The sequence below is a fragment of the Nannobrachium achirus genome (assembly GCF_963921795.1).
Source record: "Nannobrachium achirus genome assembly, chromosome: 16".
NCBI classification, from domain to species: domain Eukaryota; kingdom Metazoa; phylum Chordata; class Actinopteri; order Myctophiformes; family Myctophidae; genus Nannobrachium; species Nannobrachium achirus.
The window spans coordinates 59,190,513-59,321,121 of NC_137823.1; the positions used below are offsets into that span (position 1 = coordinate 59,190,513).

The 130,609-nt window shown below is 43.4% G+C and overlaps 4 protein-coding genes across 6 annotated transcripts; 3 read left to right on the forward strand and 1 right to left on the reverse strand.

The window, feature by feature from the left end:
- Positions 1-12,569: 12,569 nt before the first annotated feature.
- LOC308301175 (kelch domain-containing protein 3-like) lies at positions 12,570-13,679 on the forward strand (the record flags this gene model as incomplete). Its single annotated transcript, XM_080745070.1, has 1 exon — positions 12,570-13,679. One exon carries the CDS (start codon positions 12,570-12,572, stop codon positions 13,677-13,679), a length of 1,110 nt encoding a protein of 369 aa, XP_080601196.1.
- A 6,325-nt stretch (positions 13,680-20,004) lies between these two features.
- On the forward strand, positions 20,005-71,588 carry clu (clusterin; the record flags this gene model as incomplete). The annotated part of the gene is made up of 10 exons (XM_080745071.1): positions 20,005-20,073; positions 27,266-27,359; positions 39,860-40,008; positions 41,046-41,219; positions 41,835-42,005; positions 46,712-46,949; positions 47,495-47,635; positions 50,044-50,270; positions 67,986-68,173; positions 69,846-71,588. The coding sequence occupies 10 exons, from the start codon at positions 20,005-20,007 to the stop codon at positions 69,856-69,858; spliced, it is 1,464 nt and encodes a 487-aa protein (XP_080601197.1). The 3' UTR covers positions 69,859-71,588.
- A 1,560-nt stretch (positions 71,589-73,148) lies between these two features.
- Positions 73,149-120,785, reverse strand: reps1 (RALBP1 associated Eps domain containing 1). Of its 3 annotated transcripts, XR_013962837.1 has the most exons (20): positions 119,897-120,785; positions 116,605-116,728; positions 109,676-109,905; positions 109,045-109,213; positions 102,510-102,640; positions 101,310-101,472; positions 101,084-101,147; positions 99,701-99,855; positions 98,491-98,612; positions 95,636-95,716; positions 92,336-92,423; positions 91,625-91,732; positions 90,398-90,458; positions 88,596-88,797; positions 87,466-87,657; positions 86,429-86,518; positions 85,658-85,812; positions 78,453-78,558; positions 73,937-77,771; positions 73,149-73,587 (listed from the first exon to the last, which is right to left on the reverse strand). XR_013962837.1 is itself a non-coding variant. In XM_080744415.1 (19 exons), the coding sequence occupies exons 1-19, from the start codon at positions 120,047-120,049 to the stop codon at positions 77,703-77,705; spliced, it is 2,463 nt and encodes an 820-aa protein (XP_080600541.1). In that variant the 5' UTR covers positions 120,050-120,785; the 3' UTR covers positions 73,149-77,702. The 3 variants fall into 3 exon arrangements, 2 of the variants coding, with proteins under 2 accessions (XP_080600541.1, XP_080600542.1); XM_080744415.1 differs by having other exon boundaries at positions 73,149-77,771; XM_080744416.1 differs by lacking the exon at positions 95,636-95,716 and having other exon boundaries at positions 73,149-77,771.
- A 6,486-nt stretch (positions 120,786-127,271) lies between these two features.
- On the forward strand, positions 127,272-128,791 carry abracl (ABRA C-terminal like; the record flags this gene model as incomplete). Its single annotated transcript, XM_080745204.1, has 2 exons — positions 127,272-127,332; positions 128,430-128,791. The coding sequence occupies 2 exons, from the start codon at positions 127,272-127,274 to the stop codon at positions 128,612-128,614; spliced, it is 246 nt and encodes an 81-aa protein (XP_080601330.1). The 3' UTR covers positions 128,615-128,791.
- Positions 128,792-130,609: the final 1,818 nt, after the last annotated feature.

Here is a 130,609-nt window from a genome sequence, read left to right on the forward strand (position 1 = left end):
CCGTGAGGCCGTGCAAAACTATTGTAATGAGGCTGTCTCTGTGTGCTTGTGTCGGTAAGTGCGTGCGTCACTGTCTACAAAGCAGGTCACTAATGCCCAATTTATGCTCCATCACGGTGTTGTGCCCCAAAAACAGCAGATCTACAAGCTTACAGCACAACATGCCATGTCACAACGCATCGCATCCACGACTCAAAGTATAAATTGGCTTTATGGCTTATTGTTGAGCTGCGCAGTGAGGTTGTCTGTTGTCTGTCTGTCTGTCTGTCTTGTCTGTCTGTTCTGTGTAAAGGCTGGAACAAAGACGACGATGGCCACTAACAAACCTATGCCTACTGCTTTGAAAACCAATCCTCTTCCTGTTCCAATATGGAACAACCTAAAGACTGTTTTTACATTTCCAAATTGTTTCCACTCAGTTTCATCCCATGCATTCTGCACATTGGATTTAGATGTCAGCAGACACAGACAGAGATATCTCATCGTCTGGCTATGTATACCTTTATTCCTGGCTGGCTACAACATGGCTACACATGCTTTTAGTACCATGGACTTAGTTTCCACATCAGACAGTACCCCCTCAACGACATCATAACGTACAACTCTCTGTATAGCATAGTGCTAAAAGACGCCTCAGGGCGACATGTGAACTTGCCCTAAAGGGCGAGGTCGCGCCAATCTCCATATATGGGCCTAAAAGGGACATCAAGCCAGAGCGTGATGTCAGAGCGGCAAACCCATAGAACCACCGAAAAACCCATATACCACAGACAAACCCATAGAACCACAGATAAACCCATAGAACCACAGATAAACCCATAGAACCACAGACAAACCCATAGAACCACAGTGTCAGGCGTGACGTACAGACAGAGATACGCCGACAAGATGTGCCGGTTTTCATAGTAAACTTGCGACCTACCGTCGCAATAATGGCGTCCTGTCTGTAAACAATCTTTTTTACCCCAGTGCAGTTCAACAATAACTATTCCTGATAACATTTGATGTGAGAAATAGGCCATGCAGTCGCTCAATATTGATGCACTTCACAATCACAATATACTGTAGTTTAAACGTTATTCAAGTGATTTTGGATGCAGTAATGTCAGTGCAAACACGTTCAGTGTTCAGTTCCCATTTAGCCATCAAAGGTATTGCATCAAAGTCTATAAAATCAATCTTTCATTGGCATTTTTTAATCCTTTTGAAATGCAGAATGGGAAGTAGGACAACAACGTCACTGTAGAAGGCAAAAACATTCATGAGGAAAGATGTAAGATTCAGATATGACATTCACAACACTTAAGGCCCATTCCCACTGGGCCAGATAACAGATAAAACAATCTCTTTCTCCAGATATTTTTCCATTCAAAGTGGATGGTAGATACAGATAAAAAATATATGGGTCAGTGACGTGACGCCCCAAAAAATGTGTTTTTAAAAAAACTTTAAATTGCAGGCATAAAAGTTATTTACTTTTGTTCTACTCACTCTCAACCTTATGGAAATACATTTTGTTTTTAGATATTTTATTGGAATCAGACTTTATTCAGCAGTTTGTTGTACTTGTGCCTAAAATCGTCATATGGTGTGACATGAAAATAATTGTTCATAAAATGAAAATGGAGTACATCTTTCTTAAGTTACTCACTTTATCAAAGTCCTTTATCATAACTAACCAGTGATCCACTATAGTTTTTTGAAAATTAATTATATCTGTATGTTTTTTTCATAATCGACACTCTGTGTGAGGCCCATGTTCATGATCTTACAACATATTTTAAATGTATTCTGTCAAAACTTTCTCTAAAATTACACAAATATTTGTGACTCTTCCTGATAATATTCTCTATGTAATGCATAAACATTTTTTTGGTTTAATCATTAATAAAGGTATGATTTTTCACTATTTGGAATGTCACACCAAATGATTTAGTGTCACACCGTATGATCATATCTTCATGTGTCAAAGCAAACTGTGTTTAACCTACCTATTAGTGAGTACTGAACTTTACTGATTGATTAAACAATTACCCAGGATAACATGGCCTTAATATTTCTGAACAGGATATTATTGTAGGGCTTTAACATGGGATAAGAAAGAATTGTAGTAGTAGATGGATGATGAGGATGTGCACAGGAATGCTACACACACCTAAGTCAGGATCCTAAAGAGACAATAAGGCGCATAGCCACACTTGGAGCCAAGGCAACATTTTATTAACACCAATTAGTGGAAACAGAACTCAGCATTCAGGTAAATTGCTTTTTTCCGAAGTCTCCTGAACTTGAACACAGCATTTTGTGTTGAACAAATGTAATTAGGAATCATGACATTACACCACATCTCCACAACTCCAAAAATAGCTGATCTACAAGCTCTCGCAGCACAACGTGTTGAGAGCTTGTAGATCAGCTATTTTCGCTAGTTTTGTCTCGGGTCCTACCTTAACACTGTCCACTGTCCAGTCCAGTGAGTGAAAGTACAAAAGTATTAGATCAGATTAGATTATACATTTAGACTGTATTGTACATGAGCCAGTCGTATTTGGTGAGGGTAGCAAACCGGCTGCCTTGTTGTGGTTCTGCTATGCCACAGACAACCTCCTGCTCTTCTTAGAAAATGCAGTCTCGCCCCTTTGGCTCCTCTCTCCTTGCTGGGTCATTGTTTAGTTTCTCCCTGTACTTTCTCGTTCTCTCAGCACTTGTCATTTTCCAGCTGACAAAAGAAAATGGAATGTATAGTTTAAGACAAAGAGAAAATATTGTTTAGATTGAAACAATATGTTAAGGTTTCTGTGAAGGGGTTTCTGCTCTGTCTGATGAATTTGAAGTATCACTGAATGAAGCTAAATTACATTTTATGTAAAAATGTTTAAAACAAATGTTTAAATGTACAAAAGAAACATGGAACTTTGTTATTTATTGTTATATCTGTAGTTAAATACAGTATAAATCATATGGTGTGACAATCAAGTCATATGGCGTGACAAGCAGACATGTCACACCATATGATTAAGTGTCACACCATATTACTGTTTTCTCCATTTAGGTTTACCTTGAGGCTACTATGTACACATTAGCATGCTAACAGCATGCTAGCTATAACAAAGCAGCCTAGATCTACATGGAAATATGACCAAAACTTCAAATAACTTAAGCTTTTTTTAAAGAAAAGGTGTCACACCAAAAGACATCCAGAATGGTGAGTTTGTCAACGTTTCAACAAGATGGCATTTCATGAAAATGTTAAAATCATAACTCACCTCAGACACCTGTCTTGCAGTTGTGCTGGGAGTGCTGAATAGCCTTACAGAAGAAGGACCTCTCTAGCCAATAGGTGTCCAAATAATTGCCTGTTTAATTTTTCCAAACTAGTGTCACACCAAATGATTTTGGGTTGGGGGACAAAATGTTTTTGATCAGAAATGACTGAAAACATTATGCTTTGACTTTGAAAAGATATAGGCTCAAAATAGACATTTTTTTAGCCTAAATTCATTTTCAAATGATTTTTAGCAATTCTTTTTCTTAGTTTTATTCAAGTTCCCACTTTGAGAAACAAGGTCAGGACAGTCACACCATATGAGTTTTGCCATGTTTGGTTGAAGATTCTGAAGAAATGAGGAATGAAATGTTTTAATCTTGAGTAAGTTCACATAAAGCTTAATGTCCTGCACAATATTCAGAAGGTTTTTGACAAATATATTTTTTATTTATACATGTTTGACACCGAGGACAGCGAAAACGTTACGTCACGTCACCCACCCATATATATATATATATATATATATATATATATATATATATATATCTGCCACAGATATTTATTTTATCTGTGGCAAATATTTGTTTTATCTGTATCTACCATCCACTTTGAATGGAAACATATCTGGAGAAAGAGATTTTTTTTATCTGTTATCTGGCCCAGAGGGAATGGGCCTTTAATGACAAAAGCTGTTTTACTGTATTGAGGGAATTGCATCCATAAGTTTCCTTTTAGCTTATCTACAGTACATATCCAACATAACTAGATGACATAGTGCTGATGCCATTTCTTATTCCTACTCTATTTCAGTACATCGTCGGGTGGAAACCTTGTATGTACCTTACATGTTCCAATGGTGGAAACCTTGTATGTACCTTACATGTTCCAATGGTGGAAACCTTGTATGTACCTTACATGTTCCAATGGTGGAAACCTTGTATGTACCTTACATGTTCCAATGCAGTCACAAGGTCTTGTTAATACTTTTCATTGGTTCATTGGTGTACAAGATACACTACACCACTAAGATATCCATGTACCTGGCAAAATACTTTATAAACGTTAAGGATGTCCATAATTACAACACCAGAGGCAGCGCCACAGATCACGTTCAACCCAGTCACCTCAAACAAAGGGTCAAACTCGTTCTTCTGCTATACCACAAAAATGTGGAATGCCTTACCGAAGGTCTTAAAGGAGTGTGGATCACTAGCATCCTTTAAAATCGCCCTGAAAAACCACTTACAGGCAGCAGCCGTTCGCAACTGGTAAAACAAACCTAGCCCAGACCTACCCCCCCTGCCCCTTTTGTCAAGCAGGACAAGTTGTGCTCTAATTTTACGAAAAAAAACTAACATAACAAGTTGAAATATGGAGATACAAGGTTTCTACCCGACAGCAGCTAAATGGAAGAACTGCATCCAACTGCAGAATAATTGTTGGGAAGCAACAAGGTGAAAGGAATGCATCCTGTGTGGATCTATTTTTGCAACAGCACTGCAGGCTGAACGCTCGCTACACTAAAAAGAACAAAGGACATTCATTAGTGTCTTTGCAGAGGCAGAGGAAGTAAAGGACTCCATGAGATCATTCAATTACTGTTCATCTTTGATCACCAACCGTCTGGCACTCGACTCCAAATACACATCCCTTTAGTTTCCTAATCAGTGTCGTGCAAGCATATACATACATATGTTCTTACGTACGCAGGCACGCACGCACGCACGCACGCACGCACGCACGCACGCACGCACGCACGCACGCACGCAATTGATACCAGAAACGTGCACAGTGCCAGTCCATATGCTGGTCATCAGCCTCAGGTCACAGCGGGACCAATCATTATTACGATACCCAGCGCTGTCATGGCTTTTGTTAGAAGAAAGCCAATGGAATGCATATAAGGCGTGCGTGCATGCGTGTGTGTGTGTGTGTGTGTGTGTGTGTGTGTGTGTGTGTGTGTGTGTGTGTGTGTGTGTGTGTGTGTGTGTGTGTGTGTGTGTGTGTGTGTGTGTGTGTGTGTGCGCGCGCGCGCGCGCGCGCGCGCGTGTGCGTGCGTGCGTGTGTCTGTCTGCATACACAGGGACGTGCTGGCCATTGGAAAAAGCGGACCAACTCCCGAACGGCCGGCTCATTCCCGGCCGGTCCAGGCCGGCCATTAGGAAAGAAATACTAATAAAATGTCGGCCTTCGTTCCATTTTGGGGGCTGGGCGGCCAACAAAGTAAATCGTCACTGTCGGGCAGAAACCTCGTATCTCCAAGTTTCAAATTTGTACATCTTTTCGCAAAGCAAAGCCCTGCTTCATCATACAAGGCCGTCGCACAAAAGTAGTGAAAACAGCAGATCTACAAGCACACAACGCCTCGCAGTGCGAGGCGTTGTGTGCTTGTAGATCGGCTGTTTTCACTAGTTTAAATAATTTTTAAAACGGTTTTGGACATACAAGGTTTCCACCCGACAATGACGAAATATAACTCATGTAATTGGCCCACTGGCTTGTCACTTGTCATGGTCTGAAATGGCAAATCTTTGAGTAGCAGCAGCACTAGAGAGAGATCTCTCTCTATAGGGCCTGAAGAGTTGGAGGGCCTCTCCAACTCTTTTTCCCGGGCTGAATCAGGGGCCCAGCACGTCCCTGTGCATACATGTGTATGTGTATGTGAATGTGTGCTATCCTTGGTCCCCTATGGAAACTCATGCTGGCAGCAGAGACAAAGGGCTGGCTGCTCGTCCACTGAATTCACTGCAGCTGCACAGTGGAGTGGATACACTGAATGAACACTACACTGAGACATCCTGAGAATTAAACTCTTAGAGTTACGATACATTAACAGTATTTTTACTGTGTACATTAGCAGGTTCTCTCAACCATATGGACACACGCACGCATGCACGCACATCATCATTATGGATTATTATAGTTTAATGTAACTTTTGATGAACTAAACCAGCCGTACATAAAGTCATTCAAATCAGCCCCACCTTTACCATCTGCAACATTAAAGTGGTGAACACAATAATGCATGACTAATCACAATATAATAACATAACCAAACCAAACTTGCCAAACACACACAAGCCAAACACACGCAAGCATACTTGCGTGTGTGTGTGTGTGTGTGTGTGTGTGTGTGTGCGCGCGCGTGCGTGCGTGCGTGTGCTTGGCTTTGAGTGCTCATAGTGTGTAAATCAACATGGGGATAAACACTGCAAGATGCTCCAAGCATCTCCTGGAGTGACTTCTGACATTAAATTTGTTTCTTTTTGAAACGGCAGCTTGATTCGATAAAGTATAACATCCTTAGAATGTGGAACCAACAGAACACCACAAAACAGAGAGGAAAGGGAGGGTCTGAAGGAGAACATGTAAAGGCAACATAATTCTTTTTCTCACTCATGAACCTCTTATTGTCCTTGCACGATGCTGCTGAGACTGCTACGATTTATTGGGTGCTTGTTGTGTTGGAATGAGGAATGTTAATGTGTTGTGCATGTGGATGCTTTTATTTTTATTGAATTATTGCAACCGAAGGTCGCAGTTTGCCATGAGAAACGTCACAGGCTCAGGGACGTGCTGGGCCCCTGATTCAGACCGGGAAAAAGAGTTGGAGAGGCCCTCATTGCGCGCTATAGAGAGAGATCTCTCTCTATAGCGCTGCTGCTACTCAAAGATTTACCATTTCAGACAAGTGACAAGCCAGTGGGCCAATTACATGAGTTATATTCCGTCGTTGTCGGGTGGAAACCTTGTATGTCCAAAACCGTTTGTTTTGTATTTATCATTTAAAAAATTATTTAAACTAGTGAAAACAGGCGATCTACAAGCACACATCGCGAGGCGTTGTGTGCTTGTAGATCTGCTGTTTTCACTACTTTTGTGCGACGGCCTTGCAGGGCTTTGCTTTGCGAAAAAATTATTTACTATTTACTTTGTTGGCCGCCCAGCCCCCAAAATGGAACGAAGGCCGACATTTTCTTTTTCATTTTTTCCTAATAGCCGGTCTGGACCGGCCAGGAATGAACCGGCCGTTCAGGAGTTGTCCCGCTTTTCCCAATGGCCAGCACGTCCCTGGTCACAGCTCGTGCGCGTCGGTGTAGGCGTGTACACGTGTCTATGGGTTTGCCGCTCTGACATCATGCTCTGATGTCACTGTGATGTCAGGGGAACCACTCTACCAGAATGGGTTTGCCGCTCTGACAACATCACGCTCTGGCTTCACTGTGATGTCACACTAACAGAATCCCTTTTATGCCCATATATGGCGTTCCCTGATGTCATCAATATTAATGACGCCCTGTTAAGAGAGATCCCTGTGATGCCAGGGGGAACAAATCACTTTTATGCCCATATATGGCGTTCCCTGATGTCATCAAAATTAATGATGCCCTGTTAGAGAGATCCCTGTGATGCCAGGGGGAACAAATCCCTTTTATGCCCATATATGGAGATCCCTGATGTCCACATACCTGATGTCCACATCACAGTGGCACAACGTCGCCCTAAAGGGCAAGGTCGTGCCACTGCTTGTCGCCCTGAGGCGTCTTTCTTTACTATTATTCAAATAGCAGAGAACTGTATATATTTACACCTTCACATCAAAGTGCTTCAGCATTTACACTTTTAGTGAAAGCAATGAGAAATGGTGCTCTGAGTAAATGACACAGGTAGTCATTCAATAAACGATGGCCCTATTGTACACTCTATTAGTCTGGGATCACTTCACTTTTCGGGGTTGTAACCGGTCTGGAGCGGAAACCACAACACGTCATGTTGTAGTCCCCAAAGGACTACAATTTGCCGGAACTATCAAACCGGATTCAGTTTTAACCCAAAATGATTCCCCTGCGCTCAAGGACATATTTTTAGGGCCTACCTAATAAACTCCTTGATGCGGAGTAGTTTAGCTTTTTTTTAAATTGGTATATGCATCTTTTAGTCCAACTCGTAGCAACTGGCAAGACTACGCAAGGCTACTCGAGCATTTTACAAGGGATTGGGGAAATAAACTGGGGGAACCAAATCAAAGTGACGCCACTTCTTCTAGTGGTTTTCTGCGCTATCTTTCAATAGTTAAAGCACAAAATGTGAGTGAATCCTTGTACCCAGGGCCCAGAATGTGGTGCAACACCCCTGCTCCTCACCCATGATTCAGGAATCATAGGTCCACTTCTGTCAGACCCCAGCCTCAGCCAGAGCTGAGGCTGTGCAAAGTAGTCCCCAACCCAGCCTGTAGTTTGGTTCAGTATATTGCAGGTGGAGTAGGGACCCCCTGGAATCCCCACAAGGACTCCTGGTGGTCCCCTGACCTCACTTTGAGAACCACTGAAATAATCCCTAGCTGCTGTTACATTGGACACAGGAAAGAGGCCCAAAATGTAAAACCCCACACATTCTAGTGGGGCTCCCACTGCTATTGCTGCAGCGTGCCATGTGAGTGCCCGGTATGGCCTTTCTGGATTGTGCAGCGGTCACACTCATGAACAAACATTCTGCAATTTGGGAACTAGAACTGGAGCCAAACTTAAGTCATCTCAGGGATTTGGAGTCCCCAAAAGTGGCCTGCCCCCACCGAGCCGTGGGCACTTGGGTGTGGAGGTAATGGGGCACCAGGGAGCTGTTGTACCTCACTTCCCTCCTTAGGTGTTCACCAGTGGCGGTACAGCAGGACATTGATGACGACGCTGAGCCACTGAGTGGGTGATACACCATAATGTCCTCCTTATATACTGTAGGGCAGATTGGGGGCGAATCCAACCCCCAGACTCGGTTGAGGTCCTCAACCATCAGAGCACTGTGAGCACTTGCTGATACAATGTTAGAGGAATAGTTTTATTTATTTTGTAATTACAGTACTGTACTGTACACTACAGTATGCATTTATTTTCCCTCCGATGAAAATACCCGATACAATAATGTCCAATACAGTACTGATCTCAGAAGCCTCCCCCTGGAGAAGAAACAGACCGCTGTCACTGTCACACTGTCCAGCTAAAACAAATATCACTCAAAGTCTCGAGTATTTTACTCTTTCACAAAAAATGCAATTAAAATCAAATATTTCATTCCATTTAGACTTCAGGGTTTGACCAAGGAGACTTGAACCTATGCTGGCTTGAGGAAAAAATAATAATGAGTTGCCTGCCACCCAGTGGCCAGAGTTGGGTCTTACACTAGCCTATCCTACATCTAACATATAATTTAGCGAATGTCTGTCTGAGTGTCTGAGTGTCTGAGTGTCTGTCTGTCTGTCTGTCTGTCACAGCGTTTCTCCTCGGTGGCTGGAGCAATTGATCTGAAGTCGCATCACCATTAGCATATGAACACACCTGACACAACTGTGAAGCCCGTTTGTCACTTTCACAAATCATATGCTGTATATTAGCATTTTTATGGTGTATCTATATCTATTTAGCCTACAGTACCTTTTGTGACCACACATGTTAAGAGAGGGGCGCTGTTGTTCAGGCCATGCACAATCACACACAAACCCACACACACACACACACACACACACACACACACACACACACACACACACACACACACGGGGGGGGGGGGGGGGGGGGAGAGTGTGTGGAGGTGCGCTGTTGTTCAGGCCATGCACAATCACACACAAACCCACACACACACACACACACACACACACACGGGCGGGGGGTGGGGGGGGGTGGGGGGGGGGGGGGGGTTCTGGCCCTGTTACAGATGTTGTCCAAAAATCATGCAGATCGGTACACAGTATCTCTGTAGCCGTTAAATGGAACGGGTATTTCTTACATTGATGCTCCTACATATTAGCATGCAAGCACCAGTTAAAGTTACTTTCCATCCCTCATATACTGTGTGCACAGTGCACATCCCATAACCCACACACTGCACATCATTTCGGAGCTCATATCTTTGAACGGGTAAGGGCTAGTTTATGTTAAAATAGCAGATGTAAAAGCTTGCAGCGCAGCACAAAGTGACATGCCGTGGCCCGTGAGCTTGTATATCTGCTATTTTTTAATTGCCAATACTAAAGGTAGAAAATATGAAAGCCAAACCCTACTCTTTCAACCTCCATGTATGCGTGTGTGGGGATGACTGATTTATGCTGTGTGCATCGATGCAAACAGGTGTGTAGGCAGTATAGTCACACCCAAATCTGAGTCTAATTAGCTTGACTCAGATTTGGTCAATCAATTCCAGATTAGCCTTGGTATCCATGCTTTTTGATACACCAACCCCTACTGAGAGAAAATACGACAATTGGTGTGCGTGCTACTGTGGTTTGTCTTGCTGAGACAACCTGATACTGTTGACCACACACATGCACATATTGGTGCACCAAGTCTGTATAAGGTTGAGCTACAGTGTAATGTAATGAAAAGATTACATAGTGTGGCGTATAAGCCAACACTGACACTCTGGCACTTTTGTCACGGCTATAGTATTTGTATAGAGCAGTGTTTCTCACCCTGGGCCTGGGTTTCTCTTGCCAACAACACTAATGGCCACGGTGGAACAAGTTATTACTTAATACTTTAGTGCAGTAGTTCTCAAACATGTTCGTGCCAAGGACCCCCAAAAGTATAGATATTTTTCGAAAGAAATAGCAGATGTACAAGCACGCTGCGTGGCACAAAGTGACTCACAGTGCTGTCCCACAGTGGGGGTCCAGATTCTGTCCGTCTCTCCATGAATGAAGAAGATAGCAATGTGAAACCCAAGCCCAAACCCAACATGAATGCCAAACCAATCTGTGCCAGGCAGGCACCCCCCACAGTGGCATTCGTGCCAGGGACGTGCTGGCCATTGGGAAAAGCGGGACAACTCCAGAACGGCCGGTTCATTCCAGGCCGGCCATTAGGAAAAAAAATAATCTGCTGTTTTCACAACATGTAGCCTATCTGTCGAACTGAGTCAATGTAATGCCGGGGACCCCCATAAGAGAAGATTTTTCAGCCGATTTTCCCAACCATTTTAATTTCAAGGGACCCCCAGTTTGCCTTTCCATTAGGGTACGGACCCCCCATTTAATCTCTATGACCCCATTAATTATTGTAAAATCAATATTAATTGAACTCGGAGAGTGTAGGCTAGCTGAGTTACACTCTCTGAGTTACAGACCCATAAGGGTCCATTTGGTTCCTAACTATCATTTAGCTGGGGACCCCCTGGAACTCCCTGAAGGACCCCTGGGGGTCCCCGGACCCCACTTTGAGAACCAATGGGCTAGGGATGATATAGAATAGTCTATATAGCCAATAAAACAATTAAATTAGCATGTTTAATGTTCCGCCCCAGGATAATGGATGTTAGGATAGGATTATCGCGATAATATTGTAAATTGTGATTTCTTTGGTCACAATCAAACATATAATTTTGCGAATGTATGTCTGTCTGAGTGTCTCCAAAAGCATGTCTCTCTCTCTCTCTCTCTCTCTCTCTCTCTCTCTCTCTCTCTCTCTCTCTCTCTCTCTCTCTCTCTCTCTCTCTCTCTCTCTCTCTCTCTGCGCGCGCGCATGCGCAGATCCTGTTCATACTGGTGAGTGAGTGAGTGAGTGAGTGAGTGAGGACAAGGCATGGGACAGACATGAGCATACATTGGAAGCGGCTAGTCACCGCTTCAAAAATCGCAATCGTTATTGAGGATGCTGAATCCATTTCTGACATTTTGTGAATTCAAAACGGCTGTTTTAAACCGGAAATGGCCATATACCAACTTAAATTGGGATGATTTTGATACTTTTTTGTTGATTTTGATTATGAATTAAATTATAAATGTGGTTATTTATATTCTTATACTGTACATTATCTGCATTTCAAAAGCAAAATATAGACAATCCACACTAATTATTAGAACAATGACTTCCACAATAGCCTATCAAAAATAGTCACTTCATTTGGAAAATCAACAAAAAAAAGTATCAAAATCATCCCAATTTAAGTTGGTATATGGCCATTACCGGTTTAAAACGGCCATCAATAATTCTAGGCCTAAATGGGTTATAAGCCACTAGTGGAGGGCCAGCCTCTGCTTATGTCTTAAGCATACAATATTTTGTGGCATTATGTGAAAAAGCCTTATTTTATAGTATTTGCATTATTACTAAACTCTCCTGACTCACAACGGGCAAACCATTTTCCACATACTGGAAGCCAGCCAAAAGGGTCGGGTTGGCCGAAACCAGGCATGGGTTTTCCTGATCTGCCAAAACCCATTGGCTTCAGGGATTGGCTTAGCTTCACGTGATGCTTGTATTGCTCAACCAATAAAAGTGGTAGAGGAAGACTTTGATATAAACACACTTTAGAGATGCTCCGCTGGACGGTGCACCTGAAAGGTGCGCCGGCTGTGGATATACCTGCGGTGTCAGTAGGAAACGAGGTCTACTGCTTTGAGGGTTCGTACGACAGCCACAGCCGTCGGATGTGCGTCCATATCTTCAACACTGTGTCTTTACGCTGGAGGAAGTTGCGTCTAGTGAGAACAGCAACCGGAAGAAAGAAAAAAGGGAAAAAAAGAGAATGTTCCTTAGGGGAGTTCCAACCCAAGGGGCTGCCACGTGAGTCCAAATGTGGCCCCACGGCGGTGCTGATAGAAGAGAAGGTCTATATCTGGGGCGGTAGCGAGAGAGCCCAGAGAGCCTATCTGTACATGTTTGACGTGGTCACCCACGTGTGGCTCAGCCCCCAGGTTTCTGGGAGCGTCCCAAAGTTGAGGTTGAGGCACTCGGCCTGCGCCTCTGGGAAGGTCATGTACATCTGCGGAGGATTGGAGCCGCGGACAGGATCCACGTATGACTTCTACAAGCTGGACACCGCCGCCATGGTCTGGTCTGTGATTATCGGCGCCAGAGACGCTACGCCTCCACCGGCTTCCTCATGGGACTTAGCCACCATCGTCGGGACAAAGATGTTTGTGTTTGAAGGCGAAAGGAGTCGATTCGGTCAGAAGAGACTGATAAGAGTGTTTGACACAGAGACCGAGCGCTGGCTGCAGAGTGGCAGAGTTGACACGCCCCCTGGTGGAGGATGCTGTCATTCAGTCTTTTCCCACAACGGGGAGATCTATGCGTTTTATCGCAAGTGGCGTGAGCAGGGCACAGTGGGATACAACTTCAGCGATCTGCTGAGATTGGACCCACAGACCCTCTCCTGGAAGAAGGTGGAGACCAGAGGGGACCAAGGCCCAGGAACGTTGCTTGGGCCCTGCTGTTTCCCGCTGGGAGATCGCATCGTCGTATTTGGAGGACCATTCCTTACTGACGACCTTTACATCCTAGACTTAAGTCCTAGTCTGAAGACACTGTGCAAGCTAGCGGTTATTCAGTACGGTGTGGAGCGGTCGGAACTCCCTCACAACATCAGGTGGGAACTGGCAGCCATGACGGGAACACGGCAAGACCAAGATGAAAACACATGAGAGGTACAGATTATTTGCCGGTTGTTACTATTTTATTTTTGAGCGGTGCTAACCACACCCACGGAGTCGGCATCAGACTAATGTTTCAGTGAACATTGGAGAGGATGGAAATCGCTGCTTCTCTAACAACAAATTGTGGATGACAAAGGAAATCATTCACCTCCTTAACTCATTTAGTGCCAGCATCTTTTCCAATTTGGGTGGGTATATGTGCCAGCCTTTTTTGACCATTTTGCCACAACTCTGCAGAGCCACAGCGAATCCAAAAATAGTAAGATATGAGCAAAAGAAAGTGAGCTTTTATCTTGTATAGTATTTTAGTTAGAAGCCCGGAACTGCAACGCGTTTTCCCCCAAAATGTCAACTGGGAATTTGTTTCTAAGATACAGCCACTTGAAATAAAAAAAGTTTTTGAAGCTGAAGTAGAGGATCTGTGAGGAGTTTTCGAACATACACTACACTGCTGGAAAGCTTAGAATTCTGCTTTAAACCTTGGGAAATACTGAGTGTCAATCTTGTATGTTTTTTGCCAGACCCATGAAATGGGTAGGCCTACATAAGCAAATGTCGGTCTGTCTGTCCTGGTTTTCTATATAAAGGGTATATATGATGATGACATGATGATGACATGCCTACAAAAGGCATGATGTCATAAATGATGATGACAGACAGGGGGTCTGGCACAACCAGGTTGACCTGGTCTAGTTTAGTGGGATGAGAAAGAGTGTGAAGACATAAGACTTGACAAAATACCTTTTCACACTCAGGACTACTGAACGTGACACCTGAACATGCAGCATAGATTGTGCCGGAGTTTGGACTGGAAGATTTTTTTTTTTTACCAACTCTGCAATTTCACTACTACTTATCTCAGCAGGATTTCTACTAATTCACAGTTTGCTTAGCTCAGTTGGTAGAGCATAAGGCATTTATTGTGATTTTCTCTCTCTGAGCCGGAGGCCGGGGTTCGATTCCTGATGAAAACCCTTTAGAATCAATGTGACACTTGAAAATGACACCAGAGGGCAGCATTAGACTGTCATTAGACTGTCATAGAAGACACCAGAACACCCTGAACACGACACCAGAGGGCAGCATAGATTGTGCCGGAGTTTGGACTGGAAGATTTCTTTTTTTTTTGTACCAACTCTGCAATTTCACTACTACTTATCTCAGCAGGATTTCTACCACTTTACAGTTCACTTAACTCAGTCAGTAGAGCATAAGGCATTACTGTGATTTTCTCTCTCTGAGCCGGAGGCCGGGGTTCAATTCCTGATGAAAACCCTTTAGAATCATCATTTATATATCGGACTGAATAACCCACCATCGTCGGGACTAAGATGTTTGTGTTTGAAGGCGAAAGGAGTGGATTCGATCAGAAGAGACTGATAAGAGTGTTTGACACAGAGACCGAGCGCTGGCTGCAGAGTGGCAGAGTTGACACGCCCCCTGGTGGAGGATACTGTCATTCAGTCTTTTCCCACAACGGGGAGATCTATGCGTTTTATCGCAAGTCCTTATACGTAGAGGACAATTGGCGTGAGCAGGGCAGAGTGGGATACAACTTCAGCGATCTGCTGAGATTGGACCCACAGACCCTCTCCTGGAAGAAGGTGGAGCCCAGAGGGGACCAAGGCCCGGAAAGGTTGCTGTTTCCCGCTGGGAGATCGCATCGTCCTATTTGGAGGACCACGCCTTACTGACGACCTTTACATCCTAGACTTAAGTCCTAGTCTGAAGACGCTATGCTAGCTAGCGGTTATTCAGTACGGCGTGGAGCGGTCGGAACTCCCTCACAACATCAGCTGGGAACTGGCAGCCATGACGGGAACACGGCAAGACCAAGATGAAAACACATGAGAGGTACAGATTATTTGCCGGTTGTTACTATTTTATTTTTGAGCGGTGCTAACCATACCCACGGAGTCGGCATCAGACTAATGTTTCAGTGAACATGGGAGAGGATGGAAATCGCTGCTTCTCTAACAACAAATTGTGGATGACAAAGGAAATCATTCACCTCCTTACACATTCACCGTCTTTTAAGAATCCTTCGTACTCCCATGTGCCATTCGTCCCCATAGACTTCCATGTAATTTATAGTGCACGGATCATGCACACCCATGTCTAGATAATGCACCACGTGTGTCCACATTGCTCACAGCTTTCAAACAAAAACATCCGAATGGAAATCCGTTCAGGCATTCATGAGATAGCAGCTATTATGTTTTCCTAAGATGGCTGCCAAGATGGCTGCCATGTTTGAAAGATGGGGTTGCTATGGGGGTTAAACATGCAATTTCGCGATTGCTATCATGCCTACTACATCTTTTGGGGTCAAAACATTTTTTTGAAAAAAGGGTTAGGGTTAGGGTTAGGGTTAGGGTTAGGTTAGGGTTAGGGTTAGGGTTAGGGTTAGGGTTTTTCTTGGGATTATCGGGCCTGGCAGGGAAAGACATTGAAATAATCTCGGGATTATCGGGCCTGGCAGACAATGAGTTAAGAGGAAAAGGGATTTGTTCCAGGCAGGAGACCCAGAGGGGATGAAGGTGGTGAGGATGAGCTCAAAGGAGCCACAGCTCTGGCAAAGGTGAGCTCAGGCACTAGTAAATCAGGGTAAACCAATCAGAAGCCTCTGTGCCTATGACATCACACCCTGGCCAAGATATAACTTCCGCTTGGTTCCAAGATTTCTAGCGGAAGTCTGTGTTTAACGGAAGTAACGTCATGCGGTGCGGGTCTGTTTACATTCCCCATCGAAAAAACTAAAATAGATTGTAGCTCTTAACTCGCTCTTAATAGGTGTAACATCACCTGAATCAATGTTTTAGTTGATATATTGTTTATTGTGAGCGCAACCGACGGAGCAGGAGACGTAGACATGTTTTTTTTCCCAGCGGGGAATACGTTTGCAGGAACACCGCACTGTGAAAAGACTTCCGCGAATATTCAGCCCCACCTCCTAGAACGGTCTCTGCCTCATATCTTGACCAGGCTTTTCTCTTCGCAGATGAGTAAGCCTGGCTACGCGAGGCTAATGACATCATGGACAAATTGAAGTATTTCATTGGTCTGGCTAACTCATGTCATCATCATTAGTGACATCATTTTTGTAACAAAAAGTCTTTGAATATTTCGAATCCTTCTAAGGTTTCTATGTCAGTGGCGCTCAAACCTTTCATGTGAAGGAGCCCCGAAATTATATGTATTTGGCCACGGACCCCCATCTCAAAATATTTAGACCCCCCCCCCCCCCCCCGCCCCAGAAGCAAAGTCTGAGTTACAAAATGTCTGCATAAAAATACATATATTCAAAGATTTGCACACATTTTCACGACTTTAAAAAAAATAGCAGATCTACATGTATATCTGCTATTTTTCAATAGCTAAAGTATAAAATAAAATAATTAAGGCCCCCTCCAACTTGGGCCCTAGTAACTCAGTCCCACTCCCCCCCCCCCCCCCCCCTGTGACGCCCCTGTGTGTACCGTCTCGATGTGAAACCTGCCATCCTGGGTCTTGGTGGTGTTGGCCAGCGCTGACACCCATCCAAACTGCCTGTTGAACAGGTCCAGGACGGTGGAGGTGTTGAGCATCTCCTCCTCGAACCTCCTCAACATGGTGGTGTACTCCTGGGTGAAGCGCTCGGCCATGTAGTGCGGTATGCTATGTATTCCCGTAGGATTTTTTTGCTAAAATTGATTTTTTTGCTGTTTTGGCTTCTATAGGGACCAAACTATCAGAAAATGACGGGGTTCAAATTTTCAGACCCCTCCCTCATTTCCTGGGGGCGGGTCACTTCAGTTTTGGCCCTATTCGGCTATGTATCCCCAATTTTCCATAGGTTTGTTTGCTAATATTGATTTGTTTGCTGTTTTGGCTTCTTTAGGGACCAAACTTTCAGAAAATAATGGGGTTAAAATTTTCAGACCCCTCCCTCATTTCCTGGGGGCGGGTCACTTCAGTTTTGGCCTTATTCGGCTATGTATTCCCAATTTCCCCATAGGATCTTTTGCTAAAATTGATTTGTTTTCTGTTTTGGCTTCTATAGGGACCAAACTATCAGAAAATAATGGGGTTCACATTTTCAGACCCCTTCCTCATTTCCTGGGGGCGGGTCACTTCAGTTTTGGCCCTATTCGGCTATGTATTCCAATAGGATATTTTTGCTAAAATAGATATTTTTTGGCTGTTTTGGCTTCTATGGGGACCAAACTATCAGAAAATGACAGGGTTCAAATTTTCAGACCCCTCCCCCATTTCCTGGGGGCGGGTCACTTCAGTTTTGGCCCTATTCGGCTATGTATCCCCAATTTTCCATAGGTTTGTTTGCTAATATTGATTTATTTGCTGTTCTGGCTTCTTTAGGAACCAAACTATCAGAAAATAATGGGGTTCAAATTTTCAGACCCCTCCCTCATTTCCTGGGGGTGAGCCACTTCAGTTTTGGCCCTATTCGGCTATGTATCCCCAATTTTCCATAGGTTTGTTTGCTAATATAGATATTTTTGGCTGGTTTGGCTTCTATGTGGACCAAACTATCAGAAAATGACAGGGTTCACATTTTCATACCCCTCCCTCATTTCCTGGGGTCATTTCACTTCAGTTTTGGCCATATTCAGCGATGTATTCCCATAGGATTATTTTGCTCAAATTGATTTATTTTGGCTTCTATAGGGACTAAACTATCAGAAAATGACGTGGTTCAAATTTTAAGACCGATATCCTGGTGGAATGGGGTAGCATTTACCTCTGTCCTGTTTTTATTCTTGTCAAATACAGGATCTATTCATTCACTGTTTCTATGCTCACCCTTATACTGTTAGCACACACAGTCTCCAGTGCCATAACACTTGCAGAGAGGAGTGCAAGACAGGTGATTGTTTGAGCAGCTGCACTGTCCCTTGCACCCTGCTTTGCAGACACATTTGATGAGCTCAAGTACTGCCTTTAGAACAGGTAGGGCAAGACACCTGACTGGAACTTAACCTCCTCTCTCTGAATTCCATCAATTCTCTTCAATTGGTGGAAGCTCAGGGCTCAGGGCAATTGGACATCTGTGTAAGGTGACCAAACACATTATGTCTCGCAAGGCACCATTAACAGCAGAGGCAAGGACCTGATTAGGAATCAGGTTATTAGCCTCTTCATGTGTGCACCTCCTCAAAATGGCCCTTGATGAAGGTATCATACTGTATATGACAACAAGCATGAAATAACTGTCCCTTGAGAAATACTCGAGCAGTCCCTGGCCTAACACACAGGTCAACTTCTCCTTCGTTAATCAAGCAGTCAAGAGTTTCTTGATGGACATTGTGAGCTTCATCTCTGGATGAAGACTTTGTATTCTACATAATTAGTTGCCCTCTTCTGTCGAGTCTTATTTTTTAATTACTTTTGTTGAGTGCATCCTGAAGATCTGACAGCTTTAGCATGCTTGATGCTTGGTGTCTTTTTCATGTTCTGAAGAACACCCATTGCATCAACTATAAGAACTTTGACAGAATAATCTTCCTCTATCATATCATGCTATGGGACACCTAGAAGATCTTCCTGCAGGGGTCTGAAAATGTGAACCCTGTCATTTTCTGATAGTTTACTGCTAGAAGCCAATCAGCCAAAAAATATCTATTTTAGCAAAAAAATCCTATGGGAATACAGAGCCAAATAGGACCAAAACTTAAGTGACCCGCCCCCAGGAAATGAGGGAGGGGTCTGAAAATTTGAACCCCAACATTTTCTGATAGGTTGGTCCCTATAGAAGCCAAAACAGCAAACAAATCAATATTAGCAAAAAAATATATGGAAAATTGGGGATATATAGCCGAATAGGGCCAAAACTGAAGTGACCCGCCCCCAGGAAATGAGGGAGGGGTCTGAAAATTTGAACCCCGACATTTTCTGATAGGTTGGTCCCTATAGAAGCCAAAACAGCAAACAAATCAATATTAGCAAAAAAATATATGGAAAATTGGGGATATATAGCGGAATAGGGCCAAAACTGAAGTGACCCGCCCCCAGGAAATGAGGGAGGGGTCTGAAAATTTGAACCCCGACATTTTCTGATAGGTTGGTCCCTATAGAAGCCAAAACAGCAAACAAATCAATATTAGCAAAAAAATATATGGAAAATTGGGGATACATAGCCGAATAGGGCCAAAACTGAAGTGACCCGCCCCCAGGAAATGAGGGAGGGGTCTGAAAATTTGAACCCCGTCATTTTCTGATAGTTTGGACCCTATAGAACCAAGATCTGCAAAAAAATCAATTTTAGCACAAAAATCCTACGGGAGCTGTTTTTTGGACATAGCATACCACACTAATGGCCAGAGCCTCCTCCAGCTGCTCCTTCAGGGGACCCTCCAGGGGGTTCCTGCCCCAACAGTCTGGGGTGAAGAGACAGAGGAGAAACATGTCTTCATAAGGTGCTTCAGAGCTTCAGTCCAAGATGAGATATCTTACCAATCATTAACATCCTCCTAACTGGATTTCTACTCTCTGCACTGTGGGGGCTACATCTGTGTGTTGGTAATGGAAATATATGAACCTGTTAGTTGTCGTCTTAAAGGAGTACTTTTGAGCGGTGGTAAACCGCTCCATAGAGTGGCTGTGCGTGTGTCTGTAGCCACTTTTCCTCAGCGTTTTGCCATAGCAAAGCGTGTGTGTGTAGCATAACCTGTACATCCTAGACTCAAATCCTAGTCTGAAGACGTTATGCAAGCACGACCACCGCTCACTTCACATTGGGTGTGATTATTCTATTGATTAGTCACGCCATGGAGACTTGTGGTCTGCATGTGGTCGAACACCTGCAGGGACGTGCAGAGAGTAGCGACTTTAAGCTCGATGATTTTCAGGACGGCAACGCCAGGCGGACTACGGCTGCTATGACGTAATCGCCGTAGCTGTCAAAATGGTTAAGCAAAGCCTCGGCGGCGACGGATTCCCACCCCTTTCACTGAACGCTTTGGTTCCCATGGCGACGCGTACACGCAGCAGACGGAGTAGGCGCTACGTGGGAAGGGACCTTCTGCCGTAGTAGAGACGGCTGCGGCGACGGCAGGTTTATCTATCGAGCGTGGATCATTTCCGGTTACCGTTGTCATCTGCCGTTGCCGTAGCGTTGCTTAAGGTCGCTAGTGTAGCAGGGAATGATATTTCTAAAAGGGCACTTCGGGTGAAAATATCGAAAATAGCAGACCTCCAAGCTCACAATGCGTCGCATCGCGTTGTGAGCTTGGAGGTCGGCTATTTTCGGTGCTTGATACCACACTGAACTAAAGCATAATCAAGTGAATACTGGAGATGTGGCGTCACGGATCAGTACCCTGATCGTAACGGATCAGTACCCTGATCGTAACGGATCAGTACCCTGATCGTAACGGCATGGATTTCTACACAGAGAGGGACATTCTTTCAACATAAGATGCTGCATTCAAGTTCAGGAGAGTTTGGACAAGGCAATTCTCTTGAATGCTGCCTTCGTTTATGGCATAAAATAGGGCATTTGCATTTCTTTCACCATAGTAAAAAAAACTGCATTCTTGGTCTGGAGAGGGCACTTTTTACAGACGGCTAAAAGAGCAGGGGCTCAAACCCCCTTTGATGTCTATGTGTGCATGTGCCTGAACACCTGAGACAATGAACACACAATGTGTGTGTGTGTGTGTGTGTGTGTGTGTGTGTGTGTGTGTGTGTGTGTGTGTGTGTGTGTGTGTGTGTGTGTGTGTGTGTGTGTGTGTGTGTGTGTGTGTGTGCGTGTACGGGACGGGTTTGTATTTAAACACACAGGAGAGCTGATTAAGACGTTCTAAGCCTTTATTTAATTCCATGGATTATCCTGTGGTCTCCTCTCCACCAGATGATAAGCAGTTGTGTAAAATGTGAGTGCAAAACTATTGTAATGAGGCTGTGTGTGTGTGTGTGTGTGTGTGTGTGTGTGTGTGTGTGTGTGTGTGTGTGTGTGTGTGTGTGTGTGTGTGTGTGTGTGTGTGTGTGTGTGTCACGCTTTCTGCTCATTTGTCCATCAGATTCAGAGGGTGCTGAAAACACTAAAACAATCCTGGTTCTGAAACTCTAGGTGCAATTATGGATTGTCACCAAATCTCTCTTCCATAAACACAATGTGCCATCTCAGAAAAGTATCTATTGTCAGTTTTCTTAATACAAATACTTTGAAGTTACAGTAACAAACGTTTTAAAATTACACACTACTTCTCGAGTTAAGTCTTTAAACAGTCTTTCTTTATTGATCAGTATTTTGTATATCATTGTTGTCGGGACTCGGGCAGAAATGTATCTCCATACTTCATATATTTATTTATTCAATAAATGAATGCCCTATTTCATTCTTTATCGTATTACAGTGTTACGTAAAGGTAGCCAATCTACAAGTAAAAAGAAAATCATCACATTGAAACCTTGGCTTGGCTTGCTATTTTCACTTCTCTTGAAAGATTTTAGACATGCCCAATTTATTTTTGGCATGTTCTAGATCTATACGTTCTGTGTTCTAGATCTATACTTTCTATGTGCTTTAGTTCTATATTTGTATGAATTCTGAATTCTGAATGATTTTGTCTGGAGGGCCAAATTGTCATGTGAAGCTTGACCAATGCTTAATTCTGCATGCACGGGACATGTACGGGACACACAAAGCCACTCCTTGGAAGCAGCTTTCACCGCTTAAAAAAAAAACCACACAAATATGATGTTTATAGGCACTTCTGACAGCACGTGAAACCAAGTCATCAGGTGAGGTGGTCAAGCTGCGAAGGGTCCAATATGATATATATATAATATATATTTGTCTCCACCAGCCGAAGGCTGAGGGAGAGTATGTTTTCGCCCCTGTCCGTGCGTGTGTCCGTCCTCCGAGTTTGTTACCAGCTAATCGCCGGCACCGTTGGCCCAGTCGTTGCCAAACTGAGCACACACACTCCCTGGATGCCAATTCAGAACCTCTGCCCCACATTTTTCAGATGGCCCTGTTCTAGCGCCACCATGAGGCCGATGTTTGCAAAACACATTTCTGTACACTACTCCTACAGATTTTGTCCAAAGATCACGCAAATTGGTAGACACAGTATCTCTACAGTCATGTGATCGACACGGATCTGTCTGATATTCCATCCTTATTGGCTGATATTGGCTTTCAAAATGTGTAAGATTGGTCCGTTTTGGACAAAATGCCTCAAATCACAAACGTAGAGTGCAATTAACATGAAATTGCACACACACATTCCCACTAGACCGAGGAAGAAATGCCACTTCAAAATTGTTAAATCAGCCTCATGGTGGCTCTATAACAGGCCAATTTATGGTTTTACCTATAACTCCACCGATCAGTTTCAAACTTTGTAAGCGCACTCCCTATAGGCCAAGGAAAAAATATTTCCTTGCATTTTTCACATCAGCCTTTTATAGTGCCACCAGGAGGCAGACTTATGTAAGACACATTTTTGGATATTACTCCTTCAGATTTTACCCAAAATTAACACGAATCAGTACACAGTATCTCTACAGTCACCAGTCATATGATCAAGACGGATCTGACCCGTATTAAATATTCCATCCTGATTGGCTAAGATTGGCCTCCAAACGTTGCAGGATTGATCCGTTTAGAACAAAATGCCTCAAATCAAACACAGCGTGCAATTGTAATGAAATTGTGCACGCACATTGGCAAAAGGCCAAGGAAGAAATTACACTACAAAATGTTCAAATCAGCCTCATGGTGGCGTCATGAAAGGTCTAAGATTGGTGAAGAACACATGCCACCCTTTTTACATTGGCCTATTATAGCACCACCAGGACCACCAGAATACATTTTTCAAAAAACCTTAAAGGGATTTGAACTATTAAGACTTCTCAAAAATAGCAGATCTACAAGCTTGCAGCTCTATGCCACAGTGAGCTTGTAGATCTGCTATTTTTCAATAGTTAAAGCACAAGTCAGCCAGAGCTCCCCATGTCAGTTCATAAGTATTTGGTAGGCGCTCAGTAGCTGTGCAAAGTAGTCCCCAACCCAGCCTTGTACTGTAGTTTGGTTCAGTATAATGCTTGGGAGTGGGGACCCCCTGGACAACCCACAAGGACCCCTGGTGGTCCCCTGACCTCACTTTGAGAACCACTGAAATAATCCCTAGCTGCTGTTACATTGGACACAGGAAAGGGGCCACACGTTCTAGTGGGGCTCGCACTGCTACTGCTGCAGCGTGCCATGTGAGTGCCTGGTATGGCCTGTCTGGATCGTGCAGCGGTCCGCAAACAAACATTCTGCAATTTGGGCACGAGAACTGGAGCCAAACTTAAGTCATCTCAGGGATTTGGAGTCCCCAAAAGTGGCCTGCCCCCACCGAGCCGTGGGCACTTGGGTGTGGAGGTAATGGGGCACCAGGGAGCTGTTATACCTCACTTCCCTCCTTAGGGGTTCACCAGTGGCGGTACAGCAGGACGTTGATGACCCACTGAGTGATATGAGGTCCTTATATAGGGCAGATTGGGGGCGAATCCAACCCCCAGACTCGGTTGAGGTCCTCAACCATCAAAGCACTGTGAGCACTTGCTGATACAATTTTAGAGAGGAATAGTTTTATTCATTTTGTAATTACAGTACAGTCACCCGACTTGGAGTAGAACCGCTGCTCCTACAATTGGAAAGGAGTCAGCTATGGGGCATCTAGTACGGATGCCCCCCCGAGCGCCTTCCTAGGAAGGTCCTCGATGCACGTCCCACTGGGAGGAGACCCCGTGGCAGACCAAAGACCAGATGGAGGGATTATATCTCCAAACTGGCTTTGGAACGCCTCGGTAAAGTTGCTCAGGATAAGGAAATCTGGAGGTCTCAGTTGGAACTATTACCCCCGCGACCCGATTCCGGATAAGCGGTTGAAGATGGATGGATGGATGGATGGATGGATGGACTGTACACTCCAGTATGCATTTATTTTCCCTCAGATGAAAATACCCAATACAATAATGTCCAATACAGTAATGATCTCAGAAGCCTTCCCCTGGAGAAGAAACAGACCGCTGTCACTGTCACTCCCTCAACTGTCCAGCTAAAACAAATACGTTTAGAGTATTTTACTCTTTCACACAAAATGCAATTAAAATCTAATATTTCATTCTATTTAGACTTCAGGGTTTGACCAAGGAGACTTGAACCTATGCTGCGCTTGAGGAAAAATCACACCCGTGTGAAGTGGAGCTGTGTGTGTGTGTGTGTGTGTGTGTGTGTGTGTGTGTGTGTGTGTGTGTGTGTGTGTGTGTGTGTGTGTGTGTGTGTGTGTGTGTGTGTGTGTGTGTGGATCATGTGTACCGATTTTTGTGACATTTGAAGAAAATATGTAGGAAAAGGAGCAAAAAGTGTGTTTTGGAGAAAATTCAAGATGGCGGAAAATCTATCATGTCGCAAATGGGCGTGGCCTATATGGGGAGATGCGTCATGACCCAAGGAATCCAGGGAAAAAATATTTTTAATTTTCCGACCTACGGTTCAAGAGTTACAGGCCAAAACGTAAAGTGGGGTGTTATAGCGCCACCATGAGGCCAAATGACACAATTATTTTTTATTTAATCCTTGAAATCATTATGAACCTCCTCTCCAAGTCTTGAAACTGTAGCCCCTGTGGTTTGCGAGAGACAAATAATTGAATGTGAGTTTTTGCGATTCCCATTCTAAGTCAATGGGGAAAATTAATTCACTAATAAATTAATATCAATTAAACTATAGAACCTTTCTCTTAGAAAAGTAATAGCCCACGATTCCCGAGTAAGCCGGTCGATTTGACATATGGCGCGAGTGTTTGGTGGCAAAACTGTGGGACTAGTGGCGTGCCGAAGTTTAGGAAGTTCAGGCTACATACACACAGACACACACACAGACAGACAGACAGACAGACAGACCCACACAGCCACGTATAGGGAGCCTGTGTTTCACACAGCTCCAAAAACAATGAGTTGCCTGCCACCAAGTGGCCAGAGTTGGGTCTTACACTAACCTATCCTACATAAATAAAACCTCTGTCCATAGCTTCATTGTACAAATGTGAAAACACGTTTTCAAATTAAGAAACATGTTTTACTTTAAATATTATTGTGATTTCCAATAAGGACTTCCATCAGCACTTCCACAAATATCACAAAGGATAAAAACATTTATAAACATTGAACCATTGGCCCGGCTGCTGGCGTCGTGTTCAGACTCTATACAGGCTGCCATGCCAGCCTGACAGGGTGTCGTGGGTTCGAATCCCGTTCCCGACGACCTTTGCTGCGTGTCACTCCCCATCCCTCTCCCCATTTCCTGTCATTAATGGCATAAAAGCCCAAAAATAAATGTTAAAAAAAATAAAATAAAATCTAATTGTCCGAGTTTCTCCAGTGCCTTCCTTATTCATTAAATAATAACTATATTGGATCCATTGTAAAAGTTCTTGTAAATGTCTGGGCTGGAAACAAAGGTTTCCACCCGACAGTGAAAACCAAGTTAAGGGCCAGCCAAGTGCTGCTTTGAGTATTCCACTGATAGAGAGAGACTTTCCCCCAATCCTCAAGGCTTTCCAGCAAATGCAAAAGTTGGTTAATTATTTATTTGGTATTGAAGATGTAATCAGTAAAATACTGTCATTAAAACAGTATACAAACCTAAAATACATGCAGTAGTATTGAAAAGTCAGAGTACAGAATGGCATAAATGGGGCTAAAAAGTGATGCTGTTCTGAGTCACCAGCATCGAGGCCTTGAACTGATAGAAACATATTTTGCCTCAACCCATTTTTTATGGTCTGTCTTCACCTCCGGCAATGAGTGCTGCCGACACAGGACTGAAGAATGTGTGTGTGTGAGTGTGTGTGTGTGTGTGTGTGTGTGTGTGTGCGCGTGCGTGCGTGCGTGCATGTGTGATAAGTCTTGTTGTAGGGGCCAACAAGACAGGTGTCCTCCCGGTGCACTGTTCTGTTCCAGTAAGTCTTTGAATGCCTGCTCGGAAAGTCTTGGAAAGACTTCAACCTTTGGCTTTTTGTTTGGATGTTTCCATAGTCATTCTAGATCAGGGGTGCCCACACTTTTTTTGACGTGAGATCCACTTTTAAAATGACTAGCTCAACATGATCTACCCATCCAAAAGGATTTAGCTGAGGGCCTGAGGGGAGCTTTGGAATAGTAGCACTGGTGTTACATTTTAGACAAACACACTTTCTGTAAGGGGGAAATAAATGGGAAATACTGGGGGAAATGTCTTCATCCCATTCTGTATGGAAGTGGTAGGTTTTGGGGTTCTTTGTAATGCTACTGACTCTTGAACAAAGTATTGCATTGGAGGTTTGCCTACTTTAGAAGCCATGAGGGGAGCTGACAGGCCCTTCTTGAGTTCATATTGATATATATATTTTTTTTTGTATATTTTAATTATATATATTTTAGAGGCATGTCATGTGGTCTACCTGCACACCCATTGGTGATCTACTGGTAGATCACCATCTACCTTTTGGGCTGCCCTGTTCTAGATGTTACAGTCTGATTTTCTGCTGTGTGTGTCTTACCGTGTCTCTCTCAACCCTCGTCCGTCTGTCCTTCAGGACACAGCCATCGTCCACCCAGTCCCCATCAGGATGACTCCCAGTAAGATCCACATGCAGGAGATGGAGCTGAAGAGGACAGGCAGTGGCACTGGTGAGACAAAATGCTTCCGTGGACACACACACACACACACACACACACACACACACACACACACACACACACACACACACACACACCTACTATACATGCACTAAGCTTTTCATTCATGTTTTACTTTTTGTTAGGGTTTTCTAGGGTTAGGCTTAAACTGCGTTCATGCATTTTTTTCCTTTTTTTTAGATTCGTTTTTGGGCTTTTTATGCCTTTATTTGATAGGATAGTACACCGACAGGAAATGGGTAGAGAGATGGGGAATGACATGTGGCAAAGGACTCCCGGATCAGGAATCGAACCTGCGACGCCAGCAGGCATCATAGTGTGGTATACGCCTTGACCACTAGGCCAGCAGACTACCTACTGCATTCATGCATACATGCTTTTGGATATAAACATGATGAGATTAAAACAAACACAGGGGTGCATGCATGCACAAAGCCACTCTAGCCCAGGCGCTGGACAAACGACAGTACAAGAGAAGAATAGAATCAGCAACACTGGTAAATACTCAGCTGTTTTATTGCTTTAACGTTTAAATAATTAAAACAAACACACACATGCATGCATAAGCGTTCATGCTCATGTGCACAAAACAACAAAACAACACACACACACACACACACACACACACACACACACACACACACACACACACACACACACACACACACACACACACACACACACACACACACACACACACTTTATGGTAAACGACATGTTTTTGCAGGAATCGGTCCAAATGCCTCCAGTCAAAACAAACAGATGTTCTCCCATAATCTCTATGATAATCTGTATACAAACCTGTAGGCTACATGACTCAGTAGCTTTTAGTTCCACCCATGCTTCATTTGGTTTAATCACACCTGGCATCATTCAGCCACTATTTACACTTCCTCAACCTCACATCCCTTGACCCAGAATGGAGGCAGGAAGGGGAGGGACAGAGCTTGAACCTCAGCTCAAATTCTCCCAGACCTTGACAGTAACTATAAAAGATGCAATTTGAAATTGCGAGTGCAGGTTGCATGTGAAGCTCGACCAATTGATTCCCTATTGATTCGCACTCCCATTGATTCCCAATCTCATTGATTCCCTATTGATTCCCTATCCCTACCATTTCCAATGGCAGTGGAAAAGTTACCCTATAAGTCTATAAAGTTTCCCTAGAACTATAATGTGTTGCCCTGTCAGGCAACCACACTAATTATTATAACCAAGACAAAATCATTCTAGGTTTGATTACCCTTGAACATACAATACAATTATACAACTTATCTAAACATCAGCACCTATACAGTAAGATAGAAGGGCTTTTTATGCCACCAAACGGAACATCAAGTTGGACATCCCAATTCAAATCTGGCTCAAAATATTGGACTCTGTTAAAGAACCTGTTTCTCTTTATGGTTGCCAGGTCTGTCCTTTTAACCAAGATATTACAAAATGGGTGAAACACTAATGTCCAGTCACACTTACATAAAAATGTGCTGGCTCATTCTTACTTAACCTTAAAAATATGGACCTGATATTAAGAATATGTAGTTATTGATCCACTTTGATCTCTTCTACAAATCCTTTCTGAATTCAATGGAAAACACCAAATAACGCATGCTGTGCGGTTACTTAAGCCCACTCAGGACTATATATTAATCCAGTGATGCTTATTATAATGGAAGAACACAATGTTGTAAACATAACTAACGGAGATGAGGAAAAGATGATGACCAAATAATGCGGAATGAAGTGAGTGCATTTTGAAGGGTCTTCTAACTGTTTCACACATTACATATTGGAAGATGAAAACCCCATAGCAAACCAATACAGTGGTAGAAATAGAATACCTGAGAACAAAGGACATCCTATATGTACAGTCTGAGTGAAAATAGCCTCTCCATCGAGAGAGTATAACTACCTGTCGCCAACTGTACAGAGACATCAGAGTCAGAGACACTTTCCCACTAGATTACAATCACCCCAAAACATTGTGACAACAATACTGTATCTAATAAACAAAAATGTCCATATCTGATGGGTGAGTTATAGGACAGGTACAGCAGTGTGTAAACAACACAGCAGCAAGACTCCTGTGCTGCTGCCAAAGTAAAGTTAAAGGATGTCCAATAATAAAACCACCATAAATCATTCTGCTTTCATAGAGCTGCTATTTTAACTTTCATTCCATTCCACTTTTGTTTAACCATGCTATCAATTAATGAAATCCCCATTTGAAGCTGTGAATTTAACTGGTTTTAATTGGGGAGAGAGAGAGAGAGAGAGAGAGAGAGAGAGAGAGAGAGAGAGAGAGAGAGAGAGAGAGAGAGAGAGAGAGAGAGAGAGAGAGAGAGAGAGAGAGAGATATTACTGTCCTGAACAGACAGCAACACATCGAGCCAAACACAAGTCGCACACTGCCCTCTAGTGGACGTGCTGCAGCACCGCAGCCTCGACCCGCTGAGCCATAAATTACACAACTTCTGGAAAAGTCCTCCATCCTGATCTGATCCAGTCATTCTCACAGTGAGTCACACCACACCACACCGCCCTCCTCCACCCTCCACCCTCCACCCTCCACCTCCTCCACCCTCCTCCACCCTATAAAAGCCCCAGCGGGAGACGGGCAAACAACGCTTGCTTCCACCCACAGTGGAGAGAAGAGAAGCGGACCTCGGAGAGGTGAGTGAGAGAGTGAGTTGTTGCGGTCTTTTTCACGAGGATGAGGAGGTTTAACCTTCTTCTTGTGTTCATTTCGAGGGGACTGATCGAGTGGCGCACAGCTTGTTTTCTTGAAATGTGGCTAATCTGTATTCTGTATATAGACTATAAGATAGTGGGGGGGGGGGGGATATATATAGGTCTATATTTTTGGCATTTTTACGTTTGCAAAACATAAACATAAATGTAAAAATACTCTAGTTTTTACAATACTAATAGAATGCAACAGTGCATTATATAGAATATATATTTTTCTTGAAATGTGGCTATCTGTATATAGACTAGAAGATAGTGAAACAAATATATAGATTTTTTTGCATTTGTGCGTTAGCAAAACATAAAAATGAATGTAAAAAATACTTAGTTTTTACAATACTAATAGAATGCAACATTGCATAATCTAGAATATATTTTTCGTGTGCTGCAGTGAACTGCAGTTTGAATGATTTCTGCAATGATGTCAACATTTTGCTTGCTGGTGCGCAAACAATGACATCATGTCTGTGTCTGTGACAGCTGTTATTATTGCTTACTCATGGGTGTGTGTGTGAGCAGAGCAGCACAGTGGTCACCCAGCACCACAACAACAACTGGATTACACATTAATGGGAGAGTCGCTGCAGTTTGGGTTTTTAAACTGAAACACACAATCTGCGACTATAAATGTTGAAAACATTCTGTTGGATATATTTATTTTCATAAAGTCACCCCATAAAGCATAAAGTCATTTTACAGACCCTTGACCGGCAAAAATCACGCAGAGGGAAATATACAGTTGTTTACAATTGTTTATGCAATCAATGCAATGTTATTATTCTGTCATATTCCTTTCTGGAGCTACTTAGTTTATTAAGTGACTGAATTGCAGCTTAATGTAGGTAGGTAGGGTAAAATCTATTCATTCATTCTGTGGACACTGCCATTGTCCTAGACCGAATTGATCCTAATGCTATAGTTTCTAGTTTAAAAAAGTGAAATAGGGATTATAAAATATCCAACCAGCATTTCATGAGCCAATATCATCTCATTATAGAGCTGCCATAGAGATGCCATCACCAATTTCAGCTATGGTGTTTTTTACATGCCACACATTTTTAGTTTGATTAGGAGTTATTAGAAGTGAGAGTGTTTGGTCACAAAGTTGAGTATTGGTAGTCTTTCAAGCCGGGCTGTCTTGAGAGACTAGATTATTGGCTTCTTCCAGAAGACAGAGAGACAGAGAGAGAGAGAGAGAGAGAGAGAGAGAGAGACACAGACAGACAGACAGAGAGACAGAGAGAGAGATGGAGAAGAATGATCCACTGGCGACCCTAAGGAAATAGTCGAAAAAGGGAAGAAAAAGAAGCGTTCAATTATGAAGATCTGTTACAGGGCTACTGCAACCCCGGAGTAAAATGAACCCTGACTGCAGCCGACCAGGGGCGTCACAAGGGGTAGGAAAGTGGGACTGAGTTACCGGGGCCCAAGGTGGAGGGGCCCTAGTAACTTTAGCTATTGAAAAATAGCAGATATACAAGCTCACAGCGCGGCACCGAGTGCCGCGCTGCGAGCTTGTAGATCTGCTATTTTTGAAAAGTCGTGAAAATGTGTGCAAATCTTTGAATATGTATTTTTTAAGCGAACAATTTTGTAACTCAAATTTTGCTTCTGGGGGATGGTCCCTGGAACTAAATATTTTGAGATGGGGTCCGTGGCCAAATTCATATCATTTTGGGGGTCCTTGGCGTGAAAAAGTTTGAGCATCACTGACTTGCACACATTTTTCACAATTTTTTCAAAAATAGCAGATCTACAAGCTCGCAGCGCGGCACTCGGTGCCGCGCTGTGAGCTTGTATATCTGCTATTTTTCAATAGTTAACATTCATGGGGGGGCCCACAGTGAATCCTTGCACCCAGGGCCCAGAATTTGGTGGGACGCCCCTGCAGCTGAGAGAGAAATCAAGTCAACCTAGAGCCTTGTTTCTGATCCTTATATAACAATGTTTTGCTCCAGCAGAAAGGCTTTAACACAGAAAGAAATCCTCTCTAATATGCAGAGGTCAAAGCACCCTGTGGAGAGAATGTCCTACTTTCCCAGCTCCAGGAGTCTGGATTTGGTAGACTATTTAATCTAGAGCTCTGAGAAAGCAATCACATTTGCCTTATCCCCTATCTGTAGGCCTACCATACTGCCTTACAAAGGCAGAGTGCAGTAACTACGTACAAGAATTTCACTAAAAAGGGTTTAAAAGTGTTACAGCTGATCAGCCAAATGAGATAAAGGCATATAAGTGATATTACACTGATTGTATATCTGTTCTTGAGCTAATTGTTCGTCCCCCAATATCATGAAGGCTAATTTGACCTTTGGGCGACACAAATAAGTCTTCGGTGTGTCCGAAAACATAGTTACTGCACTCTGCCTTTGTAGGGCAGCATAGCCCACAGAAGAAGCAACATCTTTAAAATGTTGTTGTATTTCAATCATTATTATAACTATTATTATTGTTATTTCAGTTGTTAGAACCTGCTGTTCTTGCATGTGCACATGGTCAACATCTGGATTTAAACAGATGTTGTTGCCTGGGTATGGCAGGGAATGCTAGCATTCTTTTCCCTTGTGTAACCAAGACCCCTGCTGCTAGAATTAAGCAAAGAGACAAGACCAACTGATTCTGCCTATGCCTCTGTCCATCTCTGTCTCCGGGCTGGTCTCTATCTCTCCCTCTGTCCATCTCTGTCTCCGGGCGGGTCTCTATCTCTCCCTCGCCTTCTCTGTCAGCTCATATATACATTTTAAAGATGCTTTGTTGGCATGACTGTCCAGAAAAAGAGAAATTGAGAACTTGGGTGCGGAAAGAAAAATTGATTGATTGAAAAGTGAGTAGGGCTATTTTATTCGAGTCACTGTCTGTCACCCCCTGCTCTCTCTCACTTCTTCATTCTTTGCCCGATAAGTAAACTCTTTCCCTCCTGCCCCCCCTCTTACACTCATTCTGTACCCGCACAATAAAAAGTCAACGAAGAAAACGTTTTGTGAATCCTACGATGGGTTGCTCGTAAATTTACACTGCATGTCATAGTCCACCGCCGTGACCAGTTAATAGGGATGGGTATCGTTCACCTTTGAATCGATATGATACCTTTTTCGATACCTGGGAATCGATACGATACCCTTTTCGATACCATTTTCGATACTTTTTATTTAAGTTGAGGTGATGATGATGATCACACAGTGTGGCGGAGTGGAGAGTATAGACGTTGGATAATCATCATAATAATAAACATTATAGGCTATTGTCAGCTATTTTCCACAGTAACGAGTGTAGCCTACTAAAGCAGTCATTAAACTCTCAGTAGCCCAACTGTTACAGATGTGACCGGCCAGGGGTACGTTCCAGAGTATCAAAACGAGGTATCGTTCGTTTTTACGTGAACCGATACCCGATAGTATCGAAGTCATGCAATCGATACCATTAAAAGTATCGCAGACGATACCCATCCCTACCAGTTAACTGTGGCACCGGGGAGCTAGCCTCATTGTAGGAGCCCTGCAGCCTGCCCATGCATCATCCATGAACCACCAGCCGTTTAGGACAGAATTGGGACATTTTCTTCCTGCCCAGCACGAGTTTTAGTTTTAGGCGCTGGGACAGTGGAAGCAGGGGCGTCACAAGGGGGGGGGGGGGGGGGGGGGAGTGGGACTGATTTACTAGGGCCCAAGGTGGAGGGGCCTTAATTATTTTATACTCTCTGCGAGGTTGTAGATCTGCTATTTATGAAAAGTCGTGAAAATGTGTGCAAATCATTGAATATATGTATTTTTCAAGCGAACATTTGTAACTAAAATGTTGCTTCCGGGGGGATCTCTGGACCTACATATTTTGAGATGGGGGTCCGTGGCCACATACATATCATTTTGGGGGTCCTTCATGTGAAAAGGTTTGAGCACCACTGACATAGAAACATAGGTTTTTACAAAAAACCTTAAAGGGCCTACACCATGAATTTTCATTTTTCCAATTTTTATGTATTTTCTTGGTGTCCCACCAGCAACTTCTATCCTCACAAAGTCCTATTTCTGACCATTGTGTCTTTCTCAGTTTATGGGCAGATCTATGTTAGCATGTCTCAGAACGGTCCTGATTGTGAAATGTCAGATTTGTGATGTCACAAGGCCTGAGAAGGAGGCAGGAGGAGCTGGGAGAGGGTTGGGGAGGGGTGGGCAGGCCTGAGAAGGAGGCAGGAGGAGCTGGGAGAGGGTTGGGGAGGGGTGGGCAGGCCTGCTGAGCAGGAGGTGGGGAGGAGTGTGGGGCCAAATCTGGCTCAATAGCGCAGTCCTCCCACTCAGGACAAGGTGGTACTGCAGCTGAAAATGCTCTGAAAGCCAGGCAGAAATGACAGGGGCTCTGTATTCAGGAGTGGTAATTTAGCCTCAAACCTTTTCAAAAACGTTTTTGGGACACAAACAGTGTTATATAAATTATTTTTAAATGCATGGTGTAGGACCTTTAAGGATTTCAAATATTCAAAGACTTGCACAAATGTTCACGATTTCTCAAAAAATAGCAGATCTACAGCTTGCAGCGCTGTGATCTTGTACCCAGGGCCCAGAATTTGGTGTGACACCCCTGCAAGAGAACACTGTGTCAGCACAGGGAGCATTCATTCCTCACAACATAAAGCTCACAGCAAAGGGCGATGTTAAAGTGCCCTTGAACAAGGCCAAAAACACGTAGGCTACCTGCTCACTTGTAGGCTGCTCCGGATGAGATTAAATGACATGTTCTAAACAAGATGAAAATGGGGCATTAGAAACTGGGACAGTGTGTGCAGTGGGACGGACAAAATGCTATTAATACATATTGAGCCATTGTCTTTGGCCATAATGACACAGTGGTTACATGAAAGTGACAGGGAATTTTAAAACACTTGTGTTTTTTAGTGGAAACCTTTTCTAACTTCTGATAGGATGGATTCACGCAGAATATGAATATGAGTGACCTCTTGTCTTATTTCCTATTGGTACTAGGGATGGCACGATATGATATGTTCATATCACGATTATTTTTGACAAAATAAATCACGATTTACGATATTATCGCCATAATCAAGATCCATTATCACATTTTCAACAAAAAAAAAATAGCAGATCTACAAGCTCACAACGCGTCGTGCTGCGACACGTTGTGAGCTTGTAGATCGGCTATTTTTTGGCAAAGGCATTTGATAGAGAGTGAAAACGAGACTGTATCAAGTACGCATGTTATAAGTACCTTTTACCAATAGAGGGTTTAAATGGTACCGGATATGCAGCTCGGCAAATAAAAGGTGAATTGATCCCAGTGCATGACGGAGGACGATATCACCATAAATGAAAACTCCACGATACGATTATCATGAGTGTTTTTTATCACGATAAACGATAATATTGATAATATCGTCCCATCCCTAATTGGTACAGCACTTTTTTGAATGAACAACAACAACAGCGTAACTGTAAAGGTTTGACTGTAGCTCCAAGGCTTACCCATTTTTAGATCCCATGCCATGCATTTGGACAGAATATGATTTGATGAGGCATTAGAAATAATCAACAGAGATAAGCCTTATTCACGGCCCGCCCACTCAGCAAATTTCTCAGCATCCCCCAGGTGCTGACATCAATTTAGAAGAGGAAACTATAACAGAAATAGCTGGACTTAAAGCCAACAAATCATTATTTCGAACGATAAAGTAAATTATAATGCTTTGTGCCAATTACTATCTTGTGTTCTTGATCATGCTAGCCGTATTTTATACTTTACTATTCGGAAATTGCATTAAATTTGCGATTTCTGTGTTAACTCTATAGGCTATAGTAGGATTTTCCCCTTCAAAATGTGACTTCAGCACCCGGGGGATGCTTAGTGGGCGGGCCGTGAATAAGGCTGTCACAAAGAGACACACAGAGAGAGAGATAGAGTGACAGGGAAAAAGAGACAGTCAGACCAACAGAGAGAGAGAGAGAGAGAGAGAGCTGAGAGAGAGAGAGAGAGAGAGAATTGCATGACAAGCAACTCTCCATTCCATTCCACACACACAGGACAGAATGTGATCTAATCTGTCAGAAGACATCCTGTGTATAATATATATCGTTCTTTTCTTTCCTGTCAGATTTCCTCTACAGCCCCCCTCCTTTCTAGGGAAGTGAGTCAAAGGCCCATCTGCTGTTCTATGTTCATTTGTGCACTTAGTCAGGGAAAATTAGCAGAATACCTGTCAAATCTGGGAATAAATTCCTTACCAAACAATTTATTTCACCAATGTGTTTGTAAAGGTGTCTAGTAACATATCAAACAGAGATTGAAATTCAACATCCTTAGCAAAATGTTTGACAGCTAGGGTAATTCTGGGTCTCATTCACTTACTATACACTGTACTATAAGGGAAACAATCACTCCCAAAAATATGCTTCAAGTGGGGTGTGAGGGGTCTAACTAGGTGTTTTTAATTATTCTGAATCCATTGCAAGCATTTGTTTTGCACGGAAAACATTCTTTGGGCTAAAAACAGACCCAAAAAAACTATGGTTTAGTGATGAGTCATCACTTTTCACAAGGGGTATGGGGTCCATTTTTGGCCCAAAGAATATTTTTCGTGCAAAACAAATGCTTGCAATGGATTCAGAATAATTAAAAACACCTAGTTAGACCCCTCATACCCCACTTAAAGCAGATTTTTGGGAGTGATTTTTTTCCCCTTATAGTACAGAGTTTAGTAAGTGAATGAGACCCAGAATTACCCTGGCTGTCAAACATTTTGCTAGGGATGTTGAATTTCAATCTTTGTTAGATATGTTACTAGACACCTTTACGAACACGTTGGTGAAGAAATTGTTTGGTAAGGAATTTATTCCCAGCGGTTTATTAAAATTCCCTGACTAAATGCAGAGTTGCACAAGCATAGTTTTGTCATCATGTGTTTGAATTTATGGGGCATGTAAAACTCATCTCTCTCTCTCTCTCTCTCTCTCTCTCTCTCTCTCTCTCTCTCTCTCTCTCTCTCTCTCTCTCTCTCTCTCTCTCTCTCTCTACAAATGGCAAAATATACTTACTCTATACGAAAACAGAAAGGGGAACATCAACTTTTTAAGATTGTGCAAACGTGGCACTGTATTAATTGAACAAGTCAGGTACTGTGAGTGCAGCAAAGATGAGAATGCGGTATGGGCCTGTGAGTTATAGCTGCATTATAGCTCCAAGTGGTTTATCACCCCCTCTAGTGGAGACAGGGTAACATTACAACAACACCAAGGTCAAGAGGTTAAAAAGAATGAGCTCATACTTGTCTGGCATAGCCGGAGAGATCTGCAGCTGCTGATCTCTCATCTGGAGGAATCTAAATGAATTGTATGGGCTTAGACATTGGAGAAAACAAACCTGATACCGTCCCATTTGGAAGGCCAGACTGATCTAAAGTCTGCTTTGTTTCCTGCAATGCTGTTTTCTTTAAAATCTCACAATTGTTTCCACACAGTTTCAGCTTTGAATTTAGATATATGTCACCAGATGTATCAGTAGGCAGACATCTCTGATCGTCTGGCTAAGCTCACGCAGATGAGATGATACATACTGTATAGCATGCAGGGATCTCAAACTCAATTTACCTTGGGGCCGCTGGAGGCAGAGTCTGGCTGAGGCTGGGCCGCAGCCTCAGCGCACATGCACGCGCACATGCACTAATAAAACAAATTAGTGCATGTGCACTATTTTTTTTAATTATTATACTGTAGTTTCATACCAGTCTAACAACTACTGTATCTATCTCCCCATCAAATACATTTTTAAAAAATCCAATCTTCTCAAATATCTTTTTTATATTTTAACACAAAATAAGATGAACAAGGGACCCTGGTTTAAACAAGTTGTGTTTAACATATGGAACATGTACTGTACTGTTAACTGTACTGTATTATTCACTGTTTTGAGGTTCAAATAAAACTTGCGGGCCGCACTAACATTAAACTTTCATATTAAGGTGGGGGCCACAAAATATCGTCTCGCGGGCCGCAAATGGCCCCCGAGCCGCCAGTTTGAGACCCCTGCTGTATAGCATGTTTTGCAAGGACATGTGTCATGTGTGTGTGTGTGTGTGTGTGTGTGTGTGTGTGTGTGTGTGTGTGTGTGTGTGTGTGTGTGTGTGTGTGCGGGTGTTGTCCAGGTTGGGTACGCATGTATAATTACACAACATGAGCCCCTTTTTTATGTGGTGTGGTGTGGTGTGGTGCTAAAGCTGCAGTCGAAAATGGGCTATAATGGGTGATGTTTGTGTGCTTGTTTCTGGTGACTCCTGACTCCTCCGAATACGTGAGCAGGCTGTTTTTTTTTTTTTTTTAACTTTTTTCATTTTTTTTTAATAATATTTTATTGTATTTAATCATTTTAATTTCCCCAACAGATTGATATAAATCAATGAAAATTTTTTATTGAAAAAAAAAAAAAAAAAAAGACATGGCCTGCTCACGTATTCGGAGGGTGTCAGGAGTCACCAGAAAAAGGAACTGTTGTTTTAATTGAATCTATCATGGTTAAAATGGAGTTTGAGGTTATAATGGGTTCGTATAGAAAGGTCCTGGAAGGGGGAAATTAATAATCAAATAACTAAATATTGAATGAAGCAAATTAAAAACTGTTCAGGGTGTTCATAAAAGCCTGATTAGACGATAAAATGACCAAAAGTTTTTTTGAAAGTGAAATATCCCTTTAAATCATTAAATGCAATTATTTGAGTGACAATGAGAAATGTCATAATCCTGTGTGCGCGTTAGTAAACAAGTTGTTGATGTTTTTACTTTTGTTTTTGTGAGGAATAGCTTCAGTGAAAAAGTGAGATGTTGTTCGTCCAGACTCTGGACTCCAGAGATCTTGAAGTTGTGTGGATGTGCATTGTAATACTAAACAATAGGATCCAATGGTGATGTTTAGGTGGTAGGGGGGATCAAAAATAAAATCATTTAAACCTTTTTTTGAATAAAATACAAATGTTGTGCAACAGTGGGTCTTGCAAGTTAGACTTGGAAAACTTATCAGTGGTCCCCGAGAGGTCCCCAATGGACCAGTGTTGGGAACCTCTGGTTTAGGGGTAACGGGTGGGGAATACAGGCACTCAGGATAGTGTGTTTAGTTGGGCTGGAGCGGATTTTTACTTAACGCAGTAATAAATCAGTGTTTACCGACGGTATGGCTTTTTTTTTTGTGAGAAAATTAAAAACTATAATAAAAGTAATTAAAAAATAATAGTACAATAATAATAATCCGGTTATGAACTCTGGCGGTTATGAAGTATGGCGCTATTGCGGTTATTGCACCGGTGCCATGTCATAGTTTTGACCTCCCATTTTTCCAACCCGACCACCTAAACCTAACCTTAATCCTAACCCTAATCTCAGTCAAACTAACGCTGGTGAATGCTAACCTGCCGACACTGGTGAATGCTAACCTGGTGGATGTTAACCTGGTCAGACTATTGAGAGGTGGGACATATGATCAGTCCCCATTGCACCCAGCCATAGTGTTTAGCTGCATCTTGGCATGTTCTCTTATCAATGGAAATCTGTCACTTGGACAATCTGGACTTCTTAGGACACTATTATGTGACACTAATACAAACAATGCCACACACACACACACACACACACACACACACACACACACACACACACACACACACACACACACACACACACACACACACACACACACACACACACACACCACAGACATAACCTACAGTGTATCCTTATTTCCTTTCTCCACAGAGATCTCTCAGCTGGGTGAGAAGTATCTGGACAAGCAGATCGAGAACGCCATCAACGGAGTGAAGGAGATGAAGAACGTCATGGAGAAGTCCTCTGAGGACCACAAGAAGTTCCTGGAAGACCTAGAGAAGACCAAGCTGAAGAAGGAGGTGAGGAGAGGAGAGGAGAGGAGTTATAAACCTAATCACCAATGACAGACTCGCAGGCATCATCCCACTTATTACACGGCTACTTACAGATGAAATCAGTAATTTAACAGAAAATACAGTGTTTTATTATTTGCTTATACCAGTAAGACTCCCTAATCGGGAGATAAGCGACCGTCAGATCTCATACACAAACTTTAGAAGGCAATGGTAGCCAATCAGGAGGGAATATGGGAAATGGGACAGATCCATGTTGATGACATGACTGTAGACTTACTGTGTACCGCTTTGCGTGATTTTAGGGCAAAATATGTAGGAGCAGTGTCCAAAAATGTGTTTTGCAAGAATCGGACTCATGGTGGCGCGAAAGTGGTGCATGTGAGAAATGAGGGGTGGAGGTTATGGTTTGGCAGCCAAGGAGTGTGTGTGCAAAGTTTGGCATGGATAGGGGCACGATGGTGGCGGAGATATCATGAGTAGGGGAAAAGTGTGACGTGACGGACAGACTGACTGACAGCAGGTGGAAGTTTTGATAGTAACTGCGAACTGACGGTCGCAACAAGCCTCTGCAAAAGAAGAATCAGTCAGAACCAAGTAGGCAACATACCAGAGTGATGAACCATGGTACCTTCTAGGATGACCGAACTATAGTTGTACAGACTCTGACCTCTTTTTTTTGACACTGCACTATTAGGTTGTGTTAGTAGTTTTTGAGTATTTTGCTTGTGTTTGACATGATAGTGAGATACTTGTTGCACTAACTAACATTGACTGCTATGGTCACTTTGATTTGGACACTGTACTATTTTGATAGTTGTGCTAAAGGACACTTTATGTATATATATATATATTTATATATTATTCGTTCACTCTCTTGATGTACCTTGCTCTTTACTGTTCTCTGTTCTTGTTTATTTTATTTGTATTTTTTCTTACTTCTCTGTAACTTTGTAAATAACCTTATACTGCTGTGCTGCCTCCGGGCAACTGATTTTCCCCCTTGGGATAATAAAGGTATCTATCTATCTGTCACTGTGCAGGAGGCGATGCGTAAGGCCCAGCAGATGGAGTCCAAGCTGGAGCAGGAGGAGGAGGAGGTGTGCAACGACACCATGCAGGCTCTGTGGGAGGAGTGCAAGCCCTGCCTGAAGAACACCTGCATCAAGTACTACTCTAGGACCTGCAGCAGTGGAGCGGGTCTGGTGGGGCGTCAGGTCAGTACTACTCTAGGACCTGCAGGTCAGTATTACTCTAGGACCTGCAGGTCAGTATTACTCTAGGACCTGCAGCAGTGGAGCAGGTCTGGTGGGACGTCAGGTCAGTATTACTCTAGGACCTGCAGGTCAGTATTACTCTAGGACCTGCAGGTCAGTATTACTCTAGGACCTGCAGCAGTGGAGCGGGTCTGGTGGGGCGTCAGGTCAGTATTACTCTAGGACCTGCAGCAGTGGAGCAGGTCTGGTGGGACGTCAGGTCAGTACTACTCTAGGACCTGCAGCAGTGGAGCGGGTCTGGTGGGACCGCAGGTCAGGACAAACACAAACATGCATGCACACGCGCACACACAATAGACATTATTCACACCGTGGCCATCTTGGATCACATGACTTCCTGGGATAGCAGCCTGCATTACAAACCATTGTGAACAATGGAGCGATGGTCCCAAAATATGAGTTCTGTTCAACCATTTTCTTTTGACCAAATCGACAAATGGACACCAAATCGACAATTAAAAAAAAGTTATTTTGGGGGTGAACTACTCCTTTAACCTCCTCTACTCTCCTTCTCCTGTCCCATGTTAACCTCCGCTCCTCTCCTCTCCTCTCCAGCTGGAGGAGGTGTTGAACAGGACGTCTCCGTTCTCCATCTGGGTGAACGGGGAGAACATGGAGGTTCTGGAGAGAGAGGGTCAGAGACAGACGGAGCAGTTCCACAACCTGGAGGACAAATACTCTGTGGTGGCCGACAGCGTGGACAGCATCTTTATGGACAGCATGAAGGTACTGGATGATCTAGCACAACAAACATAGCCTAGAGGTGGGCAATATAATCGATATGGCAATACATCGCAATGGTTTATTTTCCAATACTGTATCGATACTTCAGGTCATAGTATCGCGATACTTTGAGGAAAATAAAATATGTTCCCATGCATAGGAACCAATGGTAGAAGTCCGGTCCTGACACTCTGCTGCCTCTAGATGTCGCTGTACTATAGTAGCTAGTACTTCCCCTTCCCACGGTTCAGTGAGCGAGGTCTCTCGAGAAAATGGCTGCGAACGATAAAAATAACAACATTAGAGCAGCGCCTTCAGCTTTTAAAGCTGATATATCGCAATAGTATCGCAATAGTATCGTATCGCAAAGATTCACAATATATCGTGATACTATTGATTCGTGACCAAAGTGTCGTGATACGTATTGCATCGCGAGATTCTTGCCAATATCCACCCCTTAGTGTCGTTGTCGGGTGGAAACCTTGTATCTCCAAGTTTCAAATTTGTTTTTTGATTAAAGTAAAGCCCTGCTTCATCATACAAGGCCGTCGCACAAAAGTAGTGAAAACAGCAGATCTACAAGCACACAACGCCTCGTTGTGTGCTTGTAGATCAGCTGTTTTCACTAATTTAAATCATTTTTTAAATGATAAATACAAAACAAACGGACTGGACATACAAGGTAAGACATATTGTTGCCGTTGGGTGGAATTCTTGACAGTATGTCCCAAACTGTCAAAAATTGTGATTTGATTTTGTTATCTTCATTTAATGTAACAATCACATAACGTAGTACATCTGCCCACCATTAGCAAAAGCTGGTTAATACCTTTCATTGGTTAAATATTGTAAAAAGAATTGGGCATGTCATTATAGGCTAAAGATTTTAGTAAAATCTTTCAAGAGTAGTGAAAATAGCAAGCCAAGCCAAGGTTTCAATGTGACGAATTTTGAGCTTGTAGATTGGCTACTTTTACGTAACACTGTAATACGACAAAGAATGAAATAGGGCATTAATTTATTAAACCAGTAAGACTCCCTAATCGGGAGATAAGCGACCGTTGGTCGCTTATCTCCACAAATAGGCCAAAAGTTTGTTTTACCAATTATCAAGACATACGGGCAGTTGACAGTTTGCCATGGTTACTCATTGAAGTTGAATCTCCATATATGGAGACATAAGTTGCTCATACCATAGCAACCATGTTTTTTACAGGGCCTGGGATTGATGACATCAGAAATCTCCATATATGGGCATGAAAGGGATTTTGTTTCTGGAAATATGTCTGTGGGGTGCCACATTTGGAATAAAACACTTACATCACACATCTGGATATCCATACAGCCCATCTAGTTTGCCTGTGTCCATTTATGCCCATATATCTGATGACATTGGGACAATGATCTCCATATATGGGCATAAAACTTATGTTAATTAGTAAAGCCTGGGGATCTCCATATATGGGCATGAGGGGTACCCTAAAAGGGCATCATCTGGGAATAGCAAATATAGTTATCCTAGAAAGTGAAAATCTTACATCAAAGGCCATAACTACCTACCTACCACCATACTGCATTCCTCATTAAACTACCTACCAGTAAGATGCCTATAGGGAGAAAAGCAAAGGGCGAGGTTGCACCATTTCTTGGTCTTCTGGCCAGTGATGTATATCGGACCATTTAACCATATATGGAGACATCTGGTACCCAAAGATATTCACAGATATGGGCTTAATATTGATGACATAAGGGATCTCCATATATGGGCGTAAAAGGGATTTGGTTCCCCTGGCATCACAGGGATCTCCATATATGGGCATAACATGGATTTGGTTACCCTGGCAACACGGGGATCTCCATATATGGGCATAAAAGGGATTTGGTTCCCCTGGCATCACAGGGATCTCCATATATGGGCATAAAAGGGATTTGGTTCCCCTGACATTACAGTGATGTCAGTGGCTGGTTCTACAGAGGGGATCTCCATTTATGGGCATAAAAGGGAATGTATGTATGATGATGTCAGATATCATAGACGTCATAGGACTTTCACATAACGAATAACTGAGTAAGCATGTAAACCCGTAAAATCTATATTTGGGCATGGCTGATTTATGACCTCATCATGATGACACAAGCAAACACAGCTGAATTGTATAAATGATCAGTGCAGAAACCAACAGAAGTATTTGACCAAGACTCTTCGATTTAAACATCAACAAAGGTGTGACGTTTGTTGATGGTCACAAAGGTGTGACGGACGGACGGACGGACGGACGGACGGACGGCCGGTGGAGGTTTTCATAGTAAACTGCTCCCTGACGGTCGCAATAAATAAATAAATAAATAATATACATATATGAAGTATGGAGATACATTTCTGCCCGACAACGATGATATACAAATACTGATCAATAAAGAAAGACTTTTTAAAGACTTAACTCGAGAAGTAGTGTTTCATATTAATACGTTAGTTACTGTAACTTCAAAGTATTTGTATTAATAAAACTGACACAATAGATACTTTTCTGAGATGACACATTGTGTTTATAGAAGAGAGATTTGGTGACAATCCATAATTACACCCAGTGTTTTCAGCACCCTCTGAATCTGATGGACAAATGAGCAGAAAGCGTGACACACACAGACAAACAGCTTCATTACAATAGTTTTGAACTCACATTTTACACAACTGCATATCATCTGGTGGAGAGGAGACCACAGGATAATCCATGGAATTAAATAAAGGCTTAGAACATCTTAATCAGCTCTCCTGTGTGTTTAAATACAAACCTGTACAGTACACGCACACTCACACACGCACGTGGATTTAAGAGTTAAGATCTGTTTATTTGACAGGGACCTTGCTCATTAATGGACATGTCAGTTTTCACTTCAATGTAAATGAGCCAGAGTTAGCCCGCCGTGGGCTAATTTTCATCTGCAGTCCCTGGACCCCCATTGGTGGTGATCAACCCCCCCAATCCAACCCTTGATGCTGAGTGCCAAGCAGGGAGGCATTGGGTCCCATTTTTATAGTCTTTGGTATGACCCGGCCGGGGAATTGAACCCCCGACCTCCCAGTCTCAGGGCGGACACTCTAACCACAAGGCCACTGAGCTGGTCAGTCAGACAGACAGACAGACAGACAGACAGACAGGATCCCCATTGGTGGTGGTGATCAACCCCCCCAATCCAACCCTTGATGCTGAGTGCCAAGCAGGGAGGCATTGGGTCCCATTTTTTTTTATAGTCTTTGGTATGACCCGGCCGGGGAATTGAACCCCCGACCTCCCAGTCTCAGGGCGGACACTCTAACCACAAGGCCACTGAGCTGTATTGATGAATAATAGGTCTGCCTCTAGACCTTATTCACACCGCGGCCATCTTGGATCACATGATGGTCCCAAAATATGAGTTCTGTTCAACCATTTTCTTTTGAGCAAATCGACAAATGGGCAGATGACAACATCAACATCCCCAAAATGATTAAATAGAAGGGATACAGTAGATTGATTACATCCATGGTAACAATATTCAAGCTAAGTTAGGTTGCAACCTTACTGTGTACAAAGACTTGCTATCTGTGCAGTGCTTGCTCCACCATCATATTAACTATTTGTTGTTAGATTGTTCCTGATTAATATGCAAAGATCACAATACAGTAAGTTAATATGATGGCAGAGCAAGCACTAGTCTCCACAGATACTGTATCAAGTCTTTGTACAGAGTAACAGTGCAACCTAACTACCATAAATATTGTGGATGTACCCTTATACTGATGTTGTCATCCGCCCATTTGTCGATTTGGTCAAAAGAAAATGGTTGAACAGAACTCATATTTTGGGACCATCGCTCCATTGTTCACAATGGTTTGTAATGCAGGCTGCTATCCCAGGAAGTCATGTGATCCAAGATGGCCACGGTGTGAATAAGGTATGGTCTCTCAGGTGTTCAGGCACATGCACACATAGACATCAAAGGGGGCTTGAGCCCCTGCCCTTGTAAAAAGCTGTCTGTAAAAAGTGTCCTCTCCAGACCAAGAAAGAATGCAGTTTTTTTACTATGGTGAAAGAAATGCAAATGACCTCTTTTATGCCATAAACGAAGGCAGCGTTCAAGAGAATTGTCCTGTCCAAACTCTCCTGAACTTGAATGGAGCATCTTATGTTGAAAGAATAGCCCTCTCTGTGTAGAAATCCATGCCGTTACGCCACATCTCCAGTATTGACTTGATTATGCTTAGTTCAGTGTGCACCGAAAATAGCCGACCTCCAAGCTCACAACGCTGTGACGCGTTGTGAGCTTGGAGGTCTGCTATTTTCGATATTTTCACCAGAAGGCCCTTTTAGAAATATCAGCCCCTGCTACTCTAACACTAGCGACCTTAAGCAACGCTACGGCAACGGCAGATGACAACGGTAACCGGAAATGATCCGCGCTCGGTAGATAAACCTGCCATCGCCGCAGCTGTCTCTACTACGGCAGAAGGTCCCTTCCCACGTAGCGCCTACTCCGTCTGCTGCGTGTACGCGTCGCCATGGGAACCAAAGCGTTCAGTGAAAGGGGTGGGAACCCGTCGCCGCCGAGGCTTTGCTTAACCATTTTTACCGCTACGGCGATTACGTCATAGCAGCCGTAGTCCGCCTGGCGTTGCCGTCCTGAAAATCATCGAGCTTAAAGTCGCTACTCTCTGCGCGTCCCTGCAGGTGTTCGACCACATGCGGACCCTCCACCCTCCAGCAGGGATGTTCCCCGGGCAGTTCCGTCTGCCCATGAGCCTGTGGGGGCTGGACAGGCCGGTGCCGGTCCGCGTGGCCCGCTCCCCCCTGCAGGAGCCACATGCTGGCTTCCAGAGCCTCTTCTTCCCCATGATGGGCATGGCCAGGAACCTGTTTGGATCCATGATGGACATGGATGAAGGAATGGAAGCGCCTACCAATGAAGGTTTGGTTTCTGTTTATTTAATATTAAAGGAGTAGTTCACCCCCAAAACTACCTTTTCTCTATCGATTACTCTCTCCATGGAGACTTGAGTTCAATAATATTTTTTTGTATTCGTCAAGACAAAAAAAGAAGGAAAACAAAACATTATACGTATCTGCACATTTCTAAAGTGATAATTTAAGGACTTTTTAATATCTCTAAACTGACAAATTAAACATTGGCCAAATTGTCAAGGCGGAAATTGTGAAAATAGCCCATCTACATGCTCACAGTGAGCATGTAGATCTGCTGTTTTCACAATAGAACCGTATTATACAAAATGTAATGCCTCAACTCTTAGTGCTTGTCAGGGTGGGGGGTCCCCAGTTAAAATATGATTATTTTGGGGGTTGCGGCCTGAAAAGGTTGAGAACCGCTGGTTTACACCACTGGTTAAAAGTAATAACTGTCTGTGTGTGTGTGTGTGTGTGTGTGTGTGTGTGTGTGTGTGTGTGTGTGTGTGTGTGTGTGTGTGTGTGTGTGTGTGTGTGTGTGTGTGCGTGCAGACGGCAGTGTGAACGAGGACGTGGTGATCACCAGGCCGTTCGGCGGCGGTAAGATGACGTGCAGGGAGATCCGCCGCAACTCAGCCGGCTGCATCAAGCTACGCAACGAATGCCAGAAATGCAAAGAAATCCAACATATCGGTGCGATGAGTTTCCTCCGCATTTTCTTGATTTCTTAACAGAAAAAAAGAGAAGACAATTTTTTTTTTACAAATGTTATCTTACGGTTACGGCCAATGTGTGCTCCTTCCGATGTCGTTACGATTTCAGAGTCGTTAAATCACCTCTCTTTCTGAAGAAAAGTTTGGATGTCGGAAGGAGCATGTGTTGCACGTTACTTATATCAAAGTGTATCCCCCCCCCCCCCCCCCCCCCGAATAACCAGAGTACTTTGTCTTCACTACAAGAGAACCAGATGTGCACACTTATAGCATAATAGATGCGTCTCCTCTATTTTGTTCTCGTCTGTCAGTCTTAACACTGTTCTACAAGTGAAAATGTAGGCATGCAAATATTAGATACTGCTGGTCGCTGTCGGGTCGGGAAACCAAAAAGGTTCCTTTATTATTATTTCAAAACGAACGTGAAATGCGACACAGTGAGCTCGTAGGTTGGCTATTTTCACTACTTTTGTGTCACAGAAAAGTAGTGAAACTCTTGCATGATGAAGTATGGCATTACATAAAAAATACAAAACGTTTCTGCCAAATACTTTTAAACTATAGGTATTGGTATATCAACATTAAAAGCCTAAAAGGAGTGAACTACTCCTTTAAGACGACAACTAACAGGTTAATATATTTCCATTACCAACACACAGATTTAGCCTCCCACAGTGCAGTGAGTATAAATCCAGTTAGGAGGATGTTAATGATTGGTAAGATATCTCATCTTGGACTGAAGCTCTGCAGCACATTATGAAGACATGTTTCTACTGTGTCCCTATCAGACTCACCTCACCGCTACTCACCAGTTAAGAGTGGGGTGGCTCAGAGTAGTCCAGGCGTTTCGGGCAGTATTTTGATGGAATCTTGCACTTTATGAAAGAAGCATGAAATTTGGCACACAGTTAGAACATGCCATATGGATCATTTTTGGCTATAGGGGCATTGCAGATTTGTCTTGGGAAACTTGTGGGAGCCAATTAAAGTTGGGCTCTCTTACTATAGAGTAAAATAATACAAAAAATAAATATGCTTTAAGTAGCATGTGAGGGGTCAAACTAGGTGTTTTTCGGGATTCTGAATCCAATGCAAACATTTGTTTTGCAGGAAAAACATTCCTTGGGCTAAAAACGGACCCGATAAAACTATGGTTTAGTGATGAGTCATTACTTTTCAATGTTTTGTGGCGGCCGTTTCTCGGAAAGGAACGTTTTTCGTGCAAAACAAATGCTTGCATTGGATTCAGAATCCCGAAAAACACCTAGTTTGACCCCTCACATGCTACTTAAAAGTAAAACATATTTATTTTTTCTATTATTTTGCTTTATAGTAAAGTCTATGAGAGCAACTTTGATTGGCTCCCACAAGTTTCCCAAGACAAATCTGCGATGCCCCTATAGCCAAAAATGTTCCATATGGCATGTTCTAACTGTGTGCCAAATTTCATGCTTCTTTCATAAAGTGCACGATTTTTGCCTGAAACGCTCGCACTAGAGTAGATGACAGAGTACAGCAACGTGCAATGGGCCTGGTGTACAAGATACACTACACCACTATGATACCCAAGTACCTGTCAAAATACTTTATAAACGTTAAGGATGTCCACAATTACAACACCAGAGGCAGCGCCACAGATCACTTTCAACCCAGAGTCAACTCAAACAAAGGGTCAAACTCTTTCTTCTGCTATATACCACAAAAATGTGGAATGCCCTACCGAAGGTCTTAAAGGAGTGTGGATCACTATAGCATCCTTTAAAATCGCCCTGAAAAACCACTTACAAGCAGCAGCCGTTCGCAACTGGTAAAACAAACCTAGCCGAGCCCTACCCTCCCCTGCCCCTTTTTTGTATATACTTACTGTTTGTATAGACTTACTGTTTCTTTCTTGTTCTTTCTTTTTTTTACTTGACTATATCTACTGCATAGTACTGTGTTCTATTTGTCTGTCATTCAATGTTATATGAGATACTTAAATGGTTTCCTGTGGAAATAAGCTTAGTCTTTTCTAGGATCTCCTTTTAGTAGACCTTGTACCAGTGAACTGTACTGTACCGTCATGAAACTGTACCTTTTCCTATGCAAACTTCTAATAAAGTCTTCAATCAATCAATCAATCAATCAATCAATCGATCAATCAATCGACCATACATGAAGCTAGTTAGCATTTGTTTTTGTTTTTAGGTTTTTAGAACTTTGATTATATTATGTTTTTTCTAGATAGATATACATTTGCATTTGTTATATTGTTGATGATGTACTGACATATTATCTTGTTTATTATTGTGATGTTATCTGCTTATTGTAAGTCGCTTTGGATTAAAAGCGTCTGCTAAATGCCTAAACTGTAAACCGTAAACTGATCAATCGATCTCTTCACCCCAGACTGTTCGGGCAGGAACCCCCTGGAGGGTCCCCTGAAGGAGCAGCTGGAGGAGGCTCTGGCCATGGCCGAGCGCTTCACCCAGGAGTACACCACCATGTTGAGGAGGTTTGAGGAGGAGATGCTCAACACCTCCTCCGTCCTGGACCTGTTCAACAGGCAGTTTGGATGGGTGTCCGCGTTGGCCAACAACACCAAGACCCAGGATGGCAGGTTTCACATTGAGACGGTACGCACAGTGGCGTCACAACTTGGGGGGGAAAGTGGGACTGAGTTACTAGGGCCCAAGTTGGAGGGGGTCTTAATTATGTATTTTATACTTTAGCTATTGAAAAATAGCAGATATACAAGCTCACAGCGCGGCACCGAGTGCCGCGCTGCGAGCTTGTAGATCTGCTATTTTTGAAAAAGTTGTGAAAGTGTGTGCAAATCTTTGAATATATGTATTTTTAAGCAGACATTTTGTAACTCAGACTTTGCTTCTGGGGGGGGGGGGGTTTGAGATGGGGGTCCGTGGCCAAATACATATCATTTTGGGGCTCCTTCACATGAAAAGGTTTGAGCGCCACTGACACAGAAACCTTAGAAGGATTCGAAATATTCAAAGACTTTTTGTGACAAAAATTATGATGTCACTAACGATGATGACATGAGTTAGCCAGACCGATGAAAAACGTCAATCTTGTTGATTTGTCCATGATGTCATAGACACAGAGGCTTCTGATTGGTTTACCCTGATCTACTAGTGCCTGAGCTCACCTTTGCAGCTGTGGCTCCTTTGAGCTCATCCTCACCACCTTCATCCCCTCTGGGTCTCCTGCCTGGAACAAATCCCTTTTCCCCCGCGAACCCAAAATATGGCTGTGCGCCAATACTGCCAGGAATATCATTCATTTTTCAGTTCTACATTACAGCATTAAACAAGTCTTTGAATGGCTAGAGGCTGTGTTGGATTTAATATACCACTAGAGAGCGCCAACAATCAGCTTTTCAGGGTTTGATCTCGGCCTCATGATAACGTAGGGCTATAGGCCTGCTGCGTCTGTTTACATGGGCCGGGGAGCTAACGTTAGTACACGCACGCTAGATGGTGTAATTAACCTATCGCCTATCGCCTGGGACATGCGATAGACGCCACAGACACTTCAAACCGGATCAAAATCTGACGTACTGAAGCTGCGTTATGGATGGTAGTGTGTATTGAGGCTAACGGCCAGAATAGGCGATTTTACACAGAGGACTGAGAGGAGGCCTGAACAACCAGTGACGTCATGATCGTATCCTTGCTTTTCACGGTCACTCGTTACAATGGCACCAGTTAGGTAAGACCCTTTCCTCTGCAAAAAAATATCCAAAGAATTGCTAAAAAATTGCCGATCGACGGGAGCCCCCTAGTTGTCGATATGTCGATATGGGAGATGATTGGCATTGAAAAAGTTAAGGAGGTGTCATCCACAATTTGTTGTTAGAGAAGCAGCGAATCCTCTTTGTAGGAACGCATGCCCTCACAGAAAACAATGTAATCACTGATGACCTGACAAAGGCTATCAACATCCTCTCCATGTTCACTGAAACATTAGTCTGATGCCGACTCCGTGGGTATGGTTATGGTTCATTCAATGAATGAATGAATACATAAAGTGTACGTACGTGTGTGCGTGCGTGCGTGCTATGGTTAGCATCTTCTCATATATCGTGGCAAATAATCTGTACCTCTTGTTTTCATCTTGGTCTTGCCGTGTTCCCGTCATGGCTGCCAGTTCCCACCTGATGTTGTGAGGGAGTTCCGACCACTCCACACCGTGCTGAATAACCGCTAGCTTGCATAGCGTCTTCAGACTAGGACTTAAGTCTAGGACGCACAGGTCGTCAGTAAGGAGTGGTCCTCCAAATAGGACGATGCGATCTCCCAGCAGGCAACAGCAGGGCCTAAGCAACATTCCGGGGCCTTGGTCCCCTCTGGGCTCCACCTTCTTCCAGGAGAGGGTCTGTGGGTCCAGTCTCAGCAGATCGCAGAAGTTGTATCCCACTCTGCCCTGCTCACGCCGATTGTCCTCTTCGTATAAGGACCTGCGATAAAACGCATAGAGTTCTCCGTTGTGGGAAAGCCTCGACCTCACCTTTGGGACGCGCCCAGAAACCTTGGGATTGAGCCACCCGTGGGTGTCCACGTCAAACGTGTACAGATAGGCTCTCTCGCTAACGCCCCAGATATAGACGGTCTCTTCTATCAGCACCGCCGTGTAGCACAACCGCACGGGGCGGAACTCCTCAATGGAACCTAAATCTTTCCTTTTTTCTTTCTTCCGGTTCCGCTTCTCACTAGACGCAACTTCCTCCAGCGTAGAGACACCGTGTTGAAGATATGGACGAACTTCCGACGGCTGTCGCTGTCATACGAACCCTCAAAGCAGTAGACCTCGTTTCCTACTGACACCGAAGGCACATCCACAGCCGGCGCACCTTTCAGTGTGTTTAAATATCGAAGTCTTCCTCTACCACTTTTATTGGTTGAACAATACAAACATCAAGTGAAGCTAAGCCAATCCCTGAAGCCAATGGGTTTTGGCCAATCAGGAAAACCCATGCCTGGTTTTCGGGCCAACCCGACCCTTTTGGCTGGCTTCCAGTATGTGGAATATGGTTTGTCAGGAGAGTTTAGTACAAATGCAAATACTATATATAAGGTACTATAAATAAGGCTTTTTCACATAATGCCATAAAATAATGTATGCTTAAGACATAAGCAGAGGCTGGCCCTCCACTAGTGGCTTATTAAAACAACATGAGGGCACTACAGAGTTAATGTCTTGTGGTAATAGTCGCAACATAATCACTGAAATATCGTCACTGTCGGGCAGAAACCTCGTATATCCAAGTTTCAAATGTGTACGTCTTTTGCTAAAGCAAAGCCCTGCTTCATCATACAAGACTGTCGCACAAAACTAGTGAAAACAGCCGAGGCGTTGTGTGCTTGTAGATCTGCTGTTTTCACTAGTTTAGTACATTTTATAGATGATTAATACAAAACGAAGGTGCTGGGAGTGAAAAATATAATGTAGGGGTGCCTCGGATTAAATAAATAATATTTATGGGGTGCCCTGAGACAAAAACGTTTGGGAACCCCTGGCCTAGAGGTACGGTATTCCAATTAGCCCAGAATCCACCCCAGATGTAGACATATTCATTAATCAGAACAGCAGTATGATCCATGCGAGCACTGGGGGAATGCCGTGGGTTACCGAGACGGAGCCAGCGCAATCTCTGTGGATGGAAAATATACACAGAGAATGAGACATGAACAGGTCTTTTAGCATCTGTCCCAAAACAATAGACCCTGTTCTGGACCGTCACAGCACAGCTGCACTGCTAAAATCTTTGTTCGGTCCTTCCTGGTGTAAGTTCTCCATTCTGAACAGGAGAAATGATCTTCCTTGGAAGACTTAGTTCAATTTCTTCATTCGATGACGGACAAGACATTGTGCCAAGACGCTCCGCATGGACATACTTTATGTCCATGTTTGGACACAGATAGCAGTGGCGGATAGTTTCTGGTTCCAATTAACACATATGGTGCCAACCCCGAGTTTCCCGAGTTTGTATTGGTACTACCGCTGTGCCAACCCCGAGTTTCCCGAGTTTGGGCCGTTTTTGAAAAAAAAAATTTAAATGCGAAATTGCATGTTTAACCCCCATACCAACTCATTCTTTCAAACATGGCAGCCATGTTTGTTTACATCTAAAGAAAACATAATGGCTGATAAATCATGAATGCCTGAACGGATTTCCAAGCGGATTTTTTTGTTTGAAAGCTGTGAACAGCATCTACACACGTGGTGCATCATCTAGGCATGGGCGTGCACTTTTTACACAATTGCACAATTACATGGAAGTCTATGGTAACCATGGCAACGCGAGACATTGAAGAGAAAAAATCATTGCAACATAAGTGTTAATATAAATCTCTATTTTTTTTTGAGCTGTGCAAACCGCTCCTACAACACTCTATGTGTGTCAGCCCAAAAAAATAGCTCCATGTATGGAGATCCATATGCTCATGCACACAAAGTAACTGACGTCACAGACAGAACGGCCCTTACAAGGAGATATGCACGACACGTGTGTTGCGTTTGCACCGCGCACTCGATCCGCACAGGTGTGATTTTTCAATAGTTGAAACACAAAATAATTGAAGTGAATCCTTGTACCACCCAGGGCCCAGAATTTGGTGCGACACCCCTGGGTATGCAGACTGTCACTCTGCCCGCAATCACTCATCCGACATGGTGCTAAACTATGTAGACTATACACCCTACATTGATGTTGCTTTAAAAAATCACACCAAATGTGAAGTGAGCGGTGGTCGTGCTTGCATAACGTCTTCAGACTAGGATTTGAGTCTAGGATGTACAGGCTATGCTACACACACACGTTTTGCCATGGCAAAACGCTGAGGAAAAAGGCTACAGACATACAATATGACAAAACGCTGAGGAAAAAGGCTACAGACACACGCACAGCCACTCTTAGGAGCGGTTTACCACCGCTCAAAAGGTATTATTGGATGGACTAGAATGCACAGTGTGTGGGAGTGCTTCATGTCTCACCAGGCGTCTGCCCAGGTTGGTGCCCGTGTTTGCCCGTTGGACGGCCATCTGGTGGGTCAGCCTCTCTCTCTCTCGTTTGCCGTCTTCCTCGCTTGAGAGATGGAAGAGACATGGCAGGCTGGTGTGACTGGTGCCAGGCGGGAACAAACAACTTGAGGCAGGGACATGCTGGGCCCCTGAAAAAGAGTTGTAGAGGCCCTCATTGCGCGCTATAGAGAGAGAGAGATCTCTCTCTATAGCACTGCTGCTACTCAAAGATTTGCCATTTTATATCATGACAAGTGACAAGCCAGTGGGCCAATTACATGAGTTATATTTCGTCGTTGTCGGGTGGAAAACTTGTATGTCCAAAAGCGTTTGTTGTTTTGTATTTATCATTTTAAAAATGATTTAAACTAGTGAAAACAGCCGATCTACAAGCACACAACGCCTCGCGGTGCGAGGCGTTATTTCCTGGACCTGTTCAACAGGCAGTTTGGATGGGTGTCAGAGTTGGCCAACAACACCAAGACCCAGGATGGCAGGTTTCACATTGAGACGGTACGCACAGGGGCGTCACAAGGGGGGGGGGCTGAGTGGGACTGAGTTACTAGGCCCAAGTTGGAGGGGGCCTTAATTATTTTATTTTATACTTTAGCTATTGAAAAATAGCAGATATACAAGCTCACAGCACCCGCGCTGCGAGCTTGTAGATCTGCTATTTTTGAAAAAGTCGTGAAAATGTGTGCAAATCTTTGAATATATGTATTTTAAGCAGACATTTTGTAACTCAGACTTTGCTTCTGGGGGTGGGGGGGGGGGGGGGTCCCTGGAACTAAATATTTTGAGATGGGGGTCCGTGGCCAAATACATATCATTTTGGGGCTCCTTCACATGAAAAGGTTTGAGCGCCACTGACATAGAAACCTTAGAAGGGTTCGAAATATTCAAAGACTTTTTGTTACAAAAATTATGTCACTAATGATGATGACATGAGTTAGCCAGACCAATGAAACACTTCGATTTTGTTGATTTGTCCATGATGTCATAGGCACAGAGGCTTCCGATTGGTTTACCCTGATTTACTAGTGCTGAGCTCACCTTTGCCAGAGCTGTGGCTCCTTTGAGCTCATCCTCACCACCTTCATCCCCTCCAGGTCTCCTGCCTGGAACAAATCCCTTTTCCTCTGAAGGAGGTGAAGGATTTCCTTTGTCATCCACAATGTGTTGTTAGAGAAGCAGCGATTTACATCCTCTCCCATGTTCACTGAAACATTAGTCTGATGCCGACTCCGTGGGTACGGTTAGCACCGCTCAAAAATAAAATAGCAACAACCGGCAAATAATCTGTACCTCTCATGTGTTTTCATCTTGGTCTTGCCGTGTTCCCGTCATGGCTGCCAGTTCCCACCTGATGTTGTGAGGGAGTTCCGACCGCTCCACACCGTACTGAATAACCGCTAGCTTGCATAGCGTCTTCAGACTAGGACTTAAGTCTAGGATGTACAGGTCGTCAGTAAGGCATGGTCCTCCAAATACGACGATGCGATCTCCCAGCGGGAAACAGCAGGGCCCAAGCAACATTCCCGGGCCTTGGTCCCCTCTGGGCTCCACCTTCTTCCAGGAGAGGGTCTGTGGGTCCAATCTCAGCAGATCGCTGAAGTTGTATCCCACTCTGCCCTGCTTACGCCAATTGTCCTCTACGTATGAGGACTTGCGATAAAACGCATAGATCTCCCCGTTGTGGGAAAAGACTGAATGACAGAATCCTCGACCAGGGGGCGTGTCAACTCTGCCACTCTGCAGCCAGCGCTCGGTCTCTGTGTCAAACACTCTTATCAGTCTCTTCTGACCGAATCGACTCCTTTCGCCTTCAAACACAAACATCTTTGTCCCGACGATGGTGGCTAAGTCCCATGAGGAATCCGGTGGAGGCGTAGCGTCTCTGGCGCCGATAATCACAGACCAGACCATGGCGGCGGTGTCCAGCTTGTAGAAGTCATACGTGGATCCTGTCCGCGGCTCCAATCCTCCGCAGATGTACATGACCTTCCCAGAGGCGCAGGCCGAGTGCCTCAACCTCAACTTTGGGACGCTCCCAGAAACCTGGGGGCTGAGCCACACGTGGGTGACCACGTCAAACATGTACAGATAGGCTCTCTGGGCTCTCTCGCTACCGCCCCAGATATAGACCTTCTCTTCTATCAGCACCGCCGTGGGGCCACATTTGGCCCCACGTGGCAGCCCCTTGGGTTGGAACTCTTCAAAGGAACATTCTCTTTTTTTCCCTTTTTTGTTGTTTTGTTTTTTTGTTTTTGTTTTTTTTTCCTTTGTTTGTTTGACTGTTCTCACTAGACGCAACTTCCTCCAGCGTAAAGACACAGTGTTGAAGATATGGACGCACATCCGACGGCTGTGGCTGTTGTACGAACCCTCAAAGCAGTAGACCTCGTTTCCTACTGACACCGCAGGTATATCCACAGCCGGCGCACCTTTCAGGTGCACCGTCCAGTGGAGCATCTCTAAAGTGTGTTTATATCAAAGTCTTCCTCAACCACTTTTATTGGTTGAGCAATACAAGCATCACGTGAAGCTAAGCCAATCCCTGAAGCCAATGGGTTTTGGCCAATCAGGAAATGTCAGAAATGGATTCAGCATCCTCAATAACGATTGCGATTTTTCAATAGTTGAAGCACACAATAATTGAAGTGAATCCTTGTACTACCCAGGGCCCAGGATTTGGTGCGACACCCCTGGGTACGCAGACTGTCACTCTGCCCACAAGGACTCATCCCACATATGGTGCTAAACAGGGACGTGCTGGCCATTGGGAAAAGCGGGACAACTCCCGAACGGCCGGTTCATTCCCGGCCGGTCCAGGCCGGCCATTAGGAAAAAAAATTAAAATAAAATGTCGGCCTTCGTTCCATTTTGGGGGCTCGGCAGGCCAACAAAGTAAATCGTCACTTTCGGGCAGAAACCTCGTATCTCCAAGTTTCATATTTAAACATTTTTTCGCAAAGCAAAGCCCTGCTTCATCATATAAGGCCGTTGCACAAAAGTAGTGAAAACAGCCGATCTACAAGCACACAACGCCTCGCGGTGCGAGGCGTTGTGTGCTTGTAGATCGGCTGTTTTCACTAGTTTAAATCATTTTTAAAATGATAAATACAAAACAAACGGTTTTGGACATACAAGGTTTCCACCCGACAACAACAAAATATAACTCATTGAGCGCAGGAAGTCATGACGTAGCTAGTTCAGGAGGGGCGAGCTAAGGGTTGACAGCGCGCCGGGGGGGCGGGGGCCAGCGGCCTCAGCCCCCCCCTTTACCCAGAGTACATTAGACCTAGCTGCACAGCTATAGTCAGTTGCTAAGCTCAACGCTGCAGGACACACACAGGTGCCACACCTGTTGCTGCTGGAAGCTGTGCTGCTGCCCATGCACCGCTCCGAGAGGGTGCCTAACTTGGCTGAGTATTTCTGGCTGTTCCTGCTATCTACTATTGCTTATTTCATGTTCTTAGCTGCCAAACTAACTTAGTTAAGAAGCTGTGTTCTGGCCAGGTTGTAGGGGAAGGTTGAGGTTGTTATTCTGGTAATCACTGAATGCTAGAAGCTGTGTTCTTGGCCAAGTCGCATGGGTAGTTTTGAGATTGTTATTCGGGTAATCGCTGAATTCTAAAGTTTCAAGGTCCATATTGTCTTGCTAAAGTTGCTGGTGCCCCAGCTGAATTCTGTACTTCAGTCATGTTGCTAAAGCTAATCTAAAGGTGCTACGGGCTTGCTAACATGGCTAAATGTAAACTCAGGATCATAGAAAGTGGGCTGTGGCTACGGGCTAAATGCTAACTTATTTGTGCCCGGTGGGCCTTTACTGGGCTACCATGAGTTAAGGTAATCTCAGTCGCTGGGTTTGTCGATGATAGCGTCAGTGTTTTGCGACTGCACAGGCCGTATCGGCTAGCATGGAGCAACAGGTTCAATGTATAGTCAGCCAAGAGCTAGCCGGTGGCTATTGCTAGCCGGCTACTCCGGTAAGGATGCTGTTAGCCGGTAAAACAACGTGCTAGCCACGTCAAGGCATAGAGCGTGAGAACGTGGCCCCGTAGCAAGTATGAAACACGCCAGGAGGATTCAGTTTGTAGGTTGTTGTAGGTATCGGCAGCATTCACCTAGCATCCGAGCTAGCCGAGTTCATGTCAAGCGGTGGTTTACGGCATGACGTCGTCAGCGCATACTAAACGCTGGGGATGGGATATGTAGTTCGCTAGCATGTCAAGCCAGCTGGATTCCGTGCTACAGTCTAATGTGGCAGTCGTTTGTTGCTAATGCTTATTTAAGGTGCTTATGGGTTTCGCTAACGTTGCTAAAGATTAGCGGCTGTCCAGGCTGGGTTCAAGGCAAGGATTATGGCATAAAGGTTGGGTTCGTTGTTGTGGTAAACACGGCCGAGGTCTACTTCTAACTACTGCTTCATCAAGGTAATGGTGCTCTTTCCAGCTGAGTTTGCATACTACAGATCGAGACGGGAGCAGTTGCGGCTCCTGGCTAACGTTAAAATAACTTCAGTGTGCTTGGCTTGCTTGCGACCGTTCGCTAAGGTTAACTCAGTTGCTTGTGCTTATCGGGAACAGTGGTGTATTTGTCGGGAACAGTGGCGTATTGGTGTATTTTGTCAGCCGTATCTGCTACTGTTGAGCAGCGTTCCTTCCTTGCAGTCAGCCAGGGGCTAGCTTTGCTTGTTGTAAGCCGGCTAGCTTTAACTAATGTAAGGATAGCTGCTAGTTGGTAAAACAGCTTGCTAGCCATGTTCTAGGCGCAAGTATGGCCCCGTCTGAAAACGTTGCCTCTATAAACAGCTGCTGCTTATGAGGTGCTAGTTGCTATACTTAGCAGCTACTAAATGGTTCCTGTCGCTTGTATGTCTGCGTGGGCTCCTGGAAGGAGGAAAACCCGCAAGCTCATGAGTGCCACAGTTTACGTGCAAACAATGTTTTGCGTCCGCTAACGCTAGGCGTGCTGTCGGTCTTGACGTCACCAGTTGAACTCGCTAGTGCATGCAGGGAATCGTAGTCTTCTCTAAATGCTCGGTAGCTCCAGCTAAATATTCTCTTCAGTTTCAGCATCCATCAGCTGCAGCTCATCAGCTTCAGATACTAAATTATTCGTATCATTACAGCTCCAGGCTAGAGCACTTCTGGTCCGTAAGGTTATAGTATTGGGTCACATAGCTCACTGTATGTTCTAGTAGTGTTTCCGTAGCTGCTGCACTCGGCTTCAGTGCTGGTTTACAGCTCACGCTCAAGCTGCAACATGACTGTTGTAACATCATGCGCATATCCAGGATTTCTCCTTATCCGTGGTGCCGCTATCTTGGAGGCTAAAATGGGCACATTATGGTGCTAGTGGCGCTTGCTGCCGCTGCTTCAGTCAGATACTAATGTCTCCTATAGTTTCAGCTATTGGTAGCTCCACTCAACCTGCGGCGGCGTGCTAGCATAACTGCTAATAATTACAGCTAAGGCTGATGCTTGGCTGCATCATGTTTTCTTTCAGCTCATGCTAAAGCTAATACTTGTTGGTTGCTAACATTCTGTTATTATTTCAGCAAGGTATTGTTTCTACTGCATGTCAAGCTGTTACCAGGGTGTTGAGTGTTTCTGCTAACATGTTGTCATTTCTGCTCCAGTATGGCAGCTCCAGGCTAAAGCGGCACAGGTTCCACTAATCGTGTTTTACTTTATAGCTTCTTGCTGCGGCTGCTACATGTCTAACTGCTAACATAATTTCTATCCTTTCAGCTCGTGCTGGAGCTGCTGCATAGCTGCTACTACAGCAGGTCGCCATAGCAGCATGGCGCTGCAGCTGCTGAGGTTTTCTGCTAACATATTTATCATTACAGCTCCAGGCCGGAGCTGCGGCATGCCCCCTGCCACGGCATCAGGTTAGCATTGCAGCTTTATGCTAAAGCGGCTACATGTTCCACTAAATCGCGTTTTTCTTTATAGCTTCGGGCCACGGCTGCTACATGTTGCTGCTAACATCTTGTTTGTCCTTTCAGCTTCTTGCTGGAGCTGCTGCATAGCGGTTGCTACAGCATGTCATCATGGCAGCGTCGCGCTGCAGCGGCTGAGTGTTTTCTGCTAACATGTTTATCTTTATAGTTTCGTCCACTGCTGTATAATTCCATGAGACCAGTAAGGAGTCGGTTAGCACTGGAGAGGGCCAACTGCAGCTTCCGCTACCTCTGCCGCTACCATGAGCTGCCAGCCTGCCCGCCCGCCCGCCTGCCCGCCCGCGCCATATTCAGCAGACGGAAGTGGCCTACCGCCAGCTCGCCTGCCTGCCTTCCCGCCTGCCTGCCTTCCCACCTGCCTGTCGGCCCCCCCGTCCGGCTGCCCGTCCACCTGCTACAGCATCAGTTAATGCTATTACTGCTGCTACCATGAGCATGAACCAGCGCTGCGTCGTGCTGGAAGCCGTGGTGCCGGCCCATCTTCCGGGGGCGCTGTCAGGCTGTGACCGTCGTCGCCACCGCCAGGTCGCAAGGGAACATGGGAAGCTGCAGTTTCAGCACCAGCGGTGGGAACTCCTTTCCCAGATGCGCTGAGGAGCCACACTCTAGCAGGTAAATAGCAACGCATTTGCTCGTTCGATTCCGTGAGCGTTCAGCCGCTCTCTAAGCTTGCTAATAATAGGCAATCATAGTTACATAGCAGCGACTTACTTGTACTGAATGTTGGGCTTTAGCCGCTCTCTAGGCTTGCATAGCTTGCCTTAAAAGGTCAAGTCGTGTATCTCGTGGAGATTCTTATTTGTGCAGCAGCAGACTCTGCAGCAGAGCGCTCTGTGGGCTGCGAAAATTTCTCGGTGATCCTAAAAGTCAGCGACCCTAGGCGTGGTTTCATTGTTATGGTCAGCTAAAGCTAAGATTGTATTTTCCGCAGCAAGCACATGCGGTCACCAAGGCCAGGCTTAAGATGTGACTAGCACATGGCCTCTGAAGACTGCAGCTCGCAGTCAAAATCAGGGAAGGTACACCAGTGTCAGTCGCAGAACTAACTCTCCCTTCTGTCCTTTCATGTCCATGCTGAACACCGGGCTGTCTGCCCGACGTCCTCGTCACACGAACCCCGGAGAGAGCTGCCAGATTTGCGGCCCGATCCTGCACGCCCAGCTATCAAGCACACACAACACAGGACTGACCGAAGCGTGATGGTTCCAAGCTGGAGTTGGACGCGCTTCAGTTAACGCTTCTGCTGCTGATGCTAATAGTGCTGCAGGCACTATTAGCAGGGTTGTTCCATAGGGTTTCACTATGCTGCTTCTGCTGTGTTTACCAGGGGCATGTGCCCCCGATAGGTTGCGTGCTCAATTGCTGCTGCTGCTGCGTTTAATCGGGGCACCCGCCCCTGATAGGTTGCATGTTTACGTGCTGCTCTGTTGCGCTTCACAGGTCTTTAATTAGTGTTATTTCTCCAAGCTCAGAGGCTCATGAGCAGCCAGGCGACGCTGGAGTGACCGAACCAGCGGTCGATTAAAGACTGATTGCATCAAGCTGAGAGTAATCAGGGCGCTTCAGGCGGAGCCATGTATACTGTGGGAGGTTTTCTTCCCTAGCAAAGCAAGGTGGTCGGGGGTGGTAGAATATTAAAAAGGGCTGCATAAATCATGTATAAAAAATATAAAATGCATAAAAATAAAAAATAAAAAAATTAAATGTATATAAATTAATAAAGTATTCTGGGTGCTGGGCGCAATGTTTTTGTATGCTTAGATAGGTTTAGTTTAGTTATATGCGCTTCTGGTCACAGCAGTGTCCAAGCTGTTAGGCCCGCGGAAACAAATCATCCTCACCGATGATTAGGAGCCTTATGGATTCTAAAGCATTGCGTGTTTTGGGGGGGGACCCGCGTGGGTCCTTTCTTTGGGGGTATCGGATCATGTGTCCACGGAGAGCTTAATTCACGATATAACGTTATATATATCGTGACCCGCGGTACACTGATCCGATGGTAGAATCCATATGCCACTCCTAGGTTCCGCTTGAAGTTTAGATAGTGCTGCATTTATCCATGCTTGCTGCTTATTTCATTATGCTATCTGCTGCTCATGTCATTAGTTGCTGCTGTATTTGCTGCTTATCTCTATGTGCTATATTGCTGCTTGTATGCTTCATTCTTGTCAATAAAGCCCATTCAACCTAATGGTCGTCCCTCCTGAAATTGAGCGCAGGAAGTCATGACGTAGCTAGTTCAGGAGGGGCGAGCTAAGGGTTGACAGCGCGCCGGGGGGGCGGGGGCCAGCGGCCTCAGCCCCCCCCTTTACCCAGAGTACATTAGACCTAGCTGCACAGCTATAGTCAGTTGCTAAGCTCAACGCTGCCCCACCGCCATCCCCAGCGTCCACCTCAATGGATTATGCTTATCCCCGCTGGGGGTATCGGATCATGTGTCCACGGAGAGCTTAATTCACGATATAACGTTATATATATCGTGACCCGCGGTACACTGATCCGATGGTAGAATCCATATGCCACTCCTAGGTTCCGCTTGAAGTTTAGATAGTGCTGCATTTATCCATGCTTGCTGCTTATTTCATTATGCTATCTGCTGCTCATGTCATTAGTTGCTGCTGTATTTGCTGCTTATCTCTATGTGCTATATTGCTGCTTGTATGCTTCATTCTTGTCAATAAAGCCCATTCAACCTAATGGTCGTCCCTCCTGAAATGTAATTGACCCACTGGCTTGTCTTTGAGTAGAGAGATCTCTCTCTATAGACCGGTTTCTTGTTTACAAACATTGAGACTAAATGCACAGCTGAATGTATCATGTAATCAATTCCCACCAATCCCCAAACCTGTTGTTTTGGGGAGCGCTGCATGGTTTCTATTTATTGGCTAATTTTGGTACCGACCCATCAGTGTGACGTGGACCAGAAACCCGTCTATATATCGTGCAATGAGGGCCTCTCCAACTATTTTTCCCAGGCTGAATCAGGGGCCCAGCATGTCCCTGGTCAGGTGCTAAACTATGTACACCCTACACTGATGTTGCTTTAAAAAGGTATTACTGGATGGACTAGAATGCACAGTGTGTGGGACACAGTGGGAGTGCTTCATGTCTCACCAGGCGTCTGCCCAGGTTGGTGCCTGTGTTTGCCCGTTGGACGGCCATCTGGCAGGCCCTCCGTGTGGGTCAGCCTCTCTCTCTCTCCATCTGGCAGGCCCTCCGTGTGGGTCAGCCTCTCTCTCTCTCAGGGTCAGCCTCTCTCTCTCTCGTTTGCCGTCTTCCTCGCGTGAGCGATGGAAGAGACATGGCAGGCTGGTGTGAACGGTGCCAGGTGAGCGATGGAAGAGACATGGCAGGCTGGTGTGAACGGTGCCAGGCGGGAACAAACAACTTGAGGGGCTGCAGCGGCGCCGCCCCGCTGGCTCAGCCGGTTGGAGGGCACGCGGGCGGGCCGGGCACAGACCCAGCCGTGACACCTCTTCAATTTGTTCTCTACCCGACACCGACCCCCTTTCACTAGCCTCGTTTATGTTGTCTCGACACGGTCCAGTTCAATAGAAATGCCTCACACCAATGGACAATATTTGCCATGAGAGAGAGAAAAAAGAAAAAAAACACCATCTATTTATAGTAATGCCACTTATATGACAATAGCAAATCTGAAGTTGAAACAATATTGTCTCCCTGCCTTTTTATGCACACATCCTACAAACCACAAATTACATTTATTTCATAATCTTGTTAATTCGTCTAAAGCCCATTTTCAACTGCAGCTTTAGCACCACACTACACAACACTACACCGCACCACACCAAAACTATCGGCATTTTCCATTACACAAAAGTACCCCTATCGGTAAGAAACAAATTGACCCTTTTAACTGTGATTATAATACAATATAAATGTGTATTACAACTACTAACTATTATAATGCACTATACTGGATTATAACTGGGATTATGATACACTATAAAGTATTAATATATTACTATGATAATTATTATAACACACTATAATAGATTATAACGGTGATTATAAGACAATAGAATATTAGCATGTATTACAACTATATCCTGGTGGTCTAAATGAAACGTCAGTGAGTGTTTGCCCCTGTTTGGCCTAGCTCAGACCTACTCTGGATTGGATATGACGTATCTTGAAGGCTATGAGTTCAACTATTTACTCAACTTTGTTGCTTGGAGAGGAGATGTTAAGAAACAGAGTAGCAGGCAATCAGGAACAGACAGGCAAAGATGTTGAGATGATTCCAGGTTTATTGTATAGATGTAGGGAGCCACAGCACAGAGCCGACCATCAGCCTCACGGCTTCCGGCGGAGAAGACACTTCATACAACAATTTGGGCTTTCTTTATACTCTCTCAGAGTTAGCCGAGACAGACATGTTGATTCAGGGGTGAGATTAGGTTTACCATATGGTGGCCGAAGGGGCCTGTGGCCCGAAGGCCTTTGTTGACTGAAAACACCTTATCAATAGAACACAGCAGGGGACATTCCTACACAAAGACAGTAACCTGTGACTGTTGCCCCCAGGTGAATGCAAATCGGCTCTTTTGGTGCCGTGGGGGACAGGCAGACAGACAGACAAATAACAGCAGTTCGGGGTACAAATGATCCGTACAATAAGTACACAAATATGTGAGATATGGTTTCACAGGATACCGCATTCCTCCCTAAGGTCACAGCCACCTGTGAGCTTCACAATAACAGTGAAACCATATTCATAAGTGGAACGACATGGAAAGAAGAAAAATACAGTTCGACATGGTACATACAGATTCAAGATTTCATGTACATGTGATGGTTACAGGTTCTTGAAATGTGGTCGGTTTACCTGGCCTAAACCAACACAAAGACCTTGGCATGGAGTGCAAATGGAAAAGCTTTATTTGGACAACCACACTATTTTAGCCTACTGAAACATTTAACCTTATCTCGTTTGTAACATCTTATGATGTGGACAGGCCATACCATCATTACTTTGCTTGAGTTAAACTGAATCAGTTAACCTAATACGGGTGTCCTTTTCAGGCTTTATTCCACTCCATTGCAAATTAATTGCACAATTATAACCAGTTACACAATCTAGAAATGGTGGTTTACAATGGTACACAAGTACATACAAACACTTGTTGATAATAGCTTATTGGCTTTCCTAAATCGAATGAATGCCAAATAATGAACTTTAACACTTATTTGACCATATTCAGACAAAAATAAAAAGAGACAAGACGTGACAATCAATACTTCAGAAAAAAACGTGAATTTGTACTTGGCATACTTGTGTATTAACACCACCAACTGGCTTATCCCGTTTGCACTGATATACCTTCAACATCACAGAAACCTGCCGTATTCCTAATAATTCTGTCTAAAACAGAACCTCTTTGACGTGTTTTCACTACTGACAATTTAAGAAATATTAGATCAAATCCATTTTACTTAAAAACACTGTGCTTCAAAGTTGAGAAATAACAGTGTACCACACCATACCAACGGAATTTGAGAAAAGTGACCCCTTTGTTCGGGAAGAACAAATTACGATCACTGCTGGGTCAAATAGCATAATAATGAACATAATAATGAACCGAACATACTCTGAGTAATGCCTGGTCCATTTAAACTCAGGCCATTCCCAGAATCATTCATACATAATAAAAAAGTAATAAAACAAGAAGCTATGACCCGCGGTCCCACACTCTACGTTATATCCGGTGCAGTCCTGTAATACCTCTTCCAAGAAACGCAGAATTTAGGCCGCAAATAGAAAATAATCACAAAATTTCGTGGCAAATATGCCTTTAAGATCTAGTATAGGGACTCCGATTAATGGTCCCCATGTTCATTTGCTTTAGCTAAAAATCACCAAGAACATAAAATACATACATACATTTAACTGATTATTATTACATGATATTGAATAAAAAATAATTGACCTCTTCGTATATGTCGCTTCTGTAGTCTTCTCACAAAAATGTCCTTGTCTCACCTACTGCCGCTTTGTGGAATGGAATGTCCCGATTGAAAAGTTCCAACACCCCCCCTCGGCCCTGCATTGAGCTTTGGTGGGTGATGTGCTGTAGGCTACAGACAGGCGGCAGGAAAGCCCATGATCCCGGGTGAACGAAAATCACCGGACCTCCCTTGGCTCTCACCTAGGCCTACTGCTGCTGCTATTGTTCCCCAAAAGTTTTTACTGTCCGACTGGATCGCAGCACAGAGCCGACCATCAGCCTCACGGCTTCCGGCGGAGAAGACACTTCATACAACAATTTGGGCTTTCTTTATACTCTCTCAGAGTTAGCCGAGACAGACATGTTGATTCAGGGGTGAGATTAGGTTTACCATATGGTGGCCGAAGGGGCCTGTGGCCCGAAGGCCTTTGTTGACTGAAAACACCTTATCAATAGAACACAGCAGGGGACATTCCTACACAAAGACAGTAACCTGTGACTGTTGCCCCCAGGTGAATGCAAATCGGCTCTTTTGGTGCCGTGGGGGACAGGCAGACAGACAGACAAATAACAGCAGTTCGGGGTACAAATGATCCGTACAATAAGTACACAAATATGTGAGATATGGTTTCACAGGATACCGCAGATACTTTTTAGTACCACTTTCTCACCGCTCTACCCAGGTCCTTGTAGTGGAAAACCTGGCACAAGTGGGTGGTGTGGAGTGGTGTGGTGTCGGGCCATGTCAGTGGAAAAGGGGCTTAATACAGCACTGTATTCGCTTTGGTCCAATTAGAAACTGCAAGGCCCAGTGTTGCTTTTTGGCAAAAAATAAATAAATAATCTTTTAAAAAATTAGTTTTCCTGTTCTTTTTTCACATTAACATCACCATTAAATCCTATTGTTTAGTTTTACAATGCAATTGGCCACGATATTGGCATATAAATAAACAGAGGCTGACATTCTCACCACTTCACACATCTCTGGAGTCCAGAGTCTAGACAATCAACATGTCACTTTTTCACTGAAGCTATTCCTCACAAAAACAAGTAAAATGCCTGTAATACTTTTTTTGGAGATCATTAGAATGTCTAGAAGAACATGTACATGATTTATGGCTATAAAACCTTACAAAAACATTATTATTTCCTCTGATTAGGACTCCTACAACACCATCTGATTTTGTATTTATTTTTTGGCAAGTAGAAATTAATTTGGGTCTTGCAGGGTTAAAACCTGACCAAAAAACATTATCTAAGATCAGAGATACTAAGGATAGTAAGTGGTGTATATTCACTGACGGACACGGTTTAGCTCAACTAGTAACCGTCTCCCTTTCCCCATCCATCCATCCGTCCGGCACATGCAGGTCATCTCCAGGGACACGGAGGAGAATAACGGTGAGCAGCAGACTCCAGGGGAGACCAACGTGTCCGTGAAGCTGTTCGACTCTCCTCCCATGACCCTCACCGTGCCCGGGGACATCCCCTGGTCCGACCCCAAGTTCTCCGAGGTGGTGGCGCAGGAGGCCCTCGACCGCTACAAGGAGGCCTCCGTGTGAGTGTCCCCTCTGGGAGCGCCCGAGTCCTGTTGTTGACCCGTTAAGATCAGCCACTTTAACCCATTTAGGCCTAACCTATAGAATAGGGCTAAATCAGAAATTAGCCTACAAAACAAATATGTTGCTACATACTATACATGTACTGTAAGCCCCTCCCAAACAGCAAAATGTGTTCCCGGCCTGAATGGGTTAACTATTAAAAAATGGCAGATCTACAAGCTCACTGCGCGGCACCGAGTGCCGCGCTGCGAGCTTGCAGATCTGCGATTTTTGAGAAATTGTGAAAATGTGTGCAAATCTTTGAATATCTCTGCTGTCGGGCCAAAACCTCCTAACTCCAAAATGTTCATTGTAGGGAAAATGAGCTCAAGTGGAGTTTTGACCGAAGGGCTTTTTACTGCTTTTCATTGGTCAATATTATTTTAACCAACACACAGACGTAAAGGGTGTTCAATAGCACATAGTTATGAAAGAAATAGAGGGCCAATCGGGTGGAGTTAGCTGGTTTGGCAGAAAGTGTGGAGTCAGGAGGTTTTGTCCCAAGCACTTTTTACTACTTTCCATTGGTTCAATATTATTTTAACCAACACTCAGATGTAAAGGGTGTTCAATATCCCTGATTTAAGCCAAAAATTCAAAAACCTCAAAAATGGAGTTAAGAGGTTTTGGCAGTGACGATATATAATTTTCAAAGCAAATCTTTGCAACTGGGGGGTCCCTGGAACAACATATTTTGAGATGGGGGGTCCGCGGCCAAATACATGTCATTTTGGGGGCCCTAGACTTGAAAACGTTTGAGAACCACTGACATAGAAGACATTTATAGAATCTGGTCAAAATATTCAAAGACCTTGCACAAACGTACAAAAACAGCAGATCTACAAGCCACTCGGTGTATATCTGCTATTTTTTTTTATAGTTAAAGCATAAAATAATGTTTAAAGTCATGATGCGTTCCAGGTCATAATACGGCATGGGAGGACGTAACCAAGTATAAATCAGGCATGAGACATTTCACACGTGTTTTATCCTTAATTGCATGTCAGTAGAGATGCTCCAATTGAGATTTCTGTGGCCGATATATAATACCGATCACCAATCAACTGGAATCAGTATCTACTGATACAGATATTCCTGATCACAGCGTCAAATCCATAAATGTTTCTATTTATTGTGTTACTGTAGCAGCATTTATATATTTAATGATTCTTCTTACAAAACATTGACATTGTATACCAGTAAGACTCCCTAATCGGGAGATAAGCGACCGTAGGTCGCTTATCTCCACAAATGGGGCAAAAATGTGTTTTTCCAAAAGTTAACTTGTTCAACAGTCACTGAATGAAGAAACGAGAAAAGATAAGGAAGGCAGCAAGGACATTTGCTTATCTTTGAGGGAAGGTGTACACCTCTGTGATTGTTTAAGTGACTGAGATGATTAAGCTAGTGTTTCCAGATCTATTTTAGGACAGTGTTGTGGAGACAGTCACGGCTAAGACGGCATAATCATTAAGATGTAGTTGGACAAATCACTACAGATAAATAGTGAAGCCAGTGTGTGTGTGTGTGTGTGTGTGTGTGTGTGTGTGTGTGTGTGTGTGTGTGTGTGTACTGTCTGAACAGAGAAATCCAATTAATGCATGTTTCCTTTTTTCTCCCCCTCTGTAGAGTGGTCAAGTAAAGCCAGCAGATAACCTGCTCCGCAGTCTGCTGACAATAGAACGTCTCGGATGAATCCAAGTCTGAGTGAAGAACACCTGAAACAACGCCTACACCCACCTGAATGCTCTGTGGCAAAAACCCTCAAATAACAGCTCACCTCAAGTCCCACGGCACACCATGAAACTCCTGCAGCAGATCCTGGGATTTGGTTGGAAATCGTTAACCAGAGCTCACCTAAATACTGGATGGTCTCTCAGTTCTACTGTATGATTAAGCAGTCTTTGCAAAAATTACATTTAAACTACAAAATGTTCAATTTGTTTTACTTTGTCCTGCTGGAAGATAAATATGTAGTCCTGCTTCACATCGAGACCTCAGGTGGTGGAGCTTAGCACATTGATTGACCCTTTGTAGACAAATACATTCAGATGCTTTAGCTGAACATATTCTAGATATCAGGGAAATTCTTTCTAAATCCTCATCCTGTAGAGAACAGGGTTCCCATGGCCATGAAATTCCTGGAAATATTTTGAAATTAGAAAAATATTTTTCCAGTACTGGAAAAGTTTTGAAATTGATCAAGGGTCCTGGAAGGTCCTGGAAAAAAATGTATACCTCTGAAATGACAAATTAAACAGTGGCCAAATTGTCAAATATTAGAGGGAGAAAGTGTGAAAATAGCCGATCTACATGATCACAACGCCTCGCAACGCGAGGCGTTGTGAGCATGCAGATCTGCTATTTTCTGCAAAATTCCTCAACTCTCTTCAAATATGATTATTTCGGGGGTCACGGCCTGAAAAGGTTGATAACCACTGTCATACACTACCTGTCTTTGGGCATTGCGCATAGGAGTGAGCGACTCGTTATTGAGCTGAATTATTGTTATATAGTCCTGGAAATCGGGTTAAATATTCTGGAAAAGTTTTGGAAATTAATTGGTAAAGATGTGTGGGAACCCTGAGAGAAAGATATCTGCAACAAAGCAGAAAGCCCATAACACTCCAAGTTAGATAAAGTCTTTTTGGTGCACGGCTCAAAATAGCATAAGACAAAGAGGAGGTCGCCATCACTCAAGGAATCTCCTTTTCACATGATTTTATTAACCTCAACTGGACAGGAGCAACGCATGCGTTTCGACCCTGTTGGGTCTTCGTCACCGCTGACGAAGACCAACAGGGTTGAAACACATCGTACGCGTACAGTTGAAGTAAATAAGATCATGTGAAAAGGAGATTCTTTGAGTGCTGGCGACCTCCTCTTTGTCAAATCATCATCCTGGCCTATCTTTGTCAGGTCTCCTTTGAAAAGGACATTCTTAATCTCAAATGTGACTTAGCTGGTTAAAATCAAGGCAAAAACAGAACCAGCTTGTGTACCAGAGTTCCCTAAACCATCTTTGACATCAAAACCACTTTTTGTGCGTCACGAATGGCACCATGAATGGAATAAAATGGTCTAGTTGCAAAGATGCAAACGTGAAAGTAAACTGTTCTAGTTACCACTTCTGTTGATCCCCCGGATACTAAATTGACCATTTTCCCAAGAAATCTTGACACGTCAGTCAGTGTATTGATGTGATGTAAAGTTAGCTTGCTGTTTTTAGAGACTAGAAGGCTGAGGAAGCATTTGCTCAAATATAGAATACATTTCTGTAGTTGTTCACAGAGTCAGCATTGCTTTGAATCCTTCTGTATTGACAGTCTAGCAATGAAATGATGCCTAGTGATTAAATCCTGCTCAAAGCTATGCCTGTGTGTGTGTGTGTGTGTGTGTGTGTGATCTGTTGACAAATAGCAACTAGTATTCTCCATAATAGAAAGATTACGTAGATCAGGGGTCTTCAACGTTTTCAGGCCAAGGACCCCTTCTGGTCAAGAGAGAGATGAAGCAGGGACCCCCACAACAGTGCATTTTGGATTTGCGTCAATTTGTGTTTTAAGATATTTAACCACTTGAACCGTCAAAGTCAATACTTAATAAACTTTCACTCTGTACTTAGGCCATGGCTACACAGAGCTGGATATTTCTGAAGCTAGACATTTTTTTGTGCTGTTGGGGCTTGCAGCCACATGAAGCTGGATATTTCGGCTGCGAAGCTGGATATTTTTTAAACTGGATAAATAAGTGGAGAGATTGAAAAATATCCAATTCACTGGATCCGTGTAGACAGGGAACCCGGATATCTCTGAAGACTTTACTGTGCTTGTTAGACCTAGATATTTTTCTATGTGGATATCTGAAAAACCGAGATATTAGAAATATCCAGCTCCGTGTGGACCTAGATATTTTTCTATGTGGATATTTGAAAAACCGGGATATATGAAATATCCAGCTCCGTGTAGCCATGGCCTAAGTCTGCTCTTTTTCTCCTCTAGACCAAATCTTTTGCCAAAAATAGCCGATCTACAAGCTCCCTGCTTGTAGATCTGCTATTTCTGGCAAAAAATCTCAGAATATAGACACTAGGGTTCAAGTGGTTAATAGGAGAAAAGACTTTCTATACAGTTTAGTTTACAGTTTAGGCATTTAGCAGACGCTTTTAATCCAAAGCGACTTACAATAAGCAGATAATACATCACTATAATAAACAAGATAATCTTTCTAAGATTTGGAGGACCCCCTGTAGTAACTCCGAGGACCCCCTAGGGGTCCCGGACCCCCTGTTGAAGACACATGATGTAGATGGAAAGACACCCATGAAACTACACATCTGATGTGTCACTTTTTCCCCCTGTCACATTTGACACAAAGAAAACTCACCATATCAAATCATAACACTGATGAACAAAGGCCACCGCACCACCAGTGAAAAATAGCAGATATACAAGCTCACAGCGTGGCACCGAGTGCCGCACTGCAAGCTTTTAGATCTGCTATTTTTGAAAAAGTCTTGAAAATATTTGCAAAATCTTTGAATATATGTATTTTATATATTTTATTTTAAGCGAACATTTGTAACTAAAATTTTGCTTCTGGGGGGGTCCCTGGAACTAAATATTTTGAGATGCAGATCCGTGGCCAAATTCATATCAGTTTGGGGGTCCTTCACATGAAAAGGTTTGAGAACCACTGACACAGTAGTCTCTCAAGAACAGACTAACTGAGCTCCAGTTAAGTGAAAAGGACCTTTTCTTTGACGATGGCTGGCCAGATTGCTGACATAGAAACATAGGTTTTTCAAAAAACCTTAGAAGGATTCAAGACACTTATAGAATCAGGTTAAAAATTCTAATTTTCAAGATTTTTCAAAAATAGCAGATCTACAAGCTCGCAGCGCGGCACTCGGTGCCGTGCTGTGAGCTTGTATATCTGCTATTTTTTTATAGTTAAAGCATAAAATAATGATACACAACAATGTGTACGTACCCGTTCTGAATGGGTTAAACTCCCAATAAAGGAAAAACAGTTCAGAGAGCGGCGTTTAAAATATTGTGCCGTTTTTTTTTATTTTTGTGTAAAAATCACACAGCTGCTAGTGGACTCTGCAGAGATACATCCATGCAGTTAAACATCTAGGATTCCACAGCCAAGAGAGAAGAGAATTAAATAGAATATTCTTTCGCCGTTAGTCAGCAATTAATGCAAATTTACATAAGAGTTCAAAAGTGTGTATCATACAATATACAACAACACAGACCTGGCCGCAAAACAACAGTCAAATCTCCCATAAAAAACTCAACCATTCTGATCGATTGCTTCTGCCTACCTGGGACTGCCATTATGGGTGTGGTTATGTCGTTAGTGACTGGGGATGATTAGTCTCGCGTGGCCAGACTGTTGCCTCCGCGATTTGGTCAAATGCTCCCGGCATACAGTCTGGTAAAGGGAAATAGAAACGATGAGTGCGAGATGAAGCGGAAGTGAAGCCCCCTCGTCACTTCCGTTTCAGTCTCACATCGCACACATTTATCATTATATAAATGAAAATCATATACAGTAAGCATGTTTAGCTTGCTGCTTAGCAGAAATGACATTTTAAAATATATTTTCTTGAACGGTAATGCCCGTTTCCATTACTCGCCGTTCGGGAGCTGCTGTTCCAGACTCTATATAGCATTCAGAGATTGTGGAATAGTTGTCTGGCTACGCGAGACTAGGGGATGATTGGATAAGGTTGCACTGTGGCCAGGAAAGAGCAATCGATCAAAAACGGAAGGATTTGAGGAGATATGAACGGTATTTCCTCCAGGTCTGAAAACAATTCCTCAACACACACACACACACACGCACGCCCACACACACTCTCACACACACACAAACACACACTTACACCCCAATTACATCATTCTGGACAGCAGAATCAGAAGGCGGGCCTTGGTACAACAACGAGGAAGGAAGAAGTCAGTCAGTCACCATGGAAACCTGAATGCCGGTTGGGGGGGGGGGGGGGGGGGGTAAGGCTTTTCGAGGGCAGGGTTCTTTCAAACAATAAAAACCACAAACATGAACCTCCAGAAACAGAAGAATATACGATGAAGAAGATACAAAGGGGGGGACACAGCGATAAGAGATCTTTTTTTTTTAAGGGTAAGCGGCACAAAAAACGTCATCAAAACTAGTTCTCGAGTTATACTATAAAGCAAATTAAAAACAAAAAAAAATCTAGTGGTTCACGTTATTTTTTCCTTCCTTCTTAAAGCAACGTTTGCTGAATACAGGAGACAGAGAGAGAGGGATGAACGTGTGGGTTTAAAGGAGGACAGACGTGGAAGGAGACGGGGCGGGCGGGGGCAACTGGGGTTCAAAGTGCAGTTGGGTCATTCAGGTGTCCCCTTCAGTTGACTGGTGTCCATTTGGTTCGTCTGCAGGCTTCATGGAACCCCCGACGAGGGGTGTTTTTACAGGCATCCAGAGAGAGAGAGAGAGAGAGAGAGACAAGTCTGGCAGATTATGCCCGATGTGTACACCACCGTACAATGGAGCGTAAATTGAGCATCAGGCTTACGCCACGAGTTCATTTAAAGTCGTTCCTCCCCCCTCCTCCGTCAGGGCCAGCTGTGCTGATTGCACTGTTGATACCGTTTTGGAAAGGATGCACAAAACCGAAGCGTATACTGTTCCACATGTTTCTACTGTGATAGAAGAAAAGGTTATGTGTAAATATAATTGTTATTGGGGGAAATAGTATTGTCCTTGCATAGTGCCAATTACCCCTTTGGAAAACTAAAAGAAAAGTGTTCTAATGTATTGTAGCTCTGACTGTAACCTGCCTAGGCTGGACTGTCTGTCTACTGTCTTGACGTCTGTCGGTACAACATACATAAAAGCCAGGAACAGTGGAAATGGTGGGTTTTTAATTTCAGTTTCTCTCCTTCTCATCGGACTATTAATAGACGAATGAAAGAAAACTATACCAGTTCCTTAAATAGGACATCTGGTGCTTAGGAACATTTGCAATCCCATTTAATAATTCACAAAATTTTTCCTTTTACCTTTCAGCTCAACTAACACACAGATGAGGTTTGGGATGTTTAACCACTTTAAGCCCTATTCAAAAAACGTCCAAAGATAGCAGATCTACAAACATCACAAAGCATGGCATTGCTCATGAGCTTGTACATTTGCTATTTCTGATCATTCCACGCCAGAGGGTGAAAGTGGTTAAGGACAAATGCTCTTGTTCAATGGTTCTCAAAGTGGATTCCAGGGACTCTGCGGGTTCCTTTAGGGAGGTCTAAATTGACCCATACAAGTCTGTAACTCTGACAGTGTACAAATGGAACCAAACGAACCCGCATTTGTACACTGTCAGAGTTACGGGGAGACCTTGAGAAACACTGCTCTAGCAGGAGCCAGGGAGGACGAGGAACTGAACGGGATTTGAAATGGTGTTTGACCCGCCGAGTTGTGTTCAAATGGTCAAGAGAAGCTGGAAGAAGGGCTGTCACGATTATGACATTTTACATGACGATTAATTTTCTCTCAAATAATTGCGATTAACGATTTAATTGTGTTTTTGTCGTTGATAATTACATTTCTGTTTGGCTTTTAGGCTTTGAAGTTGCACATGGCAGATATGACACATAACCTAAATATACAAAGAAACTACTGACATAATTGACAACTTTATACTTAAAAAATAACATTGATAGTGGAAATAGCCGATCTACAAGCTCACAACGTGTCGCATCGCGACGCGTTGTGAGCTTGTAGATCTGCTATTTTCACTATTTTTTACATGGAAACGATTGTGACGATTATGAAAAATAATCACGATGTCAAATAATCACGATTAGACGATTATGTAATAATTGTGACAGCCCTAGCTGGAAGAAGATCCGTTTTGTTGTTGGGTGGTGGTGAACATTGGAACAGCCCAGGTAGAGGAGAGGGTGAGATACTAGAGAAGTTCAGTCGTTGGTCAGGAAGGTTCAGTGGATCTAAACGGACCAAATCTCAAACACTGTAACGTTTCTGCTGATGGAGGACAGAATGAAGGACAAAAGGAGAGCGCCACTCGTTCCATTGCATCGAGCCTTCTACGTAAATGTCACATGTCTTATACTGTATACACACACAGACACAACCATCACTCACACAACCATGTACACGAGGAGGAGGAAATGGAGGGAAGACGCACGCACGCACGCACGCGCGCACACACACAATAGGCACAGTCACAGATGCACGCACAAACACACACAACACCATCTCTCTGCCTCTCTTTTTCAGTCTTGAAACAGCAGCAGCAGTGTGGCCAGACGGCTCAGACCACCAGAAGTCGCGGTCTTGAAACACTCCCGACTGCATGGCAGCGCAGTCGGCACCGTGGTCCAAACCGCTTGCATTTCTTTAAGGAAAACAAGAAAAGTGCCAGAGTATGTAACGTCCAACCTGCCCCACGACAACCTCCCTGGTAGGAGGACTACAGCAGTGGTTCTCAAACCTTTCTCATTTCAAGGACCCCCCAAACCCCCATAACTCTGACAGTGTGCAGAGGGGAACCAAATGGACCCCATTTGGTACCCATTTGGTTCCCCTCTGTACACTGGAGTTACAGACCAGTAAGGGTCCACATAAAGAATCCCCTCAAGGTATCCTGAGGTTCCCTGGACCCCACTTTGAGAACCACTGGACTACAGTATGCTCACACTGGTTGCCATTGATATGCGTGTGTGTGTGTGTGTGTGTGTGTGTGTGTGTGTGTGTGTGTGTGTGTGTGTGTAAGTGTGTGTGGTCCCATCCTAATTTACAGTACACTTTAAGACAGAATAAGACATAATAAAGCCATAATAAGAAATAATGTGTTGGTAATTAGAACTAATATGTTTTATTAGACAGAAACAAAGACAGAATAGCAGAAAGAGCGAATACATTCTCTGGCACCGGCACCTGCCGCGGAACTGGGTACCGCCGCATGACCGGCAGTTCGAACATCAGTCGCACAGCATCGCCAGCGATAGGACTGGCAGTTCGACCAGCAGTAGGACCGACGGCCGCCGCACTGACCGGCAGGTCCCGTCGCGGTAAACTGCCGGTCCGTGCGGTGGTGGCTGCCGCGGCGGCAGTTACCAGCGATACCGGTCCTACCTACCGTTCCGTGTGGCGGCCGTCGGTGTCAGAGAATGTATCCGCTCTTTGTTTCTGTCTAATAAAACATGTTAGTTCTAATTACCAACACATTGTTTCTTATTATGGCTTTATTATGTCTTATTACTGTCTTAAAGTGTACAGTAAATTAGGATGGGACCGTGTGTCTCAGCAGTACAGCCATGGCAGGTCAAGTGTCCAGAGAGAAGCAGAGGCCCACGGATCAATAGAAGGAGAGAGGGATGGCCGGGAGAGTCTTGAAGCCCCCCTGCGTGCACTTTGCTTGCTTCAGTCTTCCAGAAGGGCTTGGGGTTGAACACACACAGGTTGTTACAGATGGGAGAAAGGTCTGAGCTGCTCCAGTTGAACCTCCAGGGATATCCTCTCCTCCAGAAGGTCCTGACAACAACAACAACACATGGTTTAGCACTAATGATGAGTGTATCCTTCTGTGACAAAGTCTATTGAGATCACACATGATGTGGCCTGCAGTATGACTGTCCAGTGTTAGTCTCGCGTGGCCAGACTGTTGCCTCCGCGATTTGGTCAAATGCTCCCAGCACACATTCTGGTAAAGGGAAATAGAAAAGTGCGAGATGAAGCGGAAGTGAAGCCCCCACGTCACTTCCGTTTCAGTCTCACATCGCACACATTTAACATTATATAAATAAAAATCATATAAGCATGTTTAGCTTGCTGCTTAGCAGAAATGACATTTTAAAATATATTTTCTTGAACGGTAATGCCCGTTTCCATTACTCGCCTTTAGGGAGCTGCTGTTCCAGTCTCTATTTAGCATTCAGAGATTGTGGAATAGTTGTCTGGCTACGCGAGACTAGCCCAGTGTTACTGAGACTTTTGTTTTCACCACTGTTGTATTCTACTGACTAGGGATGGGACGATATGAACATTTCATATCACGATTATTGTGGCAAAAGAAATCGCAATTTACAATATTATCACGATAATCAAAAGTCATTATCCTGGGGTGGAACATTTGCCAAAAAATAGCAGATCTACAAGATCTGCAACTGAAAACGGTACAGTAGTGTATGTTTGTGTGTGTTGTGTCCGTTGTACCTTCAGTTGTTGCTGCAGTTCACTGTTGAGTCGAGCCAGAACCGTGTTGGTCTCCTTGTTTCTCCTGATGGATGCTTGGATGGATTTCTTATCCTTCCCTACTGACCTGTTATAAACACATAGCACATAACACACATCATTTCTTATCCTTCCCTACTGACCTGTTATAAACACACAGACACACAACACACATCATTTCTTATCCCAGGGTTCCTGCACCATTTTAAAAGTAAAATTTAAGACTTTTTAAGACCTTTTTAAGACCTCAACAAATTAAATTTAAGACCCAAATCGCCCTCCCGGGCCATTCGCCCTACCTCACGCTCACCGCGCTGACGGTGGAGATGACGGAGGCGCGCCGTCTCAGGCGACCTTGATCCACGTGAGACACTGCCGAGCAAGCTAAAGCAAGCGAGTAGCCATGTCGAGCGTTGCGAAGGTCGCATGAGCCGACTCCGAGTTATGTCACGATAGGGACAGAATAGTAAATAATTTCACCCCCGATTATCATTACGCTGGATAGACGCCCAAGGCGAACGGCTGGGGGGGAGAACAACAACATGGGGATCGTGTGTGTATTCAGACAGCAGGTGGGTCAGCAGACCACCGTGGCCTGTCACCATTATTCAGAATTGGAGATGCACAATATTGTCTTTTGAAACCATAAACCCAGCTTCTGCAGTGTATTAAAACTACAAGATGCTGTATTTACTGCAAGCAGCAAAATGTTGGGAGAATGCCACCCCTCAATGTTAATCTCAGACAGTCTGAGAACACAGGAAATGTAATCTACTATGTTCAAAAAGTTCTGGGGGAGGACCCCCAGATCCCCTGCTTAAGGGTGTGGGCAGTGCATGTAATCATAGTGAGATATCCACTTAAGTAGTGAATATTAGTAGGCCTATACATATGGGTCTTACATTGCTTCAGTTATAAAATCAAATAAACCCTTTTGCAAATCCCGCCCCATTCTGCCCTGTTACTATGATGGGACATTAACCCTGGGCAGATTGTTTTTATAGTGGAAGTGGATGGGATTTTTTTTCCCCTTCATAGCCTCATTACAGCTATATAAAGTACCAAAGGAAAAACACCTAGGTGATATTAATAAAAAGGGAAGACAAAGGTACAGTAGTTACATTGCAAAACAGGGGATTTACCCGAAAATATATGTTTTAATTTGTTTAATCCCAGTGGGACAGAATCCTCTTTGCAGATTCTTTTATAGTGGTAGTGGATGGGATTTTTTTTCCCTTCATAGCCTCATTACAGCTATATAAAGTACCACAAAAAACACATCTACGTGATATTAATAAAAAGGGAAGAAAAAGGTACAGTAATTACATAGCAAAACAGTAGTTTTCCCCCGAAAAATAAATGTTTTAATTAGTTTAATCCTCTGGATCAGAGATAGAAAGAGAAGCGCATTGCATCTTGGGTACTAGGAAGAGGACAGAGAGAATGTTTCTCCTCACATAATAGGCTGGCTTTTCGTAATTCTGCCCATTTAAATTACTAGAAGCTGGGCCGCCCTTCGGGCGGCCCAGCGTCTAGTCGGCGATGTAAATAGGGAATGAATGCCCCGCCCTTTAATGCAAACCCCATTATACCTGTTTTCATAGGACCCGTTTTGACCATTTGTCTGCCTGTGTCCATTTATGCCCATATATGGAGATATCTGTATCTGTCTGTCTGTCGGTGTCCATTTTATGTCCATATATGGAGATCACTGCAGTTATAGTTCTGGGTCCATTTTATGCCCATATATGCCCATATATGGAGATATCTGTCTATCTGCGTCCATTTTATGCCCATATATGGAGATCTCTGTATCTGTCTGTCTGTGTCCCTTTTATGCCCGTATATGGAGATCTTTGTGATTCTGCATCCATTGTATGCCCATATATGCCATATATGGAGATATCTGTTTATCTGCGTCCATTTTATGCCCATATATGAGATTTCTGTCGCTTTTTCAAACAGATGGTCAAAACGGGTCCTATGACAACAGGTATAATGGGGTTTGCATTAAAGGGGGAACCGGCACTGTGTCTGCAACACAGTCGGAGGCACAGACAGATACAGAGATCTCCATAATGGGAATAAAGGGACACAGACAAACAGATGGAGGAGGAGACAAACTTAATGCAAACCCCATTATACCTGTTGTCATAGGACCCGTTTTGACCATCTGTTTGCCTGTGTCCATTTATGCCCATATATGGAGATATCTGTATTTGTCTGTCTGCATCCATTTTATGCCCATAAATGGAGATCTATGCAGACACAGTGCCAGTTCCGGAAAATCCTGATGTCAGACATCAGAATCCGAACCTTTCGTGCTGGTTCCAGAAAATCGTGTATCGGGTCGGGTCGGGTCGAGGCCGAGCACTGCACTACCTGCTGCGGTGGGGAACGCACGTGCCGAATTTGAAATAGGGAATGAATGCCCCACCCTTTAATGCAAACCCCATGAATGCCCCACCCTTTAATGCAAACCCCAATATACCTGTTGTCATAGGACCCGTTTTGACCATCTGTTTGTCTTTGTCCACTTATGCCCATATATGAAGATCTCTGCACACACAGTACCGGTTGCAGAAAACTCTGATGTCAGACTTTATGCCCATATCTGGAGAACGCGCGTGCCGGTGGGAAGAAGGGTTCTCGAGATACGCGGATTACATACATACATACACATTCACAGAGATTTTGTGTTGACTCATGTGGCGTACGTGATGTCAGAGCCTTTTATGAAGTGATGTCACAATGACTCAGCGCTTGCGCCGATTTCCTCCGGAACAGCCTGATGTCAACAATCAGCTCCGCATAAGGAGATTCCGAACGTTTCGCGCCGGTTTCGGAAAACCGCGAGTCGGGTCGGGTCGAGGCCCGGCACTGCACTCCGCGCGGCGGCGGGGAACGCGCGTGCCGAATCTGAAGCCGGTGGGACGAACGGTTCTCGAGATACGCGGATTACAAACAAACAAACAGACAGACAGACAGAGATTTGTCGCATTTATAGATAGATATGTACCCAATCGTGACTCTTAGACCATTGATAAGGTACATGTGAACTAGTTTGTTGAAGCTTATTCGTTATGATGAGCGAGATCGCTTGACGCTTGCCGTCGCTATCACCGTACCGGCCGATCTCCGTGTCGCGCACTGCGGACAGTTGTTGAAAGCCACATTCAATATTCTCCACTGCACAAACTCCACCCCCGATAGCAAAAAGTGAATGTTTTTTTCTGGTTGGCCAGTCAGGGAGTCTCAGGGACCAATCAGAAGGCTGACAAACGGTCTATTCTGTACACCTACGTTTTAATTGCTGAAATTGTACCCATCCTTTTCCAATGCAAGTAAAGCAAGTATAATAAAATGATCAAAATCAGAGTTTCATATGCCCCCCCAAAAATCTCCTGAATTCTGACTGTCCAATGTTGGCAACCCTGGTCACTGAGTTAAATTATTATATTACTGAGTGAATGGGACTCAAGTCGGGAGAGGAGATGAGCGTGTAGAACGTAAAAACGCTCGGTACAACATCTGTTGTAAATCACAGATGATTGGTGGATTCTCCTCTTTGAAAACGGGCTGACTAATGACTTTATGAATGTCAGCTTCATTCTCTCTCACAGGCAGAAGAAGGAACAGGACAATATAGCCTTAGCATGTAGCTAGGCTAGCTAATTCCTCATGGTTGAGGAAAATCAACAAACATCGATTATGTCACATCCCCGCATCAATGCAGAATCGCGCACAGCCGCATCGCGAATTGTTTTAATCTAAAACTTTTTAAGAAGTCCACTCCACAGCCCACAAGCACAACTCCACTACACGCCAAATGTGTTTACTTGTATGCTCTCATCTGTGCTCATTCACAGACAGTGTGATGTGAGAGCGCTACATAACAGGGAGGGCACTTGGTGTGGCTAGGGAAAAGGAGCGCTTGTTTTGTTAAAAAACAAAACTACCCTCTTCCGCATCCACATACATCACCATAGTACTGACAAAACGGGCGGAACCAAGAACAACAAGCAAGCTCCTCTTCCCACTGACTGCTGCTCGCTTCAGCCTGTTAGCGGTCTCTCATCGTCTAATATTAATAAATCAAATAAACGAATCAAATTAATACGTAGGCCTACAAATGTTTATGGCTTAATTGTCCCATGAGCCTTAAAAACCTCATCTTCAAATGTAATACCTACGGTCAGATTTGGTAAAATGTAATACTTTTTAAGACCTTAAATTCACGATTTTTTATCCTATATTACATTCTTAAACTGCAGCCAGCGGTATTTGGTAGACACGACCAAATGCAGCACTCCAATTGGCTATAACCTCCTATTGTCACGGTTACGGTACGGCCAGGCCAGGGGATCTTAACGTCCGCCCAGCCCATGGATCTGTAACCCTACACCAGCCCATACAACAACGGGCGCGCAGCAGCGAGAGCCTGCATTCTGCTACCTCCCCTCCTCTCTGTCCCTCTGCTCTCAAGACAAGTAGGAATAGGGAAGAAATAGCCAACCAGCAACCAAGCTTTTCTTCTGGAATTAACTCATTGAATGCCCTTTTCAAGATGGCCGCCAAGTACCAGGATGCCACGTTCTTAAATTTCTAGTGCACGGATCAATTTTTAGTGCACGGATCGTGCACGCCCATGCACCATATATGCACCATATGTGTAGTACTTTTTAACAGCTTTCAAACAAAGAAATCCGCTTGGAAATCCGTTCAGGCATTCATGAGATAGAAGCCTTCAAAGTCAGACAAAACAAACACTGCCACCTTCCTAAATTTCTAGTGCACGGATCAATTTTTTGTGCACAGACCGTGCACGCCCATGCCTAGATCATGCACCATGTGTAGTACTTTTTAACAGCTTTCAAACCAAAAAATCCGCTTGGAAATCCGTTCAGGCATTCATGAGATACAAGCCTTCAAAGTCAGACAAAACAGCCATTTTTGACATTTTGAAAGATGTGTTTGTTATGGGGCTAAACATGCAATTTCACAATTGCGATCATGCCTAATACATTTGAGGCATTTTTAGAATTTTTTTTTATAAAAAAAACTTTTGAATTTTTTTTTTTTTTTAAAATGGCTTCCAACTCGGGAAACTCGGGCTGTGGCAGCCTGGGACTACTGTAATAACTCGTGAAACTCGTGCCTTGGCAGTCAATGAGTTAACAAACTAGAATCCACTGTTACTGGGCTAGCTAGCCGAGAGCCTGTAGCTAGCTAGCCGAGAGCCTGTATCTTACAAGAAGTTCGGCGGCCCTTCGGGCCACTCACCTCTAGAGTTCGGGCCACTCACCTCTAGAGTTCACAGCAAGATACTGTCTGTCTGTCTGTCTGTCTGTCTGTCTGTGTGTATGTGTGTGTGTGTGTGTGTTGCTAAAATGAAAACATTGAAATAATGAAAATAAAACATTGGCAGGCCTATTATGGTAACAATAATAACACAATTAGGCCAAAACTTTTTTTTTTCAAAAAACTTTTTTTTTTCAATTTTTTTTTTTTTTTTTACTTTTTTTTTTAAATAAAAAAATAAAAAAAAAAGCAGGCGTGGACTCTAGATGTGAGCGGCCCGAAGGGCCGCCCGCGAACCTCTAGTTTAACTCATTGAAAGCCATTTCAAGATGGCCCCCAAGTACCAGACTGCCACTATCCTAGATTTCTAGTGCACGGATCAATTTTTAGTGCACGGATCGTGCACGCCCATGCACCATATATGCATCATATGTGTAGTACTTTTTAACAGCTTTCAAACAAAAAAATCCGCTTGGAAATCCGTTCAGGCATTCATGAGATAGAAGCCTTCAAAGTCAGACAAAACAAACACTGCCACCTTCCAAATTTCTAGTGCACGGATCAATTTTTAGTGCACGGATCGTGCACGCCCATGCCTAGATCATGCACCATATGTGTAGTACTTTTTAACAGCTTTCAAACAAAAAAATCCGCTTGGAAATCCATTCAGGCATTCATGAGATACAAGCCTTCAAAGTCAGACAAAACAGCCATTTTTGACATTTTGAAAGATGTGTTTGTTATGGGGCTAAACATGCAATTTCGCAATTGCGATCATGCCTAATACATTTGAGGCATTTTTAGAAATTTTTTTATAAAAAAAAATTTTGAAAAAAAAAAAAAAAAAAAATTTTTTTTTTTTTTCAAAATGGCTTCCAACTCGGGAAACTCGGGCTGTGGCAGCCTGGGAGTACTGTAATAACTCGTGAAACTCGTGCCTTGGCAGTCAATGAGTTAAGACAATTTAAGACTTTTTAAGGACCCGCGGGAACCCTGTTATCCTTCCCTACTGACCTGATAGAAACACAACACACATAACACACATCATTTCTTATCCTTCCCTACTGACCTGATATCAACACATAACACACATCATCACTAATCTCACACAGTTGAACCATGTGTCAAATTATATTTGAACGGGTGTTAATTTGGCCATACATCAATGCCAGTTTGTCCAAACATCAACAAATATTTTATTTAGGCTGGCACAGATTTGGCTGTAAATGAGTCTGTCCAATCATCCTATCTTATATCTCTGCTGTTGAGCCGAAACCTCCTAACTCCAAAATATATTTTTTTGGGAATATGAGCTCAAGTGGAGTTAAGAGGTTTTGACCGAAGGGCTTTTTACTACTTTTCATTGGTTCAATATTATTTTAACCAACACACAGACGTAAAGGGTGTTCAATAGCACATATTTATGAAAAAAACAGAAAGAGGGCCAGAAAGAGGGCCAATCGGGTGTAGTTAGTTGGTTTGGCAGGAAGTGTGGAGTTAGGAGGTTTTGTCCCAAGCACTTTTTACTACTTTCCATTGGTTCAATATTATTTTAACCAACATTCAGATGTAAATGGTGTTCAATAGCCCTGATTTATGCCAAAAAATCAAAACCCTCAAAAATGGAGTGACGATATCTTATATCCAATGTCTAATAGAGGTGTCTGGAAATGGCAACGATCTACACATCTCACAGCTGCAGCGATGTTTTCTGGTAGTTTTTGTGGGTAAAGAATCCAGTGGGTTATGTGATAAATGATCACCCAGTATTGGTCGTTGCTTGAGCTTATCCAACCTGGCTGATATGCCAGCCACGGTGAATCTATTATTTCATATAAGGATTTCACATCTTCCAGTGACGGCTAGTGTATACTGTAGTTGTGTACCTGGTGATGGAGGGTTGAGTGGCGAGGACGGCGGCGATGAGGTTGGACTTCTGAGGGCCGTGAGGCTCGTCTTCTGGTCGAAGCTCGTCTTCAGACTTCAACCTCCGCCGCACTGGCTTGGGAGGAGGGGCCAGGGGGCCCGACGAACCCTTGGCCTGACGCAAGACAGGGAGTTTGATAAAGTGAATTCCCACATTTCATGTAAATAATTTAAACCATGTGCCAGTTTATCTGCCAAAACTTATTTTGGCTTTTAGAGCCCACCCACGTCCTGCATAAGTACTCTATGGGAAAAAAATATCTTAACTCATTCACTGCGTATGACTAGTTTGACGAGTTATATTTGCTATAAAAATATAAAAGTATGATCTCCGATCAGCCATGTTTTTTTTCGCTATAGAGTCCGGAGAGTCCGTCTGAACTGGAAGCGGAAATCCCAGACTGGATCAGGGGGGCGGGACAACCCACCCCTGTATCCTGTCTCCGAGCGCATTCACTTCAACGTTATGCAACAACCACGTGGCATGCAATGGTAATTGGACGGCTGTTGTTTTTTGTTGTTTACCATGAGTGGATACTAGAGCGTACGCGATCGGTGAACCATCACGCATGAGATGCGCGCACGCGCCCACGTTAAAGGTAGGCAAAATCCTGACAGTATGGAACATCAGAGGGGGTATAAATTTAGCAGTAAATGAGTTAAAAAAGGATATACATAAATCTGTCAATCACTGAACGATATGCCATGAGTGAATGTAAATGTAAACGTACAGAGTTTACAGTAGCTGCTGCTCGGTCTTCTGCCAGACTGTCACTCTTAACCGTTCTCAAAGGACCGGCTCCCTCCGACGTCTTGTCCACCTGAAGACGGGACACAACAACACACAACCAGAAGGGTTCATTTCAAGGACCACCATAACACTCACTGCTACAGACCTGTAAAGCCCCTATCATAGTAGGCACCGCGGTGGTAAGCTATCCACCGCGGTGTAGTCTTTTTAAGTCATAAAACTACAACATTACGTCATTACTCGCGGTGAAGAGCTATCCACCACGAACCCTGACACATCTCTCTGTTTTTACTATCAGACAGATCGGCCCATCCACTCCGTTCACTGATTGGTCGATCTAGACCAGTCAGTCACAGTGATAGGACTTCACCGTGACTGACTATGATGGCCTCCACTTATTTTCTCACTTTAGGTGGATAGCTTTACACCTAAAATTTGCGGTGAATAGCTCTTCACCCTGGACTCTGATAGAGTCTTTAGAGTCCATTTGGAACCCCCTCAAGGAGCCCGGAGGGTCCCTGGACCCACCTTTGAGAACCACTGTACACATTAAACTCTCAACTCTTGAAAAGGGTGCAACGGTTTACAAAATTCACAGTTCGGTTCAATATTTTGGTGTCACGGTTCGATACTTCTTCGATAGAAAACATGAACAGAAATATACTTGATTTATAAAGTTATTTTTATAACTACATCTTTTTTGGTTTTAACTTTGAACAATACCGTTACCGTTGTAAGGTTCCATTTGGTTCCATTTATACAATCTCAAGAGTCGAAGCCAATAATCTCTGAACTGAAGCAGTATCTTTTGTCCAGGGGTATGTGTGTACCCCTGCATATTCTGCCAGACTAGACTTGAACATTTTCTGAACATTATTAGCTCTTGACTTCACACTCAACGCAGACATTCAGGTCCTGGTGTGAAACTGAATGTTCCCGATCTCAGAGATGACCAGGAGAACAGTGGACGCTGCACCGCACCATACTGGCGCACCGTGTGACTGACTGATCACCCACCTGTCCCGTCTCGTTGAGCTTGTCGACCTCGGGCAGGCTGGACGGCTGCTCGGACGCGGCGAACGCCTGGAACTGGCTGAAGTCGGCGAAGTTGGGCTGCTGGGGGATCTGGTGGGGGGAGGTGGGGGCCGCGCCGGCCCCGGGCACGCCCTCCACCTCGCCACGGAGCCCGCTGTGGGGGCCTGACGACGTCTAGAGACGGGCAAAGACAGGGAAAAAGAGCCCGTGAAGGTGTCGGAAACATTCTGGTGTATTGCAGAAAATATTAGGAGTGTTGGAACAAAACATCAGTAAAGTGTTCTACTGTTCACGTCATGTGAAGTTCAGTTCAATTCACAATTGATGTTGTCCCATGTGGAACAATAAGGCAGGGGTCTTCAACAGGGGGTCCGGGACCCCTAGGGGGTCCAGGACTCAGAGTTACAACTGGGGGTCCTCCAAATCTTACAATCCCTTTTATATTAACAACTTGAAGCCTAGTGTCCATATTCTGAGAACTGTAGCCAAAAATAGCAGATCTACAAGCTCACAACGCCTCGCATCGGCTATTTTCGGCAATGGAGCTTAGAGAGCTTTGTAGAGGGGAAAAGGAGCGGACTAAGTACAGGGTGAAAGGTCAAGTTTACTAAGTATTGACGGTTCAAGTGGTTAAACATCTGAAAACACAAATTGACATGAATCCAAAATACACTGACGATCGTGCTGTCAAACGATGAAACTATATGGAATCTATGAAGAGGTTGTGGGGGTCCCTGCTTCATCTCTCTCTCAACTAAGGGGTCCTTGGCCTGAAAACGTTGAAGATGCAATAAGGTTTAGGGAGTGTGGTGCCATACCTGTGTGGGTAGAGGTCTGGGGGGCACGGCGGGGGGGTAGGCTACGTACCTGTGTGGGTAGAGGTCTGGGGGGCACGGCGGGGGGGTAGGCTACGTACCTGTGTGGGTAGAGGTCTGGGGGGCACGGCGGGGGGGTAGGCTACGTACCTGTGTGGGTAGAGGTCTGGGGGGCACAGCGGGGGGGTAGGCTACGTACCTGTGTGGGTAGAGGTCTGGGGGGCACAGCGGGGGGGTAGGCTACGTACCTGTGTGGGTAGAGGTCTGGGGGGCACAGCGGGGGGGTAGGCTACGTACCTGTGTGGGTAGAGGTCTGGGGGGCACGGCGGGGGGGTAGGCTACGGGGCCAGACTGCGGTTGGCCCGCTGTAGGCACGGCGGTGAAGCTGCGGTTCATGTCTAAGGAGGAGGAGCGGGAGTGGGAGGGGTGGGGGCGGGGTGGAGGAGGGGGCGGAGCCGCCACCACCTTCAGAGCCTCCGGAGACGTCCCCGACTGAGACCTGAAGAACAACACACAGTAGAGAAACACACTAAGAACAACACACAGTAGAGAAACACACTGCAAATGATTTACTTTGAGAACAACTGCAGTTATGACGAGGAACAAGGATTTGTCTTTCAAACCGACACGGTTGTCATTGTCACAACCATGATGGTGGCCTTGCCACGATGTCGATGTATATAATATATATAGCCTAATGTCAAGGTGCACAGCCAGTATTTCCTCTATAGCATACATGGGCAACTGGCAGCCCGGAATACTGATATTGATATATTAATTAGTCCCCCCAGGAATCCGCAGAGAGAAAGTCTTGATTCCGCGGAGAACAATCCTGATTCTGCGGAATTCTGTGGTGAACAATTCTTGATTCCGCGGACATTAAAAAACAACCTAAAATGACCAGTTATCAAGCTAAAAATGATATAGTTCTAATAATCAAGTAAAAACCCTTCATGAAATAGCTACAATTAATTGTAATTAGTGGTTAGAATAATCAAATAATCATTTTTGAGGGAAAAAAAATCTAATATTAAATCTATTATTTTTTTAATTGTTATTGTTTTTAATAATTACTTTCTGTTGCAAAGACTATATTGTCATGCAAACCCTGCCCATAGCAACCACATTTTAGAGGATAGCCTACCTACTACCTAGTTTGGTGTAAATATGTATTTATTCTCTTCTGCATTAGCATTGTTATTGCCAGGAGAGGCATAGAGAGGAACTAATAGTTCAGGACACAGTTTCTGTCAGGAACGAATGTGGGACCGGACCAATACAGCATCAGTGCAACTAGCAGAGGGAAGCTAAGCTATTCCCCCAGGCTCTGTATGAGGTGGCCACTGGCCAGACCATACACATCGTTTCACAATAGTAGTAATAACTACTCCCGCCGCTCTGCATCCACTCGCGACCGTTATTCCGCGGACGTCAGAAAAGTCCGCGAATGGCCGAGAAATCTGCGGGTGGTCGCGAATTCTGCGATAAATTCCGTGACCGCGGAATCGCGGATTCCTGGGGGGACTAATTAATGATTTCAGGTGTTAAAATTCCAAACATGACCTGCTTTAATTCCTTCAGTCTATATTAGTAGCTTAATGACTAGTATAGTAGTATTAAAATGTATTTTTGTATGTCCAATGTATTTGTATTTAGGTTCATAAAGTTAACATGAGTATATAACTAAATGCGTTTGAAATTAAATCAAAAAGTTACATTTCAGGGGGACTGCCCATAAGTTTCATTAGTCCGAAGGTTCATTAGTCCGAATTTAGTTAGGGTTACTGAGGGATTCCAATTAAAAAAGAACAAAAAATGATTCAGGATTCCAATTCAAAAGAAGCAAAAATAGCTATATCCTCCCCTCTCTTATTTATTATATACTAATAGAGCACATGTTTTTTTTTAAGCATGCACTTTCTGACAACAACGACATCCGAAGCATCAATCATATTCAGAGTCACATGTAGGAACCACGGTGTGGTGGAATTCTGATCATCTACGACACACGGTATCTGCACATTTCCCAAGTTCAAATTCAATACTTTTCAAGATCCGCGGGGACCCTGGTAAGAACCCTCCAACAGTCAGCCACTTACCTTTGTCTCGTGATGGGCTCTTTGTCTGAGGTGAAGGAATCAGAACTGCTGTAGCCGTCACCTGTACAGGGAGAAACCAAGACCACAGAGGTAAGATGCAATGATGAAATCAGCCTGCCAACAATGGACAATATCTAAGCCAGGGGTCTTCAACATGGGTTCCGGGACCCCTAGGGGGTCCCCAGAGTTACTACAGGGGGTCCTCCAAATCTTTGAGTGATAGAAACCTTTTTTTCTCCTTTTTTATATTAACCACTTAAATCCTAGCGTCCATATTCTGAGAACTTTAGCCGAAAATAGCCGATCTACAAGCTCACAACGCCTCGCGCTGCGAGGAGTTGTGAGCTTGTCGATCGGCTAGTTTCGGCAGAGAGGGGAAAAAGAGCAGACTAAGTACAGAGTAAAATGTCAAGTTTATTAGGTAATGACGGCTCAAGTGGTTAAATATCTAAAAAAAAACACAAATTGACATGTATCCCAAGTACACTGATGATTGTGCTGTCGAACGATGAAACTATATGGAATCTATGAACAGGTTGTGGGGGTCCCTGCTTCATCTCTCTCTCAACTAAGGGGTCCTTGGCCTGAAAACGTTGAAGACCCCTGATCTAAGCAGCAACTCAGGATTCACAAAGGCTCCAGAAACAGGGTCTTGCCTGAACACATTATGACGCAATATTTTATGCTTTAAATATAAAAAAAATAGCAGATATACAAGCTCACAGCGCGGCACCGAGTGCCGCGCTGTGAGCTTGTAGATCTGCTATTTTTGAAAAATCTTAAAAATTAGAATTTTGACCCAATTCTATGAGTGTCTTTTGAATCCTTCTAAGACTTTTTGAAAAACCTATGTTTCTATGTCAGCAATCTGGCCAGCCATCGTCAAAGAAAAGGTCCTTTTCACTTAACTGGAGCTCAGTTAGTCTGTTCTTGAGAGACTACCATGTCAGTAGTTCTCAAACCTTTTCATGTCAAGGACCCCCAAAATGATATGTATTTGGCCACGGACCCCCATCTCAAAATATCTAGTTCCAGGGACCACCCAGAAGCAAAATTTGAGTTACAAACGTTGCTTAAAAAATACATTATATTCAAAGATTTGCACACATTTTCACAACGTTTTCAAAAATAGCAGATCTACAAGCTGTAGATCTGCTATTTTTCAATAGTTAAAGCAGTCAATAATTCTAGGCCTGAATGGGTTAATGATCCTTTCGAGGGACTCACCCACTGTGTTGGCAGCTACAAACTTGATGGAGGCGGCGACGGCTAGTTTGGCTTCTTCAGTCAATTCTGGAGGCTGCGTCAGTAGAGGACTGGTGGGGTGGGCGTGGTCTGGAAGATGAATCAACACGCATTGAGGGTTTTGATTTACTTTCAGGACTGTGGTGGTCGTGCCTCTACTAAAACACTGCATTTGTTGTGAATACCTTTAAGGCTATTACGGATAATAAAATACTTTTTTTTACACTGCACGTGTGTGTGTGTGTGTGTGTGTGTGTGTGTGTGTGCGAGCGCGGGTGTGTGTGTGTTAGGGATGGGACGATATGAATATTTCATGTCACGATTATTGCGGGCGGAACATTTGCCAAAAAATAGCAGAGCTTGTAGCTCGGCTATTTTTTGGCAAAGAGATTTGGTAGAGACTGAAAAAAGAAGACTGTATCAAGTACGTCATTTCCAGGTCCGTTTGACCAATTATAGAGGGTTTAAGTGGTACCGGATATGCAGCTCAGCAAATAAAAGATGAATTGATCCCAGTGCATTACGGAGGATAATTTCACGATACATTTAAACCTCCACAATACGATTATTGTGAGTGTTTTTTATCACGATAAACGATAATAACGATTATCGTCCCGTCCTGTCTGTGTGTGTGTGTGTGTGTGTGTGTGTGTGTGTGTGTGTGTGTGTGTGTGTGGAAGGAGTTTGTCTCACCACTGCCTGTCCTCTTCAGCTCCATCTCCTGCATGTGGATCTTACTGGGAGTCATCCTAATGGGGACTGGGTGGACGATGGCTGTGTCCTGAAGGACAGACGGACGAAGGTTGAGAGAGACAAGGTAAGACACACACACACACGCACGCAGGCAGACAGATAGATAGACAGACAGACAGACAGGGTGTTAACCCATTCAGAACGGGTACACAATATTGTGTATCATTATTTTACGCTTTAACTATTGAAAAATAGCAGATATACAAGCTCACAGCGCGGCACCGAGTGCCGCGCTGCGAGCTTGTAGATCTGCTATTTTTGAAATTTTTTGAAAACTAGAATTTTGACCCGATTCTATAAGTGTCTTTTGAATCCTTCTATGGTTTTTTGAAAAACCTATGTTTCTATGTCAGCAATCTGGCCAGCCATCGTCAAAGAAAAGGTCCTTTTCACTTAACTGGAGCTCAGTTAGTCTGTTCTTGAGAGGCTACTATGTCAGTGGTTCTCAAACCTTTTCATGTGAAGGACCCCCAAAATGATATGTATTTGGCCACGGACCCGCATCTCAAAATATTTCGTTCCAGGGACCCCCCAGAGGCAAAATTTGAGTTACAAATGTTCGCTTTGAAACACATATATTCAAAGATTTGCACACATTTTTTCACGACTTTTTCAAAAATAGCAGATCTACAAGCTCGCAGCGCGGCACTCGGTGCCGCGCTGTGAGCGTGTATATCTGCTATTTTTCACTGGTTAAAGCATTCTAAATGGGTTAAGAACAACAGATTGACTATGGAAACAGACAAAACAATAACCCAAAGGTTGTGGTCTTTCCAAGAGTCTGGCATAGAAAGTTTGAAATAATATTTATATATATTCAATTATGATTCTCCTACAGTACAGAATTACAATATTTCAAAAGTTTTTTAACATGTCATGCTTGGTTTTTGGAAAACAAAAATACTCCTACACTCTTTGTTAATAACATAAACCCTGGCGATCCTATTTTGGAAAGAAAATAATATATATATACAGTATATCCAAATCTTTTCAAAGATGTTCATGAAAATAAACAAATAGTGAAAATAGAAGATCTACAGGCTCACAATGTGCCGTGATACGACACGCTGTGAGCTTGCAGATCTGATATTTTTGCTACTACCAAGTATATGGGGCTTAAAGTGAGTAGTTCACCCCCAAAATGACTTTTCTTCCATTGATTCCTCACGCCATGGAGACTTGAGTTCAATAATGTTTTTTTGTATTTGTTGCATTCCTAAGACAAAAATGTGATTATAGTAAATGTATCCCCATTGATTCCGGATGGGGACCCGAATGGATTTGGGTCCCCATCCGGAATCAATGGGGGTACGTTTCTTGTAATCAAATTTTTGCCTTAGGAATGCAACAAAAAACAAAAAATATTATTGAACTCAAGTCTCCATGGCGTGAGTAATCAATAGAAGAAAAGTCGTTTTGGGTGGTCGGTCAATACATGGATCTAACATCTAGAACAGTGTTTCTCAACCACTGTGCCTGGGGACCTTTGGTGTGCCCCTGAGAAGGGTCAAGTGTGCCCCTTGAAACTGCTTGAAAACCAGTATTGTATTTATCATTTTAAAAATGATTTAAACTAGTGAAAACAGCCGATCTACAAGCACACAACTCCTCGCACGGCGAGGCGTTGTGTGCTTGTAGATCGGCTGTTTTCACTACTGTTGTGCGACAGCCTTGTATGATGAAGCAGGGCTTTACTTTGCGAAGAAACCTACACATTTGAAACTTGGAAATACAAGGTTTCTTCCCGACGATATTTACACCCCCGTATTATGTTGGTGTGCCCATGGATTCTTGGGACATGAAAAGTGTGCCCATGCAGAAAAAAAGGTTGAGAAACACTGATCTAGAATGCCGTGACTGTCCGCTTCGTTTCCAGAACGCAGTCATACTTTCCAACTGTCAGCCTGCGACTCCCCTTCCGTTCTTCACTCAAAGACATTATGTATATCCATTATGCAATCTGCTCACTGGCAACAACACAACACGGAAACCAATTTTCTTTGACTTTCACGTGATTGTCGGGTTGCTGCCACCGTGGAAAAGGTGACCAATAGCAGCTAAGCAAAGCCAAATCTAAAAGAACACCATGCAGTGAATGCAATAAGACAGAATTACAATGAGGGATCTGAGAGGAAGAGAGAAACCAAAGAGAGAGAGAGAGAGAGTGTGATGGAGAGGGCTAGGGCTGTCACGATTATTACTAATCGTCTAATCGCAATTATTTGACATAATCGCAATTATTTTGTCATAATCGTCATCATCGTTTACAAGTTGAAAAATGTATTTAAAAAATAGTGGAAATATGCAACGCGGTGTGAGCTTGTAGATCGGCTATTTCCACTATCAATGTTCTTTTTAAAGTGTAAAGTTGTCAAATATATATGTCCTTCATTTCTTTGTATATTTAGGTTATGTGTCATATCTGCCATGTGCAACTTCAAAGACTACAAGTCAAACAGAAATGTGATTGTCGACGACAAAGACACAATTAAATCGTTAATCGCAATTATTTGAGTGACAATTAACCCATTTAGAACGGGTACACATTATGGTGTATCATTATTTTATGATTTAACTATTGAAAAATAGCAGATATACGAGCTTGTAGATCTGCTATTTTTGAAAAATCATGAAAACTAGAATTTTGACCCGATTCTATAAGTGTCTTTTGAATCCTTCTAAGATTTTTTGAAAAACCCTATGTTTCTATGTCAGCAATCTGGCTAGCCATCGTCAAAGAAAAGGTCCTTTTCACTTAACTGGAGCTCAGTTAGTCTGTTCTTGAGAGACTATTATGTCAGTGGTTCTCAAACCTTTTCATGTGAAGGACCCCCAAAATGATATGTATTTGGCCACGGACCCGCATCTCAAAATATCTAGTTCCAGAGACCCCCCAGAAGCAAAATTTTAGTTACAAACGTTCGCTTTGAGAAAATACACATGTTCAAAGATTTGCACACATTTTCACGACTTTATCAAAAATAGCAGATCTACAAGCTCACAGCGCGGCACTCGGTGCCGCGCTGTGAGCTTGTATATCTGCTATTTTTCACTGGTTAAAGCATTCAATAATTCTAGGCCTAAAATCGTCATGTAAAATGTGGTGACAGCCCTAGGAGAGGCTAGAGGAGGCAGAGATAAAGAGAAGAGAAGGTGAGAGAGGAGATCCTCCAGAGAGAGAAGGGTTAATAACGGGTCAATAAGATGGAGATACCATGCATACTAACTGATTGGACTTACAGGGTCAGCTGGTGCAATGTTAGAGTCAAATTGGGTCAGAGTTTGTGAGCTGGAGGAGCGCTCACTAAACGTCTCCCATTGCTGCAGGGACAACAGACACACCACAGTGAGACAAAACAAACACACAGACAAACACGTCAGTCAGCAAGCACCAAGTCATATCACACTTTATTATTACATCACCAGTAGTGGGTTGTTGGCTTAACAGAATTATCGAAACGAAGCGGATAAAAGCGCAGAACTTTTTTTTAGGCTTTTTTAGGACTTACCGATGGATTTTTAGCCTTGGGTGCCAAACTTTATTTTGAAGTTTACCCATAGAATTATCCATATCAAGTTGGGCTCCCATCGACTTTCTATATAGGAGGAAAATAACCAGAAAAAAATCTGCTTTAAGTAGGATGTGAGGGGTCTAACTAGGGGTTTGTCATGATTCTGAATCCAGAAATGGCCCCACGTTTTTTTGGGTGTTTTGGGGGGCCATTTCTAGCCCAAGGAATTTCTAGCCCAAGGAAAGTTTTTTGTGCAAAACAAATGCTTGCAATGGATTCAGAATCATGACAAACCCCTAGTTAGACCCCTCACATCCTACTTAAAGCAGTTTTTTTCTGGTTATTTTCCTCCTGTATAGAAAGTCGATGGGAGCCCAACTTGATATGGATAATTCTATGGGTAAACCTCAAAATAAAGTTTAGTACCCCAAGGCTAAAATCCATCGTTAGGTCCCAAAGAAGCCACAAAAGAAGTTTGGCGCTTTTATCCGCTTCGTTTCGATAATGTAAAAAACCAGGGTTAAGCAACCACACTACAGTCTGTGCCGCTGCCGGCAAGACGTGACGTCAGTCACGGGCATGGTGACATGGTTGTGACCTAAAATCAACTATTTTTATGTTCAGTGTGGCTTTAGGTTTATCTGATTTTTTCTTTTTACAAAGTGTTCAAATTCTAAGTAAAGGTTTTGTAATATGTTGGTAAACATCTCTGGTAACTAGAATCAGCCACCTTTAGAGCTACTACCCTAAATAAAAAAATCTTATATCATACACTTACAATCTGAGTTTAAATGTGTTCATGAGTGACTTTTCTTGTCTAAATTCAAACTCGTTTTAGCCATTTACATAATGGTGTAAAATTCGAGCGTGAGAAATTAACAGCCAGTCAAAAGCTGGTAAATCTCGGCAGCGCGCAGATAGTAAGTCAGTGTACAGTCTGTACACGGCCGGCCACTTTGATAGGTATCCATCCAGTCATCACTCAATTTGGTTTGTGAAATATCACAGGAAACTGGTACATTTTGGAGACAATCAGACTCTGTGTGGCCAGTTCCTATGGTTTTCTATCCTGACTGCAGTGATGAAAACGGCTCATAATCAACTGCAAAGTCTTGCCGTTAAGCAAACAAATGTCATCAGCAACTTTCCTGAACAGTATTCATTATGCTACCATCCAGGACTCTTATGAATGTACTTTTGGGTATCAATTGAGTACCTGAGACGAATAACAGTATAAGTCCATATATATATTTTTTAATACATATATTTTTTGATTTACCAGACCGTGAACTACAAACTAGTCATTTTTAATCTGTTAAATTGTTAATGCAATCCCCCCTCATTTTGTTCAATTGTCTGTTTTAATGTTATCTGCTCCCTTTGTCTGCTGAATATTGCTTGTACGGACTTAGACTGTTGTTCCACAAACTGCTGGAGTCGATATACTGTTTTTCCACTTTCCATAAGTATTATGTCTTATAATAATAATAATATATTATGAGTTAAAATATATATGAGTTAAGTAAAAAAAATCTAATTCAACAAAATGAGAGGGGAGTGCATTAAAGGAGTAGTTCACCCCCAAAATGACTTATTTTCTATTGATTAGTCATGCCATGGAGAGTAGAGTTCAATAATTTTTTTGGGTTTTTGTCACATTCCTAAGACAAAAATGTGATAACAATAAATTTACCCCCATTCATTCCGGATGGTGACCCGTTTCGAAACGGGTCACCATCCGGAATCAATGGGGGTAAATTTACTCGAATCAAATTTTTGTCTTAGGAATGTGAAAAAAACCAAAAAATATTATTGAACTCTACTCTCCATGGCATGACTAATCAATAGAAAAAAAGTCATTTTGGGGGTGAACTACTCCTTTAAGACTTTAAGAGATTAAAAACTTCTAGTTTGTGGTTTACAGTCTGGTAAATCAAAAAAATATCTTATTTTAAAATACGGACTTAGACTGCTATTCGTCTCAGGTACTCAATTGATGATGAGTAGTTAAATGTTTTATGAACCAAAAAATGTCCAAAGTTATGCTACCATCAATGAGAAAGAAAACGAGAGAGAGAGAAAACGTCAGCACAACCACTGCAAATCTCACAGAATTTAAATACTTTCTTGCTACTTATTGATGTTACTACTAGGAAATGTATAATTATTATTTCTGTATTTAGTCTGAATGTAATCCAGTAATCTCTTTTGGGTTATTCCTAAACTGATTCCCCTGTTCAAATCCAAAGTGGGGAATAAGATTTTGGGTCACAGATGTGATGTCATCAGCCGGTGACAGAATAGGCCTAACGCCAACAGTCTAAGGAAGTGAGAGACGTAGTGCTGAACGGTGAGTAATTAAACTCAAGTCATGAAGTGAATGAAATGAGAAATGTAACGCAAATCGCATTGAATCGGCACGAAAGAAAGAGCAGGCACTTAAAACGTATGAGGCTACAATCATTAGGATTGACCATATTATACAAACGTGTGTATACTTGCATTGTATACCTGCTTGTATAGCATACAGTAAATGATGTGTATGTGTATAAGATGTGTGTTTCTGGGTGGTTGTGGTTGAACCTCATTGCTCTGGTTCATCTCAGGCCAGGTCTGGTTGAGCGAGGGCATGGAAGGTGACTTGTTGGGGGTCACTTCCACGGGGGAGCCCGAGTAGCCCACGTCAGCTGTCGCTTCTGGTACTTCTGTACACCGGACATGAGAAAGAAAACACATCATGTTAAGACTAAAGCAGGGGTTTTCAAAGTGGGTGACGGGGCACCCTGGGGTGCCACGAGATCATTTGATAATATTTGGAATTTATTTGGAGACTTGAAAAAATATTTAGTATCATTTTAAACTTGAAGCACAAAGTTATTTTCAGTCAGTTCTAACCAAAATGGCTATTATCTCAATGTTTTCCTCGCAACATAATCACTAAAATATCATTAATGTCAGGCAGAAACTAAAACTAATGAAAACAGCTGATCTACAAGCACACAACGCCTCGCGATCTGATCTGCTGTTTTCACTAGTTTAGTACATTTTAAAGATGATAAATACAAAACCACCCGACAACGATGATATACTATAAATATAAGGTGCTGGGAGTGAAAATTATAATGTAGGGGTGTCTCGGATTTAAAAAAAATATTGATGGGGTGCCCTGAGAAAAAAACGTTTGCACATTGTATTGCTGTGTTGATGAAATGTGCTTGTTACAAATAAGATTGCATTGCCTGGTGTCAAGAATCAAGAAAGTTTAAACATGATCACACAGGGAGGTACACTTATACTACTCTAATAATTCAACACGGATACAGATGTTTATAATGCATTTAGTGCTTTTATGTTTCAAGAATAGTTATTAGTACATTATTAAAGGAATTCACGTTTTTTTGTTAATTCATAGATCGATAAATCAAAAAACTGCATACAGTGAAAGCTCTCTAGATCTACAAGCTAACATTTGAGTGAAAAAAAAAAAGAAGACTATCGAGAATGTACCTTTTACCCATTACAGAGGGTTTAAGTGGTACCGGATATGCAGCTCGGCAAATAAAAGGTGGATTGATCCCAGTGCATGACGGAGGACGATATCACGATAACTTAAATCTCCACGATACGATTATCATGAGGGTTTTTTATCACGATAAACGATAATATCACGTATCGTCCCATCCCTACATACAACACCACCATACTACAAAGTATAAATCAGGCTTAAGCCCGTGACAGTGTGAGTGTGTTGGTATCAGAAGGGGAGGATGTGGGTGCAGGGAGAACCAGAGACCTGCAGAGTCATCCAGGTCAATCAGCTTGGGCATCAGGCTTTCTGGCAGCTTCTCTGGGAGGTCGTAGCCGTTCTTCCTGGCCACCACCAGGTGGAAGGCTGCACAGAACTCGTCCAGCGTCAGGGCGCCGTCTTTGTCAAAGTCCGACAGCTCCCTGCAGAAGGTGTGATCAGACATTGAGAGGTGGAAACTAAGCACTCGTTGTTCTAATTGAGTAGCTTCTTTTGTGCTTTCTGAATTGTACCTTCACTTAAGTAGATTTGTTTTAGTTTTTTTGGTGCTCAACTACTTTTGGCAAGGCCAGATGTCATGATTTTATAGCCCAAACAGGAGGATCATCCATTTAAGTTTGCTTTTAACCTCTTTTCCCTTGTAAGAAGAACTTAACAAAGCTTTCTTAAAGAAAAAAGCTCTTTAGAAGAGCATCACCGAATTAGCCAGTAGGTATGCCCCTCCCAAAAAGCTGTTGTCCAATGCTAGCTTAGAATAACTTCCTGCTTGCCACGGTTTGCCTTGGCAACAGCCTTGGCAAGCTGCCAGTTGCTAAGCTAGCATTGGACAAAAGCTTTTTCGGGAGGGGCATAGCTACTGGCTAATTGTAGAGTTGATCCATTCTGAAAAGTCAGATTCAGTGACCATATATAACCAAGTAGCTGTTACTCAGTCTATACCAGTATGAGTAGGATATTATAGTTATCTTTCTGTCCCTGCACACATCACAGTACATTACATTACAAATTTAAATTACAACAAAAAGTTGCGATCAATTGGTGCAAACTGCTGCTTTGTCTGTTTTCGAGAAAAACTGAATTATGATATAATTTTTTTTTTCATACTTCTCTGTAACTTTGTAAATAACCTTATACTGCTGTGCTGCCTCTGGGCAACACATTTTCCCCCTTGGGATAATAAAGGTATCTATCTATCCTACATATAATTTTAGAGATGAGGTCAGTCACTCAGTCACTCAGTCACAAAATGCATTATACTGCAGTGACCAATACAGCCCAGTAGAGGGCGGAATCATTCCACAACAAAAAGAAAAGAAAGGAGAGTTTGCAGCACATATATTCGAACGGGTAAGGTCTAGTCTAAATAAATGACGGCAATTTGAATCAAAACTACTGGCTGCACATTTCTCTATGTAGACTACAAAGTGGACAGCATTGATTGAGGAAGTGTTTTTATGCAGCTGTCCCGTTCATGCAACCTCTGTCAACACAGCAGCATCAACATGGAAAAGAGGGAATAGTCCACCCGGTGACTGTAAGCACAAAGGCACACGTGTCTGCAGACTCTGCACACATCTTCAGCACACTGTACCAAAGCACTGTACACTCAGTGACACCACAGGTCCAAAGGGTCCAACAGCGGTGGCTCACCAAATGTGTGACAGTTCTAGGATCGGTAGCTTTGATTTGGTGAAGAACTCCTTCGCTGCAGAACCTGGAACACGTAAAGTGTTGAATGAGAAAACAGTCGCTGGGTTTCAAAGAGAGTGTGTGTGTGTGTGTGTGTGTGTGTGTGTGTGTGTGTGTGTGTGCGTGCGTGCGTGCGCGCGTGCGTGCGTGCGTGCGTGCGCGAGTGAGTGAGTGCAAGCTTTCTCACCAGGTATAAAGCCATTGAGATCCGGCTGGATGGTTTTGAACTGATTGATGTAATACTGCCTCTGTTCGTCTGTGATCTTCCACGGATCGTCGTAGCCACTGGACTGTCGCTGGATTTCATTGGTCGTCGTCGCCGACGCCACCGTTCGTATCGTTGTGCTCTCCTAGAGAAAGCAACAAGGCACATTTAGAGCAAGGGGGAAACGATGTCTGACACCGTTTACAAGAACGGAAAATCGCATGCTTTTTGCATTTAATAATATAATAATATTATGCCTGTTCTGTCTGGCTACAGCTTCCACTGAAGACATTTGAAAGGGACAGTGAGATGTAATCTCTTCAGTGTGACGCTACAAAATGTTTTGCAACGCTCAGATTATTCACCTCACAGGAACTACAGATAACTCTTTGAGATCAGATTAGGAGGACGAGAAAACAAAACATGACACCGTGGGCGATGATGGCATGAGATACATGTGCCATTCACATCATGCCTCTCGAGTGGTTCTCTCTCCAGGTAAGAGGAACAGGGTTCCCACACATTTTTACCAATTAATTTCCAGAACTTTTCCAAAACCTTTCCAGAATACTGAACCCAATTTCCAGGACTATATAACAATAATTCAGCTCAATAACGAGTCGCTTACTCCTATGTGCAAAGACAGGCAATGTATGCCAGTGGTTCTCAACCTTTTCAGGCCGTGACCCCCGAAATAATCATGTTTGAACTGGGGACTCCGGCACCCTGACGAGCACTAACAGTTGAGGAATTTTGTATAACTCGGTTTTATTGTGAAAATAGCCGATCTACATGCTCACAACGCCTTGCGTTGCGAGGCGTTGTGAGCATGTAGATCAGCTATTTTCACAATTTCTGCCTCTAATTTTTGACAATTTGTCCAATGTTTAATTTGTCATTTCAGAGGTATTAACAAAATCAATAACCAAATACAATGCATAGCTATTTTTTCCAGGACTTTCCAGGACCCTTGATCAATTCCAAAACCTTTCCAGTACTGGAAAAATATTGTTCTAATTTCAAAATATTTCCAGGAATTTCATGACCGTGGGAACCCTGGAGGAAGGACAGCACAGCAGAGAGACAGGCAGGCAGCGCTAAGGGCAACACACACAGAGACAGAGAGGGAGAGGTTGAGAGGGGGTAGAGAGGGCCGTGACAGATGGTGTAATGCTATGCTACCTGGACTGACGATGGATGCATGGTTGGGAGTGTGCTGGATGGGGGGGTGTCCGCTGTGAAACTGACCCAGCTCTCCTGGACCGGTAGAGGGGGCGAATGGGCCTGCCACATCCCATCACCAGGCACCGGTCCTGCACAGAGAATCAAGAAGACATATTGGACTTCAACATTGAATGTGTGTTATCAGACAGGTTTCATAGGAACTAGACTAGCCTCTGATAATGCTAGACGACTATTGCATATCATCGATAGGGCTAAGGAGCTGAGGACCCCCGCCGCAGTGTTGTCGCTCGATGCGTTGAAGGCATTTGATCGTCTGGAATGGTCTTACCTGTGGGCTGTACTAGATAAAATGGGATTTGGTGCTTCATTCATACATTTTGTTAAAGTACTTTATTCTAATCCGTCAGCGATGGTCCTAACCGGTAAGATCTGTTCGCCGCTATTCACGATTGGCAGATCTTCGAGGCAGGGTTGTCCCCTTAGTCCTCTCCTTTTCGCACTTTCACTCGAACCCTTGGCTCAGACAGTGCGTCAGTCTGCAGATATTACTCCTGTTTCGATTAACAACACACAGCATCGCATTTCCCTATATGCTGACGATATTCTACTGTTCATTGAGAATGCACCACAGTCAATTACTCATGTCCTTCAAATCTTTGATCAGTTCAGTTCCATTTCCGGCTACAAAATTAATTGGACGAAGTCAGCCCTTCTACCTCTAAATGATCAGATGAGATCTGCTATCCTGCCGCCCATAATCCCAGTAGTAAGCCAATTCAAATATCTTGGCATAGATATTTTCCCCTCTCTTCAGGCTATTGTTAAGAACAACTATGGTGACACTCTAAATAAGATTTGTCTTGATTTAGATAGATGGTCATCTTTGCCCAACTCTCTCCAAGCTCGAGTTTCAATCATAAAGATGAATGTTCTTCCTAGGGTTAACTTTGTAAGCTCTATGCTCCCTTTGCCACCACCGCCGCAATACTGGAATAAGCTTCACTCTTCGATATCTAAGTTTGTGTGGAAAGGGAAACGCCCTCGTCTTAAACTTTCTCTATTACAGCGTGCTAGAGATGATGGCGGCCTTTCATTACCCAACTTTAAATTTTATTATTGGGCCTTCACGCTCCGCCCCCTTTTAAATTGGTTTAACCCAGCAAATAAGGTTTCTTGGAGAGAGCTTGAGGAGAGTTTAGTGCAGCCTGTTGAATTGAGAGATCTTATCTATTCAAACATAACTACACATCAATGCAAAGTTCGCTTTGGACCTATCATTTCTCATTTAGTGGCAGTATGGAGAGCAGCTGAAAAGATGTGTAAGATTGATTGTAAATGGAACTTATTTTCCCCAGTGTTCAATAATCAAAGACTTTTAATCGAGGATCGCCCCATTCGCTTTCCAAGGTGGAGGGCTAAGGGGATTCGTACATTAGGGGACTTATTTGATAGAAATGGTTTACGACCTTTTCGAGATTTGTGTGACATCTTCAATCTGCCTGGAAATACCCTTTTTTTCTACTTCCAACTGAGATTGTCCATGAGGACCTATGGGGTCCCATGGCAAGCTCCCCTTAGATTGCACCCCTTCCATGAGTTTATCTGTGATGGTAACAGAACAAGAGGTTTGGTTTCCACCCTCTATGGTTTTTTATTAGACTGTAGTTATGGGCCCCTATCTGTTGATACTGTTTGGAGGAATGATGTACCAAATTTGGACCCTGACTTTTGTTGGGACACAGTGTGGTCTAACATTAGGCTATCTTCTAGAAATCCAGACCATCAACAAATTCATTTAAATTTTGTTCATCGGACTTATTTAACTCCCCGCAGACTATGTGCTATGAGGATTTTGAATAATCCCAACTGCACTCTCTGCGCCTCAAATAGTATTGGTACCTTCCTTCACATGGTTTGGGAATGCCCAAATGTGTCGTCATTCTGGAATATGGTTGCCTCAAAACTTTCAACTATTTTTAGTATTAATATCATATCTTCTCCTTCTTTATTTTTATTAAATGACGTCTCACAGTTGCAACTAAACAATATACGCAAGCGCATCTTCTTTGCTGGATTAACGGCGGCGAAGAAGATGGTAGCTACGCGGTGGAAACCTCCTCATACGTTAACGTTTCGCCAGTGGGCCTTAACCTTTCTAGATATAGTATATTTAGAGCAGTCGATAGCAAGGTTACACGGAGCAAAAGAAGAAAACATTAATATGTGGTCGGACATTGCAGATAAGCTTAAGGCTATGATTCAAGAAATCACTATATAGTGGTAACAGCCTAGCACAGGCATGCACTATTGTACATTCCGTGTTGGTCCGGGGAAAGGGGGTGGGTGGGTTTTCTTTTCCTTTTCTTGTTTTGCTATTGTTTGTGTTTGTCTGTTAATTGCATTTTTCTTTTGATTAATGTTTTACTTTTTCTTGTTCTATTCATATGTATGTCTCTAATTTTATGTTATGGAAAATAAAAATAATTGATAACAAAAAAAAAAACATTGAATGTGTGTTATGTGCAGCAGAAGTGGCTCAGAGCCTCTGCCTGATGATCAAAAGCCTAATGTCTCCCTAGGCCAGGGGTCTTCAACGTTTGCGGACCCCTTAGCTGAGAGAGAGATGAAGCAGGGACCCCCACTACATATTGTATAAATGTGTGATGCAGATTTTCATCGATAGAGATAAGATTCATAGACTTGTTTGACAGCACTGTCATCAATCTATGTTGGATTCATGTTTTAGTTAAATTGACCTTTCACTCTGTACTTGGTCTGCTCTTTTTTTTACCTCTACAATTCTAAGATTTAAAAAGAAATAACAGCATTGCAGAACCTTCACATTGGGACAGTGATAGGATTTGTTTTCAAAGCAGTGGGCATAGGTTTGTCAGTGGCCCTTCTTTGCCACTGTTCTGGCCCATACTGTACAATGAATTTAGAGTTCTCCCCAGACGAATCAGCAGGCGTACATCTCTGATGATCTGGCTATGCTAGACCATGTTTTCAGGAACTATGCTTTCAGTGGCAACTGTTGGTAAATAATAATAATGACATTTAAAAGGTAGGTTAAGTGTAGCCTGATAAATCAGTCCGCACATCACCACCCCCTGTTGGTGGGTGGTGTGTAGTGTGGACTGAACCAGGAGATATTTTAATTTATTTCAAGCTAGTCCGAGGAGCGGGCGAATTGAATGGGCCAATCAGGGCTGTAGACTTGAGGCACGTGGTAGGCTGGTCCGGTCCCAGCCCCCCCCCCCCCCCCCCCCCCCAGCCCCCTCCCTTCGGAGCTGTTCTGCCCACGTGAGAGTCCCTAGTGGACTCTAATTGGTGCTCTTCTGCCCACGTGAGCCGCTAGTGGACTCTGATTGGTCCGTGAAAACTGTCATGGTGGAGTCCACCCTGTAGACAATATGCCTTCCGGTGTGTTCCACGATTTCTAGCGGAAGTCTGCGTTTAACGGACGTTACGTCATGCGGTGCGGGTCTGTTTACATTCCCCAGCGAAAAAACTAAAATTGATTGTAGCTCTTAACTCGCTCTTAGTAGGTGTAACATTGCTTGAATCAATGTTATTGTTTGTATATTGTTTATTTCGAGCGCAACCGACGGAGCAGGAGACGAAGACCAGAGTTTTTCGTGCAGGGAATACGTTTGCAAGAACACAGCACTGTGAAAAAAATACAGCTTCCGGTGAAATTCTCACGGCGGAAGTTGAACGCTTTCTGCCTTCTATTGTCACCAGGCTTTTCTCTTCGGAGATGAGTAAGCCTGGCTACGCGAGGCTAGGTGTAGTCAGACTCGACTCGAATTATTTTAATAAACTATACAATAGTGCCGTTTTATTACGTTTTAATCAATACCATTTTGCACTAACGTAAACATGCAGTCATATAATATGTTATGAGAAATAACGTATTTTTGCGATGTCACGTCGCCGTCGGGGGCTCTAAGCGCGTGTGTGTGTGTGTTGTGTGTATGTGTGTGTGTGTGTGTGTGTGTGTGTGTGTGACGTCAATAGGCTTCGGCCCGCCCCCGCTGAAGTAGAATCTCTGTCCGAAGGATCAGACTCTAATCCCAAAACGAAGTGTGTGATAGAGTCTGACGCTTGCAGTCAGGCTAGGTTAAGTGATATTGTTTTGTTAAAATAAGTGTTAAATAGTGCTATATTCTGATAGTAACCAGTAAGACTCCCTAATCGGGAGATAAGCGACCGTTGGTCGCTTATCTCCACAAATAGGCCAAAAAATTTGTTTTACCAATTATCAAGACATACGGGCAGTTGACAGTTTGCCATGGTTACTCATTGAAGTTGAATCTCCATATATGGAGATAACCTACGCATCACACTAAGTCTGACCTCACCAGCCCATATTTGGGCATGAGCAACTTATGTCTCCATATATGGAGATATGATGACATCACACAGTCCTCAGCCGATGATATGGCGTGATGTCATACAATACACAAACGAGCCCTACAGTATAAAGGGGCAATTCTTGCCAGGAAAGAAGCATTTCTTCGACTCAGACCTTATCGCCAGGGTTGGCTTATAGCAGCTGTCGGTAGGACCATATATGGATTCTGTTAGTGTGGATCTCCTAACAGGGCATCATCTGGGATACAATCCCTTTTATGCCCATATATGGAGATCCCTAACAGAATCCCTTTCATGCCCATATATGGAGATCCCTAACAGAATCCCTTTTATGCCCATATATGGAGATCCCTAACAGCATCCCTTTTATGCCCATATATGGAGATCACTAACAGCTAACAGAATCCATTTTATGCCCATATATGGAGATCCCTAACATAATCCCTTTTATGCCCATATATGGAGATCCCTAACAGAATCCCTTTTATGCCCATATATGGAGATCCCTAACAGAATCCCTTTTATGCCCATATATGGAGATCCCTAACAGAATCCCTTTTATGCCCATATATGGAGATCCCTAACAGAATCCCTTGTATGCCCATATATGGAGATCCCTAACAGAATCCCTTTTATGCCCATATATGGAGATCCCTCACAGAATCCCTTTTATGCCCATATATTATGGAGAAATCCCTGCTCTGAGTATCTGACATCAGTGTGATGTCACCTGTTTATGCCCATATATGGAGATCCCTGCTCTGCGTATCTGGTTGCTATGGTAAACAGTTGGTTGCTAGGGTAAAAAAACATGGTTGCTATGGTAAACAGTTGGTTGCTAGGGTAAACAGTTGGTTGCTAGGGTAAAACCATGGTTGCTAAGGTGGTTGCTAACGTACACTAACAAACCAGCAACAACAGACTGTTGCCACAGCAACGTACACAAAGGTTTGTGTACACATGTGGTGTGATGTCATACTGATGCGGAGATATGAGCAGGGCAAAGGTGTGACGTGTGACGTGTGACGTGTGACCGACCGACGGACGGACGGCCGGTGGAGGTTTTCATAGTAAACTGCTCCCTGACGGTCGCAATCATTGCTATAGTGTTTGTTCAGTAACAGGAGTCTCCCCGTCTCTCTTTAGCAAACTGAAAATGCAGTTTCAGTTTGGGATACCAATTTTATCCAATCAAGAGAGAGAACTCACACAGGATACGGGATACAAAGTGAAATTAGACGTGATGACACAAAGAAATGAACACACATAATTGGAACATAAAATTGAAGCTGATAAATTAAAGATTAAAGAGTTGGAGAGACACTGATTACTATCACAATATAGTACTTTTAACAAAAAACGTTTTATTTTAACCAAAAGAAAATATTACTTACCCTGCATTTGAATTTAAACAAATATTTGAGTAAAACATGTCACGCTCCTACACTATACATAATGTACAATATTTGCACCCTCAAATTTCCTAAAGGTCCTAAAGTGGCATTAGAGTGTTGTGACCTTCAAAGCAGCCAAAGGTATGGCTCCTCCATACCTCCAAAACCTGATCAACCCCTACACCCCCACCCGTTCACTTACATCAGCCAACACAAGGATGCTGACAGAACCCTCGCTCAAAAATCCACTCGTCCGAGACAGTTTGCCCTCCTGGCCCCCAAGTTATGGAATAAACTCCCTGTCGCACTTAGAACAACGGACTCACTCGCTAGCTTTCGCCGTGGACTGAAGACTCACCTTTTCAGACTCCACCTAAACCCTTAGCACTACTGAAAAAAAATCAATGACCATACATGAAGCTAGTTAGCATTTGTTTTTAGGTTTTTTAGAAACTTTCTTTTTCTCTTTACGGATTATATTGTTTTTTTTCTAGATAGATATTCATTTGCATTTGTTATATTACTGTTGATGTTCTGACATATAATCTTGTTTATTATTGTGAAGTTTTTATCTGCTTATTGTAAGTCGCTTTGGATTAAAAGCACCTGCTAAATGCCTAAACTGTAAACTGTAAACTGTGACGTAAAGGCGTCATCACAATACTTGTGGACAGAGAGATGGAGATGTTCTGGTCAAACTATTTGTTGTGTTTCCCTACTGAATGTGAGTTGTGTACTCGTACAGGTGTGGTTGTTTGTACCCGTTTGTTGCGCTTCTCTGAAGTGCGTCCACACGGCTCCGCTGGTGGTGAGCGCCGGCTGTCTGTCTGCTGTCTGTCCGCCGCTGGCCTGACGCTTGTGCTTCCTCCAGGAGGGAGGCGAGGTGGGGGGGGAATGGTGGGGGGACACCACCGGAGACGTGGAGTCAGTCTGATGACACACACACACACACACACACACACACACACACACACACACACACACACACACACACACACACACACGTCAGAAACTACACGCATATATATATATTTAAAAGTTACTTTTATTTTCCCCCCTGGACCCAGGGTATGGCAGCTGCATACCTCTGCCATAGTTAAAGAGGAAAGGTATGCTACTTGTAAAGAAATAAAGGACACACATTGCCGTATTTGAACGCCACTCTCCAATAACAGGGTCCTCTGTTGTCACGGCAAATAGACAACTAGGCTATTGATAAATGTGTTAGAATCTCTCTAAATTAACATTTCTCAACCAGTGGATTTTGACTAGGGATGGGACGATACGCGATATTATCGTTTATCGTGATTAAAAAAACACTCACGATAATCGTATCGCGGACATTTAATTTATCGCGATATATCGTAAAATGTCATATCGTGACAGCCCTACCTGTGACTCGATGGTGGGTGCCAGGGGCTGGATGACCTCGTGAACAGGAACTGCAGAGGATGTGGGTGGAGGAGGGCCCTTCTTGGTCTGGAGGACCCTGGCAGGCGGTCTGGGGATCACCTCCGAGGTGGAGTAGAGCCCCTGTCTGTCGGCGTCCTGGTACAGAGCGGCGTGGCGCGCCTCCGCCTCGTTCTTCCCCACCACGAACCTGGGCAGCGGCAGGTCTTTGACTGTGGAACGGAAACCAGACAGACACAGCATTATAGGATAGACCAGGGGTTTTCAAAGTGGGTGACGGGGCACCCTGGGGTGCCGTGACGGCAGTACAGGGGTACCGCGAGATAATTTGGAATTTATTTGGACACTTGAAAAAATATTTAGTATCATTTTAAACTTGAAGTACAAAGTTATTTTCAGTCAGTTCTAACCAAAATGGCTATTATCTCAACGTTTTCCTCGCAAAATAATCACTCAAATATTGTCACTGTCGGGCAGAAACCTTGTATCTCCACGTTTCAAATGTGTACGTCTTTTGGTAAAGACTGTCGCACAAAACTAGTGAAAACAGCCGATCTACAAGCACATGTGTGCTTGTAGATCTGCTGCTTTCACTAGTTTAGTACATTTTATAGATGATAAATACAAAATGAACAGTTTTGGACATACATGGTTTCCACCCGACAATAACGATATGCTCTAAATATAAGGTGCTGGGAGTGAAAATTATAATGTAGGGGTGCCTCGGATTAAAATGAATATTTATGGGGTGCTCTGAGACAAAAAGGTTTGGGAACCCCAGGGATAGACGGCTCGGTATCGTCAGACATTTTTTTTGCAGACTGCCATGTTGGCAGTACTAGCAAAAAAAAAGAACTTTTCAAATCGGACCCATGGTGACGCTATAAAGCCCGCTTTATGTTTTGTCTATAATTCTTGAACTGTAACACGCTTCCTCACACCATTGCGTGCCTCAAAGTGATTGTGCTGCAAAGCTGCTTCCACGGGCCATTATATAATTACAGCTACTCGCAAGCATATGACCAATGATCCAAGTGCCAGCAGCATTCATACTTTATAGATGTGAATCTACAAAGCATCCATTAGCGAAATGACTAAGATGTAGTATATCTAAATACACATAAAAGCACAATTTATACTAAACAATAATGATTGTGTTTAAAGGTCATATGACATTATTAAATGTTTTCTTTCCATGTTTCCTGACCACAATTACCCCAAAAAGAACGGAGCTGTCAACATTCAGTGGTTTTTCTGTAATCAGGACAAACCAGGACAAAGACTTTTATGATTGGTAAAAACAGCATGTCATAATTCCTTTAAAATGTACATTCTCAGTTGATTTGACAAAGTAGATTCTTTTAATGATTTGATGGGAATGGAATGGGTAATTGTATCGGGAATGATTTGGGGCATCAGAAGTTCTGAGTGCTTCTTCTAGTTTGCCGATTGGATTTGTGGGTTATGTCGGGGGCAGCCAGTTTTTTTTTCTTTTTTCTTTTTCTTTTTTTATGTTTTTATCCCACGGTTTTTGCAACCCATGTTTCTCACCCGGTGACTACCTAACCTGTAGTCCTGGTTTCCGCTCTCCCCCTGCCGCGCCAGGGGACATTGGGGAGCACCCGGCTGGCTAGGGGGAGGTAGTATAGAAACCAGGACTACTGCATGTTTTTGTGTGAGGGCCTATGCCCAAGGAGACACGGGGAGAACATGCAAACTCACCACAGAAAGGCCCTATCGCCAACCCCACCTAGGGTTGTGGGTGCTGATGACGCGGGTGGAGGAACACGCCCCCAGCGCCCACAGCTTCCCCCGTCGGGAATCGAACCCAGGACCTTCGAGCTGTGAGGCGAAGTGCTAACCACTGCACCACCGTGCCCCTTAGTTTTAAGGGGAGAATTTAAGAAGGCCCAGAGCAAAGTGTACTTCATCTGTCCTGGAGGGTTGGTAGGGCAGTGAGATGTCTTCCAGTGCATCTTGGTAACTGGAACCAGTGATGATTTGCCAAGCACATTTCTGAACACGCATATCTTAACACGCTCTCTCTCTCTCTCACAGAGCTTGTGTCATGTTACCATGCCACAAAATCAGTATACTTTATTATATATAGAGTTCTCAACGGGCCTGAAAATTAAGGCCCGGCCCTAACTGGGCCCTAACTGGGTAGGCCCGAGGCCCTACCCGGCCCTACTAGTTAGCATACATTTTAGGCCCTCCCCGGCCCGAAAACGTCGGGTCGGGTCGGATATGGTCGGGTCTTTCATATAGTAATAGTAATAAAATAATAAAAGCAAATATTACATTTTTTCATTGAGCCCGAGACCCTACCCGACTAATTAGCATACATTTTAGGCCCTACCCTACCCTAAATGTCGGTCAGGTTCGGGTATGGTCGGGTTCGGGCAGAATTTGAGAACTCTAATTATATACTGTTGCCAGGACTGAGGTTTTCACCCCGGGCCTTCTCAACCTTTCTGGGAACCTGGATTTTGATGTTGGTTTATTTGACCATCATGGCAGCAATGAGCAATGAATGTCATGGCTTGTAGGTCTGACAGCATCAGGACTCCACAGTAGGGCATTCACAAATAGTGAGTTTTAGTATTAGAATTATTCGACCTCAAAGTATTCGAATAGTCGAATATTCGACAGGACTGGCCAAACTGTCAAATATTTAGTAAGCAAGAGGCGAACATTGTGAAAATAGCCGATCTACATGCTCACAACGCCTCGCAACTCTGCCATTGTCACAATATTTATCACATTAAATGTAATACCTACGATTCCAAGTGCTTGTCAGGGTTGGGGTCCCCAGTTCAAATATGTTTATTTTCACAACCTAAAAAGGTTTGAGAACCCCTGGTATAGAGCATTAACAAATGCATCCACCAGAGGCATTGACAAGTCATTCTTATGACTTCCTATCTCGCCAGACTTTATAAACTATATATTTTTTAATGAGAAAATACAAAAATAAAAATAACCGAATATTCTACTTCGGTGAACAACGTCGAATAATGACTTTTATATTCGAATATTTGGTGAATGCCCTACTCCACAGTACTTTCACACTGTCACACATGGCAGCTGTCACACTGGAAAAGAGAATTGGGAGGTGGATTCCTCCTGAATGTCAAGGTGATGACAGTTTTGCAGATGCAGTGTTTAGTGCCCTTTGACTGCTAATTTGAGGACCCAACAATCAAGGTTGTCACAACGGCAGCCTGGAGAGATGTTAATTTGTCAGTTTAACACACATTGAAGAGTTTTAACTCATTCCCTGTCAGAAATAACTTCCTGTTAACGTGGGCACATGCGTGTCCATCGTGCACAATGGTGCACGGATCATGCACCACGCGTGTGGTGTATGCAGCTTTCAAACAAAGAAATCAGCTTCAGAAATCCGTTCAGGCATTCATGAGGCTCCCGTTATGTTTACATAGGAAGTGAACAGGAAGTGATAGGAAAATCGAGTTGGTCCGGGGTCGACACTCAAGTCATGCATTTTGTGTTCATACCGAATCCAGTAGTAGGAAGAAGTAGCAAATTAAAATAAGCATTAAACAAATAAATCAAATAAACCCAACTAACTTGATGGAGAAAAAATATGTTTTTATTTATTTAACCACTTATAAGCCCTATTCAAAAAGTGACGTGTAGTGAGCTTGTAGATCGTATAATGTCTCTGAACCCTTAAAGATTATAATGACATGCTCAAATTAGGGATGCCAGGCTGAAATGTGGTTAAAGATCAGGACACACGCCTGAATGATTGCCAAACTGATATTTTGGTCGGATTCTTGTCGGTATTAAGTAGTCAGCCCAGTGGAGAAAAAGCTCTGATCAATCACTCAGAGAGCAAAGACAAAGTGCCACATTGACAGAAATGACAGATGGAGAAAGAGTGATGCTTCAGGTGTCAGGCAGGACGGACAAGCTTTCACGGAAATGCTGGAATGGGAACCGAACCGACTTCTGACCTGGAAGGTGCTATACAGCAGGGTTTCCAAACTTTTTGTCTCAGGGCACCCCATACATATCTTTTTAATCCGAGGCACCCCCATATTATAATTTATATTTATGGCATATCGTCGTTGTCGGGTGGAAACCTTGTATGTCCAAAAGCGTTCGTTTTGTATTTATCATCTATAAAATGTACTAATCTAGTGAAAACAGCCGATCTACAAGCACAAAACGCTGAGGCGTTGTAGATCGGTTGTTTTCACTAGTTTTGTGCGACAGTCTTGTATGATGAAGCAGGGCTTTGCTTTACCAAAAGACGTACACATTTGAAACTTGGAGATACGAGGTTTCTGCCCGACAGTGACGATATTTTAGTGATTATGTTGCAAGGAAAACATTGAGATAATAGCCATTTTGGTTAGAACTGACTGAAAATAACTTTGTACTTCAAGTTTAAAATGATATTAAATATTAAGTGTCCAAATAAATTCCAACTATTATCAAATGATCTCGCGGCACCCCTGGACTGCCGTCACGGCACCCCAGGGTGCCCCGTCACCCACTTTGAAAACCCCTGCTATACAGTACCACCGTGTCTTTCTGAAAGGCATAAAACCAACCTTCAACGACGGTGCCTCCTGCTCCACAGACACTTGACTGCCACTAATCCAATACTAGTAACTGTAATCTAAGTACTGGTAGTTTGGACAAGCTGCTGGGTTAATAAGAATGGGAGCACACAAGCTGACAGTTGGATGGCAAAGCACAACAGTAGCATAAAAACAGGAAGAAGCACACGCGCCGCACACATATGAAATACGATATCTTATTTCCTGCTTCAAAAAAGCGCAAATTTCCTGCAAAAATAAAAGTGCCGCCTACTCAACTCTTCATGTTATACTGTCTTAAGTTTCACGTTAACAAAAACGCAAATTAGAGATCGGACATAATTCAAGTTCACATAAATATGACTCCATTATAACATGCCAATACAATCGGTCTCCTATAAACACATTTGACCTTTTAAAAGAATAACACTATATTGATGCAAGTCATAATTAAACGTGGCAATGCCACTAACACTGTTTGACCATGAACCTTTTGTCCACCCAACAGATTAGTTTCCCTGGTTCAAAAACATGCCAATCAGAAGCAGGGTTTTATACACGCTGTGCTCACATCGGTGTGAGGAAGTGGTTCTGTGTCTGTGCTTCCTTCATGACTTATTTTGGGGGGGATGTTATGGAGTGAGCTCAGAGACTTCATATCAGGGACGTGCTGGGCCCCTGATTCAGCCCGGGAAAAAGATTTGGAGAGGCCCTCATTGCGCACTATAGAGAGAGAGAGAGATCTCTCTCTGCTGCTACTCAAAGATTTGGCATTTCAGATCGTGAGCCAGTGGGCCAATTATTGCACATGAGTTATATTTCGTCGATGTCGGGTGGAAACCTTGTATGACCGTTTGTTTTGTATTTATCATTTAAAAATGATTTATAAAGTAGTGAAAACAGCCGATCTACAAGTACACAACGCCTCGCGGTGCGAGGCGTTGTGTGCTTTTAGATCTGCTTTTTTCACTACTTTTGAGCGACGGCCTTGTATGATGAAGCAGGGCTTTGCTTTGTGAAAAATGGAACGAAGGCCAACATTCTTTTTAGAAAATGTTCCTAATGGCCGGCCTGGACCGGCCGGGAATGAACCGACCGCTCGGGAGTTGTCCCGCTTTTCCCAATGACCAGCACGTCCCTGCTTCATATTGTAGTGTTTCAGAACACACAAACTCCTTTGTGTAATATGATTATGCGTGCCTATGACATCTTCCCCTTAGCATTAACCAACACCAAAGTAAACACAATAAAACTGTTAGGGCCTGAAGGGAGCACAAACTTCTCCAACGTCTCAAACTGTCAACCCAATATATATATACAGTATCTGAAACACTAGGCTATCAAATGGGGGGAAATAATAAAGGGTGATGTATGCTTAGTTGCGTGGCAGTGTCATGCACTGAAAATATCAAATCTACAAGTTCACAACTTGCCGCAATGTGAGGCATTGTAGCTTGTAGATCAGCGAACGTTGGGTGCACACAACCAAGTATAATGGGCACTTAAGCCGAAATGGCACTCAAATAACACGAGTGCTTCAGGACGTGTCTGACAATTTCAGTGAAGTACAATGTCACGTCTTCAACTATTTTCAAAACGATATGAAACACAGGCCCATACTGTATCTGGTTACTGTAACTGCACAGCCCAATCTCCTCAAAATGCACAGAACCTCGAGCCATAGCAACTCCACTGCTTCTATGAAGCATTTTGATGGTGCAGAGGCTGGTGCAGAAAGATTGGAACAGAAAGACCCATAGCTGAGACTTTGTATCAAGCAGAAGATTCCGGTAGATACACAAGTAATGTGTGTGTTCAATATGTGTAATAAGCCCTTTTGACTTGTTGCATTTTTGTGCAGTTAAGGGCTTCTGACAGGAAAGAAGAACAGGATAGAAAGACTTATGAACTAGTTCTGTAAGATTGTTTGATAAAATGATATCATCACAGGATGATTACATGTGAGTTTGATGATCTCTCCTCACGTGCATTCATAGCACACGTTTCCGTTTAGTTTTATCCCAGTGCATTTGAAGTAGAAGTGATAGTACAGTAGATCTGCTACGTTTGCCAAATGTTCACATATTTTCACCAAATGTTTGCCTATTTTTGCATAATGTTTGCTATTATTCTGTTGTTGTTGTTTTTTTGGTTCATGTGGCTTTACTGGCATTTTCACGTTGTGTAATCATACACAGTAACACAATTGTTCTATTGAGTGGCGGTGGTCATTTTTCAATACAATTTTAGATTACATAGACAAACATGATTTTATTTTACCGTGAGTGTGGAGAAATGAATATCAAACAAACCTCTCATTCATGTCAACGCTTGACGTACCTGAGTTGAGGCTTTCCACCCTGAGGGGCAGCCCAGACTGGGCAACGGCAATCAGCTTCAACGCAATATAGAACTGGCTCCTCCCAAAGTGACCCAGCCGGGTGGCACCACACAGCTCTGTGATCTGAACACAAGACAACAAGGGGAAATGTTTAACACATATGGTGCCAACCCCGAGTTTCCCGAGTTTGTATTTGGTACCAACGCTGTGCCAACCCCGAGTTTCCCGAGTTTGGGCCGTTTTTGAAGAAAAGAAAATGTTTTTTGGACCTCCAGAAATGTGTTAGGCATGATCGCGATCGCGAAATTGCATGTTTAACCCCCATACCAACCCATTCTTTCAAACATGGCAGCCATGTTTGTTTACATCTGAAGAAAACATAATGGCTGATAAATCATGAATGCCTGAACGGATTTCCAAGCGGATTTTTTTGTTTGAAAGCTGTGAACAGTGGGCACACACGTGGTGCATCATCTAGGCATGGGCGTGCACGATCCGCGCACTATAAATTACATGGAAGTCTATGGAGACCATGGCATCGTGGGACATTGAAGAGAAAAAATCATGGCACCAAAAAAGTTAGGATAATGGCATTGAACTCATCAGGACAGGAACCAACATTTTTCTCCACTTCTAATCTTCCATTCATAGAATTTGGACCAGGAAGAGAAAACAGACTCTTATAATAGAATAAATGTTAGTGGAATAGAAAAGATAAGAATGTAATCAAGCAGTGTAGTACGAAATATAACAAGAAACTAAAAGGGAACATAATATTGCACAATCCAACAGAAGAAGACAAGAAAAGACAAGACAGGTTCAAATAACAAGCTAGTAAGAATAATGGAACAAACAACAATTAGGTGAGTTTAAATATCATATAAAGGTCAAACAGCAGGGTCACAACATTCTTGGTCCTCAGCCCCTTTAGAGTGGTGTGAAAGTGGTACTAAACGACCCGTGGTACTAAATAGTATCCACTCCAGTCTGGAGTGGATACTTAGGTCTGAGCTAGGCCAAACAAGGCCAACACTTCATAATGACTGATCACTGACACTCACTGACATTTCATTTAGACCAACAGGATATAGTTGTAATACCTGATAATAGATTATATTGTGTTATAACCACTATTATAATCTATTATAGTGTATTATAGTTATCTAATACATTAATACTTTATACTAGTAGTGTATCATAATCACAGTTATAATCCATTACAGTGTATTATAATTAGGATAGTTGTAATACACATTTATATTGTATTATAATCACAGTTAAAAGGGTCAATGTGTTGCTTACCGATAGGGAAACTTTTGTGCAAAGGATAATGTAGATATTATTATGTGGTGCGATGTGGTAAAGCTGCAGTCTAAAGGGGGCTTGTACTCGGATTGTAATTTGAATTGATGCATGTGACCAATCACTTCATGGTTCGCATGCATAAGATGTTAAATGTTTTGAATAGGACCACTGGAGTGGAGTGTCCACATGTTCATGGGTATTATAGATACATGTCATATAGACGAATGCACACAACGCTGTCACGGTGCGAAGCAATGCTGCTCTGTGGATTTGTCTATACTGTGTGTCTACGGCTCAGAGGTGTTCAAAGTCTCTGTTTACCCCTGCTTAGTCTTTTAAAAAACTGATTATGAGGTTTGCTTTGCTTTCCCAGGTTAGGAATTTGGCACCCGTTTGATACGTGTTTGATACGTGATGAAAAGGGGCTAATTTAGTTTTGCTCACTAAGCCAGACTTGATACTGTAAGTCTGGCCTCATTCATTTTGTCACACTTGACCTCATGTTGAGTAAGCCCTGTGCCAAGTTCCTGCAAATGATGCGGCTTCATCATGTTCTGGTGGCAGGTGGTCTCTAAATAATGAGACAGCTCAGTTGCCCCTATGGTCAGTATGTGGACACCAGACAGATCACAAGAATAAATGTAACATTAAAGGACCATTTCACCTCTGGGACAACCCAATCTTATTTTATTGTTGTTTGGGACACGATCAACACAATCCTGAGTTATGTTCAATCTGTGTTTTGAGATATTTTAGTATTTCAGCATGTGAATAGTGATGCATTTTGCATCACTAGTATTATGCTGAAATACTAAGATATCTCAAAACATAGATTGAACACAAAACATAACTCAGGATTGTGTTGATGGTGTCCCAAAGAACAATAAAATAAGATCGGGTTGTCCCAGAGGTGAAATGGCCCTTTAAAAACAACAGTGCCTGGTTAGATTAGGGTGAACTGAAAGCCTTTCTGCTGATCCAATACTTCATTTCAAGCCTTTGAGGACAAAAACAGGAAAGCACGATTGCTTTTTCTTCAGATGAAGTGTGTTGTGTGTGTGTTGTGTTGTGTTGTGTGTGTGTGTGTGTGTGTGTGTGTGTGTGTGTGTGTGTGTGTGTGTGTGTGTGTGTGTGTGTGTGTGTTTACGCAGCCAGCAGCAGTGATTCACCTGGCTACAGTTTGGGAGTTAAAGATTACAACAGCTCTTCACTGTTCCACACAGCTCAGCTCCCCTTGTTGACCTTGAAAAGGATGCTGACTCATAAACAGCAAATATTGGCCAGGAGTCACGAGAAAGGGCTGCTACAGTTGATCTGGTAGCACACTGACACCTCATAACGAAAACACTTGACCAGGAGAAGAACTAGGCAGAATCATTTTTGGCATTACTACAAAACAATGTACTCTAATAAGGCAGGTTAGAAGCATAATCGAGTTCTAACAGTAATGTCTGAGTTTGACCAGTACAGAAGAATGATAAGGATTTATCTTATAAGAAACGTGTTTGTGGCTCTGAATGGCAGTAGTACACCATCCCCACCGCACTGGACACTAAAGAGTGGTATAGGGAGAAGTAGTGGGGTGACATTACCAATGTCCCACTCCCATTACGTCTAGACTAGAGCAGCTACTATCTGGACCCGAGCCACACATGATCCCCAAGTGCCATTAAATGTTGTTTGACATGACAACATGACCCCTTGTTGACAAAGTGAGCTTTACAATATAAACCAATCCTCCCAACAACAAAAGTGTTTTTTTTGGGGGGGTAAGCTAGCACTAGCCATAAGAAGGTGTGTCTATCTTGCTACGCCACATAGCTAACCATGAACATACAAGGTATCGTTAACTGTATGGCTGACTTGCGTTCTGACAGCACAGCGTGTCTCTCTGGAGAATACTCTGTTCCACTGGGTTTGTTCCACTAGGTATTCTCTCAGCCAGTATGACAGTTAAAGTGTTGTTGCTACTGTCCGTTAGCTCACCTGCAGCACAACTTCGCTGGGTAACTGGGCCGCCCGGAAAAGGTCAAGAACTCTGCCGTTGGAAGCCACTTTCTTGGTGTTGTCCGTGTCGCAGTAGACGAACAGATCCGAGTAGTACTTCTGCTCCACGTCGCTCAACGTTAGACTTTCCATCGTTTTGTACCACCCGAGGAGGAGGACCGGACCCCCCGAATCAAACCCGGGCCCGGACTGACGACGATATCGACCAACAACCAGCCCTGCTCGGTCACGGTGCTCTGGCTGGCTGGCTGGGGCTGCTGGATCCAAATATGGGCGAGACTTCAGGATCCCAAACTCAGCTGGTTGTTGTGAACCGTTGTGAACCACCAAACCAGCTAACGTTCAATGTGTGTTAGCGTGTTGTACACCCCGTTCTGTGGAGTGTTCTGCTCCCCGGGTTTAGGGTACAAGAAAGACCCTGTCTGTCTGGCACGGTTACACGGAAGCCTGGACGCTGTACGCCTCCATTGCAGTTCAATAATGACTGAACTTGTGCAGCCCAACAGCTGGCTATTACTATAGTGCAGTGCAGCTAGCTTAGCAACCTAGCTTGAATCAAAGTCAGTCAGCGGTGCTGGGCTGTGCTAATACACACAAGCAGCAAGACCAGTCCCCCAAAGTGCGTCCGTCCGTTCTTTCCCTTCCTCAGCCCCGGGACGGTGTTGTAGCATAAACAGGCTAAACCTCCTCACCTCACCCCGACACTACTGCTGCTTGTTCGGTGTTTCCGTAGCGGGACTGCCGTGTCTGCCCGACTCCACTGGAAAAGCCCAATTCCTCCAGCAACACAGGAGCGTTTAGAAGTAAAGTTTCAGGCTGTTCAGGAGGTTCCTTCTTCGTCCAGCAGTCAGAGCCGCCATTCCTCTGAATTTCCCTGCCACTAGGATTCCTATGGCCCGTGACGTCACCATGCAGCGGCGTCAGTTCAGAGAAAAGCTAAGGTATGGCAACATGACTGGACTGGTGTCTCCTCGCGCGCGTGCAAGACACCAGTCATGTTGCCATACCTTTAGCAACATGCACGATTACAGTACATTTTATTATTTCCCCCCCTGTAGCCAGCCAAGGTATGGCAGCTACCATAGCTTGCCATACCCCATTGACGCCTCTGGACTGCTCAGGGAGTTTGCTCAAAGTGAACTACAGGAAAATAATTGTTTCTTTCTTCAAAATAAAAGCGTATATATGTTAGTTAGTTTCAGTAATAAAATAAACTAAATAAATAAATGCAATAAAAGTACAGAACGTCAAAATGTATAATAAATGATTTAGGAATGTAATATATGTTATTACAACTTAACAACAAGGTATTTGTTTGAAAATCAATCAAGAGCCTTTCAAAAGTATTTTCATTAAGAACACATGAACACATTTTGATATACTTATTAATTACAACAACAAAAAATGTGTCAAGCAGGTGGGTGCCTCACTCAATGTGTGTGTGAAGTGAATGGCTGAATGTAATCCACATTGTAAAGCGCCTTGGACGATATAAATGCACCATTTACTGTTTAATGGGATGGGGTATTAACTTATATCCTTAGGCCTACTGACACTCAAGAAGATCACACTCCCAGACAGTCCCCATGGCCATGCCCACTGCCCAGGGGCCCTTGACTACCAGGGGTAGCCTCTTAGCCATCTGGTTTTATTATTATATTTTAGATGCAAATACATATCATATAAATACTGTAGGTTACTGTAAAACGTTTTTCAAAGGCTGCTATATTTGAAAGTAGGAGAAAGAAAGAATCAAAGAAAGACATAAGGACAACAAGGTACATTTACACATACCATAATATCCATCCGAACCTACATGAGGTATTAGTTTAAGGTGAATGAGCAGGGTGTCACTGTCTCCATTCCGACATGTCGCCACTCCGAAATTGACTTCTTATTGTCGGAGTGGCGACACTTCCATAGGGATTAAGTTTAGGGTAAGGGTAAGAGATAGGGTTAGTGTCGGAATGGAGACATGTCGGAAAGGAGACATGTCTGGTAAATGATATTAAGGTGCACAAAGAGTATCAGTGCGTCGTGCATGAGATTAAGGTGTCAAGTTCAACCACATAGTCAACAAAGGGTTGCTTTTACTGGTTTAGTCCACAGGTAGGTCCATGGGGAAAGCAAAATTCCAAGGTGAGGGGAGTGTGCGCTCAGCTGACCGCACCACCCGCTATAGGTGTTTGGAGCGGTGAACAGCGCTCCCAACCTTTAGCTTTGTATGTCTCCCTGTCTCCCTGTCTCCGTGAGCATGAACTTCTGCAATACCGTTGGGTGACCAGAAGGGCATTGTGGCCGGAGTTATAGTATGTTTCATTAGTACAACGGTGTGTGGCCGGAGTTATGTTTCATTAGTACAACGGTGCATGGCCAGATTTTTAAACTATAAAAACAGGAATAGATTGAGAAGGCCACTGTTGCGCAGCCTAGACGCACACACACACACACACACACACACACACACACACACACACACACACACACAGGGTATAGCTGCTCAAATTCATCGCTCCACTTCAAGCCGATGGTTTGAATATTTTTTTTTCTCATGTCCAGTTTCCATACCAGCCTTACAGGACACTTTCAATGGAGCTGTTGTAGTACAATCAAACTCTGTATTCCTTCAGATGGCAAAACCAGTATAATAGCTGCTGGCCTTTTTTCCTCTCGTGCATGGTACAGTATGTGTGTATCCCACTTGAGATCCTCTATGTATACACTGAGGAAGTTGTACTCACTGACCCTTACCACTGCAGTTCCATCGATGAAGACCGGACCGCTCATGCTCTCTCCTCTGCCTCCTGAAGTCCATGATCAGCTCCTTGGTCTTGTCAACATTGAGGGTGAGGTTGTTCTCCTGGCACCAGAGTGCCAAAACTCATCTCAGCCAAACTCATCATTGTTGAGCAGAGCATACAACCTCAAGTAATGAGCATACTTCAGGATGAGGCTGGAGTTGTTTCGAGGTTATGCGTGTACTGGGAGTAGAGGAGAGGGCTCAGCATGCATCCTTGATGCTAAAGCTGATCTGTAGTCCACGTCATGAACAACATGCACATACTTGTCCTTCAGCTCCTTGGCATCCATGTGGGTCAAACTGCCAGGGGTACCAGCGAGGCAGGTAGTGTGGAGCAGATATATACTCTCACCAGCTTCTCAAAGCATGATGACTATTTGGGTAAGAGCGACAGTCTCCAGTCATTCTGAAATGTCACCTTGAATTTCTTGGGGATGGGCACAATGGTGGACATTTTGAAGCCTGCCGGGACTGCAGAGAGGTTGAAATGTATTTTCTGCACATGCCTTTTGGACGCGGCCTGGGATCCGATTAGGTCCCACCGACTTTCGGATGTTGACTCTTTTGAAGGCTATGCGCACATCATCGTCCTCCAAGATGTTTTGTGGGCTGCCTCCCTTGCTGCTGCCGCTGGCTATAGTACAGTCAAAACACCTATTCTAAAAGAAACACACAAAAAAAGTCCTTGCGGTCTTGTTTCCGTTGGGGTCCTTGGTATTCAATTCATCAATATATAAAGTAGCATTAAAAACATTCAATATCATCACAAGTATATAACACTATATGGGGAAAAGGTGGGGGTAAAGTAAGGGGTTGTGAATCTTGTGATCACTTCTTGCCTGTCTTAGGGAGAAGTGATAACTACCTCCGCCTTTGGCCTCCCTAAGGTGAATTTTCAGGGTTAGGGTTCAAGGCATTCCACACTTGGGTGGCAGTGCTGAAGAAGGAGAATCTACTAAATTTATGCTATTAATTTTGATTTGTCTGATTCCATGGCTACAGGGAGGGAGACAAGCGGTTTCTGGTTTTCACATTGTCGATGGTCAAAGTGTGAACAGCCTGCCACGTGCCCCTAATGTCGCCACAGTTGAACTGGTCAACAAATTTCATGAATTTCACCCTCCTGATGGCCCTATTGAGGTCAGCATGAGTGGACATTGCCAGATCTGAAACCAGTGTATCGCTTACCCGGCTGTCAACCATTGTTTCTGGTTGGGGTAGATCCAAACTGTCTTTGTATGAGCTACCGGTATGTCATTGATGCACTTCATGATAAAACCAGTGATGGATTCTGGGAGCTCATTGACACCTTCATTCCCCTGCCGAGGCTAAGATGTTTGCTGTTCAGCGGCAACAACGGTGCAACGCACAGAATAACCCACTTCTGGTCAGACAGAGGAGGAGCCAGGCCTGGAGGCAACCCAAAGTGCCTAGCCTCCTAGGGTTGCCAAACACCTGCTGCTAGCATCTCAGCAGCCATCTTCCCCACTGACAGTGAGGGCTGTGACATGCCACTTAATTGGACACAGGCCGGGGTCTGATCAGCCTTGGTAGGGTCGCCTGTTGCTAGACCTGAAACACCTGTAGATTCCAGGTAATAACACTGATGATGTGTCCAAGTTCCCAGCAGCCTCCTTAAACATCTCCCAGTCAGTCTGGTGAGAACAGGGTAGCACAGAGTCTGTATCCTCCAACCAGATTTGGACCTCTCATGATGGCTTTGCTTGCAGGCTGGTAGCCCCATATAGAACCTCACCCGTCGCTGCGTCGGGTGAGGTTCTATATGGGGCTAGTAGGCTGGTAGCAGTTGGATGTAACAGTGGTCAGTTTCCAAACGGTGGGCGGCGAAGAGCTTTATCCATCTTGGAAAGGTGTGATCAGGAGTGTCACTGACACTGTCACTCCAGGTCACATGACATGTTGGAAAAATTTAGGATTTTTTTTTTTTAGGTCAATCCGTTAAACATTTGGCAACATCGCCACTCATCTGTGTTGTGAACAAAACAAAAACAAGTCAGCCTTTTTTTTCATGCATGCACTGTAGACCTATTGCTATTATTTGAAGACGGAGAAGGAGATCAGCCGGAGAATCGGAGCAGCAGGAACGGTTTTGCAGTCGCTTAATCGCACTGTTGTGAAGAAAAAAGAGTTGAGCCGTAAGGCAAAGCTCTCTGTCTTTCGAGCAATCTTCGTTCCCACTCTCACCTATGGTCATGAAGTGTGGGTCATGACCGAAAGTATAAGGTCTCGGGTACAAGCGGCCGAAATGAGTTTTCTCAGAAGGGTGGCTGGTATCTCCCTTAGAGATAGGGTGAGAAGTTCAATCACCCGAGAGAGACTTGGAGTAGAACCGCTGCTCCTTAACTTGGAAAGGAGTCAGCTTAGGTGGTTCGGGCATCTAGTACGGATGCCCCCCGAGCGCCTTCCTAGGAAGGTCCTCGATGCACGTCCCACTGGGAGGAGACCCCGTGGCAGACCTAAGACCAGATGGAAGGATTATATCTCCAGACTGGCATGGGAACGCCTTGGTATACTCCCAGAGGGAGTGGAGGAAGTTGCGCAGGATAAGGAAATCTGGAAGTCTCAGTTGGAGCTGTTACCCCCGCGACCCGATTCCGGATAAGCGGTTGAAGATGGATGGATGGATGGATAAACTTTGGTTCAAATGGTAGTGTGAAAAAGACAAAAGTCTCTAAAGAAAAGAAAATGTAATCTAATGGGAAAAAAAGGAAAAGAGTGAGAGAATGAAACAACACAAGAAAAAAAGCAGAAATCTAAACCTCCACAAAGTGTAAGTCCGTCTGTCTGTCACACCTCACACGTCACACTCTTGCCCTGCTCATATCTCCGCAACCGTTGCCCCGATCCATGCCAAATTTTGCACACACGCTCCTTGCCTGGCAAACTACAACCTCCAAGGACCCCCGGAGCTCCAGGGACCCCCAGGTCCCTGGGGGACCCCCAGATGTAAAAAATGACCAAATGTGCAAAAATGACCAAATGACCACCCCAACGGGGCTGCTCACGGGGAATTCCCGGGGACCACCGACTCCTGGTGCTCCAGAACGGATGCAAAAGTGGTGGCGCCCCCAGTGGAGGACCCCCTCCACTGCAGCTCACATAAAATGCCGTAACTCGGGCTAGGAGCGTCCGGGAGAGCCGGGGCCGGTACCTATTCGTCCGCCAAGGCAACGCGGAGACCCCACCCCTCATTTCTCACATGGTCCTCTTCTAGCGCCACCATGAGGCCGATTCTTGCAAAACACATTTTTGGACACTGCTCCTACAGATTTTGCCCTAAAATCACACAAATCGGTACACACTATGTCTACACTCATGTCATCAACATGGATCTGTCCCATATAGCGCCACCAGCCCTCTTTGTGTATACATGTGACCTGACGGTCGCTTATCTCCTGATTAGGTGGTCTAATGGGAAAAAAAGGAAAAGAGTGAGAGAATGAAACAACACAAGAAAAAAAGCAGAAATCTATAGGGACTGTTGAGAACAGGCAGGTTCCTTCCTGGATTTCAACAAGTTTTAATGGTGGTATGCAAGTGCTGCAGGCCCTGGGTGTCGGCATGTCACACCATGGTGCAAGACTGCAAGGCCACCCATACTGGTCTCATTATTATTCATACAACAATATTGAGCTGCATGCAATCTATGGCATTAAACATTTAAAGTATAGAACTAGTAGGCTATAGAAGTAATCATTGTACTCTTCTGTAATAATTACGTTTTATTATATTATCAAGTAATACAAGTATCAATAATATCTACCCATAAGGACCGCGGACCTCATGTTGAGAACCATTCAGACGCCTCATTTCTCTCCTCCTACCCGTATATGGACACGCATGGGTCACGTTGACGTCACGAGCTGACGAGCCTACAAGCTCCCCGGCACCGCTGTCCCCATACAGTTCCACTGCATCTTCTATTGTAGCAACAACCGAGCCCTTCCAGTCAGGTAAATACGTTATTTTAAACTATCGGTGCATTAAGAACAGTCGGATGCTTTAGTGTAAATTATTCAACGACTATAATTATAATCGCAGACTTTCTAATTCTACAGGATTGTTTCAGTCCTCATCCTCCCTATGGAATCCGCCGGTTGATTCAGCAATCAGCATGCTTTTGTTATCTAACATTTACCACTGTTTTGTCACGCGTTTAATTCATATGAATTCATATTTATCGCGCCCAGGTGATCACAGTTTAGTATAACATTGTTTCATTGAGAATAAGCGATCAGGAACAATCTGTCTTCATTGTGTGCATCCACTTCCGCATTGATGTTCTCACGTTGGAACACGTTAAATGAATTACCTCACACAGTATGCAGCCTGTCCTGTTCAGCTGCTGTTGCTCAACTTGCTCAGAGATTCAATCAATTCAAACTCATTCACACAGTAAAATACCCCCTTAACACACTCCCTTGCTTAGTAATGTAACAAAGCTGGCATTCTTAAACGTCTTGAATTCTTTGTTTAAGCAGTTCACGTATTAAAAGTGCTGTAATTTTGATTTTGTCTCCTCCTGTAGTAACGATGAATGTCGAACATGAAATATCTTTGCTCAAGGAAGAGATTCAGCGCCTTGGCAGCAAAAGTAAGTAGGCTACATGACAATCTATGTGTCTATCATCATAAAAGTAATATGACTTATTCTCATCTATAGGCTACTACTAATATTGATCACAACACTGTTGAGAAAGATACAAACCAAGGCCACTGTGGACCAAAGCTATTTAAATAGACCAAACATTAGTATAATATTATGGTATATTACACTTTACCATATACTTTTACACTATGCAATTAAGTATTTTTCTCTGAAATCATGACAAAATATTATCCCTAGGCCTCGTTAGGCTTGGTGACTTGGTGACAACAGGGGGATGTATTGTGGACTGTGGACTGTAGGCCTACAGTCCATTGTCCATTGTTGCTTCTCTTTCACTGATGCTTGTCATGTTACACCAGTTTTGAGACAGCTATATTGATTACATCTTTTCTTTCTATTATGTTCTCTCAGACTCTCACACACAAACACATATGCAAACACTCATTATGTATGCAGTACTCCCTACATGTTTATAACACTCAATCATCTTGCTGTTTGACACATCAATCACAGTTGGTTAAAATGATTTCTGTACAACTTCATTCTCATATTTTTAGGTGTTTCTGTAAAGCCTGTGGCATCTGATAGTTGTTTATGACAGGAGGTTCTCATTAAGTGGGTCAACACTTAATAACAATGGAAGTTATTGTTTTGACAGGAGGCTCACATTAAATGGGTCAACAATATTTAATGTCAATGTATTGGGTATGTACATTTGTCTTTCAAAATGTCCAAAGGGCAAAAATACAATCCATGAAAAACAATCTTTCATGGAACATACGTACATTTACACTTGAGACAGAGGAGTTGTGCAAATTTCCTGTGCTGCTCCTTCTCCATCCAGTCTTTCTTGCTTAATTGTGTCTCCATCCAGTCTTTCTGGCTTATTGATTTCCACTGTACTGTCTTAAGGCAGTCTAGAGGTGAGCCTAGTTGAGCTGAGTTTCCAGTACCCCCTGGTGGACAGATTTGACAAGTGATATGCAGACAGTCAAACAAATTACAGTAGCTCTGCCTCAGTTCGCACGCGGCTCAACTATTAAAGAAGACAATTAAAATATCTATTTAAAATGTCATTTCAGATGCAGATGGAAACATGAGCGTCAAGTTTGGAGTGCTGTTCAGTGACGATAAATGTGCCAACCTGTTCGAGGCCCTGGTGGGAACCCTCAAGGCCGCCAAGAAGAGGAAAGTGATAACGTTCCAGGGAGAGCTGCTCCTCCAGGGGGTCCACGATGACGTCGATGTCATCCTGCTCCAGGACTGAGACCAGCAGGCAGCCGCCGTCAGACCGCACACCCGGCAGATCTGGCTCAAATGAAATCCTCTCAAATACTTTGAGCAATCGTCTGTGAACTGTCTGTGAGAGTGCCAAAAAGCAGACATAATACTTGCTGGTATATTATCAATATTTTGTGGCAGTTAAACACTGAAGGGTGCCGAAATGCTGGGTCAAAGTGTGATTAATGATGGTCTGCTAAGATCAGTGCATCCTAAATTGTGCGTAAAACGTGTCAATTGCCAATCATTTGAAAGGATTGCCATTATAGATTTTTCCAACTTGCTCCATGGGAAAGGCTCAGTATTTCACATCCAAGTATAATGGACAAGCAGCTTTGACCTAACAAAGCACTTGCACTAGTTTCCATTTCTGCATGAATGTTTTTGTTTTCTTTAGTTTTTTTGCTCACCATGCCAGACACACTATCTATTGCAGGAAAAAATGTACAGTATTTGAGAGTATTTTACAAACAGATCTGCCTCTATGCCCCTATTGCCGGAGATCACATGTGCAAATATGATGACTGTGGACAGTTTCAAGTGATTTGGTGGCTTTTACCACATCACCCACACACACAAAGCTACATTAGAACCATTTTAGTGCATAAAGTGGCACGGGGTTAGGGGCTGAATGATGTGATTTCAAGTAAGTAAGTAGTAAAAAAAAAGTGCTCTCTCTCTCTCTCTCAGGCATTGCCATTCCATCAACCAAAAATGTCAGCCAAGCATTTTGATATACTTTTTAGGACTACAGTTGCACAGGTCCAGAATTTAACATTTTGTATAACACATACATTATAGAAATATTTTTTATTGTGTGTGGCCAGGGGTGTAATTATACCATAACTATTTGTACCAAATGCCTGCCTCATGTGCCCCAATGTTGATTATTGTGTGGAAAGATGCATACGATGCATACAGCACAATATTTAGACTAGATTTAAGAAATAAGTAATCTGTGTTGTACTAATTTAAAATATACCTTAAGGGCTTAAAATCCAAAATGATTGTACTCTTTTTCTGGCAGCCAAACTCTAAATTTGATAGGATAGTGGTGTGAGTCCACTGTTAATTATTAAGTGGCATCAAAAGAGGCACTTCAATTTATTGTTTACATGGATCATACCTGCTACCTCTTGTGGACTTTGTAATATGACATTCCTTGGCCAACTCCTTTGAAATTCAAACGTAAATCCTTAATAGGATTTGCAAGTGTTTTTCAAACATACTTTTCCACATTTAAATTTTGTATTCACGCAATTGTCATAAAGTGCTTTCTATGCTGTCTTTATTTGTCTACATGTCTTTCTCTACTAATCACACTCAGTCAAAACATTGCCTTTGCATGTCCAGTGCAATACTACAGGGAAGTTGGTTTTGTAATGTCTCTCAGGACCGTAATTACCACAACCAAAATGTTTAATTGCCCTGTGACTTCACTTAGACATATTACTTGGAACACAAGAAGTGTTTAGAGGGTCATTAGTATTTGTTTTTTCCGTTCTACACTTTTGTGGTAGGCCTGTGTTTTAAAGGGCATACTCCTCATTTTTTATTTTATTTTTCCCGAGTTTGGTGCTTGGGTTAATTTGCTTTTTTCTTTGAGAATATTTGCATTTTCTTTCTTATAGCAGTCCAGATGTTGTGCTTCATTAATGCTGTTGGCAATACAAGGACAGGATGCAGTTTAAGTCACACACCATGTTACAGAAATATCCATTAAAACTTAATTTGTATTTATATTTTAGTTTGCCACAACAGAAAAGCAACTGATTAACAGTGGAATGAGGTCAGAAAAGCTGAAGTGAATTATTATTTTTACATTAATCAACATTACATTTTCACTTGCTGAATATAACCGAAAAGGAAATTACTGTGATTATTGTGTATAATTCAGGTTCAGGACTCTGGGGTCAGCTATGTAACATGAAATGAATCACTGTTCTGGTTTTAAGGTGGTGTCAGACAGTATGAAACCTGA

Excerpts from the sequence above, each read along its gene's own strand:
- reps1 (XM_080744415.1), bottom strand. The coding sequence starts at position 120,049 with ATGGAAAGTCTAACGTTGAGCGACGTGGAGCAGAAGTACTACTCGGAT. Across the intron at positions 95,717-98,490 it reads AGATGAACCAGAGCAATGAG|CAATGGGAGACGTTTAGTGA; the intron begins GTTCAACCACAA and ends TTGTCCCTGCAG. Across the intron at positions 77,772-78,452 it reads AACTGCAGCAACAACTGAAG|GACCTTCTGGAGGAGAGGAT; the intron begins GTACAACGGACA and ends TGTTGTTGTCAG.